This window comes from Biomphalaria glabrata, chromosome 7 (genome assembly GCF_947242115.1).
Source record: "Biomphalaria glabrata chromosome 7, xgBioGlab47.1, whole genome shotgun sequence".
NCBI lineage: Eukaryota > Metazoa > Mollusca > Gastropoda > Planorbidae > Biomphalaria > Biomphalaria glabrata.
Window position 1 is genome coordinate 40645121 of NC_074717.1, and position 144179 is coordinate 40789299.

Sequence of the window (144179 nt, forward strand, 5' to 3'; positions counted from 1 at the left end):
GTTTTTTATGTAAAGTCTTTTGAAGTTTGTATAATTACATTTTCTGTATAATTTAGATGTATGGCCTCCTTCAGTTTCAAAGCGACTGTGGATCATTTCAAGTAAATGAGATGAATGCCTGGGCATTAGCTATGGTTTAAGCGATGTCGCTCACAAAACAGTTCCCCCGTCTCCACGAAGCTGAACTCTCCAAAGGAACAGCGAGTGAAATAGGCGAGTGGCGATACAATTTGGAGTCAGTGAAATTGGTATTTGAGACTTTGTAAAACAAAGATCTGCTCCCCAAATGATCTGCCTCTTCGGAAGCCTGCTTGCTGTTCTCTGAGCCTCTCGTCTACAGACTGTTGAAGCTGTTTCTACAGAACAATGCTGAAAACTTTGCCCGAGACAGAGAGGAGGATAATGCCCCTCCAGTTGTTGCAGTCTTCAAGTTACCCTTTTTTATGAAGCTTTACAATGACTCCTTTTAGCAGTCCTCATGGACTTTAGAAGTTTGCCAACAGATATTTATCAGATCATTCTGTCAATTTTTAGACGTTTGCCAACAGATATTTAACAGATCATTCTGTCAATTTTTAGAAGTTTGCCAACAGAGATTTAACAGATCATTCTGTCAATTTTTAGAAGTTTGCCAACAGAGATTTAACAGATCATTCTGTCAACAAGGCACTGTCCCACGTGGTTTAGCATATCTGCTGACACCATGCCTTGCCCTTGTGCTTTGCTGTTCTTTAGGACTGCAAAAGCATCAGTTCTTATTATTGAGTATGTCTTCACATTGAAATTATTGTCCGGAGAGGGGTCCTTTAGTGTGTAAGTCAGGTCTGGAGACGGTTGGTCAAGGGTCTCTTTAAAGTGCTCTACCCATCTTGCATAGTGTTCTTCTTTCGTTAGCAAAGTTCTGCCTTGCTTGTCTTTTATTGGTGCTCCATGTCCACTCTCTGCTCCAGATTTGAAGCAGGAAAGGTGGCCAGGGTGAAAGAGCGCCGAACAAACAAAAAGCTGAAAGAAGAAGCATGCCTGTCTATAACTGACCAAACCCACCCATGCCACGTATGCGGCCGGCTTTTTAAAGCGAGGATTGGACTTTACATCCTCGAGTCCCTAGGAAATGAGAAATGTGCTCTTTTTTCGATCACGAAGAAGGAGCTGTATATATATATTGGTTTTTATTAACTCTTTCTCTCCTAACTGACGATACCAGCGTTGATTCCACCAGAATGTGGTAAAGAATTACGGAGAGAAAGAGTTAAAGCTTCTAAAGTTATCGTAAAATATATAAACAGGTTACAAAGACAGTTTGTGTGGAAACACAAACTTAAAATCGGCCCCCGAAGTGGTCCATCCAGGCAGGTAAATAGGCAGGTTTCAATATCTTTAGAAATAATATCAGAATGAAATTCATTTAAAGGCAAATGATAGAGAAGAATGGAGAAAGAAGTTTGACGAGTTATGTGGTGCCCCTATGGTCCTGCACATAAAGGTAAAGGTGAAAGTGAAGGTGAAGTTTGATGTGAGCCTGGCCTAACTGATGTCATATAATGATCATCTAATTGATCTAATTGTTTTGTTAAGAGTCAATCTCTTAGTCAAAACCTCAAAAATATAAAATTTCTGTAAAAAAAAAAAAAAAAAAAAACATCCAATAGTTTAGTGTTCCATGGCTATGTTCCTATGCTACAGTTCACGCAATAATATAAAAAAAAACTACTTATTAATTGTTGTTTTAAATTATGCTCCACCTATTTGCATACTAAATAGATTTTTTCTCTTTAAAAAGTGAATTTTTTTTTTTTTGTAAAAGTAGTAGTTAGTATGCAGAACTTAGTTAACTTAGCAATACATTTGTAAAAAAAAATATTTTGCAAAAATCTAAAACCCCTTTGATAAATGTGTTAAAAATATGGTAAATAGTCATCTCCCTTACTAAATAGCCTCCCGCGTTTGTTACTATTAGTAGTGAATAGTTGTAAAAATGTTGTATTTTTAAGAACAAACCGCTACCATAGTTGATTTAAAAATGTTTCGCTTTCAGAAAAGAAAAAAGCCGTTGCATCAGAACTTTGATGTCGGATTTTCAACTTTTCTAGTTTACGAGATCTAAACGGGACGGACGGACGGACAGACCACACAAAACTAATGGCGTCTAGCCCTAACCCTTTTGGAGACCGCTAAAAACGGAACCTTTTAAATACTTTACAAGTATAGTGTTTAAGAACTAGAAACAAAATGGCGCACTGCTAAGACGTCAGCCAATCAAATGTCACGAGACATTATATATTGAAGACAAGAGTACACCTCGTGGAAAGCGAAGCCCGATCCATTATTCTAGCTCGACCCCGGCATCAGGTCTGCTAGATTGAGGAAGGAGCCAATAGCTCTGCGACATTTATCTGAGGGCGAAGATGGAGTCAGGCGCCTCTTTCCCCCGTCACCTTGATCAAATCCGTCATAGACGGGCGCCCCAACAATCATCATAACATTTCAATCGGGCTATTCTTGCCCGCCGCGCTATCGCGCCAAGAGGTGTTGCCATCCTGCTCGCTCGCCTCCAGCACGCCAGATGACCCTAGAAAGTCTGACCTCTGACCTGCTGGGAAAACCAGCCGAAGGAGATAATTGAGACTTTGAAGGAAACCACTGCATCGCGCCTTGATAAAAATTTGTCCAGTTTATGACGATTTTGGGGGGGGGGGGGGAGAAGAGGGAGGAAAGGCATTAAAAGTTTGTACCTCACCTTGGATAGCGTCCCTTGTTTCGACCTGTTTATTTTCATAATTATGCATATGTTTGCAATACGTATATAATTTATTATACACATTATCCTATACCTCTAACTTGATCCAATATTGTAGTTTAGATTACTGTCAATTTTGTTTATTTTCTAAATACTACCTCTGGAAGTCTGGATCCTGGATCTATATCAGTCACCCAAGTGTAATCTTCTATAGTCTGGGTATATTTATTACTTGGGTATAACCAGGATATATTTTTGCATATGGATTGGGATGGGGTAAAAAAAATTCTCATTACTTTCGAATCTGTTATTCGTCTGTTATTAAGAGCTAAGTGATTGCTCTTACATCAGTAAAAAATATTTTTAAAAAATATTTTTTATGTTACTTGTTTTTACCCAATGCTCTGGAGTTCGAACCCCTGTAACAAATGGTGAATTTCTGCTCGAGATTTCTTCTCGCTCTAAGACATCGTATTGGTCCATGAAATTACCTGGACGGTCTGGATAGTAGTCGTTGTGCTAGACACAGGAGATCCTAGTTGCTAGACACAGGAGATCCAAATCAACCGGTATCACTATTAAAAAACAACAACAACAACAACAGACGAATATAACTTTATAATCCTCATCACATCCAACTCCGGGTAAGTGAAGGCTTGCGTGGCTCAAAACACCACTTCCAAAAGTACTGCGCAAACAAACCTGGGGCTGCGCTAATACACAGGTCAAGACAAAAGTGGCTTCACATCTCTGTGGAATCAGAATTTAACATGCCCGGGATCGCTATAAAAATAAGACATGGTTTCCTATTGCTTTTTTACTTTTTATACTAGATCTAAGCCTCGAAGACATCACTTTAATAACTTCCATAAATGTGTTAGTATGTATAGTTACTTATAAATAAAACAATGTATTGAGTAGCAGTTGTATGTATGGATACAGGGTTGATGTCATTGCTAACAATAATGACATAAATTGCACATTATCTTTTTGTTCGAATAAAATAAATGTGAATATAATGCAATAACTCCTAGCCGACTCTTATTGTACAAACAAGCGCACTGTTCAGCATGGGGTAGGAATTCAGTGTTAAGATGAGCAGGCAGAGACAGTTGACTAGAGAAATGAGAAACAGAACTAGACCATGGGTAGATCAGTCTAGGGTTAGAGAAAGGATCCTGGTTAGTGGACAAGCCATCAAGGTAAGACGCTCTGTGGGGCTGTCTGGGCAAGAGGTGTCTGAGATTGGAAGACATCCCAGGTGGTTTGGGAAGGCGACCGCGACAGTGAACCTTGTAGGAAAGTGAAGACAGAGGCGGCGACAGTGAAACTTGTAGGAAAGTGAAGACAGGTCGCGACAGTGAACCATCTAGGCGTTTGGTCGTTGTGCTGGCCACATGACACCCTCGTTAACCGTGGGACACAGACACATTGCATTAGCTCCCCTAAAGATCGCAAAGTCTGAAAGGGTAATTCACTTTTTTTCTGTAATGAATAGTACAAATGAATTATTTCTAATGACTTTTATAGTAAATAAATGTCTCTATGCAAGTGTGTGGTTTTTAATACATAAAAACAAGAAAAATATTTTAAGAATATATTTTTTAAAAAGACTATATCTCCATTATAACACTTCAAGTACAATAAAATAATTGTAAAAAATTGATTTTCGGGTATTAAAAGTAAAGCAACTTTAAATTTACTGTTATCGTATACTTACAGTAATACTGCTGACTACACCATGTTGGCTCTAGACCTAGATATTGTCTCCAGCCAGATTTACATTTATGTATTTTTTACTTTGAAAAATTATAACGGTCACGCTAACGAGCTAGTAATTCTTCTCACTGCAAATATGCATCAAACTGTTAAATATCTAGGAACATCGTTAGAGCCGTTTTTGAGATCAGCTGTCCGTTCACCCACCCAGGTTCCTCCATGAAGGAGTGACTTGGATAGAGGTATTGAAATAAGTTCCACATGTAAAGTTTCTAAGCATATTTACATCTCAATAGTTGAGTTGCCCAGATTGAGCAGTGAACTTGACTCCCCGAGTTCGACTTGAAATGTCTTTGTTAAATCAATTATTGCCCACAAGAAACCAACGACCAGTGTTGTCGTTACTAATTACTGACCAATCGGTCAAAAGGAACTTCAGTAATGCAGCCCGATTGACAGTCCAGGGTGTAGTTTTAAGAAAGTTAAATTCCAATATACATCTTCACTGAGCTAAATGGTAATATTAGTGTTGATGTTGATGAATGCGTTTTGAGATGTGACATGACAAAGACACAGACGTGACAATGGCATAGACATAACAGTGACAGTGTCAATTTTACATAGAATTGGAGAGAATTAGGTATAAACAGCTAAAAATAATGTTTAATTCTGTTTTCACTGAATAATCTTCTTTATGTCTCTAGTCTTGTGGTACACCAAGGCAGCCATTTTAGCAGGCTTGAATGTCAATCTAATAAAACGTCTGGCTATATGATATAAACAGGTTTACTATCTGAGAGTTACCAGACATTTGACTGACCAAAGGAGGACAGAGAAGAGGACAAAAGCCTTGTAAAGTAGGACTTAAAGAAGTAGGACAAAGTAAACTTTTAAATCTGAGATTACACTATTTAATTCACGAAACAAACCAGTAAATCATAAGGTGATCAACTTGTATATTGAATTTCATAGTTCTCAGACCAAGTGAAATTTTCTTAGATTTTTTTTCTTTGTACTTAGTGAGAAGAATACATCGAGCTGTATCTGTAGCTATGTTCAGTGTGCCGCGACTACATTGATTTAAAAAAAACAACAAAAAAACTTTTTCCAACTAAAAATGAACAGATAATGAAGCGCTGAAAAGTAACTGGCATACATAAAGAAAATCTTATAAAATATATACAAACTCCTAGTGTTCGTCAACATCTTTCTATCCTGTAAATGTTTTTTTGAAGGTGTAGTTCTAGTTGAAACTTGAAAATCGTTGACATCAGTAAAATATTTGAAGTAATCCTACCACACGCATATGGTAATGTGTCAATTATGGGTCAGTTTTTGTTTAAAAAACAAGATTTAAAGTTGTTTTTCTTCACATTATGCCATTCAGTGAATAGCAGCGTAAAAGCTGGACATTTTCACATTTTGGGCCTCTTAGTTTTCAGATGGGCCCCTTCTTTTGCTGAGGGCCTGGTAACCCTTAGGAGGCGCGGTGGCTGTGCAGTAAATCGCTTGGATTCTTAACCGGGGGTCTCGAGTTTAAACCTGGTGAAGACTGTGATTTTTAATTTCGGGAACTTTGGGCGCCTCTGATTCCACCCAGCTCTAATTGCTACCCTGGGTGTTAGTTGGGGTAAAGGTAAAGGCGGTTGGTCGTTGTGCTGGCCACATGACACCCTCGTTAACCATAGGCCACAGAAACAGATGACCTTTACATCATCTGCCCTATAAACCACAAGGTCTGAATGGGGAACTTTACTTTTACTTTTTACTGCAAACCCTTAAAATGAGGAGGCCAAAAGTTGGAATCTCCAATGATTTTATTTTTTTGCGTGGCTAAAATGTGAGATTTAATTTGAGGTGTGTAGAAGTTTTACTGAAAAGCCTTAATGGTAGCCATGGACACCTTCAATAGATAGCCTACTACCCCAATATGCACAAGGGGAGATTGTCCCAGCATGCACTGAACTAAGGGCATCATGGAGACGTGCCATGGAATGATAATAATTGCAACAAGTTTCATTTCAAAAGCTTTCAAAAGTCTATTGGCAAACGGATAAATGGTAAATTCTACTGTACGCAATAGATATTTCGATATTAAGAGAGAATTCGGAGTTTATCTATACCTGTATGTCAAAAAAAAAAAAAAGCTGGGCTGGCCATTGGGTTCTATGTCTCTACCAATGCGCATTGGTTAAGAAAACAAGACATTCATATTAAGTTCAGAGCGTTATTGTAAATTTTTTAGTGTACACGCCTCTACATAATTTAATTATAAAGATAAGAACCATTTATTGATATCGACCCGTGTTTTTTTGTTGTTAAAACCTCTTTTTTTTTAAAGTCTCCTGGAGACAAGCGTTAGTTATCTTTGAAAGCACTTCTTAAGTGCTCGGAGGCTGAGTGATAAAGCACCTGGATTCCAAATCGGGTGTTCCAAGGTTCGAATCCTGGTGAAGACCGTGATTTTTAATTCCAGGATCCTTAGGGCGCCTTGAGTTCACCCAGCTTCAATGGGTGTCTGACATTGGGGGGAAAGCAAAGACGTACAGTTGTGCTGGTCATATGACACCCTAATAAGCTGTGGGCCATATAAACAGACCATCCTAGTGGTCTGAAAGGGGACCACTTACTTTACCATTAATTGCTCTGGAGTAAATTAGGTGTATGCAGAAACCAGTGTCCATTCTTCCTCATCAGAGACACATACTAACGCCACATGTTTTTTGTAAAATGTTTTACATGTTTCGGATGTTCCTTCAGAGTTGAAGATAGTTTACTTCCTAGTCCAAACCTCCCACAGGACGACGGGGGATGGGAGCGGGCAGGATTTGAACCATCGACCATCGATAAATCCGAACGACAGTCCAGCGCGCAAACCTCACGACCAGTCAGCCATCCAACATATATAACATATGTGCAAAAAGAACGACACGAGTGTATTTTGGTCATAAACAACTATTTATTGAGAATCATTTTTTTGAAGACTTGAAATCTCTCTCTAGATATGCCAACACACACATACACACACACACAGTACAATCATTCTTTATTTGTTTACATGAAGCACACATACACTGCAAAACATAAACACACAACTAAACCCCACTCTTTTAAAACGTATAAATCTTGTCTTTCTTCAGCCTCCAGAGAAAATAAAAAATTTACATCAAATATTGAAATGAACGAAACAAATAATTGTAAATAAACAATGAAGTGACCTTGACATCACGTTCTTTCCTGACGTAGTTTATAATATCTTATTCTCAGCCTGCTAACATCACTAGACAATAATTTCATTTTATATTAAAAAACTAATTTTGTCAAAACATTCATTTTCATGAAATTTGTTTTCATCAAATAATCTCAATGTAAAATGCAACTTGAAAATAATACATTACAACCAAAAAAGGCTAATTTGTAGTACTATAAAAATAAAGTGTAGTAAAAATGTTATACTTATTCTAATATGTAGATAGGTTTTACATGTAAAAAGTAGGACTACAGATATAAGTAGCGTTTCAAAACAATATCTAAACACATGCAATAAAAATGATGTGCTTTATTATTTTGCCATTTAATTGTTTTATAACTTTGTGGGTTTTAGCTTTTTATACAATGATTCTAGGCCATTCAATGGAAGATAAAACATATTTCAATTAAATTTTATTGTAAAACTATTCTGTTTGTTTTTCATTTTTATAAAAAAAGGGGATTGATACAAAATAAGAGGATAGCAGAACATTATGTCATGTGTACACAGTAATCACAACCTGTACATTATTCCAGTCTACTATATGGAACAGCTGTAATTGATACCAGTCTTCTATTGGGTATAGCTGGACATTAGTCTATTTGTTGTATAGTTTTCTATATGACACAATCTAATGTTGTGTGTCACCAGACACACACAAAAAAAAAGGTTTAAAAATACACTCTAAAAGACACAGCACTTTGAAGAGGATAAAATATTATGGCATGTGGAGGTCACTGTGACGCTGGACTCATCAGTATGGCATGAAAAAGTCAAGGACACAAAGAGGTCATAATGGATTTTTGTTTAATTCAAGATCATCCAGATACAGAGATATAACGCCCAAACATACAAGCATAGGATACAAACAGTTACACAACAGAATATCTCACTATCTCCCGGAAGAAAATGTATGGTCCGGATGATAACATCAATTTAATGGACATACATACACATACATACAGAAAGACATAAACTAATATCTACAGTTATTGACATCTACATGTCATATGCTGACATAAGTCATTCAAAGACTTGATTCATCTAAAAAAAAAAAAAAGGTTTCAAAATCCTCATAGTGTACAGAATGATGCTAATTCACATCACAGACGCATGCAAATGACACATTTATAGCTGACATACACGCACAGAATTTTGACATGCATGACAGGCATCTCAATTCAACATCACCATCTTCTCCCCAGAGAGAGACAGACAAAAAAAAAAAAACACCGTCAGAATTGGCGGTATCCAAGACACCGAGTTAAGTGAGAAGAGTCAATAGGAACCTGAGAAAATTTGAACGGCATTACAAGTTATCACACCCAATAAAGCAATACATTGTATAGGTCAAAAAGTCCTAAAGAGACAATAGCGTCGCCATGGCAACGGCAAGGGAAATAATTTTAAACAAATAAAATTCTTTCCAACAAAAGTAAACACAAATATTTTAAATACATTAATATGAAGATATATTTCAGTCGAATTAAAAATAAACAAGCGAACAATTCTATATTTATAAAAAAAAAAAAAAAAAGCATGTACACACTGTTATTAACATATATTAACTGTAAGGACCTACTAATCTACTTCTATACTGTTTGCTTGACTAAGCTGCTCCAAGCGTGGTTAAACGATTATAAATATCAAGAGAGAAAATAATTCAATGCCGGTGCCAGATTAAATTAACATTTCATATGTCTAGAGACAAACTATTCAATGTTTTTACAAATTCATGTATCCCAGGCCCAGACAATTGTTAATAAAACGTTTTACAATGTATTCATAAGTTCATTGTTTAAAAAGATCAGAAATGTATTGTTTAAATAGATCAGATCTTTGTTGTTTAAATAGGTCAGGCTTGTCCTGTTTTGTAAAAAAAAAAAAAAAATGTATCAGCATATGGTCTTCTTACAAAAAGTTCAATTAAGTTTTACAAAGCAATAAAAAAATGGATTTAAAAGTCTGAGTTGTCTCGCTTGAGAGTTGCACTATAGTGATAAGATAGATTTAAGAAAAAGGGGAGGATGGGGGTGTTAAAAATATACAGAGGGTTCAATGAATTATTTTACATAATAAGACCATACACCCCTCCCCAATCTATTCTACGTAAGAATGAAGCAATGTAGCGATGGCAAAATGTACAGATGACATGTGACATTGTGGTTGATTTATTTTTTAAACTCAGACTCTGATAAGTCTTTTTCTGAGGTATACAGTGATAAGAGATAACAAGTGAAAACATATTGAATTCATTACAAGATAAGCAATGATAGCATTATATTGATGAACACTAGCGCAGTAATCAACATACATTATGTAATCATCTATACATTTCAAAGGAATAATTTTGCCTAGAAAAAATATTATCATACACCGTTTTTTTCACATTACGTCAGAAACACATGCATCACGCATGCGCGGCTACCTGTGGGTAAACAATACATTGATAAGAAAAAGTAGAATCACAGATTCGACTGTCCGAGTGTAGAAACTTTGCCACAACCCTTGACGACAATACCAGATGAATATTGGTACTAGTACTCGAATATCATTCTTGTCATGTGTACACAATACCTATGACTGAAAGTATTATGCTCGAATAGTTATCAAGATTCTGTATTGATCACTAGTAGATCTGGTTCCTAGATCTATTGGTCTCTGGTAGAAAAGTTTCATAAAAATTCGTTTCATGTTGATATTTAAAAATCTAATTTGAATATAATTTATAAAAGTTTATATTAAAGATAAAGTTTTTGTACACATGTAAACATTTCTGTACATAGTTTATGGACACACACTGTCACTGACATGAAAAGTTTTAAGAGTCTTAATGTCTATTTTTTTTTTCAAAGCTTGTTTTGTTTAAATAAAAAATAATAATATAGCAAACTTGTTTATAATGCAAAGTCCCTGATAGTTTTTCAAATTATCGCTTTTTTTTTTTACTTTACAAACATTTAACACGTTTTAGAGTGGACGCGTCCATTGCAAAGAAAACTATTACGCCAGTAGAGCCTTGGGTGGCAGGGCCGGATGAGGCTCGCCTTTCACCATTGGGTGCCCGGCCGGGTCACTCTTGTTCATATGGTGTGACCGTGCGTGGTGCTCGACGGCGTCCTGGGATGGAAACATCTGCCCACACATCAGGCAAGGGAAGGCGCCCCACATCCAAGGTGCACCGCGCAAATTGCGGAGATCCAAACCCATCGCAAGACTGCTGTTCTCTTTGTTGTTGCCTGGCGACTGGGTGCCGGAGAAGTTCAGGGGCGCCGTGGGAGCCTGAGAAGAGATCGGAGTCGATGTGGACGATCTAGTGGGTGAATGGTCTTTTTCCATTTTCAAACTTAGGTCAAGCTCACCAGCTGGTTTCTTCTCTATCGGGTCCCGAAGGGGATTGTGGTCATCTTTTGAAAGAAATCCGTGCATAAGATGAGGCGGGATGGGCGGAAGGCTAGGCAGGGCACCGCTGAGGCTCTGGATGACCGATATTTCGTTCATTTTTGGACCAGGCCCGTTCATCATTGGAAGAGGGTACTGATAAAAGAAGTCTGGAGGAGGTCTGGGAGGGAAGCCCCCAGGCATGAAAGGGTTGTCCTTGATGTGAGAAAGGAGGAAAGGTGGTTCTATGGACATGCGGCGACCCCGTCGAGATGGGCTGTTGTTCCACATATGGGTGCCCATGTGGACCTTAAGGTTGCCCCTGGTGGTAAAAGCCTTACTGCATACCGTGCATTTAAAAGGCTTGTCCCCAGTGTGGGTGCGGGTGTGGATCTGCAGGGCGCTGGCGGATGAGAAGGGTTTCATGCATGTCATGCACTGGTGTTTAGGGCCACCTGAACGCCTAATGTGGTTGGAGTCACCCGAATGACTGGAGGAAGTGATGCCGGAGTGCTCAGGTGTTCTGTGTGACAAATTACTGGAAGTGTTGCTGGCCTCGTTGGAAGGGCCTGACTGGGGATGGAACTCACGAGGCTGCGGCGAGTCTCGGTCATGAGGCTCACATGCATCCTCGGCGTCCTCCTTTTCACCGTTGGTCACGTCTCTAGAACAGTCAGTGTTGCTTTCATCCAAATCACTGTTGTGGTTCTCTGCGTTGGAGATGCTGTTATTGTTGTTATTCTCTTGGTAGTCGCCTTCAGCCACATACGATTTCGGCGAAGACTGGCCTTCATCAGCGTTATCATCAAAGTCTTCATCATTCATGTGATCGTACTCTTCTTCGTCTTGGTCGATTCCAAACTCGTCGGCGTCCTCCTCGTACGGATAGTCTTCATTTGGGAGCTCGCTATCATCGTCGTCTTCATTCTCTTTGCCACTGCCAGGCTCCTGGTTTTTCCTTTCATCATCTACATCATCGAAGGCAGAGTTTGGCAAATCCCTGATCTTATGAGTCAGCAGGTGCTGTTTGAGATTACCTCTCGTGCTGAAGCAGCGCTCGCATATTTCACACTGGAAGGGCTTTAATTTTGAATGGCTTCTATAGTGTATGTCTAGAGCACTCTTGCAGGCGAAAGTCTTCAGACAAATATTGCATGTTGTAGATCCTCCATCGTATGGTGGAAGGATTGGACAACCGTATGGCGCCATGTCTAAACCCGAAGCTGGACTGTCGGGCTTGCTTGTAGGTTCCGATCCGTTAGACGCACTAGAGGAAGAGTTTGGAAAACATGTGGCATCTAGTCCCATGCTATTCCTAAATTTCTCGAATGAGGTCTGTGACATTTGACTATCTATTGCTTTGACTCTTTCCTCCAGAGCAGCCAAGGGCGTATCAAAAGGCGTGTTTCCAAATGCAGGAGGTAAAAATGTTGACTCAAATTTGGATTTTGTAAAAGAACCATCTTGGTGGCTTGGTCTAGATAAGGGTCTTTCTCTATCTTCACAACCTTCACTGTTACGGGAATGTGGTCTGGGCGGAGTTGCTCTGGCAGGAGTTTCTTTCACAGCTTCATTATCACCAGTTTTATTGTCTTCGTTAGCTTTTGGCGCATCGCTGTTTTGGCGTTCCCTTCTAAAAGAATCTGATTTGCGCTCTACTTCCATAGCTGGGTGACGCTCGCGTGGAAAATGACCTGGGTGGAAACCGTGTCCCCTGGATAGATCCATAGATTCGTGGGGCATGGGAGGTAGATAAGGGTGGGGGCGTGGAAGGCCGAATGGAGCACGGTGTGCCCAATCCATGTGAGGGGGGAGTAATGGCATATGGGGAATGTGCCCCATGGAGCCTGTGTGAGCCCGGATGTGCTGCTGCAAGACTAGAACGTTGGTGAACTGTTTGTGACATACTGGGCACTGATGCATCATTCGCAGAGCTGGTTTGGCTCTATGGACACCCATGTGGGTCTTCAAGTTACCTTTGGTGGTGAATGATCGACCGCAAATCTTACATTTGAATGGCCTTTCTCCTGTGTGGATGCGATAGTGCATCTGAAGAGCGGACTTGCAGCTCAGCACTCTATGGCACACAACACACTGATTAGGATCCGTAATCTTCTGTTCGATATTCTTCACTAGAGCCTCAAGCTTGGACGTTTCCGATTTCTGAACTTCCATGTACTGCTCAAGATTCTCGGATGGATCGATAGTCTTTGTGGGCAGTATCGAATTCCTAAACATCGATCCTTCGCCTGGCGGGCTAGAAATCTGAGGCGGGGGAGGGGGAGGCGGGTGTAAAAATGGAGAGTGGCCGCTAAGTCTTGGGCCAGACATCGGGAGATGTGGTGGCAAATGGAAAGAGGTTGGAGTACCTCCCATAGACAGGCCAAGTCCGGGGAAGCCTGGTGGAAGGGGATGGTGGGGTGAGAACAATGCCGGGTGGTGACTAGGGAAATTTTGAGGTGACGTCAAAGAAGCCCAGCTAATGACGGATGCTGGGGACTGTCGAGGGCTATGTGAAGACGATGGCCGTGAATGGGAGGGAGGGGGTGAGTTCGGTACAGGTGTGGATGGGGCCGCCTTAGACGAGGAGGATTTCCTTGAAGCCGGAGACTGACTGCGACTCTTTTCAGATTCGTGCCTGCTCCGTGGGGGGTGTTTTTCACTAGGGGTCCTTCTATGGAGATCGTCCATATGACTTTCTCTCTGGATGTCGCCATCTTCAGTGTCTGCAGCTTCAGATTTGTGATTTGACTCTCGTCGTGGGTAGGGGAAATGAGGTGCCCCAGAATTCGACTTTCTGCTTTCTGAAGGTGATGCATCACGATTGCTGCCTGGACTTTCCCTCTGCGGAGGTCTCATGAAGCCAGGATCCAGTAGGTGTCTATTTGGGGATTCCCTCCTGCTAGCGAGACTTACGGGCGGAAAACCCAATGGAAGTCCAAGAGGGTGAGGAAAATGAAGTCCAGCGTCTCGTGGAGGAGGCATCAGTCCAAAGGGCGGTAGTCCAGGTGGCATAAAGGAGCCTCCAAAAGAAAAAGGGGAATGGTGAGAGGGGAGAGGTGGGTTTGACGAAGGAGACGGAGGGGCGGGATGGGAAGCGGGTGGCATAGGTAGGCGTGGCATAGGGGGTGGCAAGGGTACAGACGACGGTAAGGGCGTAGCCTGGAAGTTGGGCAGCAGGTTGGGCTGCCTGTCCAGATGCTCGGGAACCGGCGTGGCGTCCATCTTGACGTGAGGGTACTTAGCCTTGTGGCGCTCGAAGTGAACCTTAAGGTTGCCCTTGGTGGAGAATCTATTGCCGCAGATGTTGCACTTGAAGGGCCTCTCACCTGTGAAAAAAACAAAACAACTTTGGTCAGGGGAGAAAAAAACATTGAATATACTTCAGAGATTTATTTTCGAGTCAAACAGACCACACAAACGGATTACTTGCCAAGAATAAAACGGAAATACCCGATAACTAAAATAGATCTAGATCTAGAATTTACAAAAGTGTTATGTCGTTATGCCCGAATGGGTACATTTATGAAGAGAGCTGTTTGAAGTATCGACTAATGTATCAATGAGATAACGCTCGTAACTAGCGAACCTTCTAAATGTTATATCTAGGTAGGTGTTCAGTGTAAACAAAACTCTGCAACTATAAAAGGTCAGTAAGATTCATAACAAACGAATATTCACATTTGACTAGAGTAACACCTTTAGTAAAATCCCTAAATTTAGAAAGCCTTCAGGACAGAAGATTCAAAAGTAAAGTAGCAATTATACATAAAACACTGAACCATAATCTTCAAATACAAAATCAAAATTTAATAAAATACTCTGAAAGACACAAAGATAAAGGCACATTCCTCGTGCCATATGCTAGGACAAATTTGTACAAATACTCCTTCTTCCCTAGTGCTATTAGAGCATGGAATGGGTTGCCTGAGCTAGCCAGGAAAACCAGTGACTTGGCAGAATTTAAGTCATTGGTTAATATGCATGACTAAATGCATGACGCGTAGGACGTAATCATCTTCTTTTTTTGAAGTAACGTCTGTATTATATAAGATAAGATAAGATAATGTTGTAAAGTAAAGTTATTTTTGCTCTCTTATCTATTGTATTAAAAGTATACTTAAAAAAAAATATTTTACGAATAATTAACTCTTTAAATACCACAGCAGTTAATTGTTATGTCAAATGGTTCAAGCGAATGTGACTTACTGTTGTTAATGAGTTAAAAGATGTCGACGCACCGAGTAAAAAAAAAATAATACAATAAAATCTAAATGTAAACAAGGGCTAACTAGCCGACGAATAATCGCGCGACTCGTACATCATGAGTGTGACACGGGATATTTACGTCTGCTGCCGCTGTTGTCAACACGATACAATAATTTTTTTGAACATTCGGGTATATGAACCGTGTTCATATTAGAGCGTGGAACTTCTTCGTCCGAAACAGAAAGTGAACAAGTCAACGCCTCTTTAAAGAGAGTGTTCATATCTATAAATAGTCGCGACTTTTTTTTTTGTGTGTGCGCTTGAGTAAACTGTATATGGTTTTCTTGTCTTTTGTGGAGGTCATAATCTTATTTATTTTTTTAAAACTATGCTCAGAGAAAATCTACGAGAAACATTTAAAATATCCACTGCCCTCCCCTCCCCCCCCCCCCTTTTCACATTCACTCTGACCTTACTGAAATGGACAGCGGTACAACTCTTGAGGTCAATGGTCAGATGTTTAAGTCTCCCATTTAAACACTCTGGTCAATATTGTTAAACACGCGCGGACAAGAGTGGACAGGGGGTCAGCGTTATGATATTTTACTGCCAGTTTCCACGGAGACGTGGGGGGTGGGGGGGGAAATCCAAATGAGGGCAACATTGTCAAATGAAAGGGCCGGGTGCCCAAGATGAGGCCCACGAGCGATGCAGTGGTTAGGGGCAAATAATGACCGGTGTTGTGTTGCCAAATCTCTTATTATAAATCTCCTGCACTGCTCACGCGAAGGTCGTCTCCTGTTGTAATCTCTGGGGGTCTGAATCATAAGATGATCATCTGTCCGCAGGCCGCTGACCTTTTGGCCACTGGGGGGGTGAAACTGGACTGTTTGATGTTCTGTCCACGCAAGACCATTGTCCCTGTGCGGAATAGGGACGTCAACAGACACTGACCCTCAAGGGAAGTCTCGCATTGCAGAGATTTCAGGACCGAATTGGGGAATCAAATCTTGCATAGCAAATGGTGACACTGGGTGCATTAAATAAGTATTTCATACTTGGTTTCGGTATTTTCGGTCACTTCTTCAGTAATTTAAAGTTTTAATTCTTTTTTTTTTATTTTATTTTAGGGAAAATCTGCAAATGGTTTTGTGCTGTCAGTCCATCCATCCGTCTGTCACGATTGGATTTTCTTAGCCAATGGTCAGTTGCTCAAGAAAAAGGGAAATATAGTTATCTTGATAACAAGGTTGGGTCTTATTGTAATAATATGTTATCATAAGTAATATACTGAATGTTGAAAGTATGTGTGTATGTTGTATAGTAGGATGTGAATGTCATAGATACTCTGCATTTATTTTCTCCGCTCGATAAGAAGCTTAGAAATGGTCGTCATTTTTGTGCATATATTGTATTTCAAGTGTGGTGCGTCATCGCTTGCTAAATGTATTGTAGGGATACGTTACTTTACCACACACTATAAAATTGAGTATAAAACGCCAGTGGTTATTATAAGAATCAATCAGCAGAAGACGTCACCAAATGGGCTGCTCTCTCTAATAATTCCTGACCAAGTGAAAAATATCAAATATTTGGAAACAAATACAGACCATGGGATTAAAACAAAGAGTTATGTGCCTTGTCCAATATTGTCAATATCAAGAGCAAGCAACTTCACCTCTCGCTTCTGACTTTGTCATCAGTGCAATAGAGTTGCCGGCCATGATCAGACGCCTCCTTATCCCCCCCCCCCTCCTCCAGCCCCCAATCTATTTATCACTCAGATCTCTTTGTTCTGTTGCAGCCCCCCCCCCCCCTTTTCTCGCTGTTCCACGGTTCCATCAATAAGCCGACAATTATGAGGGTCGGCAGGCTGGCCCGTGTCAAACCATCTCCTCTCTCCATCCGGTGTACTGTCAACGAAAAATTATGAACAATAACTAAAACTGGGGATAGGGAAGAGGGGTGGGGGTGGGCGGCTTGAAATTTCCTTTGCGTAACGGCGCCTTTGACCTTACCACCCCTTGCAAACTCCCCCAAATTATCCGAAAACCTTTTTTTTTTTTTTTTTTTAAAATCAGAATTAGAAACTTGACGTCAAAATGACAATTCAAAAAAGGGTAACTCTTGGTCTTTCAAAATTTGAAACGATGAGTTGTCTTTCGTGCCTATTTCCCACAATTATTCCGAGATATTACGTCATTGTGAACTGTGCACAAGTGAGCGAGATTTGGGAGGAAAAAGGGGGGGGGGTAATAGGCGGAGAGAGTAATACATTTTTTTACAGAGTTATTTTTCAAACATTTCGTTTGCAAGCTAATTATGCCAAATATTAAAGAGGCTGAAATCGTGAAGGTCTTAAAGTGTAATTAATTACCACGCGCTATTTGTCAGCATCTCAAAATGTAAGCAGGATATTGGGGGGGGGGGGAGGAGAAATATGAAGATGTAAGAGAGAGAGAGAGAGAGAGAATGAGAGATAAAGAGAGAGAAAGAGAAAGAAAGGAAGATAGAGAAAGTGTAGTGGGTGAGAGGGAATGAGTGTGCATGACAGAACAAAAGAGTAAATGAGAGAAAATAGGTAAGAAAAGAGATACGACTGGGCGAGATAGAGAGAAAGAATAAATGAGAGATTGAGAGAATGACTGGACGTGATAGAGTGAGTGAGAGAGACAAAATAGAATTAGAGAGAATGACTGAATCAGATATAAAGAAAGAGAGAGAGAAAGAAAAAGAAAAAGAGAGAGAGAGAGAAAGAGAAAGGGAGAGACACAGAGAAAGAGAGGGAGATAGAGATAGCAAAGAGATGAAGAGAAGAATACAAGAAATGTCTCTTTACTTTAGATTTAAATTAATATTAAATTCTATCTGCCAACTTTGAGTGAGAGATTCACCATTATAAACATCAAGATATTGAAACGATCAGAACAAAATTCATAGGGCTGGAACACAATGGAAATAAAAAAAAAAAAAAAAAAGTTGCCAATGAAAACAAATTAAGTTGGACCACATTTCGTGGATGATTTCAGTTTCAGTTGATTTAATGAGTAGAATAGTACACTTCACTGTGGGACCACCTCCGTACTGTTAGCTTAACCTTTGCTGCAAGCACTTAGTTGACCCGGTGGATCTTCGCACGCACGCAAGCACGTACACACACACACACTTTTCTAATTCTGGCCATATTTTATTGACTAAGAATATTAAGGGAAGGTAACTCTGACAGATGACCAAGAAAAAAAAATGCATGGAGTTACCTGCGCTCATTAGAACCATTTCTTCGCTTAGGTTAGATAAGCTAGAGGTGTGATGAAGTGACTCTCGGGAGGGGTGCCTGAAGATGGGGCGTTGCGCTCAAGAGACAGCAGGGGAGGGAAGTGTACACAATAGGATAAATAAGTGTCAGTTTTAACGCCCGCTCCAAACCCCTGATTCCCACTTTTTATGGTACCAGCCCTCCATTCCCCCCCCCCCCCTCATTGGCCGACTATTCGAAATTGTGACTTTTTTTTTTCTCTTTAAGTATACATTTTTTTTTTGTGTGCAATTATTTTTGAGCGCAATAATCAGTTCTAGGTGCAATGATTGCATTCAATGTGAGAGTGGCATGGTGCAGCTGTATTTGATTGTCGAGAAGGAAGTGTTGACTTTAGACCCCCCCCCTCCCCCCCCCCCTCAAGTTGTACCAGGTTCCCTGCCTCTGGCAAGACGAGAAATATTCATAATCGTTTCCGATATTCAGTTCACTTTCAGAGCATAAGATGCCGGGATGGTAAACAAACAAAAATAAAATGGAGGGGGCTGGAAGGGTGATGCAATTGTACACAAGTTGAAAGGGAAAAGTGGGGGGGGGGGAGGGACACCAATTTCCCCCCGCCCCCACCTCCGCTCTTTGTGAGGGACACTACTCGAATTTATGTGGAGAATTCGCAAACGATTTATTTTATAGTTCGTATAAATAATAATAATAATAATAATACTAATAATAATAATAACATCCTCGTTGCCTGTCAGAGGGCGGTACTGCTGCAGACCTGCCACGTCACCAGAAAATTCCTCAGTGGAAACTGTTAAAGGGACTACGATGAATTTTGTTTCCCTTTAGCGAAACTCGACCCTGGTAGCGTCAGAGAATGACTACTCGTTCATTTCTAACATAATAATAAATATACCGTGGCAGTGCCAGACAATGTAAAGTAATAAATTAATTTATTCATTTCTACAATAATAATACTCTATTGTACTGAAAGTTAGGGTATTGGGTTGGAGTTAAAGTAAATCAATCAAAGGCGTCTATCGAAATAGAATAACATAGATTCAGATATCGTGGTAGTTAACTAGATCTAGTTCCTCGACTTAAAGCATTCAATTTTTTTAAAATCAACATTTGTGGGACATGGTCAAAGTGAAAGGCAACATTTTAATGAAAAGTAAACATTTTTAGGACAGTCAACGAAAGTCTTAAGAAGTGTATGATGACATAAACTGAGCGTAAATTGAGCATGTGAAAACATATATTGTTGCCAATCTTTAGCGAACGCCAGGATTTAATAGTGAGGAAGATTATTGATTCAAATTTAAGGTAAACAGAGAGATGGACGATAGAGAGGGGGGTGGGGTGATGGAGTACGTGTGAAGCGGGCAGAGGGAGGGCGGAATTTTAGGCACAAAGCTCTCTCGGTACTTCGCTTTTAACAAATGTTGCAGTTGCAGTCTCCCGTATTGACTTTTCGTATCTTGACAGCGCTGGCCCTGCCATCTAGTGGGACAAAATTAGGCATGGCCGCCCCCCCCCCCCCGAATTCAAGTGTTAGTCTTATTAAGAATTTGAAGTGTGAATATTTCATTGTTTGTCCAGCCAGTCCTACAAAGAACGTCGCATTGGAGAATTAAGTGTGAGTGTGTTAAAGGGAGGGAGGGGTGTAGGGAATCAGAGACAGGGGGGGGGGGGTATAATGTCGTTGGCTGGCAACCCTGGTTAGAGTTGGGGCAGAAGAACATTGGGAAAAGTAAATTCATTATTTACAAAAGTGTGCCGATAAAAAAACAAACAAAGCCTTTAGACATACTATATTTCTATGAGAGATAACTGTCATTTTTTTTTCGTCGTTTACTTGCTCCTAAAGGGGAATAAGAAATAAAAATAAATACACACCCCTTCAAAGCTGGGACACCGAAAGATCAACTAGTAAGAAATTCTATTTAAAAGTAATATTCCATAGGAGTGAAGCCCAAACCTTTTTTTTTTATTCCTTGGAGGGGACAAAGGTTGAAGCATATAGGCGAATGCAAGGATTCGGACTTGTAACAATTTAGCTTATGAACCCCAATGTATGTTTGTATTATGATACCATTAAGGATAACTCGAGAATGACATCAAGGATAACTCGAGGATGACATCAAGGATAACTAGAGGATAACACCAAGGATAACGAGTATAAAAATAACACGACGATAGCATCAAGAATAACTGGAGGATAACATCAAGGATAACTGGGATAGCATAAAAGATAACTGGAGGATAACATCAAGGATAACTGGAGGATAACATCTAGCATAACTGGGGGATAACATCAAGGATAATGGAGATAACATCAAGGATAACTGGGGGATAACATCTAGGATAACTTGAGGATAACATCTAGGATAACTGGGGGATAACATCTAGGATAACTGGAGGATAACATCTAGGATAACTGGGGGATAACATCTAGGATAACATCAAGGATAACTGGAGGATAACATCAAGGATAATGGGGATAACATCAAGGATAATGGGGATAACATCAAGGATAGCTGGGGGATAACATCTAGGATAACTGGAGGATAACATCTAGGATAACTGGGGGATAACATCTAGGATAACTGGAGGATAACATCTAGGATAACTGGGGGATAACATCAAGGATAACTGGAGGATAACATCAAGGATAACTGGAGGATAACATCAAGGATAACTGAATGAAAGAATGCGAGAAAAAGAAGGAGACGAGTTGGAGACGTTTCTGTCACTGACCAATCTACACCTATGTCAAACATTGTCCAGACTTTGCCTTACCTGTGTGTGAGCGTACATGGATCTGCAGGGCACTGTCACTGCCAAATACTTTATGACAGAAACGACACTTGTGTTTGAAGAACGGGTCATCGCTGGCGTACTGCGACCTCTCCAAGACTGGAGACAAAAAAAAAAAAAAAAAGGTCACAATTAATAGGTAATATTGGGAGTATCACAGCGAAACAGAACACTAAAACAACCAGGCTGTGGGAGCTTTTGTTTCACATAAATGTAACGTTGGGGGAGATAAAGGATTCTGGGAAAGGGTTTCTCACAGGGGCGTAGCTAGAAATTTTCCAGCATTTGGGGGCCGGGGGAGGGCTTGACCTCCTTGGGTGGCCCTGAATTTTGCGTAATATTTAATGTAAAAAACACTTATTTGGGGGCACCCTTCAAGTCGGGGACCGGGGGGATTTTTAAATTCTACCCCCTTCTCCCCCCCCCCCCCACCCTAGCTACGACACAGTTTTTTTTCATTACAAACTTATGTGGTTGTACTTTAAAGTCCTATAAGGTTAAGGTTCTATCGAATTCCTTTATAATAGAATATTTCTTTATGTCATTAGTTAAACAGTTGGTTCATTGTAGTTGAGAGACAGTCTAATATATATACAGGCTAAAGAATAGACATTTATCTTTGCATCTACAATATTTCCAAGCGGCTTTTAGAGTACTAATGAAGCGGGTTGACGCAATAGTTTCATAGATTATGACTAATTACATATGAAATATTTAAATTAATTGGCCGCATAGGATTTATAAGGTGTTCTAGTGCCAGCGTCATCAAGCCTTTGTAGGCTACTATCGCTCTCTCTCTCTAGGGTATCCAAACCAAGAATATGTTTATTCATAATGTAAAGCATTTTCTCAAAGCCTTTATTCTTTTTTTTCTCAAATATTTTGAAAGTCTTATCACGATGACTCTCCCCCAATGACTCTCCCCCCTTATGGTCCACACGCTTAGTTTCATCTTCAACCTTTTTGGGTAACTCGACTCCCTCACTCTCTGTCATGGCCACTCTGAGAGGAATTATCAACTCTGGGCCCCAGCCACAGCAGCTGTGAAGATAGCCAGTCGGATTAAAGGAGAGGACGAAATTGGACATTGGAATCTAAGATGACCACAAGAAATTTTTTTTTATGTGAGTAGAGAAAGACAAAACAGGAAGTCATCAGCACCTGGTGTGTCTCCCAGAACTGGACGGCGTGACTTCCAGAAATAAATTGACCCAAAATATTGATAGAAATATAACGGAGGGACAGGCTGGATAACTCCCACAGTCCGCGTTGTTCCAGAACATTTTACAGTGCCCTCCCCCTATATCTTTAGAGTCGTGAACCCATTGAAAAATGCTATTTTAAAATAGTTTGGGATATCAACTTTTAAAAAGTGACCATCTATGATCTGCTTCCATTAATTAATTAGCTACAAGACAACAATTTTTAAAAACAAGACATTACGTCAAGTTTTGTCGCTAAATTTTAAATTTCAATGATAGAAGCTAAAAATTGTTAATAATAATATGTGTTGGCGCATATTTTTTTTCACGATTACCTAAACAATGTCAAGGACGCTAAAGTCTTTTTCAAAGTTGCTAACTAAACACAAAATGAGCTATAAATGGAAGATGATGCAGAGCTAAACACTGTTAGCCAGTTTTCATATAACTAACACTTCCGTTAGTCTGAATACAGTAAAAGGCTATTTACGTATATATTTTTTTTTGCCATTAATGGTTATTTCTTATATCTGAAGTATTTGCCTCTTTAATCACACGAGATGTTGCACAGACTGAATTACAAGGAATGCCGAATTGTGAAGAATACATTTTTTTTTAATTTTTTTTTTTTTACATTATAATTCAATTTCAGAGATCAAAACTTTTATTGTTTTGAGTTATGTTTGTTGATGAAAAGAACCAAATTTAAGAAGTAAATATGTCCTACAATTTTGGTTTTCCGATAGCTTATCTATTACTGAATAAATGAGAGAAACTAAAAACTATTATGACTTGATCATCTATGTCTCTGGGGATTTTGAAATAAAAAACTATTGTTTATTATTTAACTGCAATACAATTGTATAATATCTGGCAATGTTTTATTTTTAAACCATTTTTTAAAAAGGGCAGGGGAAGAGAACCAAGTCGATGAAATCATCCAGTGGACAGATACAAGGGGGATAAGTCGTCTGTTGCATTAGACATTCTGACACGAGAAAGTCAAACTAGGCATTGTAGGTGGGGGGTCTGCAGGGCGGAGCCCCATTAAGATGAAGCACGCCACCTGGCCGGGTATTTAAAAAAAAAAAAACGAAACCAAAGGAAGAGGGGAAAAAATGGAAGACATTTTTGTACAAATATACAAGGGGAGATTATGAGGAAAATTCCAGAAACTAATGGGAGAGAACTACTAACTGAGACAACCTCACAAGTGAAAAATTAACATTTTTTTAGTTTAATTAGTTAATAACAAGAAAAGGTGGACGTCAGTTACCGTGGATATAAATTTGCTCTATATTTAAACATACAATAAATAGCGCTTAGCAAAATTGGTTTATATTTATACACTCCATAGAGATTTACAGATTTGGCCTACATTTATACACCCTATAAATAGAACATTACAGATGTAGCACATATTTATACAGTACATAGAGCGTTAAAAATGTCTACACTCACTCACTATAAACATTTATACTATAAATAGGGCTTTGCAAATTAGGCTAATCTTTATACACCCTATAAACTGAAGTTATACATGTATAAATGAGCATGTCATTTCAGAGGGATAAACATATAATTCGTATTCTTAACTCTTTCTCTCCTAACTGACGATACCATCATTGATTTGAACTCATTAAATTAAATTAAGGTTTGATTTTATAAACTGATTACTTTAGTCGTATTTAAAAAGTGCATGCATTCCCCTTTAACTCTATACCAACTAAAACATTTTCTGATAACTAACGAAAAGGTTTTTTTTAGAGTTTAATTAAAAAAGAGTAGTGAAATGCTACTCAGCATTAGGAAAAATTCCGTTGAAACGTGGAAATTAATGACGGAGAGTTAATATTTATAGTATCCATCTTGTAACATTTATGATGAACCCCATGGGTTTCAAGTTGACATTCCTGGGTACCTTGTATCTATACAAAGATGGGTATCTGATGGCAGTCTCGTTGTGTCTCGGTTATTAAATCAGAACTGACAAACAGTGCACGGGCGTCAAGAGTCCCGCGCTTGGCTGTGTGGGGGTCATAATATTCATTAGCATCGTGCAAAGTCCCTAGAGGACGAAGGGTTAAGGTCTCAGTTGGGGCTAGATGACAAGGGGGATAACTGTGATCAAGGGAGATGAGAGGGAAAAAATAAAAGAGCAATGGGCTCCAGAAGAGAGCGTTGAGAGAATGATGACAAGAGATCAGGAGCCCCCCCCCCCTTTTTTTTTTCTTAATAAAATGAAACACTTTACTTTGGTTGATTGAGATGAGCTAAATTTTGATTTAACATAAAGAAATGTCGATAACAAAGGGAGATAACAGAGTTAATTTTCTTTAAAAAATTATATATCTAAATAGTACAACTTAGTTCGAAAAGAGAAATATGCATGCAGTGGTGCACAACTTCTGCGAACTATATATTGTCAATATATGTAAGATTAGGTGGTATCAGCACAGAGAATCATCCCACTATGAAATAATACCATCGTTGATTTGATTCCATTAAATTAATTTTTTTTATTAACATTAATTTGTGTTATATATGAAGAGCATGCATTCCCCATCAATTCTATACCAACTAGAACATTTTCTGATAACAAAGTTCTAGAAGTTTAACCCTAACAGGGAAGTGAAATACAAATGAACAAAATGAATAATTCCATTGGGGGTCATGGAAAATAATTACGGAGAGAAGGAGTTAAAATATATGACGTGTAGAATATGTATTGTCCACTGTACTTCAATTACATATATACATCTTATAGCCGTATAGCTGGTATACAAGTATCCAATTGCATTGAATACATATACAAAGTAAAAGAGACAGTGGCGGCGCTAAGAAAGAGAGAGATGGCAGGGAAAGTTAACAAGAAGCATAGAATAGACGAAGACAGGGGGATTGAAGAAATGTGTTGATGGGGTGAGCTAATAATACAAAGAGGGGGGATGGGGTAGACAGCGTATGAGAGCGCACGAGCTGAGATTGCCGAGTTGTGAGAATAAAGGCAGAAGTAGCCCCCTGGACCAGGGCCCCTGGTCAGTCCTTTGGCTAATCACACAAATAAAATTCTCATCATGAACCGCTGACCACCCATACTAATGATTAGCTTGAAGACGAGTCTGGGGAGAGAGAGGGAGAGGGCCGGGAGTGGTGGAACGTCTTCCCCGCGTGTGAGTAACAGAGTGGAAGGAGGGGGGAGAAAGAAAGAGCTGGGTGTGGGGGGATAGAACGTACCGACCGAATCGTTATAGTGTCCACTTCAATAAATCTACATTTCTGTCAGTGAGTCTGTTCAGAATAAGGACACCAGTAGAATGATCTCCCTTCTTTTGGACATCCCAAGTATTCCCGCGTTATTAGCTAATTCTAAGGGATGATCATTATTATTATATATAATATGTTTACGTCTTCAACCTATATCTATATACCAGAAGAGACTTTGTAAAAAAAAAAAACAAAAAAAAAACAACTATTTCGATACGATTCATATAAGTTTACTCATAAGATTACTTTTATGAATAATTTTTTAAAATTCTTATTCAGTATTTATATAAAATTACACTACTAAAAAAGCAAGCAATACAAATGTAAACAATTGTTCTAGATTTTTCGAAATAACTGTAAAATATTTTTATATTTTTCAAAAGTTGTTCATGATCGTTTGAATGAGTCCTTTGCATCTGATAAGCAGAAACTTATGATATTAAAGTAACAAATTATCTTGCTTTGTGTGTACATGTGAAAAACTCATTAATATAACAAAAATATTTTTTTATTACAAATTTTAGACTAAGATTTGGTTTTAAATAAATACATAAAATCTTTTCATTCTTGTCCATTCATTATTCGTTCTATTTGACCTTTGTCTTCCCTGTTAGCCCCCAAGTAACAGATGAATATAAATTAGAAGTGAAAAATGTGAAATAATAATTAAAGAAAAACAATGAAACTCATTTATCGGTTTGTAGTTGGCAGGTAAGTCAGGAGGGTTTCTGTCCAAATCCACTTTAATGATGAGACGGAAGACATCTTAGTCTACACCTACCGACTCCCCCTCCGCCCTTCCAACGGTCGGGCCCACGGGTCCAGAGACAATAATCATTGGCCGGGGATAATTAATGAATGCCACTTTTTGTAGACGCTGGCACACTGGAGCAGGGTCGTCTCCGGGAGGGTGGCTAGGTAGGGTCTGGTCTCTGCGGACATTTTGAAAGGTCCAATTAATTTCCGACATGAAGACGACAGTAAAGAGAATAAGGTTGTTAATACTCCGAGGCCCGGGCAAGGAGCTGACTTGAAAAATGGGGCACCGATGCTCTGGACCATAATTGCCTCGAGGACGGAGAGATATCAACGAATCTATCATGTGGGCTCTGGGCTGACCACCGTTGGTCATTTGTTCACGTGCATCCGCAGTTTGACTTATAAGATTGAATTCCGAGAGTGGTCAGTTTCTCTCTCTTTCTTTTTTTTTTTTTTTACTCACTGATTTCAGTACGTCCTCATCTGGTAGAGAGGAAACTTTGAGGGAAATGAAGACGTCATGTGCGTCACAGAAAAATGTTCCCATCGAAGACGTCATTAGCGTCACAGAAAAATGTTTCCATCGAAGACGTCATTTGCGTCACAGAAAAATGTTTCCATTGAAGACGTCATTTGCGTCACAGAAAAATGTTTCCATTGAAGACGTCATTTGCGTCACAGAAAAATGTTCCCATGTACGTCTCTGGGCGTCGGTCTCAATTTGACTTTGTAATCACCATCTCTAGACACCAATTGGCTGCATTTCTTATGTTTAGTTTAGGGGAAATGAAGACGTCATTTGCGTCACAGAAAAATGTTTTCATACACGTCAAAGGGCGTCGGTCTCAATTTGAATGTGCAATTATCATCATTTTCTCTAGACACTGGCTGCATTGATTTCAAGAACGAAATAAAACACCGGAACACATTTATTTTGTCAAACTTCATTGTTGCTTATAATGTTAATATATACTGGGGAAAGGTTTGATGCCCCTATGATTCCCGCACAACCAGCTAGGTACGCCTCTGCATGCCTCCCCCACTTTATTTTTCAAGGTAGCGCCTAGAACAGACGCTGAAAGATGTGAATATGCAGTAATGCAGTGTCGGGTTTAAAATCAAATATGTTCTCAAAAGTTAACAAAAATAGAACATCTATTTGAAAGCTTCATTCAGTTACAGAAATATTAATTCTTCAATAGTTAATAATAAATACAGGATTGTCATAATATAAATTCACATAGTAATTTACAAAGTACTGCATCAAGTGTCTTCGAAGATCCTTTATTACTCATCTATATAAATGCCGCGTCGTTTTTTATCTCCGATATGGCCTGACTAGTATAAATGTAGACATTTGGCATGGCAACAAGGGGAGAGCATTGTGAAAATCGCTGGCCGAAAATATTTTAGGATCTTAGAAGAAGATGAAAGGTGAGAAGAAGCCGTGGTGGTCTGGACAATTTGACCACTGGACCTGCTATCTGGAGCAGCGGGGCCATAAATATGCTACCTACAAATCTGTCACAAGGATTCCTGGCATCATGCCACATTGAAGTTTCGGGGCATCAGGTCCGGCGAAAAGGGAGGCTAATATGACCCCTGCTATCTCCTCCTTCGCTCGGCCCCTTAGCAAACTTGACAACAGGAAGCGAGTTTTATTGCACCTCAGAGAGGGGGCCTAGAGCTCAGGGAGGAAACATTGGAAGAAAAACAGGGGGGTGGGGGAGTAGGGGGCGATGGTGTTGACTTATAGCCCCCCAGTGGTGTCTGCGATGAGAAATTGAAACAAAGAGAGTGAGCAGAGGAATGTGTTTAATGGGCGCTCTACGCCCCGAAAACCAGGAATCAATTTCTGCAATCGCCTCTCTGTGTTAGAGATGCATTCTATTTATAATCATGGGCCATAATGCGATATATACCATCGTTAAAGCCAGTACACACTAGTGATTATCTATTCGTAATATAAATTGTTACATAAATAATAAAGTTACATAAATTGTTACATGAAGTAGTAAATTTCTTATAACAAAGACATTCAAACATCTGCTGGCGATGTATTACTATTGTAATCATGGAACGCTAGAGCTAGACGTATTACTATTGTAATCATGGATCGCTAGACGTGTGTTTAGTGTTATGGTATCAATCGTAGCCAATGATTCACGAATAATTATGCAAAGTTTAAATACCCACTTTAAAACACTAAATATTTTAATATCACAAACTTGAATCGCACATTTATACATCAACATAATACATAAAAACTATTACGTATTATAACACGATATAAGTCAGTTCAATTAGTACGATGAAAGATATTGTTTATGAATGAAATATGAAATAAGAATTAAAATAAATTAACCCTAATTACACTTTATATATCTTTTTATATAGTCTGCAACCTTAGAATATTTCTCAAAATTTCTACATTATCATTATAACAAAGCTTATTTTAGCTCCCCTGGCTCTTATGGAACTATTCTTGGCATTCGCCAAAGTTTCCATTGATTTCGAGAATATTTAGGTAAAGTAACATACAATGAAATGACACATTAGTACATGCTTATATACGCCAACATCGCTGTATTAGTATCTTTCAAGGGGAGGTATGGCGAGAATGAATGTTACTTTGACATTTTGGTATGTTAGTTATATCCCTTTGCTATGTGAATAGCCTTGCGCGTGTTATGAACTGAATGGCTAAGTCCTCGTTGAATGTAAGAGAGAGTGTGTTAGTGAGATCTTATTCCCGGTCCAGGAAGGTTGGCCGTTTACTTTCTGGACTGGTGTTTGTATTATTCCTTGAGAGTAATATAATTGTGTGCTTTATTTGATATTAAAGAGTTTTTGGTATTCGTGAAAGATGGAGTTGAAATATATTGAGTTGTAATTGTTCCTATTTGGGAGTAATTTGTAATCGAGCATGTAAGTAACCCCTACGAGCCTAATGAGCCCAAGATCAAGTCAAGCTTAGAAATGAACTCTGACAGTGTCTTTGATGAGCATTTGTATAAATGGTATACACGAGTACGCTGTTGTTTACCATGGTAACTTTAAATAGTACCATGTTGTGATCAACCATATGTGCCACTTTAATAATTAAAACATAATTCCCCGAAGTTTAAAAAAATTTGTCAGGCCTAAATGTTTTCTTCCTGGTGACATCTGTGAGTCTCAGTTTCACTCTATGTAAGATTTAACAAACAAAATTTGTTTTATGGTATGATGTAGTTAGGTATGGGGTGGGGGGGCGTGGGATGGGGGACGTAGGGTGAATGGTGTCCGGTGGTAAAACAACAACCTACTAGTCAAGTGATCCATGGTCACGTGATGACCCCAAGTATGACAGCTAAATTGTGACTGCTGCCAAGGCAGACACATTTCGACAAATATCAACTCAATTCATATTTTTGCCCCGCCGTTGGATGAGAGAGGGGCGGGATGCTCAGCTATTTACTTAAAGGTGACATTTTGAGGCCTGACCTTTGACTGACAGGAAATGAAACGACGCAGAGAAGAGACGTATGGGATTTGTTTTCTGTTTAGTTTTTTTTTTTTTTTTTTTTGGTAAGGTCTTGTTGACATGCGTGCTCAAAGTAGAAATCTATGATGCAGGAAGCTGTTAAGTGAATCTCTACACACGGGCCTTTACATACGGGCACTGGCACAGGGGCTTTAACACACGGGCATTAACACACTATAAGTGAGAATTATAAAAGAAATCTGAGGACCACGCACTTTTTCTTAGCTCAACTGTAAGCTCAAGATGTTTAATTGATAATCCAAAACTCGAAAACCAATTTCTTTTCTTTCTTTTTTTTTATTTCATCTTTCTTTCTAGCATTTTGTCTTAACAGTGAAGATAATTTAGAGAAGTAAAAATAGAGTCCCCATCCCCCCCCCTTTTTTTTTAAATTGCGTGTGTGTTTTTCTCTGGTGTTTCTATGGTGATGATGGGAAGAGGTTTGCTAAGCAGTGTGAATGACGCAAGAGAAGCGACATCGCCGTTGGCTGTCTTAGGTTGGACAGATTGCCAGAGTGAAAAGGCGTGTTTTTTAGTGAGTTCGATTTTGTTCAGAATACAATGATATTAAAGTCAACTACATTTATATATTATATAAAAGTTTAATTTAGTTGTTTTTTTTCACAAAAGAAGTTATTCAAGTATTTTTCAAGTTTTACTAGTTCAATTATAATACGCCTACAGCGGTTTAATAGTCTACCAGAAGGTTTGGTACTACAAGTCAACGATCGTAACCCCCCCCCCCCCTCCTTACACACAATGTCCGCCCCCCCCCCCCCAATTTTTGTTTCAACTACATCACAGTATTGTACGCTTGCATTTTTAGTAGCACTGTGTTGGTCGTGGGTCTAACAAGAAGATCGGAGATTGGCCCCCAACGGTTTGGCGGGAGGGGCAGAGAAAAGGTTCTTGTCATTTCAGCGGAACCTGCTCTGCCTGTAGACTCCCACCTGCACATTCCCTTCTCTTTTTTCTTTTTCAACATTTGAAAATGAGGTTTCAGTGCCAAGCTGCATAGAGTTGTGAGTCTAGTCCAGTGTTTCCCAAACTTTTGGACTAAAGTGTACCCTTGTATAATTTGTGTAACGCTGAGTACCCCTCGCCTTGAATCTATGAGAAGAATGGAGATAATAAATGGGTACTTTATAAATGAGGTGCAACGCGTACCCCCTCCAAAGTCTTCCCTTAACCTTAGGGGTAGGCGTACCCCACTTTGGGAACCACTGATCTAGTCAGTAGGAAAGCGAAACTTTTCTCAGTCATGTAGTGCTGTATACAGGGAGAGAACTGTCTTTCTCCTGTGTTCTATGACACGGTGCCCCTTTTTAGTGTTCTTCGACCCGAGTTCTTTCCCTTTCCGTATTTCATTATTTTAATCAGATAAAGCAATGATGGAATGGTAAATCGCTTGGCTTCGAATAGAGAGATTTTGGGTTCGAATCCTGGTGTGAAGGATTTAGAATTTCGGGATTTTTAATTTTTTGTTTTATTTTGGACGTCCATCCTATTCTAATGGGTAATTGTAATTAGTTGCAGAAAGTTAAGGAAGTTGATCGTTGTGCTGGCCATATGGCGCCATGGTTAACCGTCAGTATAATCATCGACCATAAAAAAAACAACAACAGATGACCTTTACATCATTGGTCTTATAGATCGCAACGTCTGAAAGAGGCACGTTATGTTTCTTTGTAATATTCATATCAACTAGTCGACCGGCGGCGTAGCATACGCCGCTATTTTGCAGGGCCGGCCTTAGATGACCGCAGTGGGCCCCGCACTTTCATAGGACCCGGGCTAATTCTAGGTGTATAAATTATTAAATTAATACAATTGTATAACTTATAACAGATTTCCCGCTGCCTCCTGTCAATTTAACGGGAGCTTAACTCTTTCTCTCCGAACTGACGATACCAGCGTTGATTCCACCAGAATGTGGTAAATAATTACGGAGAGAAAGAGTTAATATCAATACTACGCTTTGTAATTAAAACAAGCATGTTTTAAAAATATCTTGACTAATAATGCGTTCCGCTGTCATTTTGCTTAACTCCCTTGGGATCGCAAGACTAATGTTGTTGTGGGGGTGGAGGGGTGGGGGGTGGGGGGCAGCTGTACTAATGATATTATGAGAATAAATCAAAACTTCCTGTGAAGTGAAATAGCCTGGCTTAATTGCTTATCGTGCGCTGGCCTTTCTTTGTGACTTAAGTCCAGAAAGAAGAAAGCGGGATTGACCAATCGTATCGATCCAATCAAACAGACGTAGCCAATCGGGGCGGTGTTTAATTGAGTCTCACTCCCCAAGGGCTGTTCATAATAAATGAAAGATGAGTTGAGAAGGACTTGGATTGTTTCATTAGTAGAATCGTGGGGGCTCGATCTGAAACTATCTTAGAGGGAGGGAGGGAGAGAGAGAGAGAGCCAGAGAAAGAGAGATTAGGGAAGACGAAAGAGCAACATGAAAAGAAAAAAAAAGAGCAAGATAGCAAGAGGGTGGGTATAAAGAGAGTGAGGGAGACAATTAGAGGATGATTACGGATATAGTAAAAATAAAAGGTAAATTATTATGTGAGCGGTTGTTAAACAAGGAATGGATTTGAAACAGGTCTTTATATGAGAAACGAGTCCTTGTAATCACAAATTTCCGTAAGGATCAATAAAGCAGTCTTAGTCTTAGTCTTAGTAAAAATACTTTAAAAAAAAAAAGACAATATCTCTTTTATACAACTTGTATAGAGCGATTGTTTTTCTCTTAATAACTAATGAATGTTAGATTAAAAAACAATGGCTGTTCCTTTCAAATCCAATGTTGGATCTAGATCTAGATCTAGTTCTCTGGCCAAATTTAAATTTCTTTTTTTACTTTACAAAATTGTAACGGTCAAACTAGAGTTTTCCCAGTGTGACCAACGAACTAGTAAATCTTTTCTCAGCGATTTACACTCAACTATTAAATTTCTAGGAAAATCGTTAGAGCCATTTTTGATATCTTTGTCCAGGTCCCACCTTCCACCTCCAGGTTCTGAGGTATTGTAAAAAGAACTTCTTATGATACATTATAATAGCGACCTACATATGAGGCGAAGTCTTTCAATTCTTCCGAGTCTGAATTCTGCTTTATTGTTGACAAAACTCGTTGAAAGGCTCTTGAAAATAAAGCCTTTTAGCAGCAATTAAGTTTATCAATTGAACTGTGTAGGAGTGATCCTGCAGGGCGATATGTGTTGTTGTAGGAGTGCGTGCGTGAAACTCCGTCCATTTGTGTCACTATTAAGATGTGTAAGATATTTGTGCAAGTCCATTAACTCCGTGTGAGCTATTCTCGCTCGCGCTGGTCTCAGCGCTCATCCCGACTGTAAATAAATATGCCGCTAGTTAAAGCGGGGGGGGGGGGGGGGGGCGGTGGAGAAATTTGTTTATTTTTTTTTTACCCCCTTTAAGACAAGGGACAGGTCAAAAAGCGGTTTGTGCTTTTTTTTTTCTGATTGGGCGAATATGAAGTACTTTAAGACAAGGGTTCCAAACCCAGTTTAAATCTTAGAGACTGTTTCTGAAAGTGATGTCACCTTTGTGTAAATCTTCTGCCATTGACCCGTTAGCGCCACATTAGTTAGTGACATGCGCTAAAAGCTAAGCTCTCAGGGACCTCCATCCCTGCGCATGCGCCTGCACAGTTTAACAATGTAATTGGTGCTTTGGTGGAAAGGTTGTCTCTTTGCTTCAATGCATGATTGAAAAAAATCACAATGGAAACTATACATGATCGATGACATTCTTACCATACAGTTTTTACAAAACAATTTTTTTTTTGTTTGATTTGAACAAAGATTTCAATCATGCTAATGAAGTGATTTCACTGCATGGTAACCATTACTTCAAAGGGAACACCAGCGGTGGCTGAGCGGTAAAGCGCTTGGCTTCTAAACCGGGGGCTTCGGATTCGAATCCTGGTGAGGACTGGAATTTTTTTTAAGGGCGCCTCTGGATCCACCCAGCTCTAATGGGTACCTGACATTAGTTGGTGATTACATTAGTGAATTATGAAATGGTGTTAATTCAGTGATTATTGATGAGCTATTAACTGAATGTTATTGAGTTATTAACTCATCATTATTGAATGATTAACTCATTATTATTGAATGATTAAATCTTGCTAAATGGTTAGTGTGCAGGGGTGGTAAGTTGCAACACCTACCCCCCTTTTTCTCAAGTAATTACTAATGTCTAGAACCAGTTTCTGTGGGTGGTCGCCGCAGATGAGAACCTGGCAAATGTTTTTCTTTTCTTCTCTCCATTTCTCTCTTTCTAATTTTTTCTTTCCTCTCACGTTCTCTCGTTCCCATAACTAATATCTTAAACAGAGGAAGAAGTTATAACTTACAGATAGAAAAAGCGCCTGGGGGGGGGCGGTTGCGGAGAGGGGGGGGGGGCTGCGTGACGGGGCGTAAAGGTAAAGTCGAGAATGGTGTGTGAGTGTGTTGGGGGGGGGAGCAGGAAGAACTGTGTGTATGTGTGTGTTCGTGGTGTGCAGGTTGGATTTACTGTGAGCGCAGCGCGGGGCAGATGTGTGGGACAGCTTGGGCGAAAGTGAGGGGGGGGGGCGGCGTGAGCACAAGATGTCAACTGGCGTGCATCCCAACACTCAGACAAATTAAACTGTTTTCAAAGTTTTCCATCGCCATGACACTTAGTTCATGTATGTCCCCCCTCCCTCCCTCTCTCTCTCTCTCTCTCACCTTAACCTAGAGCTTCTGTATCATTGTCCTCTCTCTTTTTAAAAAGAGTTTTCAGCTGGCAAAGAAGAGAGGCAATTAAAACAGCATGTCATGTAAATTTATGCGCCATTTATTTGTGTGTATTTAAAAGAACTCAAATCATACAATTTCAATATTAAAAAAAAAAATTAAATTATCGACTTCCCAGACGATAAACCGAGCAGTCTGTCAAAATACCATCGCGACAGAGCAAATTTATTCAAAACTTTACTATTAATTGGATTTTTTTTCCTTTCTAAAAATCAAAGAAAATAAAAGTCAACATTATTCTTTACTGAATGTTTCACATTTACGATAGAATCCAGGGTCAAAGGAAAGCAGGATGACCCGAAGAAAAAGGGGGGGGGGGACATTCTATTTGAATACTAAATGATAGTTTACCTACATAAGAAAAAAAAAGTTTACTTTAATTTTTTGTTCACTTCTGAAGCGAGCTTACTGAAAGATCTCAGAGTACATTCCCTTTTTTTTTTCACCCGCTCGTTGACTAACTCAACCTGTCGACGTCCTAAAGTATATATAGACTATATATGTATATGAGCGAGAAGACTTCATCCATAGATTTATGTGGGCACATTGTCGTCTGACTTTGTCATTATATTTGACTAAATGGTGGCTATGACGAAGCGTGGGCCGGTTTGGAAAGTGTGTGTGTGGGGGAGGGGGGGATTTGAAATAAACGACATAAAAAAGAGGAAACCTCAAAGTAAACGAATCTATTCGAATATTTTTAAATAGAGAGTGCAAACAATTAATAAAGTTAGCTGTGTTGTTTTTTTTTACTTTAACAAGGTCTTATCGCCATTTGTAGTCAAAGGTAGACATCAACACAAATATTTAGTTTGATGCTATGATCGAGGAGTCGCAATGAATCATTCATTTACTAAAAAAACCCCCAAAAAACTGCTGTATCATGTTTTCAAACTATTAACGTTATTGAATATGTTCTGTTCTGGATAGAAGTCTAGATATAAATAATGGAATGGATGGATATAAATTCGACTTTGATTTTAAATGTCTCTGGATAATAAGTTTCACTATATGTTGACTTATGGCAGCATTGTAGAGAGATAAGAGCCAGGGTTCAAATCCTAGTCTGCTAATGTAACAACAGAGTCTAGCCCGCCCTGTTTGAAATAAGGGTATTTAATAGGCATTTATTGGGGTATGGTTTGGTTACTCGGTGATTGACCTGGCCACAGGACACAGGACATGCTCGTAGATTATTCATAATAATAATAGTATGGGTATGTGTGAATAGAGGGAGGGCGGGGAATATATATATATATATATATATATATATATATATATATGTGTGTGTGTGTGTGTGTGTGTGTGTGTATGTGTATGTATGTGTGTGTGTGTGTGTAAACTTCACTCTTCAAATACTCTGGTACTTACAACTTTATCTCTCTCTCTCGATCCATCTATCTATCTATCTATCTATCTATCTATCTATCTATCTATCTATCTATCTATCTATCTATCTATCTATCTATCTATCTATCTATCTATCTATCTATCTATCTATCTATCTATATCTGTCTATCTATCTATTTATCTAGAGAGAGAGAGAAAGAAGAGAGTGAGAGAGAGGGAGAGAAAGAGACAGAGAGAGAGAGAGAGAGAGAGAGAGAGAGAGTAGGTTATTGTGTTTCAATACGTATTATGCTAGATCGAATAATTGCTCATTACAAAAACGTCAGTTCGTACATAGTCAAATTTTATCTCCGTGTTAAGGTGAAGTTTATACGTGTACAGGTGTTACCCCTCCCTCCCCCCCCCCCACCGCCGCCCCACACCAACCTCTTCACACGCATACACCCCCCCCCCCCTTTCCCAGCTTGCTATGTAAATATCTACATTCATCTGTACATATACTCACAGCGGAGGGAGGGTGGGAGGGGGTGAGGCTGGGGCGCTGGCAAGATCCCATGTGGAGCAGACAAATTTTCACCCCACGTTGTCAGTTGTTTGCAGATTATGACAAATGCGAACAGACAATGCCAGACTCTCCAGGATGGAAGAGCTGGAAGTTGAGGGGGAAGGGGGGGGCGGCCAAAAGGTAGGTAAGATGGAGGGGGCGCCCTGAGATAATATCTATAACATAGCGGGCCGCTCAGCACTTACTCCGTTACTGGTGAGCTTATAGGAAGGTGTGAACATGTGCGGGGCGAGGGGGGTGGCTGGGAGCTGTATGGCCGCAGGCGGGGAGGGCGTTGTTGGAGATGCTGACAAACATTTTCTATAAGCATATTTTTTTTTCTCATCCATTTTTTCTTCTTCTCTCTCTCTCTCTCGCTCTCTTTTTTTGTTAGATGTCAGAGAGGAGAAATAGAAATTTTGATCTGTGACATTTTTGTGACATGCGTAAATGAAGAATGGTAACGAGGCAGCATGTGACATGTTTTATCATGTGTGGGCACTTGGCAAGGCGAGAGGCGTAAGCCTTGACAGAAATGAGTTTTATTTGCCATAATATCAACTCTGCTACTACATCTAAAAATAGATTTCGCCAGGGGGGAGATAATAAATAGGTCGCATTTACTTCAAAACGCAATAAAATGAGGAATGAAGCAAAATAATTGGCTTATCACAATCAGATTTTCATTACTTCTAATTTGCTTTCACCTAAAGACCAACATTAAGTAAATTTTGGGTTTGAGAGGGGCAGTAATATATATATATATATATATATATATATATATATAAAAGATTCGAGTGACTTATGTCGTTCAACATTTATCCGATCTATTTAAGCCAACCATAATATAAAATTAGAAACGACAATCTACAATCGTACACACATGCTTCCACTAATTTTACAATAATTCCCGCAATTTTAACTCATTCCTTCGCCTTGTAATGAAATTTGAATACAATTTTATTTGGGGCCACAAATTCACTTCGCGCTAGGCTTCAAACTATCTTAGGCCGGACCCGAGGGGATTACCCTTTACGTGTATTGGCTTTGATTCAATGCTAAAATGAAACTCGGGCAACGCCGGGTATTTCTGCTAGTTATTTCTATTTTGTGATTCAAAAATATATTCAGAGTATTTAGAACGTAGTTTCAATTAGGTTTTAAAGAACATAATCTATGGAGAGAAGTATAACAGATAAGTATTAGTAGGAAGTATTAACAAGAAGTATTATGGGATTAAAAATACAGAATACATCTTTAAAAGTCGTACACATTACAGGCATAAAAACCCAAAATTAAGATTCTAAGTTTGAAAATATTGTCTAAGGGAGATCACCCCAGCTGAATAAACATCCGGGCCTGTCTAAAAATGGGATACCTCCTAGCCTTTGGCTGACAAGTGATCCAAAGCCAAGAGGAAGAGCCTGACAGGATGAGCCAGTGTGGATCCTATTCGCTGAGCGAAGGGGAGGGGGGGGGGGGGACGAGGGCAATCAGGCCTGCTGCATATTTGTAATATTATTCTGATATTTGCCACCCGCGCAGTGCGAGAAGGGAGAGCATCACTTATAAAGAGAAAGAAGTCAGGGGAGGATTCATATTTGATAGAATATTTACATCTTCCACATTACCTTCCAGTTCCAAGGTGATGCGGTTTGGGGGGGGGGGGGCATGAAGATGGGTGGGATGGAATAAAAGGAAAATGATAGTGGCATTTCTTTGACACTGGTTTTTTTTTTCTTTTGGTGCGTGTTTTTTTTCAAACCTGCTTATAATAAATCAAATGTCAGTAATGTGCGAGTACTTATTTTAAATTATTTGCATTACATATTCATAAACTACTAGACCTATCTTTATTTGAACAATCGCTTAGTTAATGCCTTAAAAGAAAATGTCTTAAAGACATCTTCATACTCATAGAACAATTGTAGACCAGGAAGGATTGTACCTAAAGAATATCGTCGACGGAGAGCTTGGAAGGCTGCTGGCTCAGCAGCAAGACATTCAGAACGTCATGGACAGACTTAATAATTGAATTTTTAAAAATAAAGCAACTTTTTTTCTTACTCAGAATCATAGAGGTAAAAAAAAAATGGTGAAAGTTTGAAATAAATCTATAAACTTAGAGAATAGTGTCTAGAGGCGGCCCTAGCAGTGCGCGAACCCTGTGCGAGTGGCATATCAGGGCCACAAACATTTGTGTGATGGGCTAACGGGACTAAAGATTCTCTTTATCACGGGGCCCCCCAAGGAGCGGGGACTGTGGCGGTTGCCCCACTCTGCACCCCAAAGGCCGCCTCTATCTTAGTGTAGGGCGCTATCAAATGATTTGGTAACTCTAAACAAGTTCGTGCATCGCTAACGAGCGTATCTCTTACAAATTACAAGCGAGTTTTATTTGATTGCACTGACCTATATATAATTACAAACTAGTAAAAATAGAAGGGAGTTTTATTTGATTGCACTGATCTATATATAATTACAAACTAGTAAAAATAGAAAGGAAGATTTACAAGAACTAAATAGTAAGAAATAGAGCTAGTCTAACATACGGCCTACAAAATAAACACCTTTTTTTAATATGGTGACTAAGTCCAGCCTAATTATGGAAAAGAAAAAAAAACATCTACACCTATGTCAATGAATCATGGGAGTACAAATATGACGTTACACCGGTAAGACCAGGCATGACAAGATGGAGGCGTAGAATCAAGATAACAGTGTTGATGTCTGTTACGACGTGGGGGGAGGGGGGAAAGAAGCGCGTGAGAAAAGAAAAGGGGGGGGGGTGTCAGCAAATCATAAATAGGTATGTGAGAGATGGAGCGGGGGACATGCCTGTCATTCCGTCAGACACATTAGGAAAAAAAAAATAACAAAAGCGTAACAAAGGGAGAGGAACCTGAAATCGCAGGCGGCATCTCCGAGAATCAAAAAAGCTACACGGGAATCTAGAGTAATTGTTTCAGCACCTGCCCATATACCTCAAGATATGAATTGTAACAAAACCATGGCCCTCTGGCGGGGGATTTCCTCCCCCGTTTCCTAGCCCTCTGTCCTCCACTCTCGATCTTTGTTTTTCTCTCTAGCAGATCTTGCTCGTGTTTCAGAGACTCCCATGGGATGGAGGGAATGTGAGAGCGAACGCAAGAAATAAGAAACGTTGGGGGGGGGGGGGGGGGTAGGGAGGAGGATTAGTAATAGTCAAAAAATATAAGAATACTCAGAATCATTTTTATTTAAAAAAAAAATAAAAAAGATTTTTTGAAGTGTGTAATAATGAGAAAAGGGGGAGACAAAAATTAAAGTCGGTGGGAGGTGACGTGAAGGTGGAAACAAAAGTAAAATATAATAAGATAAGAAAATATAACTTATATACGTGTGAAATAACTTACCAAAGGCTGAAATAAAGTGTGTATGTGTGCGTGTGCAGAGGCGTAGCTAGGGTGAGGGAGGGAGGGGGGGAATGTGAAAATCCCCCGGGCCCCATTTGAGGGAGGCCCCCCAAATGAGTTTTTACATTAAATATTAAATATTACACAAAATGCGGGGCCCCCAAAAAGGTCAAGCTCCCCGGGCCCCCAAATGATAGCAAATTCCTAGCTACGCCACTGTTTATGGGTGTGCGGTCAGCGTTCCCATTATTCAAAAATAGAAAACTTGGTAAGAAATAAGCTCACAATTATATTTGACTTACCACCTGCACTATCAATGCAGAACTGTGACATTTTATTTGTAGTTATAGGTTCGTGGTGTAATGGTCAGACTACTGTTTCATCGTCTGTGTATCATTATTATCACCATTGTGATGTAAACAGAAAAATAAAAGCATCAATCACCAACGAGGAAAACCTATTGTTCTCTCGTATTGTTATTGATTCTTGGCCAAATTTAAGCAGCCTCGTTCTGATTCAGCTAAAATTAGCAGACTTGAAAAATCAGTGAGTACATTTATATGTGAAGAAACATCGTTCTAGTGTGCAATCTTGAATGAACGCCTATCAGTTAGATCAGCGGTTCTCAACCTTTTAAGCTCGGCGAACCCTTTTTACAATCCCCCACTCTGCCGCGACCCCCCCCCCAACACAAACACACATACAGAAGAGTAGACATTAACAATCCATAATTTCGATGGTCTTAGGCGACCCGTGGCAAATCCTCATTCGACCCCCAAGGGGGTCGCGACCCACAGGTTGAGAACCCCTGAGTTAGATGATATTTAAACACAAAAAAGTTTTTTGCTATCAGATCTGGATCACTGAGCCAATAGTAATATCGCTTTCATATGTCTTTATGTTCCCACCTATACTTGAATAAAAAAATATCTTTTAAATAAAACAACACTGATTCTGACAGAGTGTAGATGTTTTTTAAATATATTTTTAGTTGTTGATTTTTTTGGCTCTAAAAAGGATTTTATTTTGAAGATTTGTTCAAATAGGTTTCATTTGAAACAAGCCTCCAAAGTAGATGGGATTGTCTGCCTGGAGCTACAACGCAACTTACATCCAGCAACATTTATACAGACACTGGCCTATATTTTTTTATAGCGTCGCTCATTTTGGGTAGTAGTACTTGAAGACCAATTGGTAGATATGTCGCTGCGGGAGTGCAAAGATGCAGGGATCACCTATCCCCCGTGTACAGGGGGGGGGGGCCAACAAAACACTAAGTAGGGCAGTGCAAAGGAAAGGGAGAGAGAGAGAGGGGGGGGTCAGCTATCTAGGAGGGAGAAGTTTTTGTCCCGTGTAAGTGGCGAACGCTAAACGTCAACATACGGCGTGTGTCAGTCATATGTGCCAATGTCTAGGTGTCAGACCAAGGGGGAGAGAGAACTCACCTGCGAGGGATCCCAGGACTAGACCACCCTCAAGAGGAATGGGGGGGGGAGGGGCGCTGAAGAAGTGAGTCTTGGAAAGGGGGAGGGGGGAAGAAGGCAAGGGAGAGAATTGATGGAGAGAGTTGGACTATTAAAATATGTGTGAGATTTTTTTTTCCCGAACGATGGGGAATAACTGAGAGATACAAATTAAAAAAGGAAAAGGTAACCCCCTTCAAGATGGCTAACTGGCTGAAGAAGCTGGGAGTTAATACTGGCTAAACGGTCTGGGATTTATTGCCCCTTGGAACAATTCTACAAATGTGACAGAATTAGAAACTTGAACTTCCGGTGCGTACATTGTTTCAGACGCATCTCCATGGAGATATCTTAGGTGGACACACACACAGATTGATCTTCGACATTCTGTGTATCGTACCGGTGTATGTGTGTATGTGTTTGAGTCATTAGAAAAACAAAAAAAAAATGAAAAACGTCCGCATTTAAGCCAATGATTTAATCAATGCTAAAATGTACATTTGAATTTAAATAAGCTTTTTGTTCTTGTAGGACAATAAAACTAATAATACTACAAACGTACGCGTGAGAATCCTGGATACAACAACCAAACAGCATAAGAACAATACTAACTTGCCTGAATCAACTACTAATTATTTTAAGTGTGTTTTCTCTTGGTTTGAGGTCATAGGTAAGACAACGGGAGATTACTCGAGTGCCAACTTTTTCAATAGAACATCCGGAAGTGTAAATCTAGACGACGAGCCACAGGGACCGGCAAAAGCCAACGCTACCCTCTTTCCCAGAGCCACTTAAATGGCAAAGCTACAAATCTTTTTTTCTTTTTTTTTTTTTCAAAAACAGGAGGCGACAACCTTTTCAAAAAGCTATCAGAAACTATCACACGCGAAAAGCTATGAACACCAAGGGGAGATAATAAATTTGGCGATGACCATTTTTGGGGGGAGAGGTTTAGTCTCGGTCTCAACGTATCCATGAATCTGAAACGCAGCAGACGAGAGGGAGGGAAAGGGGGGACTGTCGTCATAAACAAATTCGATGTCATCTCGCCCTGGATTCATCTTTCTCCCCACCCCCTGCTTCCACAGCTGTGAGGTGCCCAGGTTTCCGGATCTAATGTTTCAATATCGAGGTCAAATTTCCCGCCAACAAGTTTGACCTTCGACTCTTTAATGAAATTGAATTTTTTAATTAACTTTTTTTTGTTAAGATAGGGGAAAGTTAAGTACCCTTTTCAGACCTTGCGATATAACAGAAGACAGATTATATATATATATATATATATATATATATATATATATATATATATATATATATATATATATATATATATATATATATATATATATATAAATTATGGCTTTTATATAGCGCTACTTTCATGCTTATAGCATGCTCAGAGCGCTTTGGTCCAATCTCATTATTGCACCAGTTGGGAGGGGGGTATCTAGGAGAAGGTTTTTCCGTGCTGCCTTTAGGCGCTCAGTAAACCTCGAACCTCGAGCCCCCTTCATAGGTAGCCAAGCCAAGCTAAGTTCAAGCGCACTTAGCCTCTCGACCACGCTCCGCCATATATATATGTATATGGTTATGTGCGAAAGGGAGTTTGGGGCTATAAATCTATTAAATGAATATACAAATGATTCACTTGAGCTCTCGTAAACAAATTGTTGACTAGTTGTTTTAGGTTGTCATGAAGTGTTGATGCACGTGTGCTAAGGTGTGTAGTTGACTCGAGGTGTGCAGTTGACTCAGATATGTTGTTGACTCGAAATGTGTTGGTGATTCGAGGTGTGTAGTAGATTCGAAGTGTGTAGTTCACTCGAGCTGTGTTGCGTTGTAAAGTTGTGTTGTGTAAAGCTGCCTTGCTGTGTTAAGGTGTGTTGTTGACTCGAGTTTTGTTGTGTTGAGAAGTTGAGGCATTTTAGTATTAATGTGTGTATTTGACTTGAGGAGGAGCTGTTTTGTGTGTTAAAATTTGTTACCATGTGGTTTCTTCTATTTTTCATTTATTTTCAGAGTTTAAAAAACGTGGTCCAAAAACTCGTGTTTGGTATATATGACTCTGCATATTTATTTAAAACGAATAAATACCATGTGCCAAATATGTGCTATTTTAAGCCCCTTGGTAGCGGGTTTAAGTCAAACAAAGTGAATACCGACTTTAGAACTAAGAAATAGCCAAAGGTTTGAGATGATAATCTTAGTGTATTACATCAAAGATGTTCTGTAAACACACCTGGGCAGTACGGAATGACTATTGGCACGTATCGCAACCTCCACACCCGAATTTCCCCCTACAACAACTCGCTACCCCCCCCCCCCACCCACCCCTAACAGCACGCGTATTTTATGCGATGACTATGATGTAGCAGTGACCTAGCACCAGGTCTACCGAAATACCAGGGACTGCTATTTGTGCTTCTCAAACGCTCGGACATGGCCACGGGTCCCGGTAAACAAACAGATCTGGGCGCGTCAGATGAACAAGGGTCTTCATCTCTTTCGACGTGGATAGTAAAGATCCATTTGTAATACAAACTTTAAACTAGACACGCTCTTTTTTGGATATTTTGATCTGCTTCTTTTAGTTACAACTAACATGACCACAATACTGCATGACTGACCAGTAGCTGGACTGAAAGAAAATTAATTTATAGAAAAAAATAATAGAAAAAAAGTATTTTGAAATCGGTAAACGTTTTTTAAACAAAATTAAATTTTAAGTAAAATTGTTTTCACCACAGATCTATGTGGCTTTAATATTCTCTGAAAATGATTTTTTAAAGGCTATGTTAAACTATCTAGAGTCCAGTTGCTAATAGTATTTATTAACTTTGATAAGACAACTAAAGAGAAGCATAATAGAACAGACTTAGTCATTTAAGGATATGTGACGGTATTGGACAATTGTTATGACAACTAAGGACGAGATATTTTATTAGTTTGTGTTTTTATATTTGAAGATTATGCTTCAGTGTTTTATGTACAATTGCTACTTTACTTTTATAAAAGAATAAATTTAAAAAAAGAACATAAAACTAAAATGTTATTTGATCTTGGTTAGGCCAATAATAGAATATGCATTCTCTGTTTGGGACCCCCTCAACTCGAGAAAACATTAAGAAACTGGAACTGGCACAAAATAGTGAGCAGTGAGATTCATAATAAACGAATATTCACATTTGACTAGACTAGAGTAGCTCGTTAGTAAAGTTACTAAATTTAGCAAGCCTTCAGGAGAGAAGACTCTAAACGTTTCCGTATTATTATAATTTCCAAATAATAATTTCTTTTATTATTGTTTTTGAAAGATTCAAAGTTTTGTTCGGAGATAAGCTAACTTACATTTAAAAACCTTTGGAAAACAAAAATCTGTTGGAATAAAGTGAGTGGCTTAGCGCTCTTTTACAATAAAGTTAAAAAAACAACAACAGGCCTTCACAAATGTAAGCGACCAATACAAAATAATCTTTTCTAGCTCTAGACTGGTTTGAAATGTCCAGGCACAGCCATGATGTTTGTCAATAAATGTTTTTTTTTAAATGAAACATTGCAATAAAATAAATAAAAAAATAAAAAACAAACGCAGACGAAGTCCTAACAATGTTTAGTCATAGCTGACGCCTGACATTTAAAAAAAATAATTATATAAATAGATCTATTGGGAGAAAGTTCTATTGAAATGACTTCAAAGCTCAAGCTACATACTGCAAAAAAACCTGATTCATCCAATCAAAATACTTTCCCATGATTCAATGTGTTCGTATGTTTTGTCATAGACATACAAAACATGCATGCGCCATGTTGAAAAAAAAATGCAGAAGACGAACCACGGAGTTTGTCTATTTGAAGACAAGACGTAGACACGGTCCTGAATGAACTTCTCATTAGTCACGTGACCAGTTTGACAGGTGAAGGACGTCGGCAGCATCCTCCATACTGTTTTGACATTTTCACGTTCTGTTTGCTAGCAAACTCAATGAAATTGTTCCGTTTTCTGCTGCGTGTTGATTGAACTTTTTGCTATTTAAATTACATAGGTCACAGGGTTTCGTTCTACATTTATTTTAATTATAGAGTTGACCTTTCATCTTTTCAGCTTCAGTTTGTCAAAAAAAAAAAAAACGTATTCAAATGTCTATTAGACTTTTTTTTTTTTTTTTTTGTTTTCCAAAGTCAATGTCAATAATTGAAATAAGAAAGAAAAAGAAAGCTTTATCTTTCAAGGGAGGCTATCACTTTTTTTTTTGACAGCACAAGCAGACGTGAACTTGTTTGCTAGACTGTATTTTTTGTTTTCTGCTTATTGTTTTTTTTTTTAATTGCATTAAAAAGTTATTTTGTTACAGATAGATTTCTATTTCTTTTTTCTTCTTTACTATTTTTCTATTTTGTTGAGCCAACCTTTAAATATTATTGCCACAATGAATGTAGTTTGATAAAAGTTACTTTTATTTGTTATCATATAATTAGAATATACATGTTCTTCAAATTACACACAGGTATAATGTCCACACTTTAGCTTAAAAAATAAGTATGTGACATTTTGTGACAATTTCTAAAAACTAGTTTTATTGGAAACATCATAAATTGTAGCATGTGTGGGCGGTCGTCTGCCAAGAATGTATTGTTGCATCTTTCATAAATCTTGGACTTTCAAGTTTAAGATTAGGTTTTTGTAAATTAGCAGCACAGAAACTCTCGCACGTGAAATCAATAAACAAGTTTTGTCTTTGAGGTTCATTCGGAACTGAAGATTATTTCATCCTAGCTCAAAACGATAGGGGAGGGCGGTATGCAGGGTTCAAACCCTGGACCACCGAGATGACAGTCCAGAGAGCATACCACGCGACCATGCAGTCATCTAAGTAAATCCTAAAAGCAGAGTTCGCATTACCTCATTCAGAGATGTCAATCTACGTTGGAATAGCACAGTTAGTTTCTATTACTTCGGGGACATCGGATTCGGGGGGGAGGGGTCGGGGGTCAGACAATGGCAAGTAAAACTATACAAATCAAAACCAAACAAAAACAACAAAAACAAAAACCCTGAAGTCTTAGAATGACTCCAGACAGTGGAACTGACAAACAAACTCCGCTCTAATCGACCTATCCAGAGAGGTGTGTATAGAATAAAGTCTCAACGTCAGTGTACTTGGCACTCTAGACGTCCTCTGCCCCCTTCCCCCCTACCTGTGACAATACACACCTCCCCAAGTGCTTGTAAGTGTATGTCAGGAATCAAGAAATTGACACCATACACATTTACACGCCAGCAATATACGTAACACCTTAATCACACATTTGCATTCATTCATACACACACACACATACACATTACCAGAAACACTGTCGCACAACTAAACACACACAGGCATAGGGAGGAAAAAAATTATGATTGAAAAGAGAAACTGAACACATACACGCACACACATGTCCATCTGGACAATCAATATAACACGCTCGCACAATTAGTTTCCAGGGAAGGGTATGTGCTGGTCAGAACCTGAAATAGAATCCAAGACAGACCTAGTACGAGAAGACGTCTATTTATCCCCCCCCCCCCCCCCCCCCAACATTTTAACCCACTCCCTCCCCATGCTCTTGCGATACCAACTTTATTCCAATCCCTTGACGTACTCCACTTCCCCTGTAGTCTAATGTTCTAGGTAACATAGAGTTAAAGTAGTTTCACAGATTGTCCTGCTGTACCTCCTAGAGACACAGCGAGATCAAGACAGGGAGGGTGCTCAAAGAGGTAATACTAAGCCGGAGAGTGGTAGTTTGGAGGGAGAGTGCTCAAAGAGGTAATACTGAAGTCGGAGAAGATAGATGAAGAAAGGCGACGGAATACATTTTCTCTGGGGAGCTTTTGCATTTGAAATTGTATTTGATTGTTGATTTTATTTCTTTATATCTACACATAAGAAAAAAATGTGAGGTGTAAAAATGTTTTGGTACACCGCCAAAAGAGAATGTAAGTCTAAATTTGTTGAGTCACCGTCTAAGGGGCAGAACTTAGTAAAAAAAAATAATTATGAAAATAAATAATGTAATTGAAGCAGAGAGATTGCTTAGAGGGGGGTAATGTCAAGTCTGCTTTAGTTATGGCGACACAGAGGTCTACAATTAACAAAATTAAGTCTGTTTGTCCTTTGAAAAAAAAATCTTATAGCATTCGAAGAAAGAAAAAAGATTATTGGAGGAGGGGGTGACATTTTTAAAAATTATTTTAAAATTTTATTCTGATTCTATGAAGACTCCACACTAGGATCAATACAGAGGGGTGTAACATTAAATTGTTTAGTTACCAGGATACTGACGTCATCATCATACACAGAAAGACAAACATACACATACAGACACACACTTATACAGATACAAACACTTACTTGTGCCTCTCTGGATGTAGCCTTTGTAGTCTTCGGCTGTCATTGGAATGGATAGTGGGGGCAGTATGGGTGAAGGCTTCAGGGCGTCAGTCTCCTTCTGCAGGGCGCTCAGCGACGGGGAGCTGGCGAAGAGTGCGCTGGAGTTGAGAAGACTTGAGCTGGAGGACTTGCCGCCCTCGGCACCCCGCACCCCAAGAGACATGGGCAGGGAAGAAAGGGAAGCTGCAGTTTTCTCCTGAAGAATCTCCAGTGGATTCCTGGATATTGGCGAGGAAGATCCAGGCTGTTTAGGGTAAGGTGAGTCCAAGAATGGGGCATTCGGGGAAAGGTACTTTCCGGACATGTCATAGCCATTATGCCTTTCTTCCGTAGGCTTCGCCATTTCCCGCTGCCGCTCGGAGTCTCTCTCCGAAGTTTTCCCTGAGTTTGGCGAAGACGGAAGCTCGCCGGTTCTGTGAGAGTTTTCCGAGAGGGACGGCGAAGATTCCCGTGAGTGTGATGGGGAACGTGAGCCGCCCCTGAACCTGGACGAAGAAGTGGTCATAGTGTCTCTGGCCACGGCGGCAGCGACGGTGGCGTTTTGTAACCCGGTCATGGCGGCCCCCACGGACGCCAGCCCCTCCGTGGACATCATGCTGAGGTCAATGTCCGCTGGAAGAACGCTGGGGTTGACGCCACTGGCGATCAGCTGGCGCCTCATCTGTTGAATCACTTGTATCTGTAAATAGCAGAGATTCGGAAAGAGTCATTTAACAACACAAAACAATCATATCAACATTTGAAACTAAAATTATCAATTAAACAAAGAGACAAACAGAAAATCTGACGATATAGCAGCCTTATCTTATACATTAAAGACGTTCTTTCATAACAGAACATAATTACGTCCTACTCGTATCCATGTCTCAATCTAGTCATGCATGTTAACTAGTCATGAATGTTAACTGCTAAGTCATTGGTTTTCCTGGCTGATTCAGGCAACCCGTTCCATTCAGTAATAGCACTAGGGAAGAAGGAGCACTTGTAACCTTCACTTAGAGCCTTCCATTCGTTATACATTTATAAGACATTGTCCCCCCCCCCCCTTTCAATAACAAAGAAACATTTTCATCTATTGACCTTCTTATTTTAATTAGAGCAACGATTTAAAAAAAAACCGTTAAAACAATCAGCTGATTTAAGGTAGAGAATCAAGAAATAAGGGCTGTATCACATCACGATATTGTCGAGCTAAGAATTCTGTTAGGGTCAGTGAGTTGAACGAGTTCAACTTCCTCAATCTATTTGCGCTAACTTTTGTGAAACAATCTATGTACTTTTAGAGAAAATGAGATTAAAGCAAATCACATTTTAACTTTGAATTATGGCTTTAGAGATTCCCTGTTCAAAGGCCATGGATAAAACAAAAAGCACATGATATGCATGGAGATATTAAATACAGTATGATACGATAGGTCAATTTAGAAAAAAAAAATGTTAAGTTCCCGTTTACATTATGCAGGTCTTCTGTAGAGCAGATGATGTAAAAGCCATCTGTTTCCGTGGTACATGAGGCCAGAACAACGACCAACCGCCCAAAGTATGTCAGGTACCCATTAAAGCTGGGTGGACCCATAGGCGCCCCTAGAAATCCCAAAATGAAAAAGTCCCAGTCTTCACCAGGATTCAAACCCGGGATCCTCCGGTTCGGAGGAGCACTTTACCGCTCGGTCAACGCGCCTCCAGGTTAATATATAAATGAATTTTTAATAGTTGATACAGCCTTGGGTACAACCAGGCTCTTCATACACCTGCTGGTCTCTTCAATTGAACTTCTCTCTTACCCTCATGGGCGCTACCTAAGGACCAATCTCTTAACCCACTCAGAACCTCTCCCGGCCCCCCAACTTTTCCCTGTTTGCTCCGCCCTAACCCTCTCCCCATTGCACTAACCTGCATTATTTGCTGTTGCTGGAGTTGGAACAGCATATTGCGAAACAAGTTCACCTCATCGTCCCTGTCCCCGCACTGGGCAACGGCGGCGCTGGTGGCAGGCATGGGCTCAAGGGTGACATTGCTGTTGCCCCCGAACATGCCCCTCTCTGCAGCCTTCAGAGCCCAGGCGACTGCAGGATCCTCTTTTGCGGAACCGCCCGGCGCTGTTCTCTCGGAGCTCGCTTCGCTGTCCTTCCGCGCTTTTCTGAACTCGTTTCCTCGGGAGTCTTCCCCGTCTGAGGTCTTTGGCTTATTTCCGGGACGTTCATTCTCATCTACTGACTTGTCCCGGAAACTATGGAAAGTGTTCATCATTTTGTTTCTAAGTCCCAATATAAAATTTTCCTCCGACCGAATCTGAGAACGATATCGGCTGTCTTCGTTGTTTTTATAATCGTCCTCCTCCCTCGACCTTTTCCTTCCTCGGGAAAGTCCGGCGCTTTCCGTCTGACGATCGAAGCCGCCGGCGTCATGGGGCGGCCTCTCGTCTTCGTCAGCGCTGTCGTAATCGTCCTTATCATCACGGTCCTCGCCGTCGCTGTAGTCTTTCCTCCGGCAGTCATCGGTGCCGCCTCTGTCATAACCATTCTGCTGGATGTAGCCGTTCACAGGCGGGTCGTAGGGCATGAGGATACGACTGCGGGTGGCGCAGAGCTTTTTGTGGGTCAGGTACTGGGTAATGTCTGTGAAGCACACGCCACATTTGTCGCAGGAGCTGATGTTGTCACAGCCGTCAGGGGAGGGAACATCCCCAGAGGGACAAAACTCTTCTGAAAATAAAAATAAAAATATTGAAAAAAAAATTATCAATTGTAAAGTAAATACAATAGCAAAATTTTAGTTGTCTTTACTGTGTAGGTCTTTACTGTGTAGGAAACAAAAATTGTATGTATATATTTACTGTGTATATAAACACAAGATGAGCAGGGTGTCATGTCGACAGAGCAATGAAAAAACGCCTTTATATACATATATACATATATAAAGCAGGTTTATTGTAAGTGTTAAGCCTAGTGAGTTTCATATATCAGGCAATCAAATCATTAAATAGAAACAATCTGATATAAATTTCTCAAATTATGAGCGAGTCTGGTGTGAATGTACATTTTGTTTTTTTCTAGTTACAATGTTTTGTTTGGTGTAGTGTACAAATTGCAAAACAAATTTTCTTACGGACAATAAAGATTATTATTATTACTATTCTTGATATTATTATATAAATACATTGAAAATGTATTGCGATAGATTCCACTTAAATCTAAATTGATAGCATTTTTCAAAATGTAGGTCATACGATTTACAATCCAAATATTTATATGTACATAATTTTTTTTTTCTGTTTTTTTTTTAATTGCACACAAAGTTTTTAATGTCCATTGCCAACTTTAAGCTCATTAATCGTCTCCCTCTTTTATATCTCCTTTTTTTCTGTCTGTCTGTCTCTCTTTTACCCACCTACCCACACACTTTCTTTAATGATTCAAAACGAATCTAATCGCGGGGGAAAAAATAAACAACTACATTTTCTATTAGTACTTTTCAAAGTTCCAATCAAAGTTGCCTTTAACCCTCTTATCAACGCGATCGGGAATGAGCCGCACTAAATGGCGATCAATTTTCATATGTTGTAACATCTCAGATGCAATTACAGATACTGCGATCAAAAGGGAGATTCCATCTGCCAATAGCAGATAATTTATTACAATCAACACACACACGGGTGGGAAGAGGGGAAGGGGAGGTAAAGCACGTTTTCCCGAAGTGCACTATGCACACGAAGTAATCTATGGCAGCCCGCGGTTATCATAATTCTGATTTCGTGCCCGAGTTTGCTGATAGCTTTAATCACTATTGAGTTTAGTTTCGTCTTTATGTTTTTTTAAAACAATATCATATTCCATATATCAAAACTAATTTGACAGCGGTTGAGTAGCGCTGCGGGCCGCTGGACGGCGACTGGGAAGCAGAGGGCCGCCGAGAAGCTTTTCTCTCTCCTGACAGGCCCTCATGCATGTTTGATGGGCGCTAGACACAACAGGGGCGCCTTAATCAATGACTACACGCACACACACACACAGCCATACGAGTACACACACACACACGGCCATACGAGTACACACACACACACCTTCAAACAAAGGGCATCTGAAGATGAAATAATTTGAACATTGCTCTCTATGTTGGGCTTTCATTTATTAGTCCGCCCCCCCCCAACCTCCCCAATCGCATTCACGATGTCACTCCCGCCTCTGCGTACTTTTAATTAATCTGTGAGTTTTTTTTTGTCTGTGTTGTTCTCTGGCGAGCTCTGTTTGGGGAATTCCCATTGCAATATTTTCTTACGACCTATTTCATTTCACAATTTTTCTCTGACCAATCAAAATGGTTTCTGTCATTTTCCAAAACAGGATAAAAAAAAGCTACAACTTATTTTGACCATTTATGAAAACTTATTTTGACCATTTATGAAAACTTATTTTGACCATTTATGAAAACTTATTTTGACCATTTATGAAAACTTATTTTGACCATTTATGACCACTTCAGCCCTTTTGACAAAGCTGCTTCGTATCTTTCTTTATTCAGGGCATGGTGGCATATGAATAAAGCGCTAGGCTTCCGAACCGAGGGGTCTAACGTTCAAATCTTATGATGACCAGGATTTAAAACTTCGGAACGTTTTGAATCCACACAGCCTGACATTCATTTGGGGAAAGTAAATGTTGTTGCCATTGTGCTGGTCTCGCCACGCCCTCGTTAACCAGTGGCTATACTAAAACAAACTTCACATGATCTGCCCTTTAAGATAACAAGGTCTGAAAGGGGTACTTTCTATCTACCGACTAATTTTAAAATACAGTAGGCCTAGGTTTTAAATCAAGCTTGTGGCTGTCATGTGTGTGTATATGTATGTGGAAGTATATGTATGTGGGAGTATGTGAAGTGCGGGCCATAAGCAAACTTTGCTGCCGCTTAGGGCCTCCAATTGGTGGGGGTTTCGTATAGGACTAAAATTGCGAAACTTGGATCAGATCTCAAACATTGTAAATCACCATGACAACGTTTGCTAGTCAAACTATGCGATACATGATACATGTAACTGATGCAATACATGTAACTGATGCAATATATGTAACTAAAAAAGCTATTTTTAGAAGGATTGATTGCGAAGTATAACGGCCAATGAAGGGGGAGAGCAGGGAGACTGTTGTAACTCTAGAATGGCGGGAACAATTAAATTTGAATGAGCAGTGAGATAATTGAATCTTGAGATTTACTTCGCATTTTGTATATCACTACACGGATATTGAAAGCCTGGATATTTCTGATTAACTTTGGGTTTATTTTGGTCCATAAAAGAGACCTCAAGCTTCTATTCAAACTCGGCGTGTTAATACATCTTACAAAGCTCGGGTGGGATTAGCTGTCTGGAGACCACATCTCAACATCATACCTTCAACAATGGTCAATATTACTTAAGGTGTAGATCTTAGTGTATAAAGTAAATGGATTCGTCTGGTTCTATGCAATATTACTTCATAACAAACGTGTCAATTAGTGAAGTCGTCGAAGCTCACGCGCTAACTCTTCCAAACACGGCAGGACAATTAAAAGAGTATTACAGTAATTTGAGCCGCTTGGTTTCGTGTGTCTTAAGACACTTTGAGACTCAGCATTAACAACAGACGATTGTAGTATTTTGACTGCCTGAAAATTATATTCGCGCCAATGTAAAGTAAGATAGATGTATGTAACAAAGAAACATTTTATGTAATGCGTCCATACGTGTTGTGTTTGTGTGTGTATGTGTGTGTGAGAGAGAGAGAGAGAGAGGTCTTGTCTCTTAATACACAATGCTAAAACCCTTGTCTTGTTTTCGTTTGGGCACTTCAATTTTCGAGATTTCCATTAGTTTTAGCAGAACTACGCACAATAACGTACATCTCAAACAAATTGCATATATTCAGTTGCATTTATTCAGAAACATGGACACCAGTTTAAAACAGAGTGGCATTTTTATTTTTAGTAACATAAAAGTCTTATATCGTAGCATTTGCGTTGCATTCCCTTGATTCAAAGGCATTATGATAATTTATATTAATGAAACATTTATTTAACGTGGACTTGTTATAACAAAGAATTTATTTAACGTGGACTTGTTATAACAAAGAATTATAATATGCTAAATATGCTGGTAATTTTAAGTTGTTAATAGCGAAATATTGTTATTAGTTCGTATATGATAGAAAGGGAATTAATCTGTTCACTAACGAGTTATGGTCCCTATAATATTTTTTCATGTCATGGTCATTGTAGAGAAAAGAAAATAGTCGGGTTGTATGACAGATACTGACTCGTATTGCCATTTTTTCTCTGTTATCTGAGTAAACATTAAAGAAAAAGTGTTATTGGGTTTAAAAGAAATAAAAAAAAAAGAGGGACGGGAAGAAGGAAAGAATTCCATCCCATAATTTTAAACTGAACCTAAACTCTGGTACTGGTACTAGTGACCACGACTTCATGATTGATTGCTTAAAAAAAAAAAAACCAGAAAAAAATCGATCCAGCGCTGAACTGGTACAGAGAATTCGAGTCTAGTGAGGAATCAGGGCGGGGAGAGTAGAGCCGAGTGGTGGTGGGGAGCAGAAAATAAAAATAAAAGAATTTGAAAAAAGCAAAAGAGGAGGAACAACAAGTGTCTGTCCAAATAGTTATGATTTGATAGGAACCTCGTGCTCATCTTCTGATTGGTCAGATCCAGCCCGAGGAGAAAGAGAGCCCTCTGGCGGCAGTGTCATATGATGGGCGAAGGAAGCGCTGTTGTTATGAAATATTGATAAGGGATTATGACGAGGAGACGTCCAATCAGAAACCATCTCCTAAGTCCAGTCTAGATATAGGCGGTTTACTTCCGTATGCTAGTTCGCTGGCCCGTGGTTCTCATTTCACAACTTCCGTTTTTTTTTTTTTAATTTTGAAGCATTCATATTTTTGAAACCATATTTATTTCACTTTTAAAACACTATTTTATTAATAGATAATAACCACTAGCACATGTAGCACACCGTACACAGAAGAAACCATAACCAAATTAGAAATTTTAGAATTATACTTTAGCTGTTTTTTTTTTTTTTTCGAATTCTTCTACTCTTGTCTCATTAACATATTGGATGGTTCAGATAACTAGTCCCATAAGTGAGATGAACTAAGCAGTGGTTTCTACATCAGGCAGCATACAATACAATTTCTACTATTCGGGTGTTTTCGGGCCAGTTTCTTCATTATTCGTGTGTTTTGGGGCCAGTTTCTTCATTATTCGTGTGTTTTGGGGCCAGTTTCTTCTTTATCCGGGTGTTTTGGGGCCAGTTTCTTCTTTATTCTGGTGTTTTTGGGCCAGCTTCTCCTTTATTCTGGTGTTCTGGGGCCAGCTTCTTCTTTATTCTGGTGTTTTGGGGCCAGTTTCTTCTTTATTCGGGTGTTTTGGGGCCAGTTTCTTGTTCGAGCCTTTCGACAAAGTAGACAGCTTTGGTTGGACATTAACTAGCATTGTTAAGAGTAATTTTGAAACTCAAAACGTGACTAACAATACTTCATTAGCAAACTCACGAACACACAACCACACACAAACGCACAGAATTCTTGAGACAAAAACACAGGGACAGTTAGACACAGTGACATACTGTCATTTCACTCTCCTCGGTTGGGAAATAACATTTATTTCTCGCGGCATGTAAACAATTTTGTTTGGTTGCTTTGAGAGTAGTCCTATCCATGAATCAATATGACAACCGGAAAAAAGAAAGCAAAAAAAAAAAATGAATAGGTAACGAGAGTTTGCTGTTTACCTTCAAATTTGATGACGCAAAAGAAGACGCATTTGTGTATAATATCACCTATAAACTATAACTAAGAAGCAGTAGCGTGGCCAAGAGGGGACGAAGGTGTGCGAAGAAGGGCTAATCTCTTTTTTTTTTTTTTTTTTTGATAACATCATTTTCATTTGCTTTTACATAATGAAAATCTGCAACATAAATCTTGACACAATTATTTGTTCGAATTTGATTTAGAATATAACAATGATCTTTGAGTGTCTGAAGAGATTGCTTATGTAGGATTTAGTGTAAAGTCTGAAGTAGATAGTCTATCGGCTCTGTGTGATAGGAGCGTCTCGATAAATATATTTTTGTACACATGTGCTGCTACATGCTTGTGTGGCTACATGCTTGTGTGGCTACATGCTTGTGTGGCTACATGTTTGTGTGGCTACATGCTTGTGTGGCTACATGCTTGTGTGGCTACATGTTTGTGAGGCTACATGCTTGTGTGGCTACATATCTGGCAGTATGAACTATTTGTGGACATACTACTAGCTGAATGACATTTAACGCTAAATTTGTAGCAATTAATTAAAGTGTAGGCTGGAAAATTAATTGATGAATTGTTTCAACATCTTTCCCCCCCCCCTTTTACACTTTTTGTAGTAAACTCCTTTTGACCCCCCTCCTCACCCCACTTTTCGCTGCACACCTGTATAATAACATCCCTTTAATTATTTCTTTACATCTAACACCGCCCCCCCCCCTCTCCGAGTATGTACATGTTGCTTACCATCACTAAATGACTTGCTTTGAATACAGGGGAGGGAAGTTAGATGTCAACAAGTCGGATTCGTGCAAACTTTAGATATTAGAAACATTTTTTTTTAAAGTTTTGAATTAAAGGGAAATAATAAAAAATGTCAAAGAAGATAAGAAGATTAGCTCCCTGAATTTAAGGGACCAAAACTGCATTAGGCCTTTATAGAAGGAGAACTCTTTTAACACAATGGCGAGAAGCTACGACCAATCCTGTGTCATATTGTACGGTTTATGTTGCCTGTCTGTTCCACTGTTTGTTAATGTCCACTGAAAACTCGTAGTGTATATATTTTTTTGAGTATGTCTTTATATGTGTATGTCTTTTTGTGTGTGCATTTATCACACAGTAGTAATGTAGTATTTCTCTGTATGCTATTTAGTTTGCATATATATTCGCGATAGACGTTTTCTAATATGCAGAATGGAATGATTGGCCATAATATTGTGGGCATTAAATATTAAAATAAGCAAAATGTAAAATGGATACTTTTAATTCAATAATATATTAATATTTATTTTATATTTATATTATATATATATGTGTGTGTGTGTGTGTGAGAGAGAGAGAGAGAGAAAGCGTTTTCACTTAGCTATATTCCTTATTATAACAATAGAGAAAGAAAGAGGCTAAAAGACAGAGAAAGAGAGAGAGAGGGGGGGGGGACAGAGTTTGACCAGAACCCTTGCTCCCTTGAGACTAGGCTGGTCAAGTCGTTATTTAGACAGGTAGTTTATGCCGGCCAACAGGTGGACAGCAGCACCGGCTCAACCTGTAACTTGAGTCCGACTTCAGTTTATTTACCTAGCGTTGGTCATTTGTTGTGGCCGGGGTTCGCTGATGGGGAGGCCGGGTGGCGGACGAGGTTGGCGGGGGGAGGTCGGCATGTGGTTAAATATGTGCGCCACCTGGTGCCGGACATAACCCGTGGCAGAGTATTTATCATAACATACACTTGGAGACAAGGAGGCACAGAGTGGAAAAATGAATTGAGAATGAGGGAGAGATAGAGTGAAAAATAATAAAAAGAGAAAGAGAGAAAAAAAAAGACTGAGACAGAGAGAAAGAGAAAGAGAGAGAGAGAGGAAATGTCTATAAAATGAACAACAAGCAAGAGCGCTCCAGCCACTCCACATTTTAGCCCATTTCACGCCATCTAGTAGCAGCGCCCATGTAACAGTCTGCCAGCCATTCATAGCATAGCAGAGACACCTATAAACTATTTTCACATTGTCCCCTACCATTCCACAACGTTCCAGCACCCCATCTCCGCCCTCCCAATCGACCCCCACAGGTGACATATTTATTTTTGTATACCCTCCACAACATGCCCTAGGGTTGCATTTATTTTCCCAATATGCCCCTGCGACACACACAAAAACAATATAAGGAATTATTTCGGGTATACACCGTCTGAGCGTTGACTCCGAGGCGGCCGGTGTTAACCTTAGAAAAACGCCCGGCGCGCAATTCGCTTTTATTTTCCCAAAACCGCGCAAAAATTTGACAACTGCATTGCTGCAGAAGGCGAGTGGTCTCCCCCCGCTAGGTTATAACTAGAACCTATACCTTGTGTTACTGGCCCTGTTCAAATGTTGTCATGGACAGTTTGTTTGCATTGTCCTGTCATCACATTGAATACAGTTATTTATTTGCGGAAACGCTCAGAGAGGGTAGAGATCCAGGCTAAATTATTGAGGATACCTATGTGAAATTGCAGAAGAGTTGCCACAAATGGTTCATCTTTAGATTGTCTGTTTTATTGAATATACTTCGGAGAAGTAATTAATTTAAGTCTGTACTAATACGCTAGGTAAACGATAAGGTAAGAGAAAAAGAGAAAGAGAAAAAGAGAAAAGGAGAAAAGAGAAAGAGGAAAAAGAAAGAGAAAAGGAGAAAAAGAGAAAGAGAAAAAGAGACACACATAGAAAGAAAGAAGTAGACAACGAGACAGTCATAGAGAAAGAGAGGGAGAAAGAGAAAGATGATATATAATTATGTCATAAATATAAATTTTAAAAATATGCGTAAGGTCAAGTTGAGAGTCAAGTTGAGGTCAGTTTAAGTGTGCACCGAGATCTGTTTAAACGGACCTCCTCTCCTGTCCACTTGTTGACCCTGCAGATGATGTCCGACAACACTGACCACAGCCCAGTAAAGTAACATTTACCGGACAATTGTTTATTTGCGCGTCGTGTTGGTCCCATCTGTTTCAACTGGCCTGCCATGGGAGTGCAAGAGAGACCATCTGAAGGTGTTACCTATCACAGAAATACGAGAACCTTCCGGGAGGACTGGTTCTTAGCAACTTACAGGTGGCCCTGGCTCTGAATAACTTACAGGTGGCCCTGGCTCTGAAAAACTTACAGGGGCCCTGGCTCTGAACCACTTACAGGGGACCCTGGCTCTGAACAACTTACAGGGGGCCCTGGCTCTGAACAACTTACAGGGGACCCTGGCTCTGAAAAACTTACAGGGGCCCTGGCTCTGAACCACTTACAGGGGACCCTGGCTCTGAACAACTTTTAGGGGGCCCTGGCTCTAAACAAATTACAGGGGGCCCTGGCTCTGAACAACTTAAGGGTTCCCTGACTCTAAGCAATATACACGAATCCATGGCTCTGAAAGTCCTGAGTAATTTGCAGCCAGTCCTGGCTTTGAAAAATTAACGGGTAGGCCAATTTATTCAGAAAAATAACTTAAAAATAACGGCACATGATTATGTATGATTTGAAAATCTATACGAGTTCTCGGGAAAAAACAACAACAATTTAGCAACAAAATAGTACAGTGTTCAGTAGATATGCCTTATAAATGCTTCGCCCGACTGGATGCGCCTATGTTGTGTACAACATCAGACAATTTCTCCTTTGCTTTTCCTAAATCTGATTGAAAATATCACTGGAACCTTTTGCGGGGCTCCCCCCGAAAGTGGGGTCCTTAAGTTATTTTATATTGCCTATAATTAAATACAGCACTGAAAACGTCATTTAAAAAAAAACAACAACAGTATTTGAAACAGTGTTTCAAACTTAGGACATTCAGTTCGGCATCTCAGCGCCCTACTGCCCCCAAAAAAGCTGATGTGTACATTAGAACAAACATTTTGGATTAGAGAGTTCGTGTATTTCATTTACTTTTGTGACGTCAGGCATCAGGTTACTAGAACGTGCAACAAACACCGAGAAATTATACAAACATTCACTCCCTCTAACACATACACGGAATTACTCACGCTGAGCGGCCTCCACCGCACCCCCCCTCCCCCCCCTCCAACCACCCACAGCCATCTACATCGCCTGGCAGGTCAAGTGACCGGCCCAGAATCTCGAGAGAAGAGTTTAACGAGAGAATGCTGGGATAGGAGGAGTGACATTTAGATTTTTTTTTTCCGGAAACAAATAAACACACAAACTAATGCCAAAATAGTTCTAGAACTTACTTCATGTTCTGATACAGTTATCTTATCTTATATAATACAGACGTTACTTCAAAAAAGAAGATGATTACGTCCTACGCGTCATGCATTTAGTCATGCATATTAACCAATGACTTAAATTCTGCCAAGTCACTGGTTTTCCTGGCTAGCTCAGGCAACCCATTCCATGCTCTAATAGCACTAGGGAAGAAGGAGTATTTGTACAAATTTGTCCTAGCATATGGGACGAGGAATGTGCCTTTATCTTTGTGTCTTTCTGAGTATTTTATTATATTATTTTATTATTTTAATATCCCCCCGGTTTCGCCTTCTCTTATAAAAGTTGGGTTTTGCTAGGTTGGAAAAAAAAAACACAGCATCCCAGAGTTTAGTTTAATTCCATCTTTTAATCGTGTTTATTCAAAGTTGAATGTGGTGTTACATTCTGGTATCTTTTCTTTTGGCCAGATTTTTTTTTGTTGATGAGCCATTCGTTTCTTGCAGTCTGTGCCACGGACAAAAAAATAGCCTGCTCAAGTCGCTATCACACATGATGTTGTCCGCGCTTGGTTGGTCATGGATGGATGAACGCTCAAAAACGAATTGTTGTGAATGCTAATTAAAAATTTCTGTAAAAATTAAATTTTCTGTACATGTTACGGGGATTTCGTGAGACAATATGAAATTTAGATACTTCTGATTCTAAGCCGGAAGATTGTAAGTCAGGCACGTGGTTTCGGCAAACTGGAGATAAATACCAAGATGATACATTTATTCCTCAAGGGTCATTGAACTATATCACCAAATTGACGGTAGACAACTAAACCGCATTACTGAATAATTCTTTGTGAACCAAATGAAATATAACATTTATTACAAATGTCACTTGAAATAAAATAAACTGACATTTTAAACAAATTTAGCTCACCATAAAAACACGTCTTTACACTCAGGCATCCTGGAGTCGTCTGGCGTACTTAGCACAGCTGACGACAATCCCGCTTATCTTGCATCATTCGCAAGGCGTAGCAACCCAGCAATCGCTCCCATAGAAACACATGCGCACTCCGTAACAGTAAGCAAAGTAGATACTTAGACCTTGAATAAAGTACTATGGATCAAAAACCCACTGCATTTAAAACTCTCTTCTTGCATCGTCTAGGTTTAAGTTGTTTAGGAGGTTTAAGAGGTTTAGGAGGTTTGTAAAGTTTCTCATCACACTTTCATCACAACTTTTTTTGTTTAAATGTTAGAAAAATTTTGCCTTCAATTATTAAAACTTTTTTCTTCCGCTCCAACAAAGACGTAGCTTTAGGTGGTCTACATGACATACACATCTTTACATTCGTCACGTCCATTTGTCAACACATCACACTTTGACGTCACCACGTTCGCGATTTTATAAAAGGATTAAAAAAAAAAAAGAGCCACTGCCAGGATACGCCCTTGTGACGGAAACATTGCATTGAAAAGGGGAAAAAAAAAGAAAAATTTGAAGAACAATCCCTCTCTCTCCTTTCTAAACCCCCATTTTCTAATTCATCCAACATTTCTTGTTTTACCAGACCTTATAATTGTTTCGTGATTCATTTTCCTCTTCCAACTTTTTTTTCTTTTAAAGGGAACTGCCATTTCCAAAATGGCGCTCGAAATAATCACGTCACGTGCAATCGTTTTTTGTTTTTTTTACTTTTGTTTTTTAGAAGAGGTTTAAAAAAAAGGGGAGAGGAATTTTAGTTCAACTTTACGCACGTGTTAACTCCCTTGTTGTCCAAGTGGTAACAAAAAATCCCAACGACATGCTCGCAAAAAGAAAGTGTTTTTGTTTCTGCTATTCGATTCTATTATTGTTTTCATTGTTTCGTTTTTGTAATTCTCATTATGTTTGAGTACCGTTTTTTTTATCTAAAGAGGTGATTAATTCTAGCGCTAAATGTCACTGCAGTCAAAGTGGTCCCTCCCAGCCCTTTCGCTGCTCTCCCCCCTCTCCGGCCCCCATCCCTATGTACTCGTTTTATTTAAACCTTTTGCATGTAATTATCAGAATATCAATTAGCCGCAATAAGCAGAAGTAGACTTTGTAGTTTTTGTTCTCCGGAAGTGCACTATCGTTGACAGTTAGAGCAGACGACTTCTAGAACAGCGGTTCTCATTTCGTATGGAGGCGTGACAACAAGAATAACCTACTTATCCTAGTTGCGGGCTACCTTTTACAAACTTGCACATACACTAATTGAAATGAGTAAACTTTTTATTGTTTTCTTTCGTACAAGAATGAGCGCGATGCAGACGTCTGGTGTTGGCTTCCTCGGGCTATGCTAGCAAGCCGCAAAGTGGTGCCCGGGTCGTGGCGGTCGTTAGGGAGAGAAGATTGGGCCAGGGGGTAGCAAAGCGGGACTCCCGTTGAAGTACTTAAGAACTATGTTCAACGCACAAGTCCGGGAGTTCCAACAACCATGCCACCATCCATACGCCGTTCTTTAAGGGCTATTTCATAAATGGCGGACTCCGACACAATAATGAGAATGGAGAATCCGTTGTGCTTGGTTTTCGGCCTCGATTCTGGTCTCGATTTCGTGGATTTTCGAGCCACTGGTAATTTATAGAGATGTGGTCCTTAGACATCTGATAGGACCACTAACCATATTAATAATATATTCTCTTACGGGATTGCTTTTTGTGTGTGTGTGTGCGTATTTGGAGAGCGAATTAAATCGAGTAATGTAGAAAATTAATAAATACTTTTTTTTTATCTTATCTTGTAAACTATAAACTGCAGGCGTTGCCTCAAAAGAAAAGATATTACGCCCTACCCGTATCCACGTATCAATCTAGATATGCATGTTAATCAGAGACTTAAACTCTGTTAAGTCGTTGCTTTGCCTGACTGATTCCATGCTCTAATGGCACTGAGGAAGAAGGAGCACTTTTGCGAATTTATCTTAGCGGACCGATGGTAAGGAAAATATCTGCGGACCGATGGTAAGGAAAATATCTGCGGACCGATGGTAAGGAAAATATCTGCGGACCGATGGTAAGGAAAATATCTGCGGACCGATGGTAAGGAAAATATCTGCGGACCGATGGTAAGGAAAATATCTGCGGACCGATGGTAAGGAAAATATCTGCGGACCGATGGTAAGGAAAATATCTGCGGACCGATGGTAAGGAAAATATCTGCGGACCGATGGTAAGGAAAATATCTGCGGACCGATGGTAAGGAAAATATCTGCGGACCGATGGTAAGGAAAATATCTGCGGACCGATGGTAAGGAAAATATCTGCGGACCGATGGTAAGGAAAATATCTGCGGACCGATGGTAAGGAAAATATCTGCAGACCGATGGTAAGGAAAATATCTGCGGACCGATGGTAAGGAAACATAGTTATTTATGTCATAGTTAGAATAATTAAGGCAAGCACTCATCAAAATCATAAACCAGATATCACGCTTATTACGGGTACAAAAAAAAATTGGGTGTGGGCTATGGTGAGAGAGGGTGCGGGGCGCATCAACACGCCCCTATTTAACGTCAGAGACAGGGGAGTGCATCAGTGAGGAGGGCGCGAGCAGGCGGAGAATGAAAGAGCGAGCGGGAAGACGCAAACCGATGGTGATATTTATAATTTGTATATACAATTTATCAAATTTCTCGGCTGCTGTCCCAGTCATGAAAGTCCTGGCCAAAAATCTGGAATTCCAAAAGTTAAAATAAGAATATAACGAAAAGAGAGAGAGAGAGAGAAAAAGGCGGCAAAGAACTACAAATTCCGACCACACACGAGCTAAAGTTAGTGGCATGGTAAGGGAAATAATCCAGCCAAGATGAACTTTTTTTTGACATGAAATAAATACATAGCTTCATTTTGAGTCCACCTCACGTTCAGAGTCAAAAATAGGTGAAATAAGTAAGTGAAGTGAAAAATAAAAAGTGTGATGAGAAAATAGACGGAATTTTTTTTTAACAAACTTGACGTCCCTCTGTCTGTCTTTTGTCTGGTACAAATTTGGAACATGTTATTTCTCCCACTTCCCAATAATGCAATGCCACTTACAAAACATGAATGAATCGAACAATTAAAAAATAAATTAGTGGTAAATAATTAATTTTTCTATAGAAAAAGGGAAAAACATTCTACAGTAATAAATTAATTGTCTCTAAATGTGCAGTTCTTTCCCTTATATAATCTTTGTTTTTAGTTTTTAGTTGTTGTTTTTTTAGTTTGGTTTGTAGAGATGCTGTAAACAAATGGATACCCGTAATTGTAAATTTCTGGAGATATGTGTGATTTTGAGTGATCTGGTGTGGTGTTAAAGTGTATATAGTACACGCAGTCCAGTTATATCCACTGTCCAGTTATATCCACTGTCCAGTTATGATATCCGCTGTCCTGCTATATTCGATGAGCTTTGAAAATTTTTTCAATATGCTGTATGTCTATTTGTTTGCTCTCTCTCTCTCTCTCTCTCTGTGTGTGTGAAATAGTGTTATGTTACAATATCAAATTTTGGAAAGGGCGTGGTCTTGCAGAAATATAAACGATAAATGTGCCACGTGCGTTCTTTTTTTAAGATGGATCTTGAAATCCGTTGGTTATAAGAATGTCCTCTGAAATACTCTGAATATATATAGCCATATTATAGCTTACAATATGAGCTACAAATGTACCAATGCAACGAACAAGCTTTCGTTGTCTTTAGACCTGAGTCTGTCCTAACCTAACCCAGGCAGCCTAGAAGGACCTGAGTCTGTCCTAACCTAGCCCAGGCAGCCTAGAAGGACCTGAGTCTGTCCTAACCTAGCCCAGGCAGCCTAGAAGGACCTGAGTCTGTCCTAACCTAACCCAGGCAGCCTGGAGTGAACCAAATCTGTAACAACCATAACCGAAATCCAAGTCTCGGCCAATCATGTGTCCCATTTCCATGTATTTCATATATTAGCGCCCAAAAAGGCCCTGTCAAAACGAAGGCGCCTTAACGTCTTGATTAAACCTTTTCCACCACTAATATTAGCCATCTTTCCGTCGCCACTCGTATTAGGCGCCCAAAATGGAGTCGGCCTATTTTCACTTTAGGGTAGTAACCGCCTTGTTTGCACTCATCACCTTGCACATGCATGTATATATTTTCCCCCCTGCAACGTGATAACCCCCCCTCCCCTCCCCAATCCAAGAAATCTGTCGCATAGCGTATTTGTAGTACAACACATCTATACAAGAATAACAATAAGACTAAACCAAGGCTAGGTTTGGAAGAGGTGGGAGGTCTTCTGAATTGGAAATTGAAACTTTATTTCTGTTGGCCCATCATTTTCTGGTGGGAGAGAGAGAGAGAGAGAAACTCTATCGAGCAGTGTGCGACTCGTGCTGGGGGTGATGGAGAAAACAGATGGAAGATTAACGAGGAGGAGGAAGAGGGTGAGAACAGAGGGAGGGGGGGGAGGTGAGACGAGAGAGTACGAACCAGAATATGAACGTGAAAGTAAAAAATGAAAAAAGATGAAGTATGTGTGAGGTGAGCAAAAATAAAAAAAAAATAATCATAACCAAGAGGAAGGAATGCCAAGAAAAGATTCCTATTCTCTTTTAAAAAAAAAATGTCTAGAAGACAAAGTGGGTGGTGGGTTAGAGAGTATCTATGATAAATATCATGTCATTACGTCATCGGGTTGAAGAAAAAGATTACATCTGCAAGGGGATGCTACTCTGGACACATTTCTGACACATCTTTTAACATATTTTACTGAGCTTAATAATGTTGGCATGAATGTTAGAAATTAAGGCCTGGCAATACTTGATTGCAAAAGTTTCAATCCCTGTGACGATGAATATTTTCGATAAGAGCTTTGAATGATGTGAGATAATGGTAGTAAAGTGAAAAAAAAAGTAAAGAGAAGTTCCCCTTTCAGACCATTCGGTCTAAAGGGCAGATGATGTTAAGGTCATCTGTTTCTTAAGCTATCGGTTAACGAGCAAGGTGTCATGTGGCCAGCACAACGACCAACCGCTTTTACCGCCCATTAGAGTTGGTTGGACTCAGGGGAGCTCTAAATAAATACAGAAGCTCAAAATCCCAGTATTCAACGAGACTCGAACCCAGGACTCCAGGATCGGAAGCCAAGCGCTTAACGACTCAGCCACCGCGCCCCCAAGATAATGACAAACTTGGGACAATGTTGAGAGGGAGATCCTGGAGGACTGACCGCTGAACTACTGGTGCCATTGTCAATGATGTCACATCCAATTGATTGTGACAAGTGACACAAACACGTGTACTAGTCTTTGCCTTCCCCGTTCGTGCCCAACCCCCTATCTCCCCTTCTCCCCCCCCCCCCCCCAAGTAGGCCATTCTCTGTAAGAGACTAATGGAGGTCTCGCCATTTATGATTTCCTTTGGCTTCCAGCACGCGCAAGGTTTCATGGCGTCTTAATATGAGCCATAGAACTCAAATTTTTTTTTATGGAAACGAAATGTGTGTGAGTTCGCGTTTGGGGGGGGGGGGAGATATTGGGGTTCGGGGGCAGGTCTGGTTAGGCATAAATAAGAATTGAAGCTTTTCGTGAAGTAGTGTATGAAATATATGGGTCTCGAAAAACAACATTGGTCTGGCTATCATTCTGTCTAGCATGATGCAATCTTGAGGGAAATGTTGCTGCCATAATGCATAATAATAAAGGCAATGCCCTCGATGCCTAGGACCAAGTTTGAGTGCAGTTTTAAAACGAGTTTCATAGAAAGAGAAAGTTTTAGACTAGACACAGCGACACGACTAATAAAAAACAAGACTAGGACACAGACTACTTTTAGACTGTTGCAGAGAGAGGCAGTTTTATGGACGTAGAGATTTGGCTTCACGAAATTCGATGGTTCCCTTCGCTATTAATTAAAAATCTAGTTCAACTTTCACTATCAGCATCGACTAACTTATATTGTTGGCATTTAGCCTGTGTCATTTGATTTCATTATTTGAGAGTTACCTCCGTTCGACTTAGCTGCATAAGACACAGCGTCTAAAGACTCCAATTACAATAAAGACGGGACCGTGTATTTCTGCTAGTATAATATAATTTAGTTACATTATAGAGAATCTAAAAAAGGGGACAACGGTCCATGAATGTGAAATTCTCAGGAGCTATAATGAATTAGGATAAACCATTACTGACCATGACTAATTAATACGAAGGTGACGCTGGAGGATAACCTTTAATCATGCATAATTTAAAAAACAAAACAACATAACATTTATATCTACTTTTTTATTTTGTCACGTAGAATCCTAAATTCTACTTTTTATGTCGACCATTTCTCCATTGCTCTAAAGAGAACATTGAAATATGGTGTTCAGATCATGAGGCACATCTTGGAGTACAGTCGACAGATCTAAAGTGTTAAGGAATTGGTTACGCTAATTAGGTCACGCTCTAGACTAGGGCTGGGATAATCTCAAGGGAAAAAATTCAGATCTAGACAAGAACGATAAGCAAGCATGAATGATAAAAGAGTGAAGTTCTCTTTATCATAATCCGTAACGAGTTTATGGTCTTTTTTTCTATTTTTTTATGTCCAAATTTACATTTGTAGGAAGTTTTTGAATCACATTTGCATATAATCTGACAGGATGGGGACAGTGCTTGATCAGCTTTTTAAATTACGCTTTTTAATTACATAGACATGCTAGGCTGGAGCCTTTTTAAACAAAAATATCTTTTATTGCATATAAACACAACAGAGATTAAGATCAAGAGACAGATATCATAGAAGTATAAGAGTCTTGTCACATGGCTATGAAAGGGCATGGATTTGGTGTAACTCTGTAACAGCCGATACAAGTCTTGTGTCTTCAAGCCCTAATCCTAAGTTTGCAAACATTAGAAAAAAGTTTTCTTTACTAAAATTGATAACCATACTGTTGAGATAATATGGGCGGTGAATAGATTTTTTTTGCTTAAACAATATTTATCGTCAACAAAGCAATTAGCTCAAAGAAAAACTAATTGAGGGAACTCGAGTTAGAATCAAGATGAAATTGACCCGTCTCCACAAGATATCCACAAAAAGAGATTTGACCACAGCACACGGACAAAAAGAGATTCGACCACAGCACACGGACAAAAAGAGATTCGACCACAGCACACGGACAAAAAGAGATTCGACCACAACACACAAACAAAAAAAGAGATTCGACCACAACACACAAACAAAAAGAGATTCGACCACAACACACAAACAAAAAAAGATTCGACCACAGCATATGAACCTATAAAGATTCGACCACAGCACACGAACAAAAAAGAGATTCGACCACAACACACGAAGCATGATCTAGAAGAAAGCCCATGATAAGAGCCGCTATACAATATAATAATAACCAGATTAAGGAGTGGTGGACATCTGACCTCGCAGACATCTTTAAGCTAGCCCCTGACTATTCCGAAGAAGAATCTTACAACCTGTTGGTGGACAGTACCACTGTAGACCTGCCACATCACCAGAAGATTTTCTCGGGGACACTTTTAAGGGGAGACCACAATGAATTTGTTTCCCTTTAACGAAGATCTAAACTTTTTAGTGCTGATAATGATATTATATATAATAATAATAGGGATCTATATAATAATTATAAACATACACAAACTATTTAATCAAAACATACATCAGACTCAGTGGCGTAGCTAGCAATTTAACATCACTTGGGGGCCCGGGGACTTAGAGGCCCCCTGCATTTTGACATTCGACATCATTACATGAGAAATTGGCGTAATATTTAATATTTGTAAAAAAAATTCGCAAACACTCATTTGGGAGCAGGGGGGGGGGAAATCCCCCCCCCTCCCCCAACATAGCTACGCCATTGACCAAACTATCGGTTCAGAAAAGCTCTAAACTAGACATTGTTTCTTATGTCTGTCTTTTGTCTTGGCAGACAACAAAGAATAACACGATTCATACTTTACACGAAGGGTGACAAAAAATGAATGATACCAAAAAAAAAATGTACTGGTTTGTAAATGCAAGGAATGGCAGTTCAAAGACTTAAGCCACGCCCCAAAACTGCACCTTGCCCCTCCTACATCTATTTAGCGTCCTTTTCTTTAAGGTTACGGCAGAAAAAAAAAGGGGTGGGGGTGGGGGGAACCCAAAGTTGACCGACTTATGCACTAAAAACACATCTGCGCTTTAATAAGTGGAAGAAAACAAAGAGTCAATGTGATATAGATACTGCTTGTATGTGTGTGTGTGTGCAGTGAATAAACAGAGAAAGGGGGGGGGAGAGGTTGGGATTACGTGTCTCTGTACATAAGGTGTGAAACATATTCCGTTAAGGGCTTTTTTTGAAATGGGGCTTTTGTATATGGGCATCTGGAGGCAATGTAAACACGTGGGTAAAAGACTTGGGGGATAAGAGCGTCAATCCATCAAGTGGTTAGGCTTAATTATTAATGTGTGCATGTCAATGCGATCGAGGCTCCTAGGGTGTGGGGGTGCAAGTGTGTCGGGTGTTTTAGGGCGCTTTGACAGAGACCATGCTTGCCAGCGTTAAAGCTGGATCAGGTGTGTAGCGCTCTTGGGTATGTGAGAATATTAGCACGGCTTTGACATGCTTGGTAGATGTATGACTTTACACGCGTGTTCTAGACTCTCGAGTCTGTCTGTGTTACTACACACCTATGTTCACCATGTGTCAGTTTGACTCCATTAAAAAACAAAACTCGACCAATGGGAACTTTAAGAGAAAAGAAAATTTATTTAACAAGCCATTGCAATAGTCATTTTATCAATATTAAGTCATTAGGGAAGCCATGTAAATCTAAAGCCAAAATCTTTTCTTCTTACTAGGCAAAGAATGTGGCATAACAATGGCGTAGCAAGCCATAGGAAACACCTGTACAATTCAAAGTAACACCCTCCACCAATTTTCACCTTAAATCCACAATTAACTCACTCTCAGAGACACGTGTCATTATTTTCCTCCCCACTCCCATAACAACCTCATTTAAATAGTCGCATCCGCTCCTGGTCATGACAATATTAGATTTGCAATGAATGCTTTCATACACAAACTAAAATTAGCAACACTGATAACTTAGAAACTATCTAGGGTAGAGCGCTTTAACCCATTGGCACTCAAGGCTGGTAAAATGTGTGTACACTTTATTTCTTCTATAATGTACACTATTCTACACCCAATCTCGGATAGAGTTAAAGCTTTACACAATTATTTATCGGCATAGGCAAATTATGATGTTAAAAAAAATTATTACTGGTATTTAATTATTTTGTGTGATATTAACAAGGGAAATTAATCCTTCAGTATTCACATATATGACTAAATATGTAGGGTTTGGTTCCCTAAGATAATTGTACTAATTATTTTTTTCCCACATCCATTTGAAACTTTGAACAATTATTTATTGTACCTAAAAAACATGAATTAAATAAAAAGAATTATTTAACCAACTAGTCAATTAATTATTGGTAATAAATTACTTTGATTACGAATAAAGGAAACTACTTCTATATTATTAAGATATGTAGTTTAAGTGCGGAGTTCTATCCTTTAAGATACGCTCTTTTTATAAGTATTTCTATATTTTGCTTGTTTTAACACTGCATTTTAGAATATGCGTGAGATTTTTGGGTGCCCCTAATTCGCACAATAAATGAAACGCCTCTGAACAGACTAAATATATATATATATATTTATAGATCTCTATATTTTATCAGGCTGTTTAGTTTGTTATTTCTACGAAAACATGTGAAATGGACTTGTGTGGTGTGCAACCATCGACTATAAATCTACGCGGCTCGCCTATGGAAGGACTTATTTTTTATGAGGATACGACAATAAATTCTGACCTCTGACACATGATCACGCTTGGCGGTACGACCGGTATGTTAAACTGCACTGATCCCCTGTAACATATCGGGTATACTGTTAACTGTCTATTATATATATATATATATATATATATATATATATATATATATATATATATATATATATATATATATATGTGTGTGTGTGTATCTTAAAATAGAGACTTTGCGGTGTAATCAGTAATGGGTATGTATCGCTGTGTGTCATTTAAAATAATGTATGTAATCGATTATCGCATACTAGGAGTTGCTGAAAGTAAAGTTCCTCTTTCAGACTTTGAGATCTATTGGGCAGATGATGTTAAGTTCATCTATTTCCTTGGGCAACGGTAAACGAGCAGGGTGGCATGTGGCCAGCACAACGACCAACCGCCTTTACTCTCCCCAACTAAAGTCAGGTACTCATCGGTTTTTCACAATATTCGAACCCAGAACCACAGGTTCAGAAGCCAAGTGATTAACCACTCAGAGGCGTCGGTGCCAAAGAGTGCAAAGCGCATCCATTTATTTTTCTAATTATTTTTCCAATGTGTGTTACAAACATACTTTCATACACATTAACGAGAATGCGACAACATCTTCACCTCTTTTGAAGCATTGACTATTTTAAATAAATGCCTCATTAAAATTCTAAATGCAAACAGCACTATAGCAAATAATAGAGACATTCTGGAGACGTTGCAATGTTTAGTGAAGATTCCACAAGTCTCATTTAGTAAGCTAAACTACCAACAACATAACATATTGTCTATCGATTTTTTTTTAAGGCAATCCTGTTTTTTTAGTCTACTTTCTTTATTCAAAGTAATACCACAATTTACAATCGGTATAAATTGCCACAAGATAGCGGAGAGTCTGAGGCTTCTAAAAGAAAATGGTTGAAATAAATTGACGAAATTAGATCGTAATGATTAAACACAAAATAAAAAGACTCCCCTTTTGAGTTCATGGACAACGCTGGCCAGAAGAGAATCGATATGGCCAGATTTGCTTGCAATTTGTCATCCTACAAAGGCCACACTATATTTTTTTTATGAAAGAAATATGGTCGTTCTGTTTAAATATGAAATACTGGGTTTTTATGGGTTTAACCATCGTTTCTGTTCTTGTGTGAGCTTTTTTTAATACAAGCTAGTGATGAAGGGCGAGGAGGGGGGCGGCTGGGGCTATTTTTATGAAACAAATGTGAATAAATATCTGGAGTAGGCTGTTATTATCAATAAAGCCTTTCAGACTTGGGTCATATCTCCCTGGGGTTATAATATTTAATCCGAGCAAAAAAAAAAAAAAGGGGGGGGGGTGGAGGAAGCACCGTGGAAGGGGGTGGGGAGGGCGGTGCACTAAAAATGCAATAAATCAAAAACTTTGTTGCTAGGAGAAGGGCGCCTTTATGGTTTGATAACGACACGGAGGGGAGGGGGCGTTGTGGATTGAGCCGGGGGGGGGGGCTGTTTTTAAAAGGAAAAGGGAGGTATGCTGTAGTTGAGGGTGCGGCGGGGGGTATACAGTGATTTGATATCTGTATGAAAGATTTGGAAAGGCTCAAGTTATTAGATATAAACGTATTTATGGACGCTCTGTAAGGACTAAAGGCAGGGGTCACTTTGGTATAAAGGGTCAGAGGTCAGGGGGAAACTAAACAAAGGAACAATAGGTGTGTTGCTTTTCTTTATTTGCACACCGGATGGAAGCGGCGATGTAAGCGCTCCCTGGTGGCGAAATTTATCTGGAGATAATCCCAGCCAAGCGTGGAAACAGGTATCCTCTGAGAGGATTATTTGGCGATTATCGTGTTGACACTTTCAGACGCTAAATGGTGAAACCTTGTATAGCACACGGAGGATTACAGATTGGCATAATATTTATATACCCTTGGTAAAGAGGGGGGGGAGGGAGAGGACAAATGGTGAATGACTTTTGGGAGGTATAACACAAAAACCTCCTCACGAAAAACTTGGCAATTAGTTACAAGTAAAAGGTAACTGAACTCTAGTCTGGTAACAGCCTAGTTATTGCTTAAAAAGTTACCCTCCCAGATTCGGCAATGTACAAGACACGATAATGTAAAACTCATCTGTTTCTATGGATGAAGGTTAACGAGGGCGTCATGTGGTCAAAACAACGACCAACCGCCTTTACTTCAGGTACCTATCAGAGTTGGGTGAACTAAATGTCTTTAAAATGTCTCCGTTCAAAAGTCCCCCCCCCCCCCGTCTACACCGGGATGCGAACTCCAGACTCTTTCGGTTTACCACTCAAGCCTCAAGCTCCCTGTCACTGCTTACATGTTAATTTCTTCTCTTGTATGTGAATCCCTAACACAGCCGTATCACCCCCACCCCCAAATCATGACATCAGATTGATGTTATAACGTTGAAAGATGTAAAATAACTGTTTTCTGAAACATCTTCATCCGACGAATCCAAGAAGCCATGCAGAGAATGCCAAGTTGCCAATAAGCACAAATATTAACCATAATAATAAATTTAAAAACTAGATCCGCTAAATTAACAACAAAAAAAAAGCACCCCCCCTCCCCTCCGGGTAGACGCCTTAGTTCAAGGTATAAACAAATAGTCCATGGAAGGAAAACGCGTAAAACAACACACATATTTCAGCGAGTGTTCTCAAATTTCCGCTGGCCTATTTTCTCTGTTCTGTTTCTGCCACGCCTCGCGCAAATAGTCCTGATCTAGATCTGGTATTATTCCCCTCGTATCATTGTGTTCAATTTTCTCTTCATCAGCTAGACCAGACCAAAAGTAGCGATGGTAAAGTTGGCCAAGCCGGCAACAGAATACCACTTAATTTGGCCAATATTATTCCAAGAATCTGGCTTGTGAGTTTAGTAAATAACGTAGGTGAGTCTCCCCCCGACCCCAGTGTACATTCTGGGTGGTTATTGAAAAAAGAGAAAGTGGGGAAACGGAGAAAAAAAAAAGGGGGGGGGGGTGAGCCACATGCCATAAAGTAATATTCCAATCCCCGCCCACACGCGTCAAACGTACTAGCTCAGAGTTATTGCCCACGTTTGGGAAATGTACTTAGCAGACGTGAAGTGTACATAAACGAAACAATATTGATTTAGTTTCGTACTTTATATAATAAAAGCAAATACTTCATAATTATTTTTACACGCATCTCATTTCTAACCCAGACCACCCCCTCAACACATGCCACTTTCGTCACCCCCCTCCTTCTTGTTATACCATTACCTTTTTTTCTCTTTCAGTAAATCTTATATTTATCCGCGCCATCTCTCTCCCTATCCTAATGCTGAGGAAATGGTACACAACTGGAGTTCCATCTTAGTGCCCACAATGCTAGATGAGGATGTGAGTCTGCGCAGTTTACATAACCGCTGAGTGGCACAGAGGTAGACTTGATGGGGGAGCAAGAGAAAGGCTTGGGTTGCTCCCGGAGAGACGGTGTACGATCCATGGAGGAGATAGCCGGTCGGTGTTGACACGGTTCGATGGGCAAGATGAGCGAAAAAGATACGCCGTTAGTCGCTCACACATCCTTAGACACACACACACACACACAAACCACACGCTCGCGTACAGGCGGAAGCGAATGCGTAGACACACACGCACACACAGGCGCATACACAAGGACGCGTGTTTAAACACGATTCTCATGAAATTCAAACTGACTATTACATTCAGTTTAGCAACACCAGTTTAGCAACACCAGTTTAGCAACACCAGTTACGACAATACGGGAACACGATATTAAGTGTAACTGGTGGTGACAAGAGGACATGCGCCATACAAAGAATAATCCCATTGTTATACAAGCACTTCGTAATATTTAACCAGTATTTATGCAAATTAGCAAAAGCTTCACTTCTTTCAGTTCTCTCACATCAGCGTCGATAACTTATGACTTTGCAACTATAGTCTACAACTATTCTTAAATTATATTTGTTAACGATATGTCTTATTTATTCGTAAAATATTTCTACTTCTTACTAGATATATACCAATCTTAAAAAATCACAATGTTGGCAGCATATGCTTTTTGCCCTTTAATTAAATTTGGCAGCTGCAATCTTTATACTATCAAAGAATGGAAACAAAACAGCTTTCAAACCATTCTTTTATTTTTTAGTAATTATCTATCTACACGTGTGCTAGGAAACACTCTACTACTTCCACTACGTACTGGAAATGAGTTTCGGTTTAGCGAAACAAAGTGAAAGAAGGCAACAGAATGGAGTAAAAGAGAGAGTGGTGAAGAGTTCGAACCCCTGAAGTACACCAGAAATTGCTTCTATCAAAGTCAGCCGGAAGTTACCCAATATTGTTTTTGTTTAATGAATTCAAGGGCCGCCTTGCTTGGGGTGTAATTTACCATTTCTTCTCTTTCTTTTACCCCGCCTGAACTGCGAGTCAATAGAGAGGATGGCGAGTTATCGTTCGTTGCGCAATTCTAAAAATAAACTCTTAAATTGAAATGTGATTTTTCAGCCGAGGAGATTCAAAGCAATTAATAGAAACTTTTGGTTGGTCTTATCCCCGGAGTAGAGAAAATAATTGGGAGAGTGTTTTCTTACCATGATGGAGCTGACCTGGCGCAGAAGAAAACATTGACTCTAGAGGAGAAAACAAAAGCAAGCTGATTTGTTTCCAGAAGTGCTCCTTTCAAAAAGTCATGAGGGCCACTGACAATAATCTCGTGGCAATAGCCCTCCTGTCGGTTGACGCCCCTGGGCTGTGTTTGAAACACTTTTCTTTTATTTCTTTTCAGAAGTGTATCAAAACATGGGCGCCTGGAGTGGTGGCACTTGGGTGTTCGCCACTTTAGGCGAGAATACCGTGAAAGCTGTCAGGTCAGCCCCCCAATAGCGACTTACCGATGTGTGTGTGTGTGGGGGGGGGGGGGGGGGGGAATTGGGGCTACTTGTTTTGTCGTGTACGCTATATTTTCATTTTTCAAACTATTATTTAAAGTTGAAATACAGGCGGGGTGGACTTTGTTTCTTTTTCTATGCGCAAGGATGAAACTGGAGTATTCTTTTTGTATTCCTGCGCAACATCTTTAATTCATTTGAATGACCACTCCAACCTCGGCCCCCTTCCCATTTTCGTCCTGTATAAGATTTTGATAGCGTTTGCATCACATTGGACGAGGAACAACACCAGTGGATGTTATTATAGCTGACCGGAAATGAAAGAAGAAGAAAGAACTATGACACTTCCAGTCCTAGGTCGAAGGTCAACATTTTTTAATTTGGCAGGTCATAAAATCTGAAACACTTTTCTCCCATTAGAATGTCTAGCTAACCCCATCGGACATTCTTGCGTCACGAGGTGGGGGAGGGGGCTCAGGTTGTGATAAAGCGGCCACCACTAAACAAGAATTGTAATTAGTCACGTGACGTAAGTTTTCTCAGATTATTGCCCTAGCACTTTTTAATTTGCCCCACTTCCTTTCCGTTGCCCAATTATTTATTGTCGAGACTCAGAAGCCGACAAGATTGTAAAGTATTTTCCGAAATTCATTTTACAACTTTGCTGCAGTAGTGACCCATTACAGAATGTGTCAAGATTTAGTGTTGCAAGATCCTAAAACAGAGACTTTCTCTCAAACGGAACACTTCGCACATGCTGAGTATTTAACTGAACACTTTGCTTATATTTTAGAGAGATTGATTCACATGATGGCCTACTAGTTCATTATTCTAGTACTTTGTTGAAAGCCTATTCGGATCACAGTTATGGGAAACACTGCTTTAAGTTATTTCAGATGATGGGTCCAGATAATATATGTTTGCGTTGTATATGATTTTCAGATACCTAGAAGGTTAAACAGTGTTTTATATTAAAAGCGTGTAGATAGTGAGATAATATTTATGTTGTTTAAATCAATATTAGTCAAACTCACGCGAACATATTTTTGGACCTCCAAGAAAGTGGGAGTGGAAATGGGGGGGGGGGAGGGAGGGTATGTTTTGCAGCTTAATTAAACCTGCAATAGTCATTGACACAGGAATATAATGTGCGTGCCTAAAATATGTTCCAAAGAATTTAAATTCTAAATTTTTATTGGACTAGGAATTTATCCCCGAATTTGAAGCCTATATTAGAGAAATTATCTTTAGAGTTCAACTTTTAAAAAATTGAATATTAATAAAAACATTGAAGGACAATGGGAAACTTGGTGGTTAGAAAAAGTAAATATAGTGGCAATTAAGTTTACATCTATGGAATTTTGATTTCTTAATTATAAGGAAAAAAATTAAATCATGATTGATTGTAAAAATTATCCTAAGAAAATCTATATAGACAAGTGCAATTTATAAAAAGAAATTAAATTTACAAAGTCAGTATTCTAGGACTCTAGATATACATCCAACACAAACCATGTCCCGACTATAACATGGTCTAAAACGAAAAATTGTCTGGTCCAAAAACAGAATATATATTATAAGGTACAGGTCCCTCATTAGTTTATTATGGTCATAATCATCAGTTTTATTTTTTTATTGATTTTTGGGGCATTGGATTAGTAGAAAATGTAGACTATGATTATATTTCTGACAACAAGAGGTACTTCAAGATTATTTAAAAAACGATTTAACAATTGTAATATTAACACTAATGATATAAAAAATAATGATTGATAATTGTGATAATGTTACTTCAACATCTTATCTTCTAATAATATTATTTTATATTTAGTAAAACTTGGAATTGTGTAAATTTATGCTTTTAGTTTTTGGATTACTAAGGGAAGACTTAACAACACTTATAAATACTTAGTGTGTACATAGTTGTATGTCAGTATGTCTGAGACTCTGGACCAATCGAAGATAAGTCACACTATGACACGTGATCACCTACTGTTACTTCTGCTACTGTTAGAAGTACAGCGCTACATTGCCGCCTGGTGTCGGCATGCCATTGTGCTGTAGGTACAGACATAAATTCTGATATGACACGCGTTTGTCAATGTCAGGGGTTCTCATAAGTTGTTTATACTCCCAGGTACTGATAAGCAGCCCCAAAAGTTCCTCAAGTTCCTCAAGTTGATCGCTAAGAAGCGGTGCGAGACACACCGTTAGTCTCAGTGATACTTGCATCTAAGTCTAAGACGAAAGCTTAAAATCTATGGCCACATTACAAGATCTATGTGGCTCGCAAAGACCTTCCTTCAGAGAACAGTGTCAGGTAAAAGAAGAAGAGACAGAAAAGGCGATGGGAGGACAACATTAAAAAATGGACGGGCCTGCCATTGAGAGAGGTTCTAAACAAGGCAAAAAAAAAAAAGGGGGAGGAATGGAGAAAGACGGTCGACAAGTCTTGCCTGGTGCCCCAACGGTCCAACAGACTAGGTAAAGGTAAAGGTAAAAGTCTACAACCCAATAAAGAACAGATTGTCTGAATGATGCCCACATTACTTAGAGATCACATGTCATTTAGAACCCAATATCAGAGCTCTAGTAATAGACAACTGTTATGTCTAATAATAAACTAGTGTTATAAAGTTACTATAAATGATAAGAAAGATTTTACGATTAGGTAGGAACATGTCAAGGTGTGAGATGTACACAAAGTATGAATTGTACATTCGCTTTGAAAAAGTGAACATTGATATAATGCAAATATATTTGTACACTTAAGTATTACTAATAATTGATTTACCTTAGTAAATGTATGTATAATTATTTGTACAACTAGTTTTGAATTAATTCAAGATATTTTTGGACAGAATTACAACTAATGAGTGAAAGAATGGTGATAATTACAACCAAATAGTACAGGGTTATGAGAATTACAACCAGCCAGTGAAGCGATAATGAGAATTAAAATTAATTAATGAAGGAATAGTGAGAATAACAACTAACTAGTGAATTGAAAGTTATATTTCCCTATTTTCAGGTAAAATCAGACAATTGATCATATCACAATGAAGGTGAATGGTACAACCGTAAAAACTCCTTGTTGCTGTTCCTTGCAGTTTTATTTTGAAAGGGGATACTTTAATAAAAAAATGTAATAGTGAAGTATAGTTGATGTTCAGTGCCATAGTACTTGTATTTTGAAATGCACTTTTAAAACTTGGTCACCATGGCGACATTAATTAGAATTTACAAAGCAGGAACTAGCCGTAGTAGAACATGATCTAAACTTATGGCCGATGTCAAGTTACGCAGGAGAGGCCACTACCCAGTTCCAACACAAGGACATTCAACCATTCATCAATCCCAGAGTTCAAGCTCTGAAATCCCAGCAAATAGATTTATCAAGATCAAATGGACGCATCACCTTGACCTCCTGTAACAGAATCCACTGACACTAATTTTTGCCTATCGGAGACAATTAACAGCGAGTAAACAGAAGCCCCCCCCCCCAGCCCCTTCGAATCGCGCACCCCGCACTCACTCGCCCGGTGGCTCGGCCACGGTTGGTGACGTCATCAATTTCTGCGTACGTGCTCGGATTATAACACGGGAGTTGAAAACGTCATATCCGTGTGTCAGCCATGTTGGTGTGTGCTCCAAGCCTTCATAACGAACTAATTGATGTTAACGATGTTTAAAAAAAAATCGAGACAGAAAGAGAAAGACAGATTCGACTCATTAGATCGTTCCATTTATCAACCGATTTCTAAATGATAAATGCTTTTTTTTTTTTTTAGTAGATGCAAAGTCTAATGACATTTTTAATGTATGGGTCCGCGACACATCGAATTAATGTAGGCCTACACATTGAAGTCTTGATTTTAATTGATGAATAACAGTTCACTGTGTCTTGATATAACGACAAACTGAATATCTATAAATATACCTTCGTTTTTTTTTACACAATAAGCAAAAAAATAAAAAAAATAAAAACATTTCAAAGCAGCGGTTCTCAACCTTTTAAGCTCGGCGACCCCTTTTTACAATTCCTCACTTTGCCGCGACCCCCCCCCCCTTACACACACACAGCAATAGAAGAGTAGACAATAACAATCCATATTTTCGATGGTCTTAGGCGACCCCTGGGAAATCGTCAATCGACCCCCAAAGGGGTCGCGACCCTCAGGTTGAGAACCCCTGTTTTAAAGTGTCTGAAGCAAGTTAGAGATGGAAGGGAGGAGAAATAGGTTCTATCTGACAAACATGACACAGTACTTAACCGAACAGAGGCGTTAGAAATTGTGGCTTCAGGGTAGGCCATCTCGTCATACACTGGATGGTATTTGATTCTTAACCCTTAAAGTGCTGAGCTGTTTTACAATTGAATGCATACAAAAATGGAATTACAATTCTATTGTTTGGTGGCAAAAACTACCACACGCACCTTAAGGGTTAACACCAATTTGTGATTTAGTATTGTTTCTTATCCTATTCTAAACGAATATGCTAATTATCGGAGGGAGGGGGGGGGAAGCAGCTTGTTCCATTGACAGTAGGTGTCGAAAGGGTGGGGGGGTGAGCTCGGAGGGGTCTGGAGCGACGTTTTAACACTGAATAGTATATAATTGTAAAATCGATCAGCATACTAGATGTTATGGACAGATATAATGTAGAAAATATGAGGCCTCACAACCGGCATTGTCATTATGAAAATGTACAGAGATGAGACGAACATGAAGATCACTCAAGTGAGAGAGCAGGACCAGGGTACATTAAGGGGGGGGGTCACGTGTACAGGAAGGATATAGCCCCCCCCTCCCCTTATTTTTTTACAGTCTCCATTTCTCTGATTCAAACTGTTACTGAAATATTTGTTAGAATCGTGGAAACCAAACAATTTAAACTTTGGAATAATCTCATTTTTTTTTAAATAGTATCATCAGAGCTTCGTTCCAACTGGGGTTGGGAGATCTGAATGTCGGTCAGTTCGAGCTAAAATATCATTTTCGTGTCCTCTTAGAGCGTTCATGTGTCAGCATAAATTGAACCATCATCGCTTACAGGCGCTTTGTCCGTACAAAATTTCACTGCAAGGGCAACTTTTCGTTGACACACAGATATCTTGGAAATATATACCTGGCAGTATCTACACAACCTCAGAGAATAATTTGATTAAAGGCTTTCTGGTGCAGCAGTCAAAACAGAATATTCTTTCTTTCATTCGAATAAATGTCAGGAGAATGTTCATAGACCAGCATGCATTGCAATGTGAAATTGTCGATTTAATTTAAGAACCTTCTAAACATCTTACAACAAAGCAATAGTAATAGTTGTAATGAAATTAAAACAAAAACAAAAAAGGTTGCCCAAAAAGCGACACACGTATCGCAAGTGGCTCGAGGGTCATTAAAAGAATTGGTTTATATTCAAGCTAATCAAAACCAAATTTTGTGATCACATATTTCGTTTTTAAGATGTCACATTTCGAAAACTTTATGTTTAAACATGCCCGCATTGTAGAAGTAATTACTCAGAAAGTTAAATATATTTTAATAAGCTCGGTATAATAGCAAAGATATATTTGAATACCTAACAGGGGCGACCATTCTCATCGGTCCAGCGACAAGTCGTGTAGAATTCTAGTATCTTTGATGTGATCAATTTACACCCGCAGCAGACGGGAGCAAAAGAGATTATTTGAACATTAACCATAACTTCATTTTTGTGTGAGAGGGAGTCTGATCACATGACAGCCCAGTGCGGACGTGTAACACTGAGCCAATCGCTTGTTATAGATAATTTCTGTGTGGTGGGGGAGTTGTGAGAGTGAGTTGTGGGCCTTGTATATTTGTGTGTGGGAAGTGGGGGTGGGGGGTGTGATGAGGAAAGAAAGAGCACATCAATGGCAAGGCGCAGTGTGAAGGCCAAATCTGTCGATTGTTAGAACATTTGACTTTTTTTATCTGTGGGAAATCAAATGGCTGAGGGTGAACCCCGCTAGTCAGGATATGACGTAACAGAAAGTAATAGTCATTGCACAAAGCATTTTTTATCTATTTCAAAATCACCTTGTCATTTAATTACGTTTTTTTTTTTTTGTTTTATGACATGAACTCAACATTTCTCCATATTGATTTACTTTCACTCTCTTGTCTTGCCAGTTACTGCTTTAAGACATTTAAACAAATGTAAATCTGTTACTAAACTCATGACAATCAAAACAGTAGATTACTGTGATTAAATAAATTCTAAAAACTCCCCTGAACTTTTGGTCGATTGTTGGTCGAATGAAAAAGATGTTAAAAAAAAAAAAAAAAGGGTAGAAAGTCGTTTGCTCATTACAAAGCTTATATCAAGTATGTCTGTCTGTCTGTCTGCTAAATAAATGTGTTTTTTCTCCCACACCCATTTTCGGATCAAGCTGAAACTTCGCACAATCATCTATTGGTATAGACAAAACATGAATCAGTTTTTAAAAATGTAAAAAGTAACCACTTAGACAATTACTGGTAATTAATATTTTGTTTAATACCACCAAGGGAAACTAATATTTCAATATTCACAGATATGGCTAAGTGTGTTGCGTTTAGTCCCTTTAAAAATGTTAAAGCCATTTCATCATCACACATTCTCCGATCAAGTTTATACTTTAAACAATTATTTATTGTGTCGGAAGAAAAGTGAATCAATAAACAAAAATACTCAATTGATGTTAACGATGTTAAAAAAAACAATTATCGGAAATTAATCATTTGTTTGATATCGAATAAGGGAATAACTTGTACATTATTGATGGATAATTTTTTAAGGGCGGAGTTCCCCCTTAGATATTTTTTTTTATCTTTTGCTTGTTTTAATATCCGTGATTGAATCAGTTACAAACTATAAGATCGTTACCAACATCGCACGTAACTACGCCTGCAAAAGGGAGTAAACTGTTATGTACTTTTAATAAAAAAAAAAATAAAAAACAATTCTCCCCCATACAAACACCAGTCAATACCCTCCCTCCATTACGCTCTGTCTCAAGATCACTTGTAGGGTTTTGACAAATTTGGAAGCAAAAGCACAATCCCAGCCACAACTGTAATCTTCGCCTGCCTCCTTCAAGGTCGGCCTCGGGAAACAACAACATCTATAATTCAGTTAGTCTAACGAATTGACGTAACCATATAGGCACTAAAATAGAAACAGAATTACAAAGCGTGTATTTTTTATGGTAACGCTTGATTCCAATATTATTGTTTTGTTTCGCTGAAATGGGAGAAAGTTTTGAAATTACCTCGTCTGTTAAATAACGTCTTCCGGTTGTTTTCGCCTCTCTCCCACAGCCTCTTGTAATTAAAACTCTACTTCAGTGGACGAAGCAGAAGTGAGGGTAAAAATGTCAGGAGACATGTTATGATAATGACATCTGAATGTCATTACGAAGCATGAGTGTCATCTATGTCAGCTCTGCATGAATTTATTATGATATTAATTATCTTATTGAGGAGTGGGGGTGGGAAACGGCGGTTTCCTCGGGTGAAATTGAATTTAAGTAATGACACAGAGAGTTGGAACAATGGCAGATGATAGATTTAATGGCGTCCTGGCCTGGCACGTATGCGGGGGAGTGGGGAGGAACCCAGGGGGAGCGGGGGGAGGCGGGGGAGGGCTAGTCGATGTCTGTTGAATGCAAGATATGTGTTGCCGAATTCAAATGTTTTTTTGTTTGTTTGTTTGTTGTTTTAAATATTATTCGTTGTCGTTTTTCGTTAATTGTTCGACTTCATGCTATTGGATTGGTTTGAGTGTTTGTAAATATGTGTGTGTGTGTGTGTGTGCAAAAAAAAGGGGAGGGGTGAATACATGGCGGAATAGAATATTCTATGATATGACGTAATTAAAGTTTCTGCAATTAATGAAGAATGCGCATGCGTCGAGCCCCCATTTCCGCGCCTTTCCAAGCAGACGACTGTCAAAAGATTTGCAGATGTCAAATCGTCCACGTGATCTTGCCGGCGGGGAAAAAATGTAAGGAGGCGAAGAGGGGATGGAGCACTGGAGAGTGTGTAGAAATATGCCCAACTATAATTCATTAATCAATAACTCGGCATTTCTGGCGCCGTTTAAGCAGGGTGGCGAGAGGCTGACATTAATCATAAGGTCGTGATTAATCATAAAATAATCTTAATCCATTATTGATGATAGTAATTACGAGACATTTTTCTTGACCGGGTGCCTCTTCGGACTTGGGGAGTGGGGCCAAGTACAGTGGTGCATGATAAATGAAGCTATCTTCCTCGGCGCCCTCTACATTGAAAATATTGATGAAATGGCAGCATTATTTCCTGGAAACTGACAAAATAAACTTAAAGAGACATACTTGTTGCTAGGTGATTAATATGCATATTTTTGTTGGAGAAATAAAAGCTTTTAGAGATCTACAGAAAGTTTTTCAACAGGGTCCAAACTACGGCCTGCGGGATATATTCGGCCCGTGACAAGCGTGTCAAAATATATATGGCTCTCCAGCCTAATATGTTGGGCAACAAAGTGTTTAGAACATATTTCTTCACATATGTTTTCAGGGTAGAGATAAATTTAGACTGGGCCGTTTAAAACCATGCAACCTTTTTTTTTTTGAGCAGTAAGTTAGTACTCTAAGCTCTCAACATTTATTTTGAATAGGTTGATTTAGATATTTTTTAAATTTGTAATGCATAAAATAAAAGTTTATAATAGTATCAATTAATAATAATATTGTATCTTATTAATCGTGCAGCTTGTGACGTATTATTTTCCAAGTCTTTGTCTATTGTATAATGATTACATTGATAAGTACCAATATTTTTTTCCTGTTATAAAAATGGTTTGCAAATATATGCATATAAAATGTATACCTAACATTGAAAAACAAAATGGTGCATTTTCGAACGATTTCTAAATATTCGTTATACATATGAAACAGAATGTAAAATTTTTGTATGATTTATCCATAAAACACCTGATAAATAAAAAAAACCCATTAGTGTACAATTAAAAGTATTATATTGGTGGGATGGAACAAATGGAAGTAATCCACAAGTTGAATTTGTATGTGTATTTTATTTGTATGTGTTATGAAATGGATAATACTTCTCAATCGTCGATTAGTTAGACACTATTCAGTAAAACTAAATGTAAGGACACACTTTAGATTAATCTAAGAGATAAGGGTTACTAGTATCCCTCCATTAAGTTATCCTTGAATGTGTAATAAATATATACGATATTTGTTTTAAAAAAGGTAGGCGGGAGTAGAAATAGAATGACTTAGACTTAGACCTAGCCATTTTTTTTTTCAGAAATACTGAAAACGTATAAGTCCGCGACAGAGTATGACGGTGGGACGGATTCGAACCCAAGACCATCGTGATAAAACTTTTAAGCGCATATCATACGAAATCAAACAAATTAATTTGTAATTTTAAGCAGTTAGTCCTAGAGAGATATATGTAACGAATTCTTTATCTTGGACAAGAGAAATGTATAATAAATGAAATAGTTGGACATTTCGTCTGTGTCTTTAAAACTTGGGAGAATCCTTCGAAATTATCTGGTGCATCTCAAATGGAAACAAAAATATCGCACCCTTGGCACCAAAATATCCTGTATTTATACAATAATAGAAATGCATTCATTGTACCCACTGATAGTTCTACACACATTAAAATACCTAGATAAACTTAGATTACAAATACCTAAATAGACATACATTTTATTATAACATAAGGCTAATCATCTATATACACAGTCCTAGATTTGCACGAATTAAATAGATCTAGATATACAGTCACAAAAACATATAATGTTGATACACACGTTTTCAGTGCTTTTCTAATAATATTAAACGTCATATCAATATTTGTATTGGTTTTTTTTTAACCCCAAGGCTTTTTAAGATAGAACCTCAAGTTACACGCACTGTTGGCCCACACTTGACAATACATCGAAGGCCCTGGAGTTACAAGGTGGTCAGTCTAATTAGGACTTCTTTATGTATAAGTATTGCGTTATGATTCATTATATCCGCTGTAGACCTACAACGGCATACTGGTTAATTACCGGCTATTCAGTTTGCGTCCTACATTGGCTGTGGTAGGGTGGGCAAGGTTGAACTTGTTTCCCCAAAATAAAAATAAAAATTAAATAACATCTCGGCACTGGCTTTGTTGTCGACTTAATGCGCATCAAAGAAGTAATATACAAATATTTTCCCTCCGCAGATATTTCCTGATGTAGACCATGTGCTGCAGAGTCGTCGGCCTGTGGAACAGATGAGGCCCGACCCAGGCCATGTATCTTGTGGTCCAAGTCTATCTGCTTGATGTCTTTGTTTGCATTTGGTTTTTTTTTCCCCTACCTTTGCAAATGTGTGTTCCAGATATCGTTTTCTACACATTATTATATTTCTCTTAGCAAAGGAATTTGTTTTCTAAATGTTCAGGCCCACAGGGTGATCCGATGAGTTTTGTTTTTTTAATGGTGCTTTTTTTTAAATATTTTTTTCTTATCAGGTTTTTCTTTCAATTGGATTTCGTATTGTGTGTTTTGACTTCTTAAAAGAAACGTGGATCTAGGCGTAAAAGTTTATTGCTTTGATGCTATGGTGTTTGCTTTCTCTCATATGTATATTATGTATATTAGTTTAATACTAAATTATGTAAAATAAAGATCTGATTGGAAAATGGAAAGTAAATGTAGATCTAGGCGTAATACAACTTGATGCTGGATATTATGTTAATTAAAACAATTTCTATTGTCTGTATTATCAATATTAAATGTGACAATGGATCTGAGGAGAACGATTTGTTTTGTATATGATGAAAGAGTTATTTTGTAATACTTTGTTTCGGTCATTGATGTTGAGAATAATGAGCAAAATATATCAGTTATATTGTCCATCTAACTAGTATTAAAACTAACGGAAACAACATGACTAAGTATTGATACTTTGTCGCATAGACTTAGTGATATTGTAGATATAATGTAATTTAATGCTCTGTACTTTATCCTGTAACACGATCATAATTGAAACAAATTGAACTTTATGAAAAGATCAAGATTTGGAACCGCAATGTCATTATCATATCTAAATGAGAGGGGTTGCTCAGTCTAGAAATTTAGAATCAAGTTTTGGGTCGAGATGAGTTGTGGGCCTATTTGGTTCTGGTGTAGCAGGGTCACCTCCATGAAACTTCCCTTCTCTACGTGACCACAAAGGAGGGGGGGGAAGCGAGTTGGACAAGAACACACTACACATGCGACATAGAGCACGCAACACGCTACACAAAAATTATGATCAATTAATACATACAATCAATAAAGATGTGTACTGTTATGTAAATTAAATTCATCGTGTCCTCTTTGTTAATTGTTACATTAGCTAGCTCGAGATCAAATCATCAGAAAATATCCTTAAGGTTGAAATGATTGTAGATTGGTGCATGATAATGTGAATTAAATCTAAATTCACGTTATGAACTTGACATTTTGTAACTGCGGTATGAATTTTAGAAAAACGTAATACAAATGTGAATATTACAGGCACGCTTTCTTCTTGCCCTGTGGTAAGATTATCCTTATTGCTTGATAGTGTTCATTATATAACATAAAGTCCTGTCCATTATATAAAGTTATTGGCCGAGGGATATTGATTACAGCTTGTCCTAATCGTAAGGCTAGAAAATCAAAATCTTGACTTTTTCGTTCGCCGGTTCTCTGTCATGAACCCCAGAGAATGGGGTACGGGGGTCAAAAGTCGGAACCCGTCGACTGGTAATGAGATACGGCTTGTTTGGTCGACTAGGCGAGATGTGGGGAGAAATCAATTGAAGATAATCGCCTGGTCAACGGTCACTTTAGACTCTGGACAGAAAGAAACAGATTTGACACGCGAACGACTAACAAGAATGACCAGGAATAACTCGCCGTGACCCCAACGCAGACCAGTGGTCAACTCCCCCACCACCCCCGCTACCCCTGTTTCTCGTGACACGAGCACCATTCAAGCTAAACGGACACAGATGGACGCCCCGACACAATGTGAACAAATAGGATTAGGTTCCCGACACCCACTGAACAAGCGCCCTCTCCACCCTCAAACAGGGGGTGCCTCCACCCGGCGACGCTTCAGGCAAACCTTTTTATTTGTTTTGTTACCTAAATGTTTGCAACGACCTAGACCATGGGTGTTTGCGCGAGTGTGTCGTGAGAGGAAATGAAAGGGAAACAGGGGACTGGCAGATGAGAAGGCTATAATTTAATGTGTAATGGGTCACTGTATGGTCTATGTGTGTGTGTGCGTACCAAATAACAACACATTCTTGAAACACATAGCACATTGAGACCTAATGATGACGCACCCAGCGCGTTAGTCCAACAGTTAAATATTAGATCTAGTGGTAGTTATAATAGAAATTAAATTTGTTTACAAATATTCGAGATTTAACATTAAACAATATTTTGACGAGTGCGTTGTATAAGAACTAAGTCCGAAAGCCACACTGTTAAAATATTTCATAAAACACTGAAACATAGTAACAACTTAATCTTTATAATATATAAAATAAAATTTTTGTTCTCGGTTTAAACATAGGCTCCTAAAAATATTATGTCCAAATGTTAAGCATGGATATGTATAGCTCTTATTGAAATAGCATTTACCGACTAGAAATCGCTATAGCAATGCGGTGTAAATATCTTGATTCAAATATTTCTACACACAATATGGACCTATCACTCCCTGTCTCACCCATCTACCCAATACGTATGTGAAATCGGAGACTTTGGTGACAGCGATTGTGACTCTTTGAGACAGTTGATAAGTCTTCTAAAACACAATGTTTATAAATTGACAATAACTAAGCAGCAATATTCGCGGTACATCTTAAGTTACAATTAAATACTTCGTATGAAACAATAAAATAACAGGATATATATTTATTTATTGCATATGTGTACAAAATATGTACACAGTGACGGATTTTACTATAGGCAACACAGGTTCTAACTTAGGGTCTCAAATAATAGCACTTAAATATACCATCTGGACTTATTATGGCCCCTTTAGCTCAAATCTATATAACTTTTTGGAGACTGTTTAATGTATGCCCAAATGTTCGAGCCCTACATTGTTGAGGCCCACTAACATGTAAAATAAATATTTTGACATTACTTTTTCTTGTAATTCCCGGTATATATGAAATACCGAAACACAATCGTAACAAACATGTCTTTACAAAAATGTTTTTTTTTAAAAAAAATGACACGTAACAATTGACATCTAGAGTAGCAGACGGGCAAAGGCACAATTTAACAAAAAATATGAACACATTACTTGCCAACTTTCATTCTTATAATATCAAATCGTTATTGCAGCTTCTTAGTAGAGCAAAGCATTACAGAGTGACTTGATTTTGGCACATCGGCTTAATTTAGTTATTTATAGAAATCGATGAATTGATGAGAGATCTAGTTGACTTTGTTAAAACAATACACAGAGTGATAATAACATGTAAACTAGTTCAAATCATTGACTAGAATAAATATAAAGAAATAAATTCTTGACAGATATTGAACAAGTAATTTTAAAACTTAAACCAGTCAACATATTTGTTCAAAACTAGTTATACGCCATCACACTTAAATCTAGGGTTCTCTGTATAAGTTCAGTTCAGAGTATACATTATTTGAACAGTTCAGAAATCTGGACTAGTGACGCACTAGAAATCGGATTCAGGACCCGTTCAAACAGCATGTGTGTGGAGCATACGTGTAGTCGCAACACACGCCAAAGCATGTTGACTACTGTCATTTCAAATTTGATCTACATTTTTTATTAAACCCCTTTCAACCAAAATTAACAAATTTACGTAATCGAACGAAATGTACCATAGAATACTACATAAGAAAACTAATCGGTTCGGAAATGTACTAGGAACCCCGTAGAGTACAGAGTGTTATGGAATATGGACATTTGGGCTCATTATTCCTACATAACTTACTATTTGTATGCGATTTAAGTCATGTAAAATTAACTGAAATTAAGGTAGTCAAAGTTTGCATATTTTAAATCAAATTTGAAATCAGCTACTAAAACCTTAAAGTTATCCAAAAAAAATCGATGCATTACCGTAACTAAACCGCGGACTAAACAACTACACGTATAATACTTACACAATAAATACTGTACAATAAATATAAATTATATAATACACAAGACGAAATGTTGAGCGGTTGCAGATTTATGGCATAACAAGAAAACCTAAATTCACTATTGACACGAGAGGGCGGGGAGGGTGGCAGTGTAGGTCGGTCATGCCAGGGAGGGACGGGTTGATATTTTTTATCTACTCTCATAATCACTTTAGCAAAATATTGGAGCCCCTTTTTATTATTTTATAGCCCTGTCCTAGCGGGCTGGGGCTAATGAAGAGCGCTATAAAAGACAACTTGCCCCCGCTGTACAATGTGCCACTGTCATATTGTACATCGTGTCAAGGGAAATTTATAATCAAATTTGTGTTACCTCCATCTCTCCCCCTTTACCTTGTATATATGGTCTGGTATTTAGGTGTTATTAAATTGATGAAACTATAACAAAAAAATGAGTTGTTAGGTGGTGGAAAATCTGAATGTTTTTAAGTTTTATGTATGTCTGTATATCTCGCGCATGTCCGTATATGTCGCGTATTGGTATCTCATTATAGAATATATATAAGAATAAGTATTTTAATTCAAATAGTCTATCAGATTAGTAGCAGGAGAATTTATAACATTATTTTATCAACGCGCGGCGCTAATCCTACAATCAATCTGTAAAAAAAAAAAAAAAAAAAGCCTTTTTTCTTTTTACAAGAGTCGACAATATTTTTGAATAATTGTTATATAATCTTTTCAGATCGCCCCGAACCTTCTTTATGTTTCTTAGTAGCGCTACATACTTGTATTAATTTTTATGTTAATACCTTGAAACAATGCGGGGTTTGATCCTGATTCAGTTGTTTTCCGAACGTGAGCGCTATTTCTTTTTGTGTTTAGTTAGAGACAACACTTGCGACTTACTAAATGCTGAGTATATTGGAGGTTAGAGCATCTAAATATCGGATCAGGCTTGAGGGTCTAAGTGTATTTAGGATTTTAGGCCATACTTTAATCTAGGACTTATAATATTTTATTCTGTAAAATTAGGTGTAAGCGATTGTCATCTGGCATAAGATACAAGATAATGCGATTATCATTGTGGATACATGTGCAGAGCTAATAGTATGTTGAATTTCCATTCCTATCAATTTAGTTTAGGTTTTATTTTATTTATTTATTTCTAGATACAGTTTAGGTAGTAAACATTTTGAATTAATTTTGACATCAATTAAGGAGCAAATAGTAAATATTACATAAGATGTGATTATAAAATTCGGATATAAGATATTTAGTCTGTATAAATAAAGACCACTTTAAATTAGCGATCCTCTAACACGGAAGTGCATCTATATTTTTTTATGTCAATTAGTTATCGAATAAATAAACTGACAATAATGTTTGCGCGAGTTTAAGTCCCAAGATAAGCGTCAGGAATGTGTGTTAGGTGTGTTAATGGTGAACAATAACATGAGTGTAGTCCTAGTAGAGTACTTTTAGAATTTGAGACTTACCATTACTTTCCGCGTCATTGAGTCTCTCATCCTCATCCCTGTCAGTGTCGCTACTTAATCTCCTCTTCCTTAACGAAGGCAGGGGCCCCTCGTCTCCCCCGTCATCCTCTCCGAGGGCTAGTTCATCGGGGCCCCCGGCGTCCCCCAGCGAAAGTCCATCACTGCCGACATGACGGGGCTTCGACTGTTTCCGCCGCGACATGTCTTTAGCACCACAACGGAGCGGTTCTAACACAACAATTAATAATATTCACCACTGATGTACCGTAATTCAATCACAATTTTTTTTTTTAAACTCTGGAATGTGCTCTGATTTTATAAGGGCCAACCCTATAAAACTGTAGTCCAATCCTTTAGCATTAGGTCCAGATTCTTTTAGGGAACAATTCCAGACAATATAAAACCTAGATTGAAACTGTGAACCAGTCGGTGTTTAAGAAGAAACACGTCGCGATGGGCCACTGCCTCGGCCATGATTTAAGAATCATTTTGAGAATAATTTGGGGCCCCGCTCCGAGGCCGAATCGTCTCAGCGCCTTCCAGAAGAAAAAACTGTATTCAAAACAATCAAGAGTGAATAGTGTATTCCATCCGAACAATGAATTATGTAGATCTAGGCCTGTATAGAATCTATATAATAGATATGAAGGCCCTATTCCACACTAGATCTATAATCTAACCACAATTAAAATGAAGGAGCTTCCACAACCAAATAAAAAAAACAACTAAAAACTAAACCTAAATAAACTAAAAAACGAAACAAACCAAAAAAATAATAACACAACGGTGAAGAGTTCCGCAGAAGAGTTTTGGTAAATCCTTCAGGGCTGGCTGTGTGTTTCCTAGTCCTTCCCCTCACCGCTGTACTGGCCTCTACCAATCAGCACACGCATGAAAGAGAGGGAGGCCGACTCGTCGTTCAGCCGCTTCAACGGGGGCCCTGCGCGCTGGGCTCAAAGCCTGATGATATTCTGAAATACAGAAATGGGAAAGAAAGCATTATCATAACAAGAATTTGGTGTCGACGATCCGATTGGCTTTCCATTCGGGCCCAGTGGGGGTGGGAGGGGAAGGGGGTGGAAAAAAATTGACGGGCAGGGGAACTCACTGCCAATCCCTCCTATTTTTTGTTGTTGTTGTGTTCTCTCCCCTTTCTTTTCTTATTAATATTTTTTTTTCGGGTTTTTATATTTAGGGAGTTATCACTCGTACCGCAGTGCTTGTCTAAACATTTTTTTTCGACCCCCCCCCAGACCTCTCCCCACTTACTCGCCCCCCTCTACGCCACAGTGTCACAGGCACCACCCAGCCAACATCTACGTAGGTCGATGAGCGCAATTTTAAGGGCGCCTATCCGACCTCGTCTTCACATCTCTCTCTCTCTTTCTCTCTTCGTCAGTCTCTCTCTGTCTCTCTCGTTTACTCCCGTACCCCACATAAATGCCCCCCCCCCCTATTTTTTTCCTCCGCACTAACTCTTGGAGTAATCCCTCGCGTCAATTGAGGAGATAGCGATTTTGTTGCTGTTTTGTTTTTAAATCTTAAAAAAGTTTTTTTTTTTTCATGTCTTTTCTCTTCTCTCCCTTGGTTCTAATTGTTTCTTAAGAGTTGTCGTACACAGAACACACCACCGCCCCCCACCCACCCACATTCACTATTCTCATCGCACCATTTAAGGCGCCCCAACCAAGGGCGTCCCATGCTGTTCTTTCCACCAATTTTAAGAAGCAGCTTTGTGTTGTTGTTTTTTTTTCCCGTTCAATTTTGGGGCCGTTGCTAGAAAGGGCGATTTCTTATATCATACAAATATATGCATTATCTTATATATTACAGACGTTGCTTTATATGATAAGATAATTACGTCCTACGCTTATCCCTGTGTCAATCTAGTCATGCATGCTAAGTCTTTGGTCTCCGTGGCTGATTCAAGCAACACATTCAATGCTCTAATGGCACTAGGGGAGAAGGAGCACTTGGACGAATTTGTTCTAGTATGTGGACTAAGAAATGGCCCCCTATCTGAGATCAGAGTTTCTACACTTGGGGGGTACTCCCACACGATGGGACATAGAGAATTCCTATAGCCGGTAAGTAATTATTATAATGGCCGTAGACTTTTCAGAATGATAGCACCGAGAAGGAGTTTAGAGAAGAGAGAGAGACAAAACGACGTCCAAATGTAGGTCAGTGTTTATTTTGTGCTCTCTGCATTTCGGCTATCACATTGATTTATTTTTAAACTATGGATTGGTCACTCGCTTTCATTGTATGTGTGACCATGGACACTCTCTAACCACGTACCATGCAACATTAATAACAAGTAAACAGCAATAAAAAATCACTCCTCGTTCCATATGCTAGGACAAATTTATTCTAATGCTCCTACTTCCCTAGTGCTATTAGAGCATGGAATGGGTTGTCTGTGTCTGATGACTTGGCAGAATTTAGGTCATTGGTTAACATGCACGACTAAAGATTGACAAAGGAACACGCGTAGGACGTAATCATCTTATTTTTTGAAGTAACGTCTGTATTTTATAAGATAAGAGAAGAGAATGGTCTTGTACACCAAAATCAAGTTCTAATGACTAGAGGAGAGAAAGAGAGGAGAGAAAGAGAGGAGAAACAAAAAGGGGAGAGGGGGGGGGGGTTAAACGTTGTACAGCTATGCCCACCATGGCATCACGTGACCTGTACTCGAGTTCTGGGCACTACATACAATCTCGAATTTTATCCTTTCAAATTCACATGCATTCATATTGCCCCATTGCTGGATATAAGGCTATTCGTAATATATCTGTTTACAGAGACAATAGTTATGCCATCGTTGGTAATAGCAAAACATGTAGGTCACAGCTAGGACTTTGTTGTCACGTGAAACACTGCACTCCTCCTTTAGTATTATTCCAACGATAGACGAGATAGTCCAGAGAAGGAAATATTTACAGAATAAAGTTTCAGTTTGTTGTGCCTATCTTATCTTCTCCTGTGTTCTCATTATCTTATCTTATAAATTACAGAGCTACTTCAGAAGATAACCACGTCTACGTGTCTCCATGTATTAATCTAGTCGAGTAAGTTAAAGACTAAAATTCTGCTAAGTCGTTGATTTTCCTGAATGATTCACGCAACCCATTCTTTGCCCTAATGGCTCTTGGGAAAGAAGGAGCACCTCTACGAATTTCTCCTAGCCTATGTAGGGAGTTTTAGATATCTATTTATTTTTTTATGTCCGAGCTGAACTGGACAGTGGTTTCCATATCAGGCAGCTCCCTGTACATTTGTTTTTGTTCTATTGGGGATCAGTATCTTCTTTTGGGCACTCGATGATGTATGCAGCTTTGGAGAACATGGTCTGCAATCTCTGGAGAAGCGCCCATGAGGGCATACTTCGTATCATCGAACCTCAGTTTCTTTTGGGTTTGTTTTCTCTACGAAGATTTCAACTCACATCTTAAACGTTCTCGCCTCCACTTCCCATTTATGTCTCTTTGTCTCTCTCTGTCTCTCTCAGTCTCTCTTGGGTCAACTTGAAACTTTTGCACAATTAATCGTTGTTCCTAACAAAAACATGAATCGGTCAAAAATTTAACCCATTTGGTTTATGAAATAGCAGTAATGTATTAATCGTGTTTGAGATAGAAAAATGAAAATAAATCGTACAGTATTGAGAGGTGTGAATGTACATGTGGAGTTCTTCCCCTTTTATAATTTGGTTGTTTCAAGCCTGCCCACTCTCGTATGGTTTCGTCAATATTGCTATCCTTCATTCAAGCGTTCTAAAAAAAGTTTTTTATAGTGAGCAATACGATATGTTTATATTGTTCCATTTTTTTTAAAATATTTTTATGTATTGTCATGGACATATGGTGACATTGTAAGGACTACAACCTAAGCACCATTCGTGTGAATATTTTTTTTTATGTTAATTTTTTTTCAGGCATTAAGTGCCAAAGTGAACTACGTCTGACAGTGATTGAAGTGTCTGTGGATCAGTCTTAATATGAGCTTATTAAACAGCGAGTCCGAGTAGAAAAAAACAAAAAAGCCAGATGGATACACACAGTTATGAGGAGGAGGGGGGGGTGAGCTTAACTCCACTAAGCGATACTTTGTGTGCAGGATAAGAACACAGCAAAGAATATTGAAGTCGGTGTGTAGATTTCGATAAGGGGGCGCCATGTTTGACTTAAAGCCATGACACAACGGAGTGGTGTATTGTGTAACAATACTTCAAGGCCGGACAATACCAAAATAACCACAAGCGTAGAGGGGGGCTAGGGGTGGGGGGGGATTGAAAGGCGAGATTTGGTCAAGCGTAGGATTAATGTCATAAACTGCGTGTGAATGTTTTGACCTCAGGGCATAATGACCGAAAAGAAAAATAACAAAAAAAGTAATAAAAGGATCTTGTGTTAGTGACAATGAAGAGAGGAATAGTGTGTGTGTGTGGGGGGGGGGGAGAAACAGGTGTTGAATGGAGGAGTGCAGGACGCCCAAACTGTGGGGAAGAAAAGGATTAGTGACATAATTGATAGATATGTAAGCGTAAGCAACATGTGTATCTCAGACTGGCCCGATTGGATATCTTTATGCGGGCCTTCTTATACTGTTTATTGACACATACCCAGTAGGTCAATATTCAGATTGTCATATCCTCTCCTTCCCAAGCGTGTTGTCAAAGCTTAGACATTATTATTTTTATTTGAGAGCCCTTAGACTTGTTTACCTCCAGGCCCTAGGTGTATACGCACGTAGCCCAACCTTTGATACGCCGCTGTAAATAGAATAATTTGCAGGCGATGAAAGGCACAAGAAGGAAAACAACAGTATTTACGTTGAATGTTGATCAAAATAATTTCACGTTTGGACTTCAAATCTGGCGGGAAAAACAAAAGACCAGCACAGGCACAAACCTGGGACTAAGGATTTACAAAAGTGTAGCTCTTCAAGATCGACACTAACAGCTTATGAAAAAGAGGCACTGAATAGATCCACATCGAGAGCGAGCATAAAGGAAAGGTCCTGGTTTGCAGATGCCATACACACCAGAAGTAGAAAGAAGGTTGAAAGTGCAATGGCGCCTGGTAATTACAGAAGCCTAACCTATATAACATAGTACTCGTGATAGATGTCAAGACGTGTAGATTAAGTATGTAATACAATCTATAATGAAACTTTCAGATTTGACTACCAGGATTAGAGTAAATCATATAACTCATTTAAAACTGGTATCGTTAGTACTTTGGATCGATTATAGTACCATGCGTTGTGCCTGTCATAGGATGTGAGAGCAAAGGTGTTTGGTCAATGCGCTGGCCACATGACACCCTCGTTAACCCTCACCCATAGGAAGAGATGACATTTGCATCATCTGCCCCATAGATCGTCAGGTCTGATGGGGGGCTACCTCTTTTATCTTTAACTCAACACATCCGAGAAAACAGACACCTCAGCAAGACTTATTACAGTATTGTATGTACATTATTAACTCAACTTTTTTTTTTTTTTGGAATCATGTTTTCTAACATCGGTTTGATTCCATAATAATGTTTTCAATGTAGTATATCGGAGTGTTTACTGTAAGGTTCTACGAATGGAATTGGTTTTTATTTTAGAGCAGCGGTTCTCAACCTTTTAAGCTCGGCGACCCCTCTTTACAATCCCACACTCTGCCGCGACCCCCCCCCCCCTCCCCCGCTCAGACACACAGCAATAGAAGAATAGACAAAACTATTCATTTTTTCGATGGTCTCTGGCGACCCCTGGCAGATCGTCAATCGACCCCCAAGGGGATCGCGACCCACAGGTTGAGAACCCCTGTTTTAGAGTGTTGCTGTTGTTAAATCAAAGTTTAACACTATTATTATTACATATGTTTCAAAGCAGTGGCTCATTGAAGTAAGCATCATACAGAGACGCTGGATAAGATCACACCCTCCGTAAGCATCCAACAAGACAAGCCCTGGAACCCACAAGGAAGGGGGAAGCGGGGATTGCCCAGGAATACATGGAGCCACGATTTGAACGCAGTCGCCATGCAGGTAAGTCGTGGGGACAGTTGGACAGACCCAGAGCCGAGACGTGCTGGGGAAAACTAGTTGGTGGCATGTACCCCAGACGAAGCCATTGGCGGAGATGAGATGATGTCTGAAGGGCGACTCGTGCCCAAGTTTATCTATTTCGAATGTCCTTTTATGAATCGATCAGAGGGTCGACCAAAGAGTGACTTTCTCTCAGAGGTCAGGGATGTGGGGTTGGCTGTTCACTGACCTCTCTGTCCCATGAACTCCTTTGCCTGGATCGGGAGTGTCCAACCTTTTGTTGCTCTTTTTTTTTTTTTAATTGATTATCTCTTTTTTTGGTAAGGTAAAGTTTTTCTCAAATAGTGAGTTCTGTATTCGAGACCCCTCGTCTGGGAAGCCAAACGCCTTACCATTAAGGCCTCACGCCTCCACAGTATTGAACTCTCTTCTTCAAATGAACTGTTGAAATTTAATCTTGTGGCTTATGTTTGTCTCGGGATGAAGTATAAAGGCGCCTATGACGACAAAAAGAATGTAGACGCCTCTGGCGAGAACAAGAATGAAGACGCCTCTGGCTCGAAAAAAGAATGGAGACGCCTATGAAGATAACAAGAATGAAAACCCCTTTGGAGATAACAAGAATGAAGACGCCTCTGACAAGAACAAGAATGAAGACGCTTCTGGTGAGAAAAGAATGAAGACGCTTCTGGCGAGAACAAGAATGAAGTTGCCTCAGGCGAGAAAGATAATCAAGACGCCTCTGGCGAGAACGAGCACGAAGACGCCTCTGGTGAGAACAAGAATGAAGACGCCTCTGGCGAGAACAAGAATGAAGACGCCTCTGTCGAGAACAAGAATGAAGACGCCTCTGGTGAGAACAAGAATGAAGACGCCTCTGGTGAGAAAAAGAATGAAGACGCCTCTGGTGAGAACAAGAATGAAAACGCCTCTGGTGAGAACAAGAATGAAGACGCCTCTGGTGAGAACAAGAATGAAGACGCCTCTGGTGAGAACAAGAATGAAGACGCCTCTGGTGAGAACAAGAATGAAGACGCCTCTGGTGAGAACAAGAATGAAGACGCCTCTGGTGAGAACAAGAATGAAGACCCCCTCTGGAGATAACAAGAATGAAAACGCCTCTGGCAAGAACAAGATTGAAGTTGCTCAGGCGAGAAAAATAATCAAGACGCCTCTGGTGAGAACAAGAATGAAGACCCCTCTGGTGAGAACAAGAATGAAGACCCCCTCTGGAGATAACAAGAATGAAAACGCCTCTGGCAAGAACAAGATTGAAGTTGCCTCAGGCGAGAAAGATAATTAAGACGCCTCTGGTGAGAACAAGAATGAAGACGCCTCTGGTGAGAACAAGAATGAAGACCCCTCTGGTGAGAACAAGAATGAAGACCCCCTCTGGAGATAACAAGAATGAAAACGCCTCTGGCAAGAACAAGATTGAAGTTGCCTCAGGCGAGAAAGATAATTAAGACGCCTCTGGTGAGAACAAGAATGAAGACGCCTCTGGTGAGAACAAGAATGAAGACGCCTCTGGTGAGAACAAGAATGAAGACGCCCCTGGTGAGAACAGAATGAAGACGCCTCTGGTGAGAACGAGAATGAAGACGCCTCTGGTGAGAACAAGAATGAAGACGCCTCTGGTGAGAACAAGAATAAAGACACCTCTGGTGAAAACAAGTAGGAAGACGCCTCTGGTGAAAACAAGAAGGAAGACCCCTTGGTCTTGGAATGCGCGATAAACAAAGTTTTTTAAAAAAATAGAGGAAATTATATGAACGAATAATAACCAATCAACTGTAAGGTCAGAGGTTATGATTGTTGTCTTTACCAACTTTTTACAACACACACAAACTCACAACTACACACACACACACGCGCACAATATACACACGTACATGCATTCAATGTTCGTCTTCAGCTGCGAGAGCCTCAGAAGAATAATGAAAATTTATATCTTTTTGTCTTTTGTAGAGATGTTCGTGATGGGACTCTCAGCTTCGCAAGGGGGGCGGGGGGGGCACAAGGAGTTGACACAGAACAGATATATCGCACGTCACGGCCGGGGACCTGGGCCATATGTTAAAAGTCATTCTCTCATTTGTCCCAGGGTCTGGTTTGTACATCATACTCGCTACTTTGGTCTATTGTATGTCTTAGTTGTGTATGGTCTACAATAGTAGTCTGTATTTGTATTTTCTGAAGTAGTCACAGTACTAAATACCAGCCTGTGTAGCTACAATTGTATGTATGTGTGTATGGGCTTAATTAGCATCAATAATGGGTGCTTTTAATTTTGTTTGTAGTTATGTTTGTATGTATTCTGTTCTACGTTTGTGCACACATGTAACGCAGAATAACCAAAATAGATTAAGAAGTATGAGAAAGGGGAGGGGGTGGGGAGAGAAAAGGGGGTCCAATAAGATGTTATGAGTTGGACGAGAGCTTAGGCAATAAACCCTCAAAGCAAGTAACCCGAGTTACTACGACCGCGGACACTATGGTTTTAGAGTGGCATTTTAAGTTAAGGAGCACCTGACCCCACCCGGCGTCAATGGGAGCCTGAGATTTGTAGGAGGAAGTACAAATGTTTAGTCGTTGTGCTGGCCCCAGTTTTTGATGGTTTACCTGAGCAGCAGACGATATGCAAATCAAGAACTCCAATGAGGCTATAGGTCTAGAGAGGTATATGTTTTACAACAATGTTGCTTACTACAACTCAGCATGTGCAACATGGAGACGCACTAACGATCGCACCCCCCCCCCTGTCCAACCAAGCACACATAAGGCCCTGGTCAGAGCAAGTAAAATGCCCATTTTGTACTGGTTATAAAAACTCGTAACAAACACAATCAGCGCCTTGGTCAATGAAAATAAACTCACCTAGAGCATATATGGTGCCCTAGTCAATGCAAATAAACTCACCAAGAGCATACAGAGAAAGGCGGTTGGTCGTTGTGTTGGCCACATGACACCCTCGTTAACCGTAAGTCACAGAAACAGATGACCTTTACATCATCTGCCCTGTAGACCACAAGGTCTGAACGGGGAACTTTACTTTACTACTAGATCATATATGGTGCCCTGGTCAATGCAAATAAACTCACCTAGAGCATATATGATGCCCTGGTCAATGCAAATAAACTCACCTAGAGCATACATGGTGCCCTGGTCAATGCAAATAAACTCACCTAAAGCATACATGGTGCCCTGGTCAATGCAAATAAACTCACCTAAAGCATATATGATGCCCTGGTCAATGCAAATAACTTTAGTGTTCTGATAAGAACTTTGCTCGTGGAAGTATTTCTCAAGATGGTCTTATTAAATATCGACTTTTGCTCAGTAATTCCAAGATACGGACATGACCACCTGACCAGTTTGTGTCTCGTGATGGTAACTTTAGGACATTCAGGTATCACTCTCTACGTGACCAAACATAGGTCACTTAGTCCATCACTGGCCACACAAAATACAAAGACATACAATGGATAATTGAATTGGACAGAACCATTGGTCTCTATGTTATAGTGTCACTGACAGATTGACCTGAGAAATAGTGGCAATAACTTAGATTGTGTTATTTGAACTCGAGAAAGCGTCTCTCCATAATTCTCTATACCAATCGCTCCGTATCTCATTAATTCTCTATGACAACCAATTCATATCTAAATAAATCCTATGACAACCAATTCATATCTAAATAAATCCTATGACAACCAATTCATATCTAAATAAATCCTATGACAACCATTCCATATCTAATTAGTTATCTATGACAACCACTCCATATCTAAATAAATCCTATGACAACCACTCCATATCTAATTAGTTTTCTATGACAACCAATACATCTCTCAATAGTTCTCTATGACAACCACTCCATATCTTAATAAATCCTATGACAACCACTCCATATCTAAATAGTTCCTATGACAACCAATCCATATCTAAATAGTTCCTATGACAACCACTCCATATCTAAATAGTTTTCTATGACAACCAATCCATATCTAAATAGTTCCTATGACAACCACTCCATATCTAAATAGTTCCTATGACAACCAATCCATATCTAAATAGTTTTCTATGACAACCACTCCATCTGTCAGTCGTTCTCGCTGACAACCACGGTATCGCTGCTTGGAACTGTAAAACAATGCGGTGCGCATTAAAGATCTTCCATGTAGCTCTCAAGGTAGAGGTCTCTTGATCACGAAAGCAACAATTGAAACATTGTGTCATGTAACTGTCACACACATTTTTGAGAAAGATGCTGCAAATGTTCTATGTTTCTGTGAATAACTTTTAGTGGAGTTATCAAGCAGACAACCCAATGACCAACCGCTTTCTCTTTCTTTAACATTGTCAAAGGTCATTTCAAAATGGGTGGCCTCCATCGGAATCCGAACCCTCGGTAGGACAGATTTACATAAAATAGCATAGATCATTATATATAGCATACATTATGTTAAAGAATGTAGGTTCTTTTATGTATATATCTTCCTATATACATTAAAGTATGACTGGTCTATAATTAGAATGCACATCACAATTTCACATGGTAATTAGAGCCATACGCGCTATTATTAGTTCCATTAAGCTAATACATAGTCAGTATTTTTTAGTGATGAGAGAAAGGTAAGGATTAGGCTTATCCTTCTTGTAGCTGTTTCTACAAATCGATGGATACATTATGTTTTTTGTATTCCATTTCAATGCTTATTACTTTGGTTATTAGATCCATCTAGGAAGATTGACAATATGCATTTACATTTCCGTCAGTTTTAATTCAACTTTAACTAAGTAGGTCTACATTTCCCATTCTCTAATGATACTAGGGGAGAAGAAGCACTTGCATGAAATGGTTCAAGTGTATTAAATAAGAAATGTGCCTCTATCTTTGTGTCTTTCTGAGTATTTCATTAGGTGTTGTTTTTCTTTTTGTAAGTTATGATATAATGTTTTATGTATTATAGCTACTTTACTTTTTATTCTTCTGTCCTGAAGTGTCTCCAAGTTTAGTGACTTTACTAATGGTGTTACTCCAATCAAATTGGAATATTCGTTTGTTATAAATCTATCAGCTCTATTTCGTATTTGGATCTATTTTCTTTATTTTTTCTTGAGTTGAGGGATCTCAAACAGAGGAAGCACATTCTAATATTACATTACATTATTACAGTATCTTTTATTGTGAATAGCCTCCAGTTAATGTTGACTTAATTATTGACTTATGTATAAAGTATGACTTAATCAATGACTTCTGTATAAGGTGTGACTTAATCAATGACTTCTGTATAAAGTATGACTTAATCAATGACTTCTGTATAAAGTATGACTTAATCAATGACTTCTGTATAAGGTGTGACTTAATCAATGACTTCTGTATAAAGTATGACTTAATCAATGACTTCTGTATAAGGTGTGACTTAATCAATGACTTCTGTATAAAGTATGACTTAATCAATCTTCCGTATAAAGTATGACTTAATCAATGACTTCTGTATAAGGTGTGACTTAATCAATGACTTCTGTATAAAGTATGACTTAATCAATGACTTCTGTATAAAGTATGACTTAATCAATGACTTCTGTATGAAGTATGACTTAAGCAATGACTTCTGTATAAGGTGTGACTTAATCAATGACTTCTGTATAAAGTATGACTTAATCAATGACTTCTGTATAAAGTATGACTTAATCAATGACTTCTGTATAAAGTATGACTTAATCAATGACTTCTGTATAAAGTAATAGTTCCTTAAGCAAGATAGTATAGTTTACGGCAGTTAAAACTACTATTTACATAGTGAGGCTTATTCTAGTTAGACGTGGGTGTATGGTGTGATATTAATAGAACATAACATTGCACGCTAGAAGTCAACTTACTTGAACATTGCAAAGTTATTAGTTGTCCACGCAGAATGAAGACATGACTTGTGCAATATGACTTAAGTCATTATTTTCCTAAATCAAGTCAGTAGTCCTTGTGGTAGAGAATGCACTAATCCTTGGCAGTTGTCCCTCTGGAAGGTCTAGCACTAGAAAGATACACACTAGGCCCAAACGCTTTGTTTTTGTTCCTTAATTACTTCCCTTGCAGGAAAGACCAAGCAGAGTTACAGGGGCCCCTGTTAGGGAAATGGAAGAACTTTTTTTTTTTTTTTTGTTTTGGTCCTCACTTCAACGAGAAGTCGTGAAAGGAGAGGGATGGGGGGGGGGACGCATCGAGGAGAGAGAGAGAGAGAGAGAGAGGTGGGAGACTACTGACGAACACAGAAGAGTAAATGTGGGCGACGGAGAAGGGGGGAGGCTGGTAAGACGTACAAGAGGAGAGAATAAATACAATAAAAGGGGAAGGGGGAGGGAAAGGGAGGAAATTAGTCAGTTTTGACAGGTTCTCAGTTAGTTAAAAACATAACCTAAAAGTTAAAGTTATGTCAGCTTTGGCATGACGTCATTGTGACCATTAGTAGAAAAAAAAAACGCCCGGGGGGGGGGGGTAAACTGTGTATGCAGTTGCTGTATGTCGTCATAAATTAATTCACAATTAGCATGAAAATGTTTTTGCCATATGTCATGGAGTGTCAGAAATGTGTCCAATTTATTTGGACTATTGTACAGGACAGGTAAACACGTGAGGGCGATGTCAGCAGGGAGTCTCACATTCTAGCAGAGCCCAGTGTCAGGAAGTTGATGTGTGTAGGTCAATCTGCGTCAATCAATGTGTGGGTAACGAAAATAATAACTGGGGGGGGGGGCGGGGGATGGGGGTCGTTAGACTTACCGGAGTGCATGTTTTTGATCCTTGATAACAATGCTTATGTCCTATGTAGATGTGTCTTATGTATAGTAGGATTCTGTAAGAGTAGGCTTGGTTTACAGCGAGACCAACGTCTATTTCAGTCGGCTAACTCGGTTTGTACTAGAGCAAGCTTGTGTAAGAGTAGACTTGTTACTGACTTGGTAATGACTTGTTACTTGACTTGTTACGTTACTTGACTTGTTATTTGACTTGTTACTTTACTTGTTACCTTGCTTTACTTGATATTTGACTTGTGATTTGACTTGTTACTTGACTTGTCACTTGACTTGTTACTAGACTTCTTACTTGACTTGTTACTTGACTTGGTAATAACTTGTTACTTGATTTGTTACTGACGTGTTACTGACGTATTACTTCACTTGTTTGACATGTTACTGACTTGTAACATTCAGCTGTTCTTTCAGATATAAAGATTATTTCGATCAAACCTCCTGCAGTGTGGCAAGGGAAGGCGGGTGGGGTGGGGGGTTCGAGCACGGGACTATTGTGACGACTGTCCAAAGTCAATCACATGTCCAAAATTGTTACAGTTCAATAGATATTTAAAAGCCTACTTCATTAATCCGGGGCGCTGTGGCCGACTGGCGTTCGAGCCTGTTGGTTCGAATCTCGACTTTGAATTTATGGATATTTAGGGAGCTCCTGCATCCGACTAACTCTAATGGGAAACTGTCTTTAATTGGGGAAAGTTAAGGCGGTTTGTAGTTGTGCTGGCCACGTGACACCCTGCTCGTTAGCAATCGGCCAAAGAAACAGATGACCTTAACATTATCTGCCCTACAGATCGCAAGGTCTGAAAGGGAAACTACTTCATTGATCAAACTTATCTAGATGTCGATATTGCATGGTGTGGTCTTAGGAGTTCGATAATAAGCATTATACGTCACTGAAGTTTAAGTTGGGGGGGGGGGGAGGGGGAGATCACCCATGCCAGGAATAAGCATTTAGTATTTAGTATACCGCACAGGACGCCAAGTAGTTACCCCCCCCCCCCTTTTACGGGCCTTTTTTTTTTCATTCTCATTCTCACTCACTCCCCCGCAATTTTCCTCCCTCACATTTCTCTGCAGACGTCACTCAGTAAATCATACACGACTTGCTCCACCAGGACCCAACTACACGCACACACACTCACAACTATTAAAAAAAAAAAAAAAAAAAACCAGGATTCCTTCTGCCTTCTTACTCCGCCCCTCAGACAGGAGGGGGCCCAGCCCTCGACTGCTGCTCGCACCAATCAGAGGAGCCTTTTTTTTGTCAGTCTCCCCCTTCTGGTCTGGCTATGACGAATTTGACAAGTGGGCTTAGCCCGTCCCGCCGCAGGCGAGGCAAGCCAAGGGGAAGCTACTCCGTGTTCAGCCGAGTAACTTACCTTTGCTCTATAGAACAATACAAGCAGAATGTAAATACAGATCTAGATTATTAAACAAGAACAAAACTAGAGACACTCTAAAAACCTACACAATACATTGAAAAATAGTTTAGAAATTTATTATTATTCTGTGTATTTGTGGGAGTTTTTCAAAAAAAAAACATAGACTAGGTTTATTTAACCTAAACCAAAGCCTAAGCATTTTGCTGATATTTTTTACCAAGTATCTTTTAAAACTCGTCTGAGAGTCTACAGTTTCAGTGAAGTGCATTTAGTGTTACTCTGATATGATCTCGACAATGGGATTATTTTCTTACGTCTTACGCGTTGCGGACGTACTTTGATAAGTTGAGGATTATTACGTCCTAACCCAAACTGCATGACGTCAGCAGAAGGCAGGGTTGGAACTCAGGACTATTGAGATGACAGTCCGGAACGCACGTCGCAGGAACAGGTGTCCAGCCTGTTTCATGGTGACAAATCGTTATAGCGGGCCTCAATACTGACCCGTGACGTCGCAAACATTGGGCAGTGTAGACCAATAGCTCGTTGCCACGTCGTACAGACCTGCCCATAGGTAATGACGTTGCAGGTCAGTGTTCATGCCTTCTATAACGATTGGTCTAGGTTTCATTCACGTGTCATGTATGTGTGTGAGAGAGAATGAGAGCATAGGTATAATTACCTTTCCATTATCAATTAGTTGCTCGGAAGCACTATTGAAACATAGACGGAGTTTGAAGTTTTTATGGTGAGACATATGATGAATAAGCATGACTTATCATATATTACTATAACTCCCACTCTGCTTCGGTGTTATAGTGCATTTTACTTGTAAGCCTCTATGCAATCAAGCCTTCATGCATCAAGCATTCGAGCACCAAACCTCCATGCACCAAACCTCCATGCACCAAGCCTCCATGCACCAAGCCTCCATGCACCAAGCCTCCATGTACCAAGACTCCATGCACCAAGGCTCCTTGCTGAGAATTTTGTTCTGAGCACTCTGCAATCATTGGAGGGTGTGTTCCACTTTTTCGTTGTCCATATAGCAGTGTCGGCTTATAAGATTGAAGTTCGAATCCCAGCCAAATAGGCTCATGACAGTGTCCTATGCAAAAACGTTTCAGAATCAGTCACCACTCGTCTGTTCTGATTGGGCCTTTTAGGTTCTTTCAGACTTCTCGTTCCATCCTGCAATGGTACCAGCAGTGAACTTGTACCATTCACAAATTCTTGCTCATGCACTCTCGTAAGTTTACGCATCCGCTGGTAGGTCAAGAAGATGTTTCTGCACGCCAAAGCCAGTGTTCAGACCTGGGTCCAGACATAAATCTCGAAAGAGAGAAAGAAGCTTCCTTCCGTCTGAGTGACAAGAAGGGAATAAAAGACTCTGGCGTTCAGAGACAACAGGCGTCTTTTGTCCTACCTTTTAACCTGGGAAGCTGTAACCGGGGAGCTGGAGCAACTCTAAGAGGTGTGTTTTTAGGACTGTACGGGGGGGGGGGGTCTATGGATTGGGTTAGCAGGAGGGAATCATAAACCTGGACTGGGTTTACTGACACTCGCTGTTTGTATTTGTAGTGATCGTCTGCTCCTCATTTTTCGTTAGACATAAGCCTCAGTTATCTACCCTTGCTCTTTCAATGAGATGGCTCCATTAACTGGCAAACAATACAGTGGTTTAGTTCAGATTTTTTTTATATAGAGAGTGGGCCTGATGTGAAAAAGTGAAAGAGAGCTCATAGATTCACCTAGTTAGTCTAGAGACATTTTTTTTTTAAAGGATGTAAAAAAGTGTTTGTCATATTAGTTCGTTTCAAGAATCTTCTTTTTTTTTTTGGAGGGGGGGGGGGGAGTGAGATTTTTTTTCTCCTTCGGATTTTCAAAGTCTTACAATGCCATAAAACACAAGACAAACATAGAAAATGTTTTCGTCATCCGAAAGAGCAAGGCAAAAGTTATTCATTAATTGTTCATTAGTTCTGGTGACTTAGATTGTCCAAAGTTCCACCTGCAGGCACTTTTCAACAAATTTAATGTCGTACACCTTCCGAGAGATCCAGAGAAATCAGCAGTTCTCCATAAACGAGGTTTTATGGCTATGGATCGCTGAACAAACAAAGTAATTGCCTCACCAACAATCTTCTGAAGATATAAAGTCATTGCCCCACCAACAGTCTTCTGAAGAAATAAAGTCATTGCCCCTCCGTCTTCTCAGGGCTTTAACACTTTTGGTTGGTATCTTTTTTTATGGAAATAAATGGGTATAACTTCTAAAACATTCTGATGCTTTTTGGGTATTTAATAACACGAATAGATTTCTCATGGTTTATAATATAATGAGTAGTACCATTGTTAGCAGAGTCATCATACGGTGTCAACATCCCCGACCAACAGGAACACGTTAAAAGATGCTAAAAAAACGAATACGACCGGGCAGATAGCAGGCAGATAGCAGTGTGATAAAAAATGCCCTCATCACTCATTATCAGTTTTTGATAAAGTTCAGCTTACATAAACTAACGCAGGAAGTCATAGCAGAGTAACTCCTATCAGTCCTATAAGTCATCGTAACAAAGCCCTGCTTAACATAACGGAAAGTCACTGAGTCTTTATATCTTTTGGAGTGCATCACGAGGATCTGCCGCACCGGGCATCATATACCCTAGCTACGCCACTGCCTTCATTCTTTTACACCCGTTTCGTTTGTATCTGTTCGTCCATGTTGAATGACATGTATATGGGCAGATGATGTATATATAGCCGACAGTTAACAAGTGTGTCACGTGGCTAGCACAACGACCAACCACAAACTGTATATAAGGAATTATTACGATTGGGTGGACTCAGGGGCGTCCTTAAATTTCCTAATGTTAAAAATCACAGTCCTTTATGGGATTCGAGTTCGGGAATCCCCGGTTTGAGTGCCAAACGCTTTACGATTCATCCGCCATTGGCCTGTATACAAGCGAGACCCATCGTTTTAGATGGCCTAAACACTGACCTGTGACGTGGCAACAAGCTATTGGTCTAAACTGCCCGCAGGTTGTGACGTTGCAGGTCAGTGTTCAGGCCAGGGGCGGACTGGGTGTCAAAATCAGCCCAGATATTTCTATACAATCCAGTCCACAAATTGTATATCATATGTTGGACATCCAATTCTAGGCCTACTTGTTCTCTAAATCATTGTTTAGTTTTATTATGTATTGAGAACTGTATGCATGTATAGGTATACAGTGAACTTTATAACTTTACAAGAAAAATAGCTTTTTAATCGCTAATTGTGTAGGAACTAAAAGAATGAAGCCCATTAGTAGCACTTTCTACGGATGGAGCTTAGCTATTTATCTATTTATAGATTTCCTTCCTTCTATGAAAAATCCCCCCCCCCCCATGTCTGGGTCACAGTAAACTCAAAGAAATATTAAAATCAAAACGAAATTATGAAATTCCTTTTTTTTCCCTTTAACACCATTTTTTGTCGACCTTCTTTTTAGAAAAAATAAGCACCTTTTGGGTCCCACTGTTTAACGAGATATTTGAATGAGGTAACAGCCTTTTGAAGATGCCCCAGAATTGCTGTTTAAACAATACGCATATATTTTTAGTATGGTCTCTATGTGTTCTCATACACTCTGTGCGTCTACAGCCAACGCAATTCTATGAATTAATTTTCCGATAGAGCGGCTCAACACCAAACATAAGAGTCGACGGGGGGGCCACCCGCACACTTTACTATTATTCTGGGGCTGCATATGCACGCCCCCCGTGCGCCGTCATCCTTGGGCACTCGACAGCCCCTCCTCAGTGGGGGTCGAGTGTGTACATGCCATCTGGAATAGTGCCCTCGATGGCCATCTGTGTACATATGTGCAAAGAGGTGGTGTAGAAAAAAAGAAGGTGGGGTGGGGGAGAGAGGGCCAGTTATCACGTGATTTCTGACAGTGGCTATGAAAACATTTGTCCACGGGGCGACGTGCGAGTGACGTCACAGCAAAACGACACACACTTGCTACAGCTAAGAGTTATCACTTCAGAGCAGCGGTTCTAGGACTGAAGCACTAGGGTTCGAATCCTGTTCTAATGAGGAAACAAAGCGTTTTGCGTGCTGGTGGGCTAATTTTTTTTTTCTGAATGTTAACACATCCAGTGAATTAATCATCTTAACCATCTTAACAAAATATTTGAGCAGGATCGGATTTAGACCTGATATGGCCGTAATGCATTTGAGAGATGAGGCCCCTCCCCCTTTACTAATTCACCCCTCCTCCCCCATTGGCTACGTCCATGTTGTAATCAGCATAAGACACAATTTCTTATGCTAATTCTTCAAAATGATTGAAAATATCCCTGGAACTTTTTGTGCCCCTCCCCCAAGAAAGTGTGGTGTGGGGGGGGGGGTATCTAAGCTATAGCGTGTGTTGCCTACAGGTAGATCCAGCACGAAATTTGAGCATTGCGATTGGGAAAGTTTTGAACTAGAACCTTTTGGGTTCAACTCTTAATGCTATTCAGAACTGGCATTCATTAAAGATTTTAGGTACTAACCGAAAATTTCTGGAAATAATCAAACATACATGTAACAAAAGTACTGAAAAATACACTAGCGATGCTGTTGTCTGACCCAGATGACGCGGCACCCTGTGACGCCACTGGTAGTATGAGTTTGTAAATGCAATTGAGGACATGTCATTTTTTGACCGTGCATGCCTTATTAAAGTTGTGTTCAGAAAAGTTTTGCATGCTTAACAGCTGGTCACGAGTTCAAGTCTCTATAAGTTTGAAATCGGATGACACCAGCCCTCTTATTCTTGTCCCTTATACTGATCACTGCAGTACAGGTCTTTGCAAGCTCTGACCACCTCGTGATATGGCTAAACAGTTTAAGTTTGCGTTTTCGACCTATGGTCAGCAGGTCATCGTGGGGCTCCATAGCCATTGTAATCCTGTTTACAATTTCATTTACGATGCGGCCTTTGTAAGTGAAACCTAAGATCCTTCTAAAGCATCTCGAGTTATGGCTAGGATTCTCCTCTCTAATTCTGAAGCTAGCGTCCAAAATTCGCAAGCTTTCAAGAATGTCGCCATGAACAAGGAGCACAGTCGGACTTCAATGTTAAGGATGCCTTTGTCTTTCTAGATTGTTTTGAGCCTTGGAAGTGATGCTGTGGTGGACTTGGCAATTCTAGCCAGTAGTTCAGGTTTGATTTCTTCGTTTGAAACAATAGTTCCGAGGTGAAGAAAACTTTTCGACACTTGCCAGTTTTTCACCTATAATAGTGATCTCCATTTTATATCCCTGATCGATATTGGTCATGTTGTTTTTTTACGGCATTGATTCACATGCTAAATGTTGCGGACATCTTGTCAACGCACATCACAAAGTCAGCCAGCTCTACTTCTGTTACTTTGGGACACCTACGTCTCCCACCCGGTGCAAGCTAGTCATCTATCACCTCATTTTATTATGAACTTACAAACACATGACGCCCACACTTTTATTCAGACCTGGCACCCCAGCCTGCGCCTCTTCCTTTGCGTTTCTCTGTGCCTTAAAAGTGGGTTGAATTTTCAGGGAGGTGTCAGAGTGGAAGACTGAGAGTTTCGCGTCGATCATCTGGAAGTATTAGATTGGAATTCAACATGGCTAGCAAAAAGCATGACTAATATTTAGGCCAAGACGATCCGTTGTTTTATATGTATTGAAATAAATTGCTGTGACTTTTTCTGTTGTTGTTTTTTTCCCGATGTTTGTTTTCCTTGGGGATGTCTATTTGTGCAGTACCCCAATGGTTATTTCAAAAAGTATGCCAACATATGTAAGGTCAAAGTCAATGAAACTTGCTTGAACAACGAGACATCTTAACGCCGAGTAAAAAAAGTGCAGATTCTAGTTTTAGTTTTTTGTTTTTGTTTATTTCTATGCTCAAGAGATGCTTTTTCTTTGCATTTCAAACGTGCCCCGGAAGGAAAAGCCGCTATTGGTTTTGTGTCTTTCAGTTTGTCAAAAACCAAAATTGTTATTGAAAATCTGATTTCCCTATTGCCTGTATTGATAGGTGTACGTTGGCATTCTAAACACATATTCGACACGTGTTCTTCTATTGGTGGATTTTCACGATCAGGTTCACAATGTCAAGGACGCTATACTGACCTTCAACTGAATCTAACAAAAAAAAAAAAAAGAGCTACAAACGGAAGTGCATGGGCAATTTCATTCTTCATTGCCCAAAATGGCGCATACCATGTTGTCAACTTTAAGAAAGAATAAAGCTGCTCAACACTGCCTTTACTTCAAACACCGGATACGCCAAAAAAGTTATTTTTTTTTTTATTGTGTTTCCTTTCAGATGAAAATCTCTAAACATACAATATTCCAAATTGAATATTGTAAACAGAATGTTCTAGAGGTTAGGTGACGTGGACAAAGTGTATGGAAATGAAGTGCGTTTTCAATTGGGTCACACTCCAGGTCTCTGTCTAAGTTGACATTCACATACGCACACACGCAAGCAGACGCACACATACACACGCAGGTATATATTCCTGCATACCTTCACACCAAGTTGAACTCACACAGACCGAGTACTTCAGAAAACCAAATGTTTAAATATATATAGTTCGAGAAGTTAAAGTATTGAAATTGAGGGCACCCCCCCACATCCCTCTTTTACACTGACATATATGCATACACAACTAGGCTTTTACACTGACATATACACAACTAGGCTTTTACACACACGCACATTTGATTTAGTTTCGTCGACAAGATCTTGATAGAAAGTTGAAAAAGTTCAAATCGACACTTCCTGTATATGACATGACTCAAGTGTATCTTCGGCTCTTCCCTTTCTTTTTCTCTCTTACTCTGCTTCTCCTCTTGTCTCTCACTTTTTCTCCTTCTCTCGCTCTTTTTTTTTCTCTCTCCCTCTTTCTCTGTTTCTTTCTCCATTTATCTCTCTCTCTTAATCCATTTTTTTATATCTCTATCTTTGTCTTTTTCTCTCCTTCTCTGCCACCTGTCTCTCCTTCTTCGTATCTTTGTGTCTCCCTCTCCGTATCTCTATCTCTCCCTTTCTGTCTCTTTATCTCCCTCTATCTTTCCGTGTCTCTCATTCTCTGTATTGCTGTCTCTCCCTATCTCCCCACCCATTTTTCTATTTCATTGTCTATCTCTCTCACTGTCTCACTATCCTCTCTCTCTCTCTCTCTCTCTGTTTCTCTGTCTCTCTCTGTTACCTCACTGTGTCTCCTGTCTCTCTCTCTATCTCTCTCTATGTCTCTCTCTCTGTCTCTCTCTCTCTCTGTCTGTCACCTTACTGTGTCTCCTGTCTCTCTCTCTATCTCTCTGTCTCTCTATCTCTCTGTCTGTCTCTCTCTCTCTCTCTCTCTCTCTCTCTCTCTCTATATATATATATATATATATATATATATATATATATATATATATATATATATATATCATCTCATCCTGTCTCTTACTCACTGTATCTCCCTATCTCCCTATCTCTTCTTATTATACAGAAGCAAGCCTTACATGGCAGTCAAACAAATAGATCTCTATGAAATAAAAAGACAAGGGAGATAAGATTCGGAGATGAGGTTGACAAGACGAAAATGAAAAGTAAAGAAACTGCGACGAGTAGACATTAAGAGAAAAGATTAAAATAGCTAACTTTTAGCCCCCCTCCCATCCACTAGTCCCCCCCCCTCCTATCAACGTCCCAAAACTCTCCCTCCTCCCCCCTACGACATCGTTAAGTCAACAGAAGTCCCCAAAATGCTGTATTTGTTTTAACAAAATGGCCGTGCGATGCGTCGATCCAGAAGAGGATTAGACCGCGTTATGTGCTCCTCATATTTTACTGTCTTGTCAAATTGACATAAACTTGAGTCTTCGCCCCTCCTGACCACTTTTTTTTTTTTTATTTTTAAAATGTGTATGAGGTGAGGAATAAAGGTTAACTGTACCTACAGGTCAATGGCTCTCAGACTTATACAAAAGTGGACCCAACACCTTTTCTTTTTTGTTTCGTTAAGTTCCATGTTTGGTTTATTTCGTTTCGTTTAGCACGACAGATTTAAATTGGGAATTCATTCTTTTATATTTGCTTTATTTCGCCTTCTTATTTTGTTTCATTGAGCCCGGCCACAGACATCCAAAATGCTACTGTTGTTTTCACTCATTTTTAACGTGCTATTCTAAATGGATAGTGAAAAGGAAAATGGCCGTTCAAGATTCTGGGAATTCGCTTTTCACCTGGAAGAGAAAAGTGTTATCTTCCATTGTAATATGTAATGGGTTGCCTGAGCTAGCCAGGAAAACCAGTGACTTGGCAGAATTTAGGTCATTGGTTAATATGCATGACTAAATGCATGACGCGTAGGACGTAATCATCTTCTTTTTTGAAGTAACGTCTGTATCATATAAGATAAGATAAGATAATAATGTAAATAAAGCACACTATTTGTTCAAATAAAGTGATCTCTTTCAAAGTTTCTTACCTTTTGTTATGGAGAGTGTGTGTTTGTGTGTTGCCTAGGTGATGATGAAAGGGAGCATTTAGTGTTAGTTTCGTAGAATGGTTCAGAATGGCTTCGTCTACGTCTGTCATCCGAAGTGGATTTCCTTTTGGCATCCAATATATATCCCGCGGCCTTTGTAAGTGACCCCCAACTGTCTCATTCCAAAGCCGCCTGCAGCCAGATGCTCTCTTCTATGTCAGTTAAAACTAGTTAGCGCCTGGTCTTTAAAGCGTTTCCGTGGGGCGCCTCTGTTACGTCGACCACCTTTTAGCTCACCAAAAAATACTGCTTTTGGGCCACTTTTGGCATACGTTCGTCCCCCATTCGGGATACGTGCCCAGCCCAGCGTAGCTGTCGGACCATAAGAAGTCCCTCTATACTGTCCATACCGGCGCTCCCAAGGACATCGCTGCTTGTAGTGCGGTCACCATATGCCTTCAAGAAGTCTTGGGTACTATACAGAAAGCAAGCTAATAGTAGGAATACATAAAGAATGGCCATTAAATTCTTTGCAAACATTCTGTTCTAGTTTAAGATATCCGGAGTGGTGTTGACGCTCGTAGACTTGAAGCATCAACCTGCTGGTAGACAACTTGGCCGTTGTATGTGTATTCTTCTTCTTCTTCCTCGTTCTCATTGTTATGTTGGAGTGTTCAGATGACTAGACCAATATATGAGATGAACTGCGAAGTGGTTTCCAAATCAGGGAGCTCTCCATATAGTTTTCTTTCTATTGGGGTGATTTGGGGCCAGTGTCTTGTACGGGCCTCTTGGTAAAGAGAGCAGTTTTGGAGGACGTGGTCGGCATTCTCTGGTGATACTCCACATGGGCAGATTTCACTGGCTCCAATTTTGAGCTTCCGGTACATGTGTTGTCGCATTCTGTTGTGTCCGGTCCTGAGTCGAAAGATTAGACGTTGGTCTTGTCGGGATAGCTTATAGTAAGCGTCATCTTTCTTGTGATGTATGTGTATTATATTTTAACTTGTAAAACCTGAAATAACTTGAATAAACTTCTTTGTGAAAAAAAAAATCTATATATAACTTATATTACAATATAGACAGATTCAACTTGAGATGAAATGAAATAAACAGATATTTAAACAAATCTAACTCACTATCAAAAACACGTGCTTTCACCCTGGCCTCCTTGCTTACGACAGCGCCGCTTTTCTTGCATGATTCTACAATAATAACATTCTCTATAACTGATAATACAATGAATACATATTCCCGTTTTTCACAATTACCTTGGAAATACATACACACATCCTGTAAAACGGGGGCGACGTGGCTGAGTTCTTGGCTTCCGAACATGGGTACCTGGGTATATTTCTCGGTGAGGACTGATTTTAAATTTCGGGATTTTAGGGCGCCCCTGAGTCCACCCAACTCTAATTGGTAATTGACTTTAGTTGGGGAAAGTAAAGGCGGTTGGTCGTTGTGCTGGCCACATGACACCCTGTTCGTTAACCGTTGTCCAAAGAAACAGATGACCTTAACATCGTCTGTCCTATATAGCGCGACGTCTGAAAGGGGACGTTTGTTACTACTCCATAACAAGGGGAAATAATAAAAAATCTTCGGCTACAACAGAGTACGAGTTGCTGCTCATGTTCGATCGCGTGGTCCTGTTGTCTGGTTTGACGGTCAGTGGTTCGTACCCTGTTCACTAATCGCTACATTTAATTCATCACTTACTATCGTTCAAAATATTATATCTATAGCTGCCATTATGCCAGTCATAGTTATGCATAAGTCACATCTTCGTGACATTAAATTTAGACCAATTAGAAAGCAAGCGCTCTACACTATTAGTAATAATATACATACAAACTCTAGCAAACATTGTCTCGATAGCACTGAGTATGTGTAGCGAGCTGACAGGAAATTCTGGGAAAGAAATTCTGGGAATTTCCTTCAAGGAAATAAACTTTATCAATGTGTAGCGCAGTGGCTGAGTGGTAAAGCGCTTGGCTTCCGGGTGACCAGAGTTCGAATCCTGGTGAAGACTGGTATTTTTAATTTCGGGATCTTTAGCAGCATCTGAGTTCACCCAGCTGTAATGGGTACCCAACCCATTCGTTGGGGAAAAGTAAAGGTGGTTGGTCGTTGTGTTGGCCGCATGACACCCTCGTTAACCGTAGGCCACAGAAACAGATGACCTTTACACACCATCTGCCCTATAGACCACAAGGTCTAAAATGGGAAGCTGACTTGACTTTAATGTGTAACTTATGTTACAATGATGAATTTCAAACTAGTCTTTAAAAACAACAACTAAATAATGAAATAATTATCTTTTAATAATAATAATAATAATAATAATAATTTAATTTATAGAGCGCTGTTAAACAAACAAAATGTAGGCTCAAGGCGCTGTGATAACAATACAAACATAAACATGAGAACTAAAATGACAAACTAATCTAAAAAGGAAATTGGATAGGTCTTAATTTTCTCCTAGCGAAGCCTGTTTTCTGTCTAAGATCAATGGGGAGTGAGTTCCAAATTTGGTTCATGCACTGCAAAAAAAAACCTCAAATCGTAACTTTTTGAGGGAGAAACTTGGCACCTCTAGAAGCGTTGAGTCCAAGGACTGCAGGACTCTCTGAGGGACATATGGAGTGATCAGTTCGCTAAGGTACAAGGACATCTCTTTGTTGTAGATACACCGATGACAAAGTGTCGCCATCTTGTAGTCGATTCTCGCTTTCACAGGAAGCCAATGAAGTTTGCGAACTTGACCCTCTGATAAGTATCACTGTACTTAGTGAGAGCTTAAACTTTAAGAAACCAAACTCAAATGTGATTCAAACCTGAACACCGCCATACGTTAACATTTGATACAAATTCTGTGCTGAAATTCTTTTTTTTAAATATCGCATACATTTTACTGTAAACATCGTGTTTTGTGTATTTCTCACTTTGCTCAAATCATTTTGTTGATCACTTATTACAGATACATTTTTTAAAGTACATTACTGCAGTATCGATACTTTTAGCTTGAAAAGGCGCCCCCATGTACACGAAGAGGTCAATTATTACAGATACATTTTTTAAAGTACATTACTGCAGTATCGATACTTTTAGCTTGAAAAGGCGCCCCCATGTACACGAAGAGGTCAATTATTACATATACATTTTTTAAAGTACATTACTGCAGTATCGATACTTTTAGCTTGAAAAGGCGCCCCCATGTACACGAAGAGGTCAATTATTACAGATACAGTTTTTAAGTACATTACTGCAGTATCGATACTTTTAGCTTGAAAAGGCGCCCCCATGTACACGAAGAGGTCAATTATTACAGATACAGTTTTTAAGTACATTACTGCAGTATCGATACTTTTAGCTTGAAAAGGCGCCCCCATGAAGAGGTTTCGGAGCCCCAGGAATCAGTATCTTCTGTTACATTCTTAAAGGGTTTCAGTCTTTTGTTGACCCGGATTGAATACTACCATCCCTAGCTCCTATAGTTCAGTGTCAATAAATGGCCGATAGAGATCTAGCGCCTCTGAGCGGAACAATCGTCTGCTGTACACGTGAATGAAAAGAACGTTAGGAATCAGTCCGCGCATGCGCCGTAGCTGGTAACAAATCATCATCCAGATTTTTTTTTTATTTCAGACGACTGGTTATTTAAAAAACAAAAATGTGAAGCCGTAAAGAAAGAAATATGGTCGCAGGGTGTAGTTTGGGGGGGGGGGGGAACTTAAGTGGTGGTGGTGGGGGGGGGGGGGACACGAAGAAGAACGATTTCAGGGGCACGTGTCTTTGTTGCGCCCTCGGGGGAGAGAATCCTAAGTGGTGCAGAAAGTCAACGATACTGGCCCCTCCTTTTACGCCTCTATCTCCCGATGCACACGCGCGCGTGTGTATTTGTGTGTGTGTGTGTGTTTGTTCGTACGTCGCGCAATGTCATACATGGTTCTGTATGTAAATTATTGTTTGGCTGAGCGTGAGGGAGACACGCTTGAATGACCTGGTACTTGCCTTTTTTTTTTTAATTCTTAAATTTTTCATTTTCACGAAACAAAAGAAAAATATGGAAATTAAAAAAAAAAGGGTGCACGTTCAATGAGACCCCCCACACATTCACACACGACCCCGCCACACTATCACACACTTTAACTACAACAGCTGTTGTCACTGGGAGAAAGATCTTACCCCCCACGCCTTTCCTCCCCCGCCTTGGAGATTCAACGAGGTTAACCCGACCTTTAGTATACCGAACATGTTCTTTGCATTTCTTTCTGGGATAAAATTATGGGATGTTATCGCGTCATTATGAAAGTATCGGGGACAGTTGATGAGATTTATGGAGAATTGAAGTCACATACAGAATTTGTTTCTATCGAGGACACGATTCTCTCTGTCGAATTAAAAAAACGCCCGGCATATTTTATGTTGGAACAAATTGAAATCTTATTATAATTAGCGACTTTTGGAAGAGTTCTTCATATTTGGTTTAAAATTCATCAATTATTTTTTAGGGACCGAGAATGGGGGACTCATCAAAAGATAGCAGCTGTATGCATTGTTTTGTTATGGAGATCAAGGCGTTGCATTTATTAAAATTGTGTATTTTTATCTTAAAGATACGGAAGAAATAGAAAACAAAAGCAGACGAGAGAATGTGCTCACCAAAAGAAGACAAATTTCTGGGGCTATCATTTTATTTATTAAAATCTGCGAGCGCGCGCGCGCACACACACGCACACGCACACACACGCACCCACGCACGCACATACATACACTGTTATCTATTGAGAACTTCTGTGTAAAACGTAGGGCAGAATTTTTGTTTCATAAATTTCAAACTTTCTTTTATAAATTAAAATTATTACCGTCTGACTCAAAAGTCCAACACTCAGAGGACGCGGGTGGTGGTGGTTAGGGGGGGGGGGTCAGTGTGCAGGGTTCAAACTTAAGAGCACCGTGACGACAGTCAGAAGTGCACACCCCACGACCAGGCAACCAGACAGCCAGGCTTATCATATCTGTTGTACTTCTTCTAAGTCCTTTAAATAGTATTTGTGTTACTTCTTTAAATGACTAGACCAGTGGTTCCCAAACTTTTTCAATAACGAAACGCTTCGCACATTCTCAGAAATTAAACGCAACATTTTTTTTTTTAGGTTGGATTATCTCCCATTTGTTTGAATAATTAAACCCTATTCTAAATTTAAGCATTTTTATTTAATTTCAAGTATAACAGCAAAATAAAATACAGATATAAGTATTACAAAAAAATTAAGGTTTGATCCCTTTGATGGTGTTGAGTCTTTGATTTACTTGGCACCAGGCATGGTACTAATAAGCCTAGTTCCAATATCTGATGTGTCAAGCCTGTTACTATACCATGTAAGAGTCAAATCAAGAGCAGTTAAAAGTTCATAGTCATGTTAATTTTTTGTCTCGTATCCGAGAAGAGCGACTAAAATCCACATTTTTTCTCTTCTACGTCTACTGTGGAATTTATTCACGTGTTGACCTACAAATTAATTACTCCAATAGTTCATGGGACACCTTGTCAGGGCCTAGAGTTCCGCGGAACACAGTTTGGGTAACACTGGACTATACCAACCACCTTTACTTTTTTTCCCTAACTAATGTCAGGTACCCACTAAAGCTGGGTGGACTCAGAGGCGAGCTAAAGATCCCGAAAGTATAAATCTTAGACTTCGCCAGGACTCGAATCCGAGGTGTAGTGACTATGTTTGTATATAATATTGTAAACAACACTTGGGAGAATATTGGGTGTAAGATTGAAAGATTCTATGTTTATTGTGCTTATTTATTATTATTTCATTGGTCCACTGGTTGGGACAGAGTGACAGCGCTTGGAGTATTGTTATTGTTGTCGGAGGGCTGAGTTATGGAACCTAATCATACAATATTAGTAATATAGAAGTCAGTTGTCATAATTATGTATAATTGTATATATTTACTAGTTAACATTGGATGCGTTGTCTACCACTACAGTTATCCTGATTACTTTTATAAAAGTTCTATTTTGTTGTTACTTCATCTCTGGCGTCTCTTTGAGTTATTGAAAGAAGTACGTTTATGTGTCAGGTATAATCCAAGTAAGGAGCTCACGGAAGTCAAGCGCTTCACTGCTCTGCCACCACGTCTCAATATAAAGTCCTGGTCCTTCAAATTGTTTATTTTGTCAGTTTGTTTTTTTCTGAAATATCTCCTGATTTTTTTTCATGTTATTCTTTTACGTTTTTTCTTAGAGTTTCATTACAACGCCACCGCATCACTTTATACCGCTTTCTTTCTTGTTCCTACTGAATGCAATAAAAAAAAACAACAACATTAGGGACTCTACAGTGCTAAAACCTGTACACAAATTATCACATGGTTTAATAAAAAGGCGTCATTCATCATTACTTCCGTATTCTTTACACCGGAGACACCATAAAAGCTTGCTCTTTATGGATTTGCCCATATATGGACATTTCCGAAGCAGAAGTTATTTAAATACGTAATACCAACAGTGAATTCGAAATTTTTATTTTAATTATTAGCTTTATGAATATTTATGATAGGGGCTTATCACTTGAATTCACACTTTGTTTTCTATGTGTATCAGGTTATCGACAATAGGTCTTTTTACTGGACAATGAATAAGAAGGTGGGAGGGACGGGCAACTGAGATCGACGTTCACGAAAGGGGGAGGGGGAGAGAGGGAGGATCAGAGGCGGCGGGGAGAGACGATCGCATGTAAATGTTGTAAAGACGTGACCCTCCCGAGTGAGGCGAGATGTCTCTCAGAATTTAAAATTCTGGATTAAACAAGATTTGCGTGAGCCTCATATGACCACTGGTCATCTCTTGCCCCCCCCTCCCCCTCCCCCCCACTGGTCATCGCCGGACATTGGTCTTCTGATTGAGTCTCATGCGGGAGCACGAACTAGTTGGAGAAACAGCGCACACACAAAATGGCCAGTAGGAACAATGAAATGAGGGCTTCCTTGTGTTTCTTTAAGTGTTGGTAACACAATGCCCAGTCAAAGAGATTCTCAAGCACAAATTTGGTGTTCTGTGGTAGTGGAAGTGTCATGGAGTTCAGTCCTCAGGACTTTTTAATATTTATTTGAATATGCATGCAACTATCTCCATTCTATCTTTTGATAGTATTACCCAAAGTCTCAAAGATTTCAACACAGTTAAGTTAAAGACACACAACAACGTCGTAAATGTAAAAATATTTTTTTCTGTTTGAGAAACAAGAAAAATAAAAAAAAATAAAAAAAATATTTTTTTTTTAAAAAAAGGTTATCTAAGGGGAATAACTCCGCACTTCCAAGTCGAACAGACGTGGCAACAAGCTATTGGTCTAAACTTCCCACAGGTTGTGACGTCACAGGTCAGTGTTCAGGACTTCTATAATAATGGTCTCGGTTTAATTATCCTACTTTTAAACTCAGTTCTAGTGCAATAAACATATAAATGTATTATCTGAGCTGCAACATAATCAATAACAAAATTCATTGCTAGAGAATCGTAGCGATTAATCTCCAAAATGACAAAGAAGCATGTTTTAAATAACACTAGAAACAGACATTTCAAGGAACACAAAAAACTCATACAAAAAAAAACAAAACATTATAATGCATAAAAAAGGAAGATTCGTCTAAAAAGACAATGGATTAGTTCAAGATGAAATAAACACAAATCTCGAACAAAAAAAAAACTTAAATAAAAACCAAACAAGAACTCGAATAATAAAGCGACGTAAGCTATGTTATAAAGTCAACGTAATTAGCTTTATAGACGGCACGGACAATGTGACTTCCGGTCTTCCGGCCTGCTGTCTAATGTTATCACGCGGGAGCACGCAATGGACACATTATCAAAAAAACCCAGAACACCCAACACAGGGCGTTATGATCGCGGACACCAGATATCAGGGGGGGGGATGTCAGGGAGTCCGAGATAGTCCGGAGATGGAGACAAACTGAGGGCGGGGGGGGATGTTTTCTTTATTTGTATAGATGTCACAGGAAACATTTTATTCTCGAGACCTTGATTGAAGTTGTCCCCATTTAAAAACATGAACAAAGTTTCAAAAGAAGGTCAGTGGAGGATCTTTTTTATTATTAATGAACCTTTAAAAATGATGAATCCCAAAGATAAAAAGTTTTGGAGACTTCATTTAATATTTTAATTTAGAAAATAAAATTGAACTTTTTTTTCCCCGCAAAGACTAATACTGTACACTTGCACGTACCTATAAAACTAACATGCCTGAAACGAAAACAAACAGTATTGCAGCTTTTTAAAATCAAATAGTTCCTTTTTAAAAATTTTTTTTTTCGATTATTCTTGGCATTATTCTTGAACTGATTATACTAGGCATTATTCTTCGACTGGAATACGTAACAAATTCTTATCCGATAATGAGCAGATCACAGACCTATATAGATATATATGTGTGTGTGAGTCAGTACGTACGTAACATTTTTCCAAGCTGTAAAGGAAGTCATCCCAAATTTTGGAAAATCGATCTTTTTTGTCTTAGAAAAGTAATGATCATAAATGATCTTTAGTTTTCAAAGTTTAGATATAATGCAATACCTTTTTGCGGAATTCCAATAGAATGAGCCATTAGTAGCCTAATATTAATCACAGAAATATGTATTCAAACAAATCTATGAAATAAAGCCATTTCCTATTTGTTTCCATTGAGGTAAGTTTCGAAAAGCCTAGATAGAAATAATTCACGTCTGCACATTTTAATAATCTTATGATTTTAAATTGAACATTTAAATAGATTTTTACCTAGATCTAGATTATGTATTTAAAAAATGCAAAATTATAATTATGAGACGAGAGTTCTCTTATTTTCAATGTTCAATTACATAGGTTAGGGTAAAAAAAAAACAACAACTTTACTTCTCATAACTACTTTCCAAAACAACGCCTTGTTTCAGATTTTTTTTTGTTGACATTTTTGTGTAGTGTTAGACATCTCTATATCCAGTGCAAGTATAATATATTTAGGTCTGTACTAATGACGTAGTAACCATGACGCTATCGTGTTTATTTTGTCGCCATGACCAAGTTCCAAAACGAATACACCAACACCTGGCTTTGACACATAATTTGATCAATAAAAACAGATGTCTTCCATTACAAATACCCACTACGAGGGCTTCGTGAGTCTAGTGATCACTTATTATACTGGGATAGGCTTAATTTGACTCACAAAACTGTTGATTTTACTTGCCCTGATCTGCTGTTTATTGACCAAAAAGAACGCTTCAATTATTGACATCGCCGTACCAATCTCATAATATAAGGAAAACCGACTAGGAAAAACAAAGAAAATATGGGAACCTAGGCTTGGGATTAAATGTTTATGGTCTAAAATAACAATATACCCTGTTGTTATGTCACCTGAGGGGATAATGACAACTGACGTCGCACATACCTTCAAGGCCCTTAACATCCCAGGTTTGAAACCTACACTCTGTCACCCCCCCCCCCTTTCCGTTCTGCGAATGGTTTTGTCTAGGATGTAATAATAATTCGGAAGGAAAATCCGAAACAAATCAAACGAATTAAACTTTTTGTTACTTCGAACTTTTGTGGCCACCACACACATTCACAAACACACGCACTCACAAAACCACACACTCACAAACACACACACGCACACATACAAGCACATGCTTTAAATAGCAACATCAGAGATATACAATAAAATGAATACTTAGTTCAGCGACTCTGGGATCAATAAAACCTCCCTATTTCCCCCCCCCCCCATCCCTCCCTTACATTCCCGACACGCAACGATGTAAGTAGCACTACATGTAAGTCAATAGGGGAAAGCGAGCTACCAACGCGCATGACTCGTGGTCCTTGTCCCCTGGCGTTTTCCTGTACCGGGGCTAAAAGCATCATTTGCACCGGATATATCTTTATTATATCTCCAGAAGTTTTAAGTCCCCGGGAATCAGGCCGAGGGGGGAAATGTCAATAAACGGGACGCTTTATTCCGGGTAATCCCGATCGCGTGCCGCGTCATTATCTTCGTGAAATGTCTTGGTGTAGTCTGTTTGGTTTGTGTTGCTTTGTAGCATCCTACAAACGTACAAACGTGTTTGGATTGGAAGGCACGGCACTGCGCGATTGCAATCGCGAGGAAAGACGCATACACACAATACATGAACCTTGCATAAACCCTAACCCTAACACAACAACCTACAAAACTATAACCGTGAAACCATTAATCAAACCAAATAATCGCAAATATTACCCCAAAGGTATACCGTACAAAAATATTATGTTTTTGTTTTTTTGTTTTTTTTTTAATGTTAGACTGTTTGGGGATTTTCATACAAAAAGATGAATCACAGTTATCTGCTCGTTGGTCGGAGGTAAAGCGCTTTGCTTCTGAACCGGGGTCCGAGGTTCGAATCCTGGTGAATACTGAGACTGAATACTGAAATGTCTTGGTAGTCTGTTTGGTTTGTGTTGCTTTGTAGCATCCTACAAACGTACAAACGTGTTTGTATTGGAAGGCACGCCACTGCGCGATTGCAATCGCGAGGAAAGACGCATTCACACAATACATGAACCATGCATAAACGAACACAACAAACTACGAAACTATAACCGTGAAACCATTAATCAAACAAAATAATCGCAAAACATTACCCCAAAGGTATACCGTACAAAAATATTATGTTTTTATTTTTAAAAAATGTTAGACTGTTTGGGGATTTTCATACAAAAAGATGAATCACAGTTATCTGCTCGTTGGTCGGAGGTAAAGAGCTTTGCTTCCGAACCGGGGTCCGAGGTTCGAATCCTGGTGAATACTGAGATTTCTAATTTCGGAATCTTTGGGCACCTCTGAGTTCACCCAACTCTAATGGGTACCTGACATTAGTTGGGGAAAAGTAAAGGCGGTCGTTGAGCAGGTCTTATGACACCCTCGTTAACAGTGGGCCACAGAAACAGATGACCTTTACATCATCTGCCCTATAGACCACAGGTCAGGAAAAGTGGAACTTTACTTACCTGCTCGTAGGTCACGTTCAATGGCGTAGCAGAGTACCCATAAGCCCGGGTTCAGGAATACGACATTAAGCTCCTTCCGGTATGTTGAGTGTGGCTGAACACAAACTGATCAATGCTGTATCTAATGTGATAGTGCGTATCCAAGAAAATTTCGCATACGACAGAAAACACATTCGACAGACAACACAAGTGCGCATGTTCCTGCTGAAGCAAACGAGAACGAGGTCCTCAAACTATGGATCGTTGGAAAAGTCAATGCCATTGGTCAACCATATAACTTGCTAGCATTCCGAGTCACATGCTGAATCTTTAGATATTCTGAAGGTGCATCAGGGCCAGATTTGGGGAGTGCAGGCGGGGCTACTGCCCGAGGACCTCCACAAGCAAGGATAAAATTGTAAAATAGATGACATTTTTAGTATATTGCAATCATAACTTGAACATAGTCTTTGATAGTTATGGTCTGCTGTAAGTAACCTCAATGACTTCAAAAAATTTGTTATTTATTAATTCAGTAAAGATACTATTTTTTTTTTCTGTTCATACAGTGAAGAGATTACATTGCCAACAACACATAAGACATAAGTTTACGGTTTACACAACAGGTCACGTTAAAATTATTCATAAACTGTCCAAACTTGACGATCACTGGGTTGTCCATTGTCCTATGTTGTAGACAAACGAAGTTATTGGGATTCTTTCGGAAGGATTTGTCCTTATTTCCTATGGAAGCCCAAAGGTTCCAAGAATTATAAATGTTTTTGTTGGTGCGATTGAATTCCTGAAACTGTTGTTATGTACCACAAAGCGGGCTAATCAACACAAAAAAATTGTTCGTGTACATCACTCAGTCATAAGTCCCACGCCATTGTATACAGGCTGAACTTTATTACTATGACCGCTTTCCCAAATCAGTAGTAGAGAAACTTCCAAAGTTGACAGACCGGTAGCGGTTTCCAGATGTGAACTTGTCGTCAACCCAAGATTGAGGACACACAGCATTGCAGTAAGCTCATGAGGAACTTAGAGGACTAGATATAATCTAAGATGCATTATGCATTCCAGTATGTCTGGTCTGGACATAATTTTTTTCCCCAATGAAGTCACGGGACAACTAATCTCCACCAGTTGACACCAAGAGGTCCTGGAGTTGTGTTAAAATCACCACAGACCGAAAAGATAAAATATAGTATCTGTGACGATACGAAACTCGCATGCAAAAGTTCATTTGAGTTTTTCCAATCAAATCGTGGGAAACTTTTATTTTTAACCTTCAAATTATTTTCTGGATTTTAGGATTTATCTCCCCTTTCTCATGGGGCATAAACTAGCCTTTCTAGGGCCATGTTTTAATTTGTTGACCGCTATACAGGTGACCAGCACACAAAAGTCGCTGCACCAGCGCTACACGCAGCGGCCTAATAACTTTTCACACCTATTCCCCCCCCCCCCCTCCGCAGTATACGCACCGCCCTAAGAATAGCATTGCACTCGGGCTGGACAGATACATATTCGCTTAATTTTTTACTCTCACATTTGACCATAAATCTGACCTGCCGCCTGACATCTCCGGTACATCGATACATGTGAGAAAATCAGCTAGCTTTCTTCCCCACCAGTTAAACCAAATACCCCAACTATATATAAAGAGGGACCAAAGCATTCTAAGTTAGGCCCGCTAGAATTCATACAGTCTCCTCTGTTAGGAAGTTTAGTTGTGAGGTTTCGTTAGGGATAAATAGCCTGGTTGCTACACCCGATTGCTACACCCGATTGCTGTACCCGATTGCTGCACCCGATTGCTGTATCTGGTTGCTGTACCTGACGGCTGTATCTGAAACATATTGCTGTAACTGGTACCTACCTCTGTAAGATCTCCACTCAAAGCTAGAAACCACGACTGAGAGGTCCACCCCACTACTACTTAGTCTGCAGCACCAACCCTCTCTACTGCTAAACAGGCAGCGGCCTCACCCTAGAGCCAGCTTGCCTACAGCATAGGGAACATCCCGAGCCGACGTCCTAAGACAGAGCCGGATGACTCATCCTTCTGAGTGCTACGACCGCCAGAAGACGACCCACGGGCTAGCAGCTAAGAATATAAGTAGTCAGACATAGGAACACTCTTCCATTGACGCCTAAAGTAGCAATCCATGATGATCAATTATGTTAGATATTAACACCTTCAATTCACTTCTTGATTATATTATTTTTATCATCTATCTATTTATCTATTGTAAATTTTAGACCATTAAATCATTTTATTTTATGCATTTAATTCACTGGTCTGTTCTTACTGTTAGTGCGGTGTGCCTGTACAAAATCTTATATGTGAGCTGGATAAATTAATACAATTTCCCCCTAGACTTAAATAAACAAGCCAAAAATTAACTAATTAAACATCTCGTCACAGTATCTGTCAGCAATTTTTATTTATTTATTGATTTTTCTTTTTTGTTAAATAGTCCCCAGTACAATTAAAGCAGCACGAGTCACCCCAACCTGGATTATAACTCTCACACCAAAGGAATGTAAAAAAAAAAAAAACATTCTTTGCCATGTAACGCCTTCATTTGGTCAAACCCTGACCTTACAAAATTATAATAATAATAATTTTTTTTTTCTTTTAAAGCAAAGATATGCTTAATAAATATTGAAACCATCAGAGACAGAAAAATGATAAAAGGATTAATGTAATGTAAGCCTCATTAAATTGGGCAGGAAATTGTTCAGACTGTAACTTATCACTATACATGCGCAAGAGAAGAGGACCTAGTAGAGGAAAAAAGACCATATAAAACTCAAATGTTAGTCCATCAGGACCAGGAGATTTGTTGTTTTGTGTTAAATGTAAAGCCGTTTCTAGCTCTTCCAATGTAAATGGGGATTCTAAATGTTCTTGTTCCAACTCCGGTAACTGTCTACAATATTTCAAGAACCTATTCTGTATTTCTCTGTCCGTAGGTTCATCACTATATATTTCTGTGACATGACGCGTGAACGCGTTCATAATCTCCTCCTTGTTCTCAGTAAAGTTTCTCTTATTGTCAATTCTCTTAGTCTATTACTCTAGTCCTTTGAACGCTTTGATCGATGGATAGGAATAGCTTATTGGTAACTTCATTTACATTCTAGTTTTTACAGCGGACTTCAGCTCCCTTATACATAGAGTTGTTTAATCTCCTCCAACTCTAGAAGTATGCTCGTTCTAAGTACCTCATCATCTGTGCTCGAGAGTGTACGTTTAAGTCTATCCTGTTCCTGCCTTCTGCGTGACTGTAGCTAACATTTTGCTTTTTTTAAAATTATTATTCTGTACTGAAGAGATTACATTGCCAAAAACACATAAGAATGATAAGATACTAACATAAGTTTGGCTTTTTTTTTTTTTTTTTTATAAAGAAACCTCAGAATTTGCGCTATTCAATTTTAGCTTTATCATCATAGGAATCCTTGGGCCTTAGGCCTCTTTTCTTTGCCTCTTTTTTGGGCTCTATGTGCCTCTTGTATGGGCCATCTCGCCTCTTTTGTGGGGTTTTTTATTTTTTATTTTTTTTATTTGTAAGTTCTCATAATTCACAAGTATTAAATCATAAACAATTGAAAAGTGATCAACCTAAAAATATAATAATAGTAATAGAAATATTATTTAATATCAAAGACATACTACCTAACCATTGAACCCACTAAAGACAGAATAATGATGCAAGTATCCTCTACTCCAGAACAATCAACACAATATCAGATATCTCTGACCCCCAACACCCTATTTCTGGAAAACTACCTGAGCATTGTACAGGTATATGAAAGTCAAACTAGATAATTCTTTACCCTAAAATCCATTATTTTTTTATTCTTTTTCCAAAGGATATATTACTTACCAGTTCCCTTCAGCGAAAACAGAAACAATTTAATTTTACAATCTACTCATACTATTAATTCATGTAATTCAACTAGTGAACATATACCGTAATATTAAGGAAAGAAAAAAAAAGAACAACAATTAAACAAAAACAAACATAATTGTATCTACTAGACCTCTTTCACGTAGTTTTACTAATTATTATTATTATTACAAATCTTTACACGTTACGATGTGGTAGAATGTACAGATAATTTAAGAGTTACCTCCCTTTCATATATTTCATACACGGTAATAAGATCTCCATTGATTTGTTAATTCGCTTACACATAAGAGATATAATGTAAGAAAAAATAAAATCAAATGATTTAAGTCAAATAATGTCATCAAATGAAACAGTCAAAACAGTTTTCCTCTAAAAGAGGCAGTTTGGGCCCCTAATGTTTGTGGGTCCCCGGCGCAATGAACCCCTTAGCGCCATGGTTGCCACGCTACTGGTCACGTGGTCACGTTGTAATTGTTAAGATTCCATTTACGTTTTATAGACATTAAAAAAATACGGGAAGAAAGCAGAAGAGAAAAGCGATATTGAGAAATGTGGTGTCGGTGTTGCCTATGCCCGATGCCTATACCCTATGTCTATGTAAACAGCTTGCCGCCCTATGTGCCGAAAGGCGTGGGAGGACCTAAGTACTTCAGTTGTCAGCATTCCCTTATTATGTATTCTGTAATGAAACTTACAAAAAATAAAAAAGTGGATTAGCGTTTTGTCCAAACATAGAAGTTTTTTTTAAAGTCCTTCCTCTTTATAGCCATGACCTGAAAGTGAGACCAGATTGTGTAATTTTATAACCCTGTTACTGGTATTGTGTATATTGAATAGTCACATATTTACGGAATGAGTTTAGGGATATAATATCCAAGAGTAGTCGAACATGTATTTAATCCCCCTGTAAATTTCATTACCTGTTATTGGTATTGTGTGTTTTGAATTGTCACATAATTACGGAATGAGTTTAGGGATATAATATGCAAGAGTAGTCGGATATGTATTTAGTTTCTATGTAAATATAAATGCCCATCATATGATATCCAATAATTTAGTTTCCCAATTGAAGTCAGAAAAAGTGCACACATTAATCACATTAAGACGGGACGTTACTATCAATAGTGAAACCTCCACGCTGATTTCTCCCCCCCCCCCTTTCCCTTTTAATACCAAAATAGATTCCAGCAAAATTATAATTGAGAATTGAGTAGTTGAAATATTTTGATCTCCCATGGGTTTAAAACAGCTATTTTTAGCTCTTCAGAAAGGCCTGTTGATTCCTGGAAATTGACAAATATTTAATTTTGTTGACTTTGAAACCTTTGATTACATGACATTCACAAACAAAATTAATCGAAAACCATTCACACAAAACAAAGTACATTTAAAAAAAATCAGTAATCATTTCTTTATTCTCAGTTGAATGAATCAAATTTTGTTAGCTAGGACCCCCAAAGCAGGGGCATAGATAGGGTGGGGGTAGCTACACCCCTGCCCCAAAGAAATATTGCTATTCCTGTACAACATACGCAGTGTCGTCTCCCCGTAAACTTTCCTCTGACTCTCATGCACATGTCAGTATTTCATTTCATGCAATGTCTACGCCCCACGCTAAGTTCTTTCTGAAATCTCCACCCCCCCACGCTAAGTTCTTTCTGAAATCTCCACCACCACGCTAAGTTCTTTCTGAAATCTCCACCCCCCCACGCTAAGTTCTTTCTGAAATCTCCACCCCCCCACGCTAAGTTCTTTCTGAAATCTCCACCCCCATGCTAAGTTCTTTATCAAATCTCCACCACCATGCTAAGTTCTTTCTGAAATCCTCACCCCACGCTAAGTTCTTTCTGAAATCTCCACCCCTACGCTAAGTTCTTGCTGAAATCTCCACCCCACGCTAAGTTCTTTCTGAAATCCTCACCCCACGCTAAGTTCTTTCTGAAATCCTCACCCCACGCTAAGTTCTTTCTGAAATCCTCACCCCACGCTAAGTTCTTTCTGAAATCTCCACCCCACGCTAAGTTCTTTCTGAAATCCTCACCCCACGCTAAGTTCTTGCTGAAATCCTCACCCCACGCTAAGTTCTTTCTGAAATCCTCACCCCACGCTAAGTTCTTGCTGAAATCTCCACCCCACGCTAAGTTCTTTCTGAAATCCTCACCCCACGCTAAGTTCTTGCTGAAATCCTCACCCCACGCTAAGTTCTTTCTGAAATCCTCACCCCACGCTAAGTTCTTTCTGAAATCTCCACCCCACGCTAAGTTCTTGCTGAAATCTCCACCCCACGCTAAGTTCTTGTTGAAATTTCCATCTTCCGAGAGCTTCCGTTGAAACCTAAAACGTCCTGCAATACAGCGTGAGTTATCTGTTGTCCATATACTTTCGACCACTCTCTCCATTTCTCTCTTCAAGTCCAACGACCAGGTCCCCTGATTACTCAATCTTGACATATTTCAAATCAACTCATATCCTGCGCTATCCACCCGTTACACCATTTTCACGTCATCTCGTTATTGCAAAATCTCTATCTATCTCCACCGCCCTAACCCCCCACCCTTTCTTTCTTTCTTTTTTTTTTAAATCGCGGTTATAACCCTTCCAGCTCCCGCCGCCCTCTCTCCCGCGCACATAGCCACGCCACAAAGTCCGGAGTATACAGTGATGAAGCCCTGGGATCAAAGGCTGGCTCTTGATTTTCTAAAAGCTCTATAATAACCACGGCGACATGAATGAATGCGTTATTTCACGGGAGAGAAATGTTTTGAAGACTTATTTTAATAAATCGCTCGAGGGGGGAAACTCCCATGTTTCTGACAAATAAACATTACTCGAGGCCAGCGCGAGGCTTTATTTGCAGTAAACACGATATAGCACGCGGATAAATCTCACATCATCGTAACGTCCCCCCCATCCCCCCTCACGTACCGCCCCCCCCCCCCCACCCAGCTCATATTTTTCCTTCATGTCTCCCACCTTTTAGCGCCCAGTCCATCCCTTCCTCCCCTGTTCATGATTTCCTAGTCTTCTTGTTTTTTTTTTTATCCCCCTTAATAACCGGCGCCCTCACATAATGAAAGCAAGTGTTATTTATGATTAATTAATGTTTGGCTGGGCATCCATTAGACTCGCAACGCATCGATCCTCGTCTGTTTATTTGTCAATCGTTTTGGTTTTTTTTTTTTTTTTTACTTCTTCCATCTCATAGAAAAACTTTTGATTTTTAATTGTGACAATCTTTTACAATCGTTTCATCTCTCTCACTCTCTCTCTTTCTCACACTCACACACATACACTATTTTATTATTTTTTTCCCCCTCTTTTTCCCCACTTTTCACTGTTCCACTTTCCATAGAAACTGAAAAAAAAAAATTAAATGATAAAAAAAGTAAATGAATTAAAATAGATATTTCAGGCTCGACCGCCGCTATTGTAAATTGTCGCCGCCATATTCATTTTGTCTGTGTCAATAGAAATAGCGAAACAATTATCATAATAATCAGTTAGAAATTCTATAGAGCCTCGATGGCAAGTGAGTCAACAGTTTAAAAAAAAAATGAAATAAAATGACAAAAAAGCCTTGGCACGCCCGGCAACCCAATTTAAAATAAAACGACAAGTTTAATTAGTTCTGCTTATTTTGTTTTCTTTTTTTTTTTCCCCACAATGTTTGTCGCCATTGTCTGGTCTTTATGAATTTATTTTAATTCATTAAAACCATTTCGTATTGTTCTGGAATATTGTGTCTGGTTTGGGATTGTTCTTCTATTGTATAGCACGATAACGCCTACATACAAGTTTAGTGGTTTAATGGAAGATTCCAGAACAAATAGACACACATTGAGGCCATCCAACCAGGTTTAGGAGAAAAAGGGGGGGGGGAGGTAGGGGGATAAACAATTAAATAATGTTTTATGAAATTACTCCATCAAATAACAATGCGTGCTGTAAAATGATGTCTGGGAGTAACACTCATGTTACAAAACAAATTCAGATTTGTTCCATTAAGGGATGCTGAAATAATGACAACAGTTGAACGATGGGAAGAGCTTATTTTACAAACAGACAATATATAGACCATTAGCAAGTCAGTCAGCGGTGGCTGAGTGGTTAAGCGCTCGGCTTCTGAGCCTGAGGTCCTGGGTTCGAATCGGTGAAGCCTGGGATTTTGAATTTCTGGATTTTTTTAGGGCGTCCCTGAGTCCACCCAACTCTGATGGGTACCTGACTTTAGTTTGGGAAAGTAAAGGGGGTTGGTCGTTGTGCTGGCCACATGGCACCCTGCTCGTTAAACGTTGGCCAAAAAAACAGATGGCCTTAACATCCTCTGCCCCATAGATCGTTAGGTCTGAAAGGGAAACTTAATTTTTTATAAACACATTTGGGGGTGGTGGGTGGAGGATTAATTAAGATATAATGTAATGAAGTTGGTAGCCATGACACAAATGTCTGGAATGTAACTTATTTAAATTACAATCATAACATTTAAAGGTAAGTTTTAAAAAATATAACCTATAAATTTATCCTACAAACATAACCTACAAATATGACATACAAACGTAGTATAGAAACAGAAACTACCAACGCATTGTACCAACATAGCTTACAAACGCATCCTACATACATAAAGACATATATATATATATATATATATATATCTTACAAACATAACATAAACATCCTATAACTTAATCTACAAATATATCCTACAAACATAACATATAAACATAACACACAAACACATCTTACAAATTCATCCTACAAACATAAAGACATATATAACTTACAAACATAACGTAAACATCCTATAACTTAATCTACATATATATCCTACAAACATAACACATAAACATAACACACCAACACATCCTACAAACGCATCCTACAAACATAACTTACCAACATACCCTACAAACGCAGCCTATAAACAGAACATATACAGCCTTTACAAAGACAGGATTAGATGCACAAAGTCAAGGTATCTACAGACTCGAGAGAGAATTTCTAAAAAAAAAAAAAGATAAGATTAGAGTAATACCATTAGTAAAATCATTAAATTTAGAGACACTTCAGAACAGAAGAAAAAAAAACAAACAATAAGTCATAAAACACTGAACCATAATTTACAAATACAAAAACACAACCTAATGAAATATTCAGAAAGACACTGAGATTCTAGGACAAAGTGCTCCTTCCTCTGGTGCCTTGAGAGAACGGAACGGGTTGCCTGAATCAGACAGGAAAACAAACGACTTAGATTAAGTCACTAATCAAAACACTAAGACTAAATTGACACATGGAATGCGTAGGACTTAATTTATCTTCTCTTGTGAAGTAATGTCTGCAATCTATAAGATAAGAAGATAAGATAAGCAAATAAAAACTCAACGCAGTTATAACCAGTCCCATTACCTTATCCAACTGAGCAACATGTAATAATTTTAGATCGTGTTAAGTATATAATTGTGTTCAGTAAATGATTGTGTTCAGTATATGATTGTGTTAAGTAAGTATATGAATACTTAAAGCTAAATTATATTCATTGAACAAAGAAATTAAATAAAAACATAGACACTCTAGCTCAATCATTCGATCCAAAGAAATACAATTTATGATCTACTTTAATCTTTCAACCCGCAGTGACATAATTCATGATCTAGTTTAATCATTCAACACACAGTGACATAATTCATAATCATTTAATCATTCAACACACATAATTCATGATCTAATTGAATCATTCAACACACAGTGACAAATTTCATAATAATTTAATCATTTAACCCACAGTGACATAATTCAATATCTAGTTGAATCATTTAACCCACAATGACATAATTCAATATCTAGTTGAATCATTTAACCCACAGTGACATAATTCAATATCTAGTTGAATCATTTAACCCACAGTGACATAATTCAATATCTAGTTGAATCATTTAACCCACAGTGACATAATTCAATATCTAGTTGAATCATTAAACCCACAGTGACATAATTCAATATCTAGTTGAATCATTTAACCCACAGTGACATAATTCGTGATCTAGTTGAATCATTTAACCCACAGTGACATAATTCAATATCTAGTTGAATCATTTAACTCACAGTGACATAATTCGTGATCTAGTTGAATCATTTAACTCACAGTGACATAATTCGTGATCTAGTTGAATCATTTAACTCACAGTGACATAATTCAATATCTAGTTGAATCATTTAACTCACAGTGACATAATTCGTGATCTAGTTGAATCATTCAACTCAGTGACAAATTACATAATAATTAAATCATTTAACCCACAGTGACATAATTCATGATATAGTTGAATCATTCAACACACAGTGACATAATTCGTGATCTAGTTGAATCATTCAACACACAGTGACATAATTCGTGATCTAGTTGAATCATTCAACACACAGTGACATAATTCATGATCTAGTTGAATCATTTAACCCACAGTGACATAATTCGTGATCTAGTTGAATCATTTAACCCACAGTGACATAATTCATGATATAGTTGAATAGTTCAATTTACAGTGACATAATTCATGATCTAGTTGAATCATTCAACACACAGTGACATAATTCGTGATCTAGTTGAATCATTCAACTCAGTGACATAATTCGTGATCTAGTTGAATCATTCAACACACAGTGACATAATTCATGATATAGTTGAATAGTTCAATTTACAGTGACATAATTCATGATCTAGTTGAATCATTCAACTCAGTGACATAATTCATGATATAGTTGAATAGTTAAATTTACAGTGACATAATTCATGATCTAGTTGAATCATTCAACTCAGTGACATAATTCGTGATCTAGTTGAATCATTCAACACACAGTGACATAATTCGTGATCTAGTTGAATCATTCCTTTCAGTGACATAATTCGTGATCTAGTTGAATCATTTAACTCAGTGACATAATTCGTGATCTAGTTGAATCATTTAACTCAGTGACATAATTCGTGATCTAGTTGAATCATTTAACTCAGTGACATAATTCGTGATCTAGTTGAATCATTCAACACACAGTGACATAATTCGTGATCTAGTTGAATCATTCAGCTCAGTGACATAATTCATGATCTAGTTGAATCATTTAACTCAGTGACATAATTCGTGATCTAGTTGAATCATTTAACTCAGTGACATAATTCGTGATCTAGTTGAATCATTCAACTCAGAGACATAATTCATGATCTAGTTGAATCATTCAACTCAGTGACATAATTCATGATCTAGTAGAATCATTCAACTCAGTGACATAATTCATGATCTAGTTGAATCATTCAACTCAGTGACATAATTCATGATCTAGTTGAATCATTCAACTCAGTGACATTATTCGTGATCTTGTGCAATCATTCAACTCAGTGACATAAATCGTGATCTAGTTGAATCATTCAACTCAGTGACATAATTCATGATCTAGTTGAATCATTCAACTCAGTGACATAATTCATGATCTAGTAGAATCATTCAACTCAGTGACATAATTCATGATCTAGTTGAATCATTCAACTCAGTGACATAATTCATGATCTAGTTGAATCATTTAACTCAGTGACATAATTCATGATCTAGTTGAATCATTCAACTCAGTGACATAATTCATGATCTAGTTTAATCATTCAACTCAGTGACATAATTCATGATCTAGTTGAATCATTCAACTCAGTGACATAATTCATGATCTAGTTGAATCATTCAACTCAGTGACATAATTCATGATCTAGTTGAATCATTCAACTCAGTGACATTATTCGTGATCTTGTGCAATCATTCAACTCAGTGACATAAATCGTGATCTAGTTGAATCATTCAACTTAGTGACATAATTCATGATCTAGTTGAATCATTCAACTCAGTGACATAATTCATGATCTAGTAGAATCATTCAACTCAGTGACATAATTCATGATCTAGTTGAATCATTCAACTCAGTGACATAATTCATGATCTAGTTGAATCATTCAACTCAGTGACATAATTCGTGATCTAGTTGAATCATTCAACTCAGTGACATAATTCGTGATCTAGTTGAATCATTCAACACACAGTGACATAATTCATGATATAGTTGAATAGTTCAATTTACAGTGACATAATTCATGATCTAGTTGAATCATTCAACACACAGTGACATAATTCATGATATAGTTGAATAGTTAAATTTACAGTGACATAATTCATGATCTAGTTGAATCATTCAACTCAGTGACATAATTCGTGATCTAGTTGAATCATTCAACACACAGTGACATAATTCGTGATCTAGTTGAATCATTCCTTTCAGTGACATAATTCGTGATCTAGTTGAATCATTTAACTCAGTGACATAATTCGTGATCTAGTTGAATCATTTAACTCAGTGACATAATTCGTGATCTAGTTGAATCATTTAACTCAGTGACATAATTCGTGATCTAGTTGAATCATTCAACACACAGTGACATAATTCGTGATCTAGTTGAATCATTCAGCTCAGTGACATAATTCATGATCTAGTTGAATCATTTAACTCAGTGACATAATTCGTGATCTAGTTGAATCATTTAACTCAGTGACATAATTCGTGATCTAGTTGAATCATTCAACTCAGTGACATAATTCATGATCTAATTGAATCATTTAACTCAGTGACATAATTCGTGATCTAGTTGAATCATTTAACTCAGTGACATAATTCGTGATCTAGTTGAATCATTTAACTCAGTGACATAATTCGTGATGTAGTTGAATCATTCAACTCAGTGACATAATTCGTGATCTAGTTGAATCATTTAACTTAGTGACATAATTCGTGATCTAGTTGAATCATTCAACTCAGTGACATAATTCATGATCTAGTTGAATCATTCAACTCAGAGACATAATTCATGATCTAGTTGAATCATTCAACTCAGTGACATAATTCATGATCTAGTTGAATCATTCAACTCAGTGACATAATTCATGATCTAGTTGAATCATTCAACTCAGTGACATAATTCATGATCTAGTTGAATCATTCAACTCAGTGACATAATTCATGATCTAGTTGAATCATTCAACTCAGAGACATAATTCATGATCTAGTTGAATCATTCAACTCAGTGACATAATTCAATATCTAGTTGAATCATTTAACTCAGTGACATAATTCATGATCTAGTTGAATCATTCAACTCAGTGACATAATTCATGATCTAGTTGAATCATTCAACTCAGTGACATAATTCGTGATCTTGTGCAATCATTCAACTCAGTGACATAATTCGTGATCTAGTTGAATCATTCAACACACAGTGACATAATTCATGATATAGTTGAATAGTTCAATTTACAGTGACATAATTCATGATCTAGTTGAATCATTCAACACACAGTGACATAATTCATGATATAGTTGAATAGTTAAATTTACAGTGACATAATTCATGATCTAGTTGAATCATTCAACTCAGTGACATAATTCGTGATCTAGTTGAATCATTCAACACACAGTGACATAATTCGTGATCTAGTTGAATCATTCCTTTCAGTGACATAATTCGTGATCTAGTTGAATCATTTAACTCAGTGACATAATTCGTGATCTAGTTGAATCATTTAACTCAGTGACATAATTCGTGATGTAGTTGAATCATTCAACTCAGTGACATAATTCGTGATCTAGTTGAATCATTTAACTTAGTGACATAATTCGTGATCTAGTTGAATCATTCAACTCAGTGACATAATTCATGATCTAGTTGAATCATTCAACTCAGAGACATAATTCATGATCTAGTTGAATCATTCAACTCAGTGACATAATTCATGATCTAGTTGAATCATTCAACTCAGTGACATAATTCATGATCTAGTTGAATCATTTAACTCAGTGACATAATTCATGATCTAGTTGAATCATTCAACTCAGTGACATAATTCATGATCTAGTTGAATCATTCAACTCAGTGACATAATTCGTGATCTTGTGCAATCATTCAACTCAGTGACATAATTCGTGATCTAGTTGAATCATTCAACACACAGTGACATAATTCATGATATAGTTGAATAGTTCAATTTACAGTGACATAATTCATGATCTAGTTGAATCATTCAACACACAGTGACATAATTCATGATATAGTTGAATAGTTAAATTTACAGTGACATAATTCATGATCTAGTTGAATCATTCAACTCAGTGACATAATTCGTGATCTAGTTGAATCATTCAACACACAGTGACATAATTCGTGATCTAGTTGAATCATTCCTTTCAGTGACATAATTCGTGATCTAGTTGAATCATTTAACTCAGTGACATAATTCGTGATCTAGTTGAATCATTCAACTCAGTGACATAATTCATGATCTAGTTGAATCATTCAACTCAGTGACATAATTCATGATCTAGTTGAATCATTGAACTCAGTGACATAATTCATGATCTAGTTGAATCATTCAACTCAGTGACATAATTCATGATCTAGTTGAATCATTCAACTCAGAGACATAATTCATGATCTAGTTGAATCATTCAACTCAGTGACATAATTCAATATCTAGTTGAATCATTTAACTCAGTGACATAATTCATGATCTAGTTGAATCATTCAACTCAGTGACATAATTCATGATCTAGTTGAATCATTCAACTCAGTGACATAATTCGTGATCTAGTTGAATCATTCAACACACAGTGACATAATTCGTGATCTAGTTGAATCATTCAGCTCAGTGACATAATTCATGATCTAGTTGAATCATTTAATTCAGTGACATAATTCGTGATCTAGTTGAATCATTTAACTCAGTGACATAATTCGTGATCTAGTTGAATCATTCAACTCAGTGACATAATTCATGATCTAATTGAATCATTTAACTCAGTGACATAATTCGTGATCTAGTTGAATCATTTAACTCAGTGACATAATTCGTGATCTAGTTGAATCATTTAACTCAGTGACATAATTCGTGATGTAGTTGAATCATTCAACTCAGTGACATAATTCGTGATCTAGTTGAATCATTTAACTTAGTGACATAATTCGTGATCTAGTTGAATCATTCAACTCAGTGACATAATTCATGATCTAGTTGAATCATTCAACTCAGAGACATAATTCATGATCTAGTTGAATCATTCAACTCAGTGACATAATTCATGATCTAGTTGAATCATTCAACTCAGTGACATAATTCATGATCTAGTTGAATCATTCAACTCAGTGACATAATTCATGATCTAGTTGAATCATTCAACTCAGTGACATAATTCATGATCTAGTTGAATCATTCAACTCAGAGACATAATTCATGATCTAGTTGAATCATTCAACTCAGTGACATAATTCAATATCTAGTTGAATCATTTAACTCAGTGACATAATTCATGATCTAGTTGAATCATTCAACTCAGTGACATAATTCATGATCTAGTTGAATCATTCAACTCAGTGACATAATTCGTGATCTTGTGCAATCATTCTATACACATCGACACAGTGTTTGATCTTGTTCGATGTATCAATCCATTGCACCCTAACTGATGGTGCTGTTCAATCCATTGCACCCTAACTGATGGTGCTGTTCAATCCATTGCACCCTAACTGATGGTGCTGTTCAATCCATTGCACCCTAACTGATGGTGCTGTTCAATCCATTGCACCCTAACTGATGGTGCTGTTCAATCCATTGCACCCTAACTGATGGTGCTGTTCAATCCATTGCACCCTAACTGATGGTGCTGTTCAATCCATTGCACCCTAACTGATGGTGCTGTTCAATCCTTCCATCAACCATTACAACGCGAGGATAACATCCATCCGCACACGATCAGTGCAAACACTTCCCACGTCAACCATCACCCACGCTGACGATCAGTGCAAACACTTCCCACGTCAACCATCACCCACGCTGACGATCAGTGCAAACACTTCCCACGTCAACCATCACCCACGCTGACGATCGTTGTGGCTCGTAAATCAATCATGTACAAACGATGTCGCTTGACCGCATCCCACCTGACCTCTCCCGCCCCCCCCTCTCTTTTCTCTAACCCTTTGACAACACTAAATCGGAAAATACGTTTTCCGCCACCGCTGCCTACCCCCCCCCCCCGGCCATCTTTTTATATTCACTTCCTTTCCTCACCCCCTCTCTCGCTCCCAATCACATCCAATGTAATCCCGCGAAAATTGATGTACGGCCCAATAAATTTTATTTAATATGTAGCTCTGATCCGCTGGTGTCTGTTATCCAATATTAAAACACTAGCAACCTTGTCGCCCCGCCGCACCCCACCCCCCCTCCACTCTGCTCCACCTCGGCATCCCGCCGTTAGTCAGTACTCAAGCAAAAGCCAGGCACGCGATTTACTCATAAACAGATAGGATGAATTGGACAGGACATCATGGCGAAGGAAACATTAGGCGCCAATAAGAGATGTTTGCATTTTTTTTTTTTCAAACCCGTCCCGTCCCGTTTTTTTTTCCCTTTCTTTTTCCTGTTTTGTTTTATGTACAAATTTGATACTTGTTCCACCGTCCAGTTACAAAGCCATGTATTCCTATTGATCTCTGTCGCTTGCCAGGACGTCTGACGCGATTAAAGGATATTATCTGGCAAATATGAATTTGACGGTTACCTGGCCAGTTCCGAGCATTAGTGAAGATTGATAGCTAGAATGTGTAGCCAGATTTTTTTTTTTTTTTTGCTTAGGATGAAAACTTCTTTTAAATTGATCAGTTATTTTTTTTTTTTTTTGTCTCTGAGATCAATTTGTTGGGCAGTCGGCCAATTTTGTTGTGACAACTTAAAGTGAATAAAATAAGAGAAACGTTTCATAGCTTTAGCTAAACATTGAAAATGCGTTGATTTTAATAAATTGATCAGGTCAGGAGCTGCTAAGAGTTACTATGAATTACTCAAGAGTAAATGTATTACATTGTTAGATGTTAGAAATTTCAAAGGAAGTGATGTCATCATACGTTGTTAGGATTATCACTGCGTTATCTCGTGACTTTAAAAAAAAATTCTTATTATGAGTTAGTGAAACTCGCTGTTGTCATCCAGGGTTTGAGGTATGCGCTTCGGATGTGGTCGCGATGGTGTTGAGTTCAAATCCTACACTCTGCCATCCCTGCCACCTTGCAAGGGTTTGGGATGGGATGTAATAATATTCATTAGGAGGATAAGTCAAGTGAAGTCAAGTGTGATTAAAGTCAAGTGAAGTCAAGTCTGATTAAAGTCAAGTATGAGTGTTATGCAGTGTGTGTGTGTGTGTTTCTATGGTGACAGTGAGAGAAGGTTGGTGGCAATGTAGTGTGAATGATGCAAGATAAGCGGCATTGTCGTCAGCTGTTTTAGGTACAAGAGGGAAAAGACGTGTTTTTGTAGTGAGTTAGATTTCGTTTAAAATATCATTTTATATTCTTACTCAAGTCTACCACATTTATTTCATTTCATTTCAAGTTGATTTTCTCTTTATTGTAATAAAAGTTATATACACAATAAAGCCATGAAAGTTATTTCAAGTTTTATAAGTTAAGATACACTACGCCTACAGCGGTTTAGTTGTCTACCAGTTGTTTTGGTGCTACAAGTAACACTGAATGAATTCAAGTCAGAGTAAAGTGAAATCTGAGTGAAGTCAAGTCCAAGGGAAGTCAAGTCCAAGGGAAGTCAAGTCCAAGGGAAGTCAAGTCCAAGGGAAGTCAAGTCCAAGTGAAGTCAAGTCCAAGGGAAGTCAAGTCCAAGGGAAGTCAAGTCCAAGGGAAGTCAAGTCCAAGTGAAGTCAAGTCCAAGTGAAGTCAAGTCCAAGGGAAGTCAAGTCCAAGTGAAGTCAAGTCCAAGGGAAGTCAAGTCCAAGGGAAGTCAAGTCCAAGTGAAGTCAAGTCCAAGGGAAGTCAAGTCCAAGGGAAGTCAAGTCCAAGTGAAGTCAAGTCCAAGTGAAGTCAAGTCCAAGGGAAGTCAAGTCCAAGGGAAGTCGTCAAGATTCATGAGTTCTGAGCTGTCGCTTCTGTCTTATGAAGTGTCACGTACTTAACTGTCACGCTTGCAGAACGTAAACACAATGTTTTTCTGGAACATTGATTCTAGGACATTCTAGCTGCTTCGTGTCTCTACTGAATAGGGTCAATAATTCAGGGGAGGTAATTAAAAAAAAAACAACAACAGAATTTGTGTGAACTTACGTTGCTGGAGATGTCTGCAACTTTCTTGTTCTGTCTTGATTAAAAAGTGTATAAATAACAGAAGACATATAGAGTTTATCTCATAAGTTACAGATATGACTTCAAAAGAGAAGAAAATTACACCCCTTGGCGCATCTCTGTGTCAATCTAGTCAGGCAAGTTAATCCGTGACTTAAAATCTGCCAAGTCGTTAATTTTCAGGCAACCCATTCCATGCTCTAACAGGACTAGAGAAGAAGGAGTATTTGTACAAGCTTGTCCTAGCATATGGAATAAGAAATAGGCCTTTATTAGAGTTTGTGATTCATACGTTTTACGTTTCTCATTAAATAATAGGCAATTTAAATAAATCATTAAAATGTATTTATCCATATCGTTTAACCCATTCTCGCCTAAACGAATAAATTTTCAAAGCCCAAAATAATTAACTGTCATCTACCATTTCAACTATCTAGCTGACAATATAGGCATGTGGCTACTATTTCAATCATCTAGCTATCATTTCAAACATCTAGCTACCATTTCAATCGTCTAGCTAACAATATAGTCATCTAGCTATTCTTTCAATCATCTAGCTAGCATTTCAATAATTTAGCTAACATTTTAGTCATATACCATTTGAGTCATCTATCATTTCTTATCTTATCGTACATGATACAGAAGTTACTTTAAAAAAGAAGATGATTGCGTCAAGTGTTTTCAATCATCTAATTACCAATTCAATCATCTCGCTAACAATAAAGTCATCTAGCTA

At 38.9% G+C, this 144179-nt stretch overlaps 1 protein-coding gene across 1 annotated transcript; it reads right to left on the reverse strand.

Moving 5' to 3' along the window:
• Positions 1-7393: 7393 nt before the first annotated feature.
• LOC106069777 (sal-like protein 3) lies at positions 7394-103657 on the reverse strand. The gene is made up of 6 exons (XM_056035683.1): positions 103445-103657; positions 91515-92485; positions 50011-50822; positions 48079-48796; positions 21355-21471; positions 7394-14416 (listed from the first exon to the last, which is right to left on the reverse strand). The coding sequence occupies exons 2-6, from the start codon at positions 91714-91716 to the stop codon at positions 10710-10712; spliced, it is 5556 nt and encodes a 1851-aa protein (XP_055891658.1). The 5' UTR covers positions 91717-92485; positions 103445-103657; the 3' UTR covers positions 7394-10709.
• Between the last annotated feature and the right edge of the window lie 40522 nt (positions 103658-144179).

Coding starts and splice junctions, on each gene's coding strand:
- LOC106069777 (XM_056035683.1), bottom strand. CDS start 91,716: ATGTCGCGGCGGAAACAGTCGAAGCCCCGTCATGTCGGCAGTGATGGA. Junction 50,823..91,514: donor CAATGACGCGGAAAGTAATG/GTAAGTCTCAAA, acceptor TTTTATTTTCAG/AAGAGTTTTGTCCCTCTGGG. Junction 21,472..48,078: donor CTACATCCAGAGAGGCACAA/GTAAGTGTTTGT, acceptor TTTTGTCTCCAG/TCTTGGAGAGGTCGCAGTAC.